The 144179-nt window shown below is 41.2% G+C and overlaps 1 protein-coding gene, 1 long non-coding RNA gene and 1 pseudogene across 3 annotated transcripts; 2 read left to right on the forward strand and 1 right to left on the reverse strand.

Moving 5' to 3' along the window:
• The first annotated feature begins 3517 nt into the window (after positions 1 to 3517).
• Positions 3518 to 120904, forward strand: LOC148538783 (uncharacterized). Of its 2 annotated transcripts, XR_015871706.1 has the most exons (5): positions 3518 to 3702; positions 20366 to 20431; positions 75710 to 75940; positions 111306 to 111403; positions 120774 to 120904. It is a non-coding gene; the product is annotated as an uncharacterized LOC148538783 (long non-coding RNA). The 2 variants fall into 2 exon arrangements; XR_015871708.1 differs by lacking the exon at positions 20366 to 20431.
• On the forward strand, positions 84155 to 86170 carry SOX2 (SRY-box transcription factor 2). Its single transcript, XM_088452347.1, has one exon. The coding sequence runs from the start codon at positions 84346 to 84348 to the stop codon at positions 85276 to 85278; it is 933 nt and encodes a 310-aa protein (XP_088308473.1). The 5' UTR covers positions 84155 to 84345; the 3' UTR covers positions 85279 to 86170.
• On the reverse strand, positions 105588 to 105705 carry LOC148538785 (5S ribosomal RNA; annotated as a pseudogene).
• Positions 120905 to 144179: the final 23275 nt, after the last annotated feature.

A 144179-nucleotide genomic window follows, 5' to 3' on the forward strand; every position in this document is an offset into this window, starting at 1 on the left:
ACAAAGTAGTGCCAAGTGTGCGCCTGTGTCATAAGTAAAGGGCCGGCTGGCTTGACCGTTAAAGGGTGCTGTAACCCCCAAAGTGCACTCCAAACAAAATAAAAAATATTTTCTGTGTTTGTGAATTGTGTGCACTGTGGCTGCACGTGCATCAACAAAGGAGCAGTGCCAAGCGTACGCCTGTGTCCCATTAGTAAAGGGCCAGCTGGCTTGTCCGCTAAAGGGTGCTGTAACCCCCAAAGTACACTCCAAACAAAATAAAAAAATATTTTCTGTGTTTGTGAAATGTGTGCACTGTGGCTGCACGTGCATCAACAAAGGAGCAGCGCCAAGCGTGCGCCTGTGTCCCATAAGTAAAGGGCTGGCTGGCTTGTCCGTTAAAGGGTGCTGTAACCCCCAAAGGGCACTCCAAGCAAAATAAAAAAATATTTTCTGTGTTTGTGAATTGTGGGGGTCATTCAGACCCGCTCGTGAGCGACCCTACCGCAGGGTCTCAGTAGCAAGCCCGATGGTCGCGATGGTCAAGACCATCGCAACCATCATCATGTATGCTCGCATAAGCTGTGGGTGGTAACCCACAGCTATGCGAGCGTCCATAAGGTCGCTCTATTTTCATGTAGGAGGGCCCTGATTCAGAGCGAGCGCTCTGGTCAGAGCGTCCGGCTCTGAATCAGGCCCAGAGTGTCCAGGAGTGGATCCAATTAGATAGTAGAACTGTAGGAAAGTCCATTGATGCGCCAGAATGTTGAGTACACATAACGTGCTCCATGCTTGGAGCCCAGACCTCTGGCAACGTGTGTAAACAGCACTGGATGGCACTTAAGAATCAACCTGGTAATAGAGCCACGGAGTACAACTGAGAGAGCCCACAGGGGAATGGGAGGAGCCCTATGGTGTTTCACTGACATCAGTCAGCTTTATCTGAGGCATGAGTGGTCTAATATATAATAAGAGTGTTTTAATATACAATAAGTGAAAATGAATGCTGATAAAGATTACTGTCATCAGCACTAGCTAGCTGCTTCTAATTGGCTGATTGCAAATTCACTGAAGCTAATAGGTAATTAATTGATCCTGCAATTATTTTGTGACCATATTCTAAAATTAATCTATTATCTGTTTTATTTTACATGATAAAGAATAAATTTGCTGCATTTTAGAGTTTATTTTCTGATAATTTAAGTCAAACCAAATCGTAAGAATGTATAAATGTATTTGGGTGTATATGTGCCTAATGTAAATCAGGAGTTAAATCTGGAGCAAAGCATATTGCAACCAACTCAGCATCTGTTGCTATGTATCTATTAATATTTATATATATACACACAGTGTATATATATATATATATATATATACATTATTTTGTTATAGTGTGTTCATTTTTACTACATATTTGTTTGTTTTCTTTACATTGTTACATTACAAATAGTAAAATTTGCTTCCACTGGAATAGTTTATTTTATTTTAGGGCTTAAAATTTAACATATTCACTTCACATTACTATATTATTATCTTTTTATTATTTATGTTTTAGCTTTATTTATATAGTTCTTACGTGTTATGCAATGTTTTACAAAGAGAATAGGTAATCAATCACATCACCCCTTGCCCCAGTGGATCTTATAATTCATATTTCCTATCACACACATTGATTTTTTTTAAATGATAGTTATCCCACCTGTATATTTTGGAATGTGGGAGGAAACGGTAGCATCAGGAGGAAACCCACGCAAACACCGGGAGACATACAACTTCTTTCACAAATGCAGACATATAAACATGTTACATTGTACATTTAAAATGGCTACTATACAATCTGAAAGATAATTACACTAGTGTAGTAAGAATAGAACTTTCTGATGGTTATACATATATATAGATATATAATTTCAACACGATAAATTCAAAAAATAAATTAATATATTTTATTTCAGCACGGATCATTTTTGCTTTAATTTAATGTGTCCAATTAGATTTCTTCTTCCCCTTCCGTGTAGCATGTGCCATGCTTCCATGCTACAGTGTGGTTATTAATTTTTTTACATTTTTTTGTATAAAATATGAGAAGTGAGTTGAGGATGAACTGAAATCACAAAGTCACTGTAAGTGTCCCTTAGAGTATTCCTGTGCAGCTTATCTTTTCTAACATTCCTATTTTGTCTTGTGAGGATAGAATAACCAATCGTAAAGAATAGAAGCTTCCGAATAGCCCAGTGCCATCCCTCATTAAACTTCTTTTATACTCCTCTTTTAAAGAAGCTGTCAAGTTCTATTCTGTGTCTGACAGGAAAGGCCAAATCTGCAGTACAGGAAGCTAGGCGCACACACGCACACACACAGAAAGAAACTTTTTGTGTGACTGTTGTACCAAGCCAGCAGAGAAGAAATTTAAAATCGTGTAATTTAGTCTGGAGGCATTTACTGTACATAGCCAATAGTAATGGTAATTTCTCTCATTGTTAAAGTGAAAAGATAACCATCAGTCAGTTGTCAATTGGTCAATTGCAGAAGTGATGAAAGACACTGGTAGGAACAATAACGTCTGTGGCTATCTGGTCTATTTGCTGTTTTTAGGAAAATATGGGTTCTGGATTCTATGGAATATATGGGAAACTACAAGCCTCTAAATAATAAACATGCATACACTACAAAATGGAAAATCGCTTTGTGCTATATCTGTTAGGTTCTTTTTACACTATTATTATTATATAGTTTAGTTAAAATGTTATTACTCTTTATTGTTTCAATATTTTAATACTTTTTACCAGAGTGAGGTAATTTTGAGCTTTACTCTGACATCATTAGCATTCAATTTATTTTTTTACAGTTCCTTAAACTCTTGCTGTCTAGAAGTAACATTAAGTGTTTTATATGTTATGCATATAATAAAAGCACACATGTCACTTTTATTGTTTTACCTCTCATATTTCACTCCTGTTTTGTTATAATTCTTAGCTATAATAACATTATTTAAAATATTTGTTTCAGTTTTTTTCTGAAGTATGTTATAAATACTGGCCATTCATAATAAAACACCAGATTAGATCCCTTTTAGTTTCTATTAATATTCAGTATACCCGTGTCTTACTATTAAACCAGTGTTACATCACCATCTTCTTAATACTGTATAGAGATACACTCATCCAACCCCATTGTACTTTCTTTACAATTTCCCTTAACAATTTTATTTTAATTAATCCCTTGTTCTTTTTTTTAAGTGTTGCGATGTTATTGATTTAAGGTTTCTGCTCTTTTGGCTGTGGTAGGTAATAAAAAGGATTATAGGCCTCCAGAAAGATGAGATATCATCAGCCTGTAATCCAGCCCGCGGTTTCCTAGATACCGTATTGTCTATTCTGTTCCGCTATGTGAAAAATGTTGAATATCAACAATGGGTTTCAGTGCTGTATTGTTGAGTTTTGTATGAACTAATCTTCCTTCACTAAAAAAAAAAAGAAAAGAACTACAGCTTTGGACAAAGTCTATAGCCAGTGCATTTGTAACTCCCAATGCACAGGGTCTGACTGTGCAGGCAGAGACATTTTGCTCATTTGCTCTGCTCTTTCCTGTAGTTAACCTGTTCTCAGGTGTCTGTACGTCTTGTGTTTTTTACCACCTGTTTGGGCACTATTTCTGGGAAAGTCTCTGGACGTTGGAGCTGTAGTAGGCCATGCCGAAAGACTGTTGTCCAATGGCTGGAAGGTAAGCTTGTACTGAACTCCTCTGGTATGCCACTAGTTAACAGTAGGGGATTGTTGATGTAACTCTTTGATATCATCCGGATACTGAAAACGCTTTAACATAGAATCAGTACAGTCACGGTAGTGTATGTGTTTCTGTTTCTGATTTAATTCTAAATTATATACATTATGCTATATAAGATGAAGTTACCTGTACAGCAGACAGCTATTGCTGAAATGCACTATTGTGTTTACTTACTGATCTCTTTATTAAGAAGTCGGACGTTTTGAGCATACCTGAATGAAAAATAATATTAGCTGCCATGAATTTGCCAGGGTTATCTGTTATTCCCGGGAATGTCATATATACTGTATGTAGCATCATTACAGAATACCTAATGTCAGCGGAGGAAGAACCATGCTGCAGAAAAGATAATAAAGAAGGAATATTTCCGATGCATAATCCTGTTTTAGGTTGACTATAATATGTCATGTTTAATTTTCTTATGTTCTACTGTGTGAGATTAAAGTTAGCCAGCTAGTGGCTGGTGCACAAATTGATTTGTTGAACAGATAATTTCTAATATCCTACATACAAATAGGCAGCAATGATAAATGTGTGCAGTTATCGTGCTGCTCCGCCATGTCATGCATGCTGTCCTCACTGCTACCTTACAGATCAGGTGCAGCTATAGGTATGCTGCCTTTCAACATTTCAAAAGGCAAACTTCCATGAATGATTGTCTCCAAGATAATCGCTCTGTAATGGATGCATACAATTGAATTAGTGCCCTGCTGTAGATTGGCTATTCTTACCCCGGCACTTTAATCTCACTCTTAAAATCCTTGAATTGGAAGGAAGTGCAGATAAGAGTTGCTTAAATCTGCATTTAGTGCCAGGCAATGAAGGCCCCCTATGAAAGCACTTCAGATCCTGCGCTTGCGGTGGTGAGCCTGAATTTTTCCCCTTCCCTGAGCATTATTGTCAGTCAATTATGAAATGGAACTGAACCAGAAAATCTGGTACAGTCTGGTAATTAGTACAAAGAGTTTCCAGTCTAGTGTAAAGGGAGAGATGCAAGGGACCCAGCAGCTACAGATACAGTTTTGATCAGCCTGGACACTACTTTTCATTCTGCTTGATTACCTCTTAAGATACTGGCTCCATCCCTTAATGTCTGCTTCAGATGCATTGGTACTTATGGGCCTAGTTTTGCTTTTCTATTGCTCTCTTTTAAAGGTGCATCCTCTCTTTTTACAATTTGTCATTTTAGCTCATTATGACTCCACAACAAAGAGAATGTTTATTAACACATCTTGAACTGAGTCTTCAGGATATTTGTATCATGGACAGAGAGTTAAGCATTACATTTTTATCTTTTCTGTGTTTTATTCTAGTTTCCACATCGATTAAAGGGTTTTAGACTATGAATGTCCCTTATGCTCAAGATTTCCCATGATGACAATGTGATTGCAAATATTCACATATCAGTCGTTGTAACTGTCTCTCAGAGTTTAATAAAAATACGTTAATTGCAAAGTACTCAAAAGTGATAAAATGTGTGCTTATTAATAGAATACAAATATCCTTGTTGACAACAGTAATATTTAATTTACTTATAGTAATTACAATATATTATTTTTAGAAATATATGTTTTTTGGGTGTTTACTTAATGAAAGCTCCAACTCTTGCTAACAGTAATAAATGTGGATAGAACGCAGCCGCTGGAAATGCAATGTGGTATGAGAAATGGGTCACATCGGCTGAACCAATTGTGGTAATAAGCTGATGAAGTTTATATTACTCGCATGGCGATCATTTAAATTAACTACCAATACTGAATATATCATGCAGTATTCTAATTAACATGCCTTACTGATATCATATATTGCTGTGTAATATACATATTTGTGTATGATACTTACACAGCCTGTTTTAGACACAAATGATACAGATGACGTTGAGTCAAGTTGGTGTTAAGTTTCCATAATTATTTAAATATACTTTGAATGTATTAAATTAATGGAACTGACTAAATTACAGTTTTAATTAATTGAATCTGAACATGTTCACACAGTGTACTCTGCAGTTGGTTACAAGGTAAATATTTCTAGACTGAACAACAGCAAAGCCGGGAATGTTCACACATTGGAAAATGTGAAGTCTTTGTTCCTAAGTCAATATTTACTACATCATCAGTTAAACTTTTTTTTCATATGGAACCTCCATTAGTTTCCATTGCTCGTCACCTGTAGACTTTTCCTATGGTGCAATCCTAGTTTTGTAAGTTTTCCTTAATTGTTCCTCTTGAACATTACCTACTCTTTGTGTAGCAGTCATCACATAAAAAATATCGGTCACATTTTTGATTCTCTTACAGAAGTAATTGATTGGATAATGCTGGCCAATGGAAGACATTAATAACCGTAGAGTAATTATCTAAGATATTTAGGAAATTAAGTGTTTGGAAAACAAAGATGCCATATCTGTATGGTTAGCTTACTAAGATATAAGTAGATATCTTATGATGATATTGTTGTTATTTAGAGATGAAGAAACTACTATGCTTCGCAGCACAGAAGCCTCTAATGTTTTAACTTGGGACACTTGATACCTCTTTCCATTTCTTTGTCAAAACACAAGTTACTGTCTACTTGGGCTTGTCTCTGACTATTCCACCAAAGTATGAAGAGAGGTCAAACAATGTCATGTGTCAGATGTGAGTCATCTACTGTCTATCTAGGGAAAGTGTGATGTCAGTGTATCTAGTGTACAGATAATTGAGTTATGGAAGGAACATTTATTGTATTCTAAATTTACTTTCTTCATCTTATGCGGTAAGGCAGTTAATGTCAAATGAAAGAAAAATAAGCTTGCTCTGTTCATGTTAATAAAAATTCTGCCATCCCAGATACTTAGTGCTAGAAAAATTAAATAAAAAAATATGAACTTTGTTGTCAACGGTCATGTTTTTACTACTGAATATGGACCCACTGTCTACACAAAGTCTTTTAAACTAAATTATGGCAATGATTAAAATAAATTCTTCTAAATCGGTTCCACTAATCCCAAAAATGTAGGTTTTGAGCAAGTGCAGAAAAAGTCAAGGAATCATCTTGTATTGTTGATTCCATGCTAAAGATAATGCAGCAAAGTTAGGATTAAATAGTCCTTTCTCTAAACCTGATAAGACTCTGTTTTTTTTTTTTGCAAACTGTAGAATTTAATTAGCTATATAAATGCCAGAATGACAAATAAGGTCCTATTGTCTTGATATCTCTCCAGGAATTGGTCTTTTAAAGTAAATTTGCTGTATTAATCACCTAAAAATATTTTTGATCGCTGAATTAATAGCTTCAGGCTGCACCAGGTAATCATTGGCATAGGTGATTGCCTCTTAATTACTGTATGGACGCTCTCTATTCACTCTTATTAATTCATGTTTTCTGGCAAAATCCCAAAAGGCAGCCTTCCCCTATATCTCCTAATTACTTCTGTAATTGAATTTGCCCACTTTTTCAAGCCTATTTTTCTAACCTGACTATATGTATTCATTCTTTATTGTATCTGTCTTGTGTCGGTTTTCAGCAAAGCAGAATGTACATTGATTCTTTCCCCGTTTCTCATTAATTTTCAAGAGCTTTGCTACATGACTGTTTTTTTCTGCCTGTCAGTCCTATTGCTTGTTCCAAAGAAGATGCTTATTATTTAAGGTTAGGTAAAATAGGCTGAAGTTAATTAATTCATTAGTAACTCAGAGCCAATTACTACAGGCTTCGTTTACTTATGCACTTGTTAACAAGGCACAAATGAGAAAAAGGCCAATGACAAATGGACATCCTTCAGAAAGTGACTAAGCCCAATACAGACACTGCACCTGCAAAATTATCTTCTGTATATCTAAGATGTGAGTTTCCATTCTATTAAGTTTCAGTAACTGTTAGAGCACAGTGCTACTTCCCCATAGTTGAAATAATTATATTTGACAGTAGTTAATATCTATACTATGCATTCTCTGCTGCTAATCTTTTTCAATAGCATTATCTGTATTATTGTATCAGGTGTGCACATGATTTGGTTTTGTTTCTCTTTTATTAATTAAAAATTAGGAATACACAAAGTATGTCAAGGAGCAATAACACTAATATGATAACTAATACTATGTATATATCTTGTAGAAGACAAAACCGGAACTGAGGGTTACATTTTGTCCTAAGGGTCAATTGATAATTTATTTGATCAGGTAAATTTGGATCCCTGCAGTGTTTATCCAGCTTTTTACTCTTTGGGTTTAATCTTTCAGCACTGACTCTTTTATTTAACAGCAAACACATTTATTATGTGAAGAATGTGCACAGGTATTAACACAAGCTGCAAGATCATGCATGTTGTATAGGAAAAGATAAATACAACAGAAAATAGCAGATCTTGCATTTTAAAAAATCACCACTTTATTTCACTGAAAAATGAATGAAAATTGCATGTATTTTAGCCTAGATTAAACATAGATAATAAAATTTACAAGATAGTGAAATATTGGTTTTACAAATTTTCAAGCCAAAAAATGATTAGTAGGTCATAATATAATTTATTTTTATACTAGGTAGCTGGGCCTGGAAGGTGGAAGCTTAAGAAATGGAATGGTGGATCTGTGCCCTATCCTCTGTAATACCACACACGGTACAGCACAGTCACCTCACAATAGATGCTATCAATCTTCTACTACTGTTGTATTCACCTAGTATAAAAGCACTCATTAAGTAACCGCACATTCGGTACATTTAAATGGAAGATGAAGCATTAAATGGTAGTACTTAGTTTCATATTACATTAAATACTAAGGATACATTTATATTTTAAGCATGAACTGCCATGCAAATCATTTTAGGATGAGTGAATTTAATATAGGATTATTAGCTGAAATATAGATGTAAAATACCATTTATTAATATAAACTGACTATAATAGTACACATTAATAACCCTTGAGGTATTTTATCAGACATGTAGAACTAAACAGAGAGAGAAAAACTTCAAACTGAACAGTGACTTCGACTTAGATTCAACTCAATGCTCTTATATGTATAATTCTCATCTGCTCTGTCATGATTTGCCAATATATTCTTGTATCTGGCTGTTAGACTGTAAGGAAAATTCGGTCTCTTATGGTGCACAGATAGATGGGTCACATCTGCTCACAAAATCCTACATGTTAGGGGGCACTGTGTAGGATATGTCACCACTATAGAAACTGGAATATAGTTCAGCAGGGCCATGTGTGTTACCACCAAAGACATGAATAGGAGAGAGAAGGATGGGAGCGAAGGGACTATGTACAATATAAACTGTATTTATATACCAGCAGAGTATAAAGGGCATAAGCCAATCCAAGCAAGAGGCGGAGTTATCTCATGCTTCAGGATAGGTTATTTCATTCCTACATACTGGTCCTGAAAAATCAGTCTGCACCTACCTTTAAGGGATTTCAGGTCTGACTTGAAATGCTAATGGTGAAAAGAGTAAAAACGTTACTTCATAGTCCATCCTGCTAGCACTTTAAGACCACCTCCCTTATGGCTGTTTACACTTCTCTTCAAAAGTACTGATTGGCTTAGCATCATTTATATGCTTCATTTAGAGGTGAACATCAGGACTTTCATTATAACATGTGTAATATTTGTGTGTTTAAATGTTTTTATCACATTGATCAAGTTGCACTTAGAAACCATGCCATTGACCGTATAGGCCAAGACTTGCTTTTTATTGCCTTAAAAAAATAAATCAAGCCTTTTGAGACAAAAACATTCTGCAGTCCCTTAGTAAATTGAAACTAATTCTATAAATGCTGCATCTTTACCCCATGAGGGCCTGAGGTGCATGTTATGTAAATGCCGGCTGCGAGGGGCTAATGTTTTCAGTCTGCACATGCGTCCGAGTCACACTGCGCAAATGCGTCTACATGGTTACCAACGAAAGCCACAGAATTAATTTGGAGTTGGACACAGAGCGAGGCATTTTCATTGGGCATTCCTGGGTGGTGACAGAGGGGTTGCCAGCCAGACATGGGGGTGTCACTATCAGCGACTGTGGCTTTGGCCACAGTTGCGCTAATTTCGCCGCCCATGTTCAGACGGACATTCTGCACCTTCATAGGGCTGGTGCAATGTACTATGGTGCGACCGATACGCTACCAATAGTGCATCTTAATGCACAAAGCAGTGGATTACCGGTACAGACGGTGGGTGTCTCTGTACAAATCCCATCAGCTGTGGCATTAGCATAGAGATGAAGTCGCCGCTGTATTAGAGTGGACCTCTGAATCAGGCCCTGAATCTTATTGAAATAGTGACGTCCCACAGAATTTGTTGTTGTATGATGGTGCACAACCAGGTGTCCGCACTTAGTAAGCATTGTCCCAATTTCAACCCAGCGGATGCTGCTATTACATGTAAAATCTGTGCGCGTTGCTTTTGCACTGGTGGAATTGCATTTTTGCCCTTTTGTAAAAATACTTAAAACAACTTATAATTAAAGAAACAATTAATTACATTTAACTTTAGCTAGTAACACTTGGAAATGTGATGTAATGGACATTAACTAATTATTTGTGTCTTAAAGGAAATATTGATGTTACTATCTGCATTCATTGTATGGGACGCCCCTCAGAAGACAGCGGAGCACTGCTTACAACTCTTTCAGCCAGTTTTGTCATTGATAAACTCTGACATTGCATTGTCTTCTTGTCAGCGGACATTATGCCTGCAGTACAGCAAATATTTTATTCTCCTTCGGACCAAAGCATCTTTTAGACATTCCCTTCTTTTATTGATTTGTTTTCTCCTTCCCCTTTCTCCTTCCATTGTTTTCTTATCATAGCTGCAGGTTATTACGTAGGAAGTATTGATGGGAATGGATGGTCTGGGTCGATGGAGAGCTAATGCATCCCTAATCCTACCATTGTTACAGAGTTATGCTTTACTGTGGTCCCTGATGGGGAAAAGGTGCAGAGCTGTTGATCTGAGTTTCATTTGTCACAAACCAATCCATCAATCAACCCTCAGCATGTCTGAATTGTGACTGACATGTGGGTCCCGGCTGAAAAAACTCGATAACACTGTTTTGTCAGATTGCTCACTTTCCTTTTTCGATAAGAAAGTATATTGGCGAGAAATAGATAAGCATAGACCTAGTAAAGATTTGGAGAGAGACGGAGACATATATGACAGTAGAGGTTATAGATTTTCAGTATTTATTCCACTCATAGCCTAAAAACATTGATTAAATCCTAGCCTTATAGTCTTCCTATCATCTGAACTAGTTGTAATTGTGGAGTTTTTAAACCAATTGCAGGTGTCGTAGGAGACTTTTTCTATTGAGCCTGGGAATTTATCCAATGTATTGATTAACGTGTTACTATCCCTAAGGATCTATCAACTTCACTTATAAACATGCCACTGTGTCTCTTTACATCTCTACGAGTCACCTCCTACAGTTCTGTTCCTCACTTCAATGAAATTATCAATATACTACACTGCATTATTCTATAGTTACATGGAATTATGCTGGTATTGATGCAAAGGAATGACAGATTATTTTTTACAAATACTAACAGGTACTTTTAAATAAACTGGATTTTTCAGCAGAGCTGCTATATTTATATGGGCAGCAAAGATGTTTTAATTATGATTCATGTGTTTGAATATTTATTACTAGAGATGTGCGCAGACCCCCATGTTTGGTTTTGGATCTGGATTCATCTTCTTCTTTTGGTTTTGCAAAACCACCCTCAAGTGCTTTGATTTTGGATTTGGATAAAAATCGATAACAACAGCTAAAATGTCAGAATCCAAAACCCAAGTTCAGTTTTTAAATTTGAGTTCCAAATCGGCAACCGAACCGGGACTCTGTTCGAACTGGGTTCACAAAAGTGAATCCGAACCTTGACCCAGTTCTACTAGGAACCGCTAAATTCGGGTGTGTTTGGATTTCAGAAATCTGGACCTGCATATCTCTACTTATTACCATATAGTCCATATGCAGCAAACTAATCATTTAGGGCTCAATCCCATTGGCTGCTAGTTCCCTCGCAGCGCAAGGGAATTGAACTGTATTCTGCACTTATGGTACCTCCAGACTCAAAGAATATTGTGCGCAGGGCCATAGGACTTCATACAAAAATCAGCGAGTGTGGGGTGAGATCGGGCAGCTAAATTGGGGGGCAAGTTGCGGTGCCATTGCCTGCTATTCTACGCAGTTGCAACAGCATCTCGCTCCCTTCACAGCTGATATGTATGAGCCCAAACTTGAACTAGACAATGCACAAAACTCACTGCAATCGCAACTGTCATTTAGTGCTTTTCATTTCTAATATTACCTTGTTGTTTTTTAAACCTGTTCAGATATTGGGATATTTTCCTGTAGCTTATAGCCTACAAATAAATAGAAATTAAATAGAATGAATTATTTGGTTACCCATATAGTGTTAGATCACTATCATCAGTAAGGGGTTAACCATTCTGAACAATTACTTGCCATTCTGAAGCCAATCAACAGCATACAACAATTTATCATGTTACAGATTACAATCTACAGGAAATGTAAAAAAAATGAATTGTCAGACAAGAACATATACACATTTTGCTTTCAGCAGAGCAGCCCAAAAATAAGTATATTCTTGATTTTGTTGATTTTTATTATGGTAAAACATAGCTAAATTTTTTTTTAAATAACTCCAATTACTTCCGACTGGAAATATTTCTATGTCTCATTTTAATAGAGATTTTCCAAAGTTATAATTACGTTGCGAAATTTGGTATCTCTGTGCCATTATTCCAGTCATTGAATTGTACACTTTAATATGTTATGAAAAAAATCCAACCTTCTGGATATGTACAATTTTCTTTTCATTCCTTCTTTCAAGTTAGCATCCTGCTGAAATATATATTTAAGCATTAAATAGCTCCATAGGTATGTTGACTGTGATTTACAAATCTAATTCCTCTCTGCCACAGGAAGTTTGAAAGCCATTAGGTTGGGCCCATTACAGTAAACATGTTGCAGCATTAGAAAGTGGATTGAGATGCCTGTAACAGTTATGAAACTGATAACAATAAAACAATCTAGAAGCCAAGACGATGGACTTTAGTTAGCCCCGAGTATTTTTTAAATAAGATCTTTCTTCTGCTGCTCAGTCACTTGCAAAGTGGAAAAATCAATGCTGGAGTGCTGTAGATTTGTTGGATAAATTACATGTGCTTGGCTGCCCTATTGTATCTGTCCCATATTTCCGACTAGATACTTTTAGATGGAACGATCCTATAGCACACATACTCAATATTGATTTTTATAGATTAAACAGAGCTTGAATTGAACACCATGGGGCCAGTAGCATGAAGAACTTAAGATTTCCATTTCTTCACAGTGGGAACCCATTCCTGGTAGATGCTTATTAGGAAAGATTAGTGTCTTCAGAAGGAATGCTCTTACTGTATGACTGGGCTGGCAAATGTAAAGTACAATGTATGAATTCTTTTGTGTTACTTATTTTTCAAGGTTTATTATAGTTGGGTGGTTAAAATCAATAGCTTCAGTTTCCTTTTTTTCCCCTGCACTGTGGTGGCTACGTACAGTAATGAGCCCCTGCAGAATATAGGGTCAGTATATAGTTACAATCCTGTCATCATCAATCCCTCTTGCACTTTACTATGCAGTATTATTTAAACAAGGTTAAGTAGTTTTGTTTGTGGATAGTTATTTCCCCTGTATTTATGTTTTTTATGTTGACCAACTAGAGTTAATTGAAAATCAATGAATTAGTTTCCAGGAATTTCATATACCATCATTTGGATGACCCGCTTCCCTGAGGTATGTAACAATCTCCTTTTTTGTCATGAAACTTGCTGCTGAATATTCCATACAACAGTGATTTCCTTATCATGGACACGAATAGATTCACGGCAGAGGCCTCCTGCTCCCCGTTGAACTTCTCAAAATTCTGGTCCTAAATAAGATGATTACCTAATATGCAAACAGAGAAGATGAGACAGAGCCAAAATGGTGCGCTCACTGAAAATAAAAACATGTAAAATGTTCCTGTATGTAATAATTCCAAGTGGTTGGTAAGTTTGTGTAATCAATAATAGTTCTATTATTGATTATGGACACTTACCAACCACTTGGAATTATTATAAATAAGATAATTTTACATGTTTATAATATAAACATGCAAACAGTAAAGATGACATACAAAGCCAAAATGGTGCACTCACTGGAAAGTCCAATATAAACTTTATATTGGACTTTTCAGTGAGCGCACCATTTTGGCTTTGTATGTCATCTTTACTGTTTGCATGTTCTTACAATAGATGTGGTAGGTGATACATAACATACTCTACAGCCTACATTGCAGCTCCCAGGGTGCACAGTGACTTTCTATATTTGTGTTTTTTCCATATTACCTAATTGTCCAGTGAACTATTATCCCACTATTTTGATGGTAGTTGTGCAGATGGACATTGCAACTTTGTAAAGTGCCTGAGGTTCAGTCCAAAATTGTGATCAGAGCATACCTCATCTCCCATCACCAACCAATCACAATGTTATCTTTTAGACATTAATCATTCAGATAAATCGCATAAAAATTAAACACATACATAAAGTGGCAATACAAGTTTAGCAAACAAGGTGGGCGATTCAATTCAATGCAATGTGAATAGAGCTGGGAAGAAGTTCCTGGAGCCATTTAAATTGTCCCTATAGTACCCATTACTTAGTCGGGAGAAACCAGTTACCATGCCTGTTTAGTCACTGTAACCGACTTTCTCTGAATAAAGTGTCGGCCATGATGCTGTTAGCGTCACACACTAAGCCAGAAAACAGCATCGCGGCCGGCAGTTAAGTCAGACTTCTGCTCGCACCTCAGGAGGATACGAACAGAAGTTCTCTAGCTGAACTTAACACCACGGTCTATTGAATAGCTCCTGGAACTCCTTCACAGCATTATTCACATGGCATTGAATTTAATTGCCACAAGGTGAGCAAAATACACCACTCATTTATTTCTGTCTCATTGCCATTTCATTATTACCATTCACACTATTATACCCAAACATAAACTCACATATTCAACACAGGGATAATGTCCCAACATTACATCAGTATGATATGATGCCTACACAGGCTACCGACTCTAAACAATACGATCCATCCTAGAGATGCTTGAAAAATGTAGCACTCATTCAAAATTCAGGTTCACAAGCTCATGTTTGCACTGCAGTACATTGTTTGCTAATTGGCAATTCAACATAGGTGTATCAATAACGAGTGTAGGAGTGCACTGCATATGGGCCACGTAACACAAACCCAGCACCCTAATGTGTGCCGGCAAGCGGGTCCCCCTCCTATGTGGCACCATGTTTCCAGTGTTCACAGTGGTATATGTCTTTGTAAGTTTGCAGTAAAAGCAAAGACTTTGGCACTGTGCCTTTGCTATCTTGTGTTCATGCTCCATCTTCCCAAATATCACTGGGAAGATGGTGCTGCATAGGAAAAGTACTGAAAAGTAATAATTTAAGCTCAAACATTTTCTAGCCTGTTGAAACATGTGCAAACCAACACAATCCACAATCCATGATCATGTGCAAACCTGGGTCTCCCATGGTCGGACCTGTTTGAGCATTGTCAAAGCTGGTTGCATTGCGTGAATCTATCTCACTTTTGCTTAATCATTTTAAAGTTTGAGAATTTCCACATTTTAGAACCAATTCAGTTTGTGTTTGTGTTGAAGTTTGTGAAACAGCTTTATAAAATATGAGCAAGGCTTCCATATTACAAAATGCCAGCAGTTCTGTGCAAAGCTCAATACAAGCAAATTGTTAGTGTTACAGACTCTATATTCTAGTGAATACTATGTAGCACAGAGCTCTTTTTCTAGTGGCTGACACTAGTATGTACTCTATTCAGGGGCATAGGAACCAGGGGGGCAGTTGCCCCCCCATAATTTATTTTAGGTGGGCAAATACTGTGTTTTGGCCCCCCCCACCCATGAACATCTACAAAAAAGTGAATAGAAATGAATGAAAGGGGAAAAAGCGTTAATAGCTTTGTTTGAACTCACCAACTGTTGTCATTTCTGTTTACCAAAAATAAGTTAGCTTCATGTCCTGCGTACATTTTCTTCATGCAAACACTTTTTCTTTCTTTCTTAGAAGCCTCACTCATTTTGCTATCACAATATGCAGTAAGCATAAGTAGACACACAAGAGCGGGAAGATGCACTTCCCATTGACTGTTTTTGTAAGTTATATGACAATGGAACAGAGAAAGCAAATGATTGCGGCCTGCAGACGGTTTAAAAACGTTAACAGCAGTCTCGCTGTCACCAGATAGTAGCACATACCAGATTTTATAGCACATACTATAACCCATGAGGCAGTGACTATAGATATAAAAATACTCCCAATCAAATGAGCTTAGGCTGTCAATGAAATCTGAATAAAAACTAGGTTAATGACTATGAGAAATGTACATTTTTAAGATTAAGAATTGACTTTATCTTTCTAACAGCTATTGTACTAATTGTTAGTTAATATTAATAATGTATATACATTTTTATAGTAAAATAAACAATGATACTGGGGTTGACTAACCCCAGAAACACTGATGAAAATTAACATAGGATTGGGAGGCTTTGTATATTTACAGTCACTGTTACAATTGTCGTAAAAGGAGATACCAAACGCAACAATAAGTGGCTCAAGGAACAAGGGCTATAATAGTCCTTGGCCTTTTGCCCCTCCCCCCCCTGCCATGAAAATTTTAATTCCTACGCCCCTGACTCTCTCTTTAGTGTGGGGTAGGTGTACGCTAAGGGTTGTTCATGAGTGTAAGACAAACAAAATGACAACACTCAGAAGAGGGACAGTGTCAGGTCAAAGTCGTAAAGCCAACCTGTTATTAAAGTGACTTAAAATTATTTTGCATACCATTCACTATAGACTTAATTTATCTTCAGTCTAGTATACAGTCCGGACCCCTCTCTCTAGTGGATAGTGTGCAGCATAGACCCATTCTCTAGTTGCAGTAATAAAATGTAGACATTTTTCTTAGACAGCTATTAAACTATACATATAGCTGTACCAAGAGACCACATTCACCTGTGGTAGATATGCAATATACCAGAGCCTATTCTCTGGTGCCTGCTAGACAATAGATTGTCCCAATTTGCAACTTTTAGTCTATATGGGATGTAGTTATTATACCTCCACACGGGATGCCAGCTGTTGAAATCTCAACCTGCTGACAGAACACCAGCACCGGATTCCTGATGCCAGTTGAGATGCCAACACCAGAATCCCGACAGCTGGTATCCCGAACGTAAGTACAGCGGGCCAGGTTAGCTGTTAGCCGCGGGGTTACAATTTAAGCACCATGGGGGGGCTAGGCTGCAGGAGGGGGAGGTTAGATTTAGGATGCAGACAGGGGGGGTTAGGTTTAGGCACCACTGGGGGGAGGTTAGGGTTAGGCACTAAGGGGGGAGGGTTAGGTTCAGGCACCAAAGGGGAGGGTTAGGTTTATTCACTAATGGGGAATGTTAGAGTGTGGGGGGAGTTAGGGTTAGGACACAGGAACAAAGGGTTAGGGGGTGAAGGCGGAGGCATAACATGCTTACGGACCCACTGACGGGATACTGAGCATCTTGATGCCACTGTCGGTATTTTGACAACTGGCATCCCGACTGCCGGTCTCCCATACCCAATTTGTCTATACACAGACCCCATCCCATTGTAAAACAGTTCAGTTTTGATGCTGACCACTGGCTGAGACCCAATGCTGATACCATTGTTAGTGGAGTGCACACAGGACAAGTCTCATCAATGAGACAGCTCACATCTTTTAACTCAAATAATTGTTCCAGACAGCAACATGTACACTGTATTTCAATCGATTAATGGGGTCCATGGTACAAACTTGGTGATGCTTTTTATCTGTCTGCTGTTGTTTTGACAGCTGCCAGTTCTCCTAGTGTAGCAAGTCCAGTAGAGTAGAAGTCCAGTACTTTAAGATCACATAGGACTGTAGTGAGCATGCTGGATAATTAGCTTAAAAACAAGTTGCCCATTACAGCAAGAATATCACGAAATTCTGGTGAATTCTGATTCTGAACTGCACATCTCTAATATAGTATGTTATAGTTTGCGCAAAGTTCTTTGTTAACATGTAAGCAAAATTTATTTTTTCTTTGAAATATTTGTGTGCATTTAATATACTATGGGCCGTATTCAATTGCCGGCTAAAAGTCCCGGACTTTTCGCATGTCGGAGATTTCGCCGTCATCGCTTGTTTTGCCTCCAGAAAAGTATCGCGATCATCACCGCTTTTCGCCCTATTCAATTGCAAAGGACGCGAGAACGCGTCCCGGCAAAACTGAAATCGGCGAAAAGTTTTGGGGAAATCATCCTGACACCCCCCTAAAGATGCATTGACATTGGGGATCACTATGGATACCCCGAATAGCCCTGCTGAAGGTATTTGGGGTGCTTAAATGCTCTCAATTGGTGCTATTTTGCATCTTTGCACAAGTGGTGAAGAATAGCATTTAGCAGGTTTTTTTTGCCGAAAATAAGTAGTCCCAGCAAATTTGGGGTACATTAAAATGGGTGCTAGCATGGTTACAATTTGCTAAAGTGCATTTTTAAAAAACGCACCTTCAGCAAAAAACTGCAATAAAAAAAAATGCTTGGGCATACTTGGGGGACCCCCTGCAGTCTATTTCGCTAGTTTTAACTTTGTCCACCAACTTTTTTTTTTTTTGCACAAAAAAGGAAAGTACTTTTTGCGGGTGATTTTAGGTAAATTTTAACGTTTTTGGATGCAGTTTACCTTTTGGGGGCTGTACCAAGGCTGCAGGTGTGTTGCCGCAACTTTGCACCCCAAACCCCCAATTCTGCACTTTTTTCCACCTCCATTCCGAGGCGAATCTTTTCCGCTGGTTACAAGGCGCAGACTTTTTGCACCAGCGAAAAGTCTTTGCAATTGAATATGGCGGAAAGTTTCCAACAGGCGAAATTACGTCATCGGCGAAAACTTTTCGCCGGGAAAGGCTTTCGCCAGCAATTGAATACGGCCCTATATGTGATACATGCAGATATTTATTAGATTACTGTTTTTGAGTTATGCTAAGATCAATGCAATATTTATCCAATAAACAACTTTGCCTGTGACAGGTGTGTTATGGCTCCTGTCCCATAAACATCTGTCTGTACAATGGTAAAGATCATGAAGAGGATTTGTTCAAATTTACTGATGACTGCTGTGTACAAGCGCCATTGCCAATGATTGCAGTTAAATGGTCAAAAAGTATGGCTACTTTATCTTTCATTAACACAAATTATTTGCGTCAATTGCCCGATTACTTAAACCATATTTCATTTCATGCCTGGAGAAGAAAGCATAACCTTCCCTCCCTGCCCTATGATCTCATCAGAGGGAAAATAATTCCCTTTTGTCCTGCTTTAATTTGCTGTGATATCTCTTCAGATACTATTGATCCTGACCTACCACATCACTGACTCTCTGTTCTGTGTCTACACGCTCATCTTCATGAATTTGTCACTGAATATGCCTATCATGTCCTGTGTTCTTCCTGCCTCTGTCGCTATGTCAATATTTAATGTCACACTCTCCTAATCCCGTTATCTTCTCTGTCCTTCAATAACTGGCTAATGTTGTTAAATATGCTAGGTCAATACATCCTTCTGAGTTACTCGTACTGCATCATAAATGTCAGAAATCAGCTAATTATCAATTAGGATATAAGCAAAACAATGGATATTACACAAAATAATAAGAAAATATAAATAAAACAAAAAGTCAACAATCCCAATTATACAGCATTACATTGCCTTGTATATTGCCCACAAATTGGAACTGCATAGTACCATGGATAACGCTCTGGCACAATATCCCTATAATATTGTATTTAGGCAACCAGTAATTTAAAGCATGACTAAACAATTATTAAGTCTGTTAATACTACACTTTGCAATTGGAAATTAGGCAACTTTAATAATCTTAGGCTGCCAAACTCTTGGATGGGCAATTTGGGCTCCATAGACTGACCATACATGCCTGTATTTCTGATGAACAGCTGGCCAGGAATAGCCATAAGCTAGCAGTGTGTGTGATTTTAGGAAAAATACCTTATTTGTGCCCCAAATCATCCAATGGAGTCAGGGCTAAGTGGAAGATTGACCTATGCTGATTAAGTGAATGGCCAGATTTGACAAAAACTCTTTTTACATGAAGCTCAAGCGGAGTAGTTAAATCTGGTCATTCCTCATATGTGAAGACCTCATAAATGACCTTAAAACAAACATGTTTTTCTTGAAATCGCCAAGCATGTATCGTTTTCTTTATGTAAGCCTCACCTAGACAGTCTGTCCTCATAGCTAAGAGCTTCCTGACAGCCTGATCATTTTCTTATTTGTTCTAATTACATTTTTTATGTAAGTTTGGGACCAGAACTGCACCATATATTCTATGTGTTGTGTCAAAAATAATTTGTATGGAGTAAACAATATGCTTAAATGGGATGATATACTGATTTTTGAAAGGTGTGTATCTTTGTTTTAGTTTTGGATTCTGTATTAATGAAGTAATGCCTGCTCATCTTTCCCCTGAATAGTATTGAATACCATGTGCAAGCAACCAGGTAATACCACCGCTGGATAAAGTTTATACACAACTCCAGGTAAGCTTGCAGAAATAACAGTAAACATGTCCAAATATTGCTTCAAAAGAGCAGAGTGAGAGTTAAAAGTCTGTTTTTTAAAAAATATTCATTAAAAAATGCATAGAATGTCAGGGGCAAGAAAGGAAGAGGCCAGATGGCTCTATTGTCCATTTATTTTAATAATAGTCCAGGACATATGCATATTTATAATGGAATCCAATTCTAATAGATGGAACGCTTGTTTGAAGCAATGAACACAATATAAAATATATTTAATAACACCACTATACACGAAAATTAACAATATTCAGAATTGGTGCAATAGTTTGCTCAAAGCTCAGCAGCAAAGTTAAATCATAAGTTTAAGATCGCTATTACTCAAACACTGTTATTATCATATGACGTATGGACATGCGATCCGGTACCTCGAAAAGATCTTTCTCCCATATATTACTTTATATCAGCAGTTGTCCTTAATACTGTAATAGATCACTGGAAAAGGAGTTACTCACTGTCCCAGGGAAAGATGAGGCAGTAAGAGCTCAGCTTCTCCTCTGATCGCTCAGACACTGGCTGGAGCTGGGGGCTCGACCACGAAGCAGCCAATAAAACAAGGAGAACAAGAGCTAATGGAGGCATGCCTCACTGTGAGGGGGCATGCCTCGAGCTCTGATGGACACCACTAACGATCAAGTGACCAGTCCAGGAAGTATTCAGACATCAGAGCTCAGCACTGCAGCAGCACTGGGGAGGGAAAGAAATTGGCTTATGCAGAAAGAGAAAACACACAAAGGAGAAAAAGGTGAGGATGGTAGGGGCCAGTGCCTCCCCATCCATTGACCTCACCGCAAGTCCCTAGCATCAAGCCTTGTAAAGAGTGGACAAGAGGACAAATGGGGAAACTGACCAAAGCAAACAATCAACTTCTAGCACAGCCTATAAAAAGTCAGTTAGCTTTGGGTAATTTCTCCACTTTTTCTCTCTCAAATGTTTAATACATCTCCCCCTCTGAGCCATGCAAATAATTCTGATACATGTCCCCCACTATTAGAAATGCAAATAACTCTGATCCATTGCTCTTCTTTGTCACACCCCTCCCTCCCCACATAGCAGCAAATGTTGGAAACCTCATTCTCAGTCCCAATTGTCCTTTCCCATGTGACAGCTTCCGCTTCCCCTCGCATTTAACAGTCTCTCCCCTCCCTCCCACCTCTTTTTTCGTGTCCTCGCTCCCCATTTCTACTCTACATGTAACATTTTTCACTTTGAACTGTGTGTGGCCTCTTCTCTTCCCCTCTCTCACTATATGTGACAGTATCCATCTCAATCTACCCACTCCCATGTGACAGCCTCATCATTTTTCTTCCAAATGCTCCCTCGCCTAAATGATTGGCAGCCTACTCTCTTTCCCCTCTACATGTAAAAACCGCCACATTTGTCTTCCTTTCCCTCCCCCAAATATGTAAAAGCTTGCTCCTCCCTCCACTAAGCATGTGAAAGCTTGCTCCTCCCTCACCTAAGCATGTGAAAGCCTGTTCCTTCCTTCACTAAGCATGTGAAAACCTACTCTTTTCCCCCTAAGCATGTTAGCAGCCTACACATCTCCACCACACCCTCATCTCAGCATTTTCAGCATGTGTCAGTTTAACACTCAGATTGCTCCAACCTCCCTTCTATCAGCATGTTTCAGCCTACTTCCCCCAGGATGTGACAGCCTCCCCATTTCTTCACTCACGTCTCCCAGTATGTAATAGGCAATCCCCACAATGTATGACAGCCATACATTCTGATTCCGTCCACCCATCCCTTCTCATTTAACTTCTTTCCCTTTTGCCTCAACCCTCTCTTTACTACACTGGTGACAATCTTTCTCAATCTCAAGAAATCACATATGAGGCCATAAATCTTCTAGTCTCCTAACATGTACACGTTATTTCACATATACAGCATTTACTAAGAACAATCTACAAAATGATAGGTAGAAGTTGATTGTTTGCTATGGGCAACTTCTCCAATCTTTAGAAGACTTGATAATAAGGCTGAAGAACAAATTGTGTGTTCATAAACTTGTAAACACAGAAAGAGAAGAAAGGCTCTTTGCTGGGGCATACAGCAAAGAGCCTTTCTTCTCTTTCTGTGTTTACATATTCTTATATTAGGCTTTGGGAGCACCACCAATACCAGTAATTAAGGAAAATTCAATTCTTGAATAATATGGTATGATTGGTTTTTCTAAATACAAATAATCATTTATTACTCATATAAAATAACCACATTCTTTGGGTTCTGTGCGGAATCTCCCTCCCTTTTTTAGTTTGACGTGTTCTTAAACTTCACAGATTCCTGAAAAGAGAGTAATGGTGTCCACAAGTGATGTGTGTGTCTTACATTTCTGATTCTGGCACTGTAATCCTAGAGAATCCTCTTTCCACCATTTCTGATTCCTCTGCATGGTGAGGATGAGTAGTAGTAAAAGTAATGATGATGATGGTTTAGACATAGAAATTGAAGATGCTACTGTGTTTCTGACACTACTGATGATGATTAATGTGTTGTTCAATAACAAGTTAATAAAATACAGGAGGATGTTCTTTGTGTTGAAGTAAGTCAGCCACCAGTGGCAGAAGGACCTTGTCATGCATCTTGGATTTTTCCCAAATGCTGACATTTGTCAATGCATCCTGTACCATTTGTAGTGCCAAAGTAAATAGAGGTAGGGATGTTAATCATCTAGGCACCTCCTCCCTGTTACAACATTTGCAATGAGTTTATTCAGGTTGTTTATCCAAATCTGTAAAATCATATATAATAACAAGCAGTCAGCTAGCAGCATAATGGCTAGATACCAGAACATACAATCTTCACTGCCAACACCTTTATCATCTACCTCCTCATTACTGATCAGAGGTATTCCTCCTGCATCCAATTTGCAAAGGCAAACTGACTTCCTTAATGCAATTCATGATTTCCAAGAAGAATCCTTGCACACTAAGGTTGCTGATGCTGCTGGGGGTGAATCTTTATCACAGAAGGCCAAGAAGATGAGTAGTTTCAAACAACAATTGTCATTGAAATTGTCATTTGCAAGATGAACCAAATATGACAGCCACCATACAACTGCACAGCGGATCACTGAAACTATGATGGTTATATTAGCATTAGATCTGCGCCCAATATCCGTCATCTATGCATCTGGTTTTAGCTGATTAGTTGAGGTCCTGTGTTCTCACTACCAAATATCATCTAAATTCTATTTTTCCAGAACAGCAATTCCTCAACTATACCAGAATATTAAAAAAAACTATTCTTTACATAGAAAATGCCATTCTAACAACTATCCACTTAACTACAGATATGTAGATAAGTGGTACTGGCCAAACTAAAGATTACATAACTGTGACAGCACACTGAGTGGGATTATCACCTACAGTATCTAACACACAATGCCAGCGCATTCACAGACAGGCTACTTTTTGTATCACTGACTTCACTAAGAAGTATACTTGTACTCAGAAATATTATAGGAAAATGGCTTACCCCGCTAAGATTCACCTCATGATTTGTCATTTCCGGTAATGGAACTAACATTATACGATCATTTTAACTGAATTCATTTAAACACATACCATGTTTTGTGCACACTTTGTGGTTCAGAAATTATTTTAAAAAATGACAGGTCTGTGAGGAAATGCTAGCTGTGGCCAAAAAATTCTGGGAGGGGATATGTTAAATTATTGCAGCACACTGGAGAATACTCTTAGTTTTATGTAAGCTAATACAACCATTTGAATGTGTAAGCTATGCAGTGAGTTCAGACACTGCTAGTTCATACCTTTATTTAAACTACTGGAAAATCAGCTAGAGAAGCTGAGGGGGAGATGAAAATAAGCAATTTTAAGCAATTCCGCTAAGTATGTTGGACTTGTCGATCAAGTTCTTTATTCGCTTCACCAGGACCAATGTGTCTGCAACATCTTGCAAATGGATCACTACATTTTGGCAACCATGTTTAATTATAGGTTTAAGCTCTATGTAATGTCTTTCTTTCCAACTGACACAGCTCTTAAGCTATGAAGATGCCACCTCAAGTTGCATTTGACATGTCTACTGCTTCAGTTTCTCCTGAAAAAGGTACTGCCTGGAAAATAACTGACCTTTTCCAAAAGACTCACTGATGACAATGAGTCAACTCAGTGTATCAGAGTGAAACATTATGACATCTGGTCATGCTTAAAAGAAATGTCCACATACAGTATATTGATACCTCTAAGTCTAATGTGACTCAATCTGATACAGTAAGCATCAATAGAATGGTAGAGGATTACTTTAATGATAATGTACAAATTTGCATCTCACATATTTCTTTGACTACTGGGAGGAAAAAAAGGCTATTTGGAGCCCCTTGTACAAACTAGCTATGGTGTACTTAAGCTGTACACCCTCCAGCAATCAGCAAAGGAGGTTTCTTCCAAAAAAAATATGGAAAAACTAATTCTATTTTGAATACCTGAGACTGTAATGGTGGCTTTCAATAGGGATGACCTAATATTGTGTGATGATGATATTAACAGTGATGAAGGTGATCATGAGGATGATGACATCTTCAACTGTGAGGATGATTAACATTGTTAGTCTTAAGCTCATTGGTAGCTTGGTTTAACCAAACTGCCAAATGTTTTCTATTGTGGGGTCCTGAACAAATCAAGCACTTCAGCCACAAAAGTGGTAGTCTCTGTCGCTGAAGTGTTTGGTTTGTTAAACTGTGCATGTTGTTTTTAATATACAACATATGTGTTAGTGGGAGAACCTAAGGACAATTCCATCGTACACCACTTGCCTTGCTGTATTGATGTAAAGACTACTAAGCTGGTACTTCATCACTATTTACACATACTATCCTGAGACCTGTGATTTTCTGGTTGGAGAAGTTTGTTATTATCTTTTCTACTAGGCTGTTACTCTGTCTTAAAGACCTGTATTGGCCTGAGGCCTGTGATTTGCTGTTTGGATTCAGTTTGAATTTGAAAACTCACAATTTGAAGCTTAGATTTTAATAATGTGTTCCATGTTTCAGATTTTCTTTTCCTTATAGTAATAATTGTTTTACCTTCCACAAAATACCCCACCTCAAATCACCTGTACTTGCCTCATGCCTGTGATTTACTGTTTGATGGTGATCTAGTTTCCTAATAGACTTTACTCCAGCAGTAATCATCTGTACTTGCCTCATGCCTGTGACTTACTGTGTGGAGTAAGTTTGATGGTGATCTAGCTTTCTACTAGACTTTCCTCCAACAGCAATCACCTATACTGACCTAAGCTCTGTGATTTGCTGTTTAGATTCAGTTCACATTTGAAAACTCACATTTGGAAGCTTGGGCCCTGATTCAGACCCACTCGCAAGTGGGCGTACGTACATTCGGCGTACGTAAAAAAATATTTAAATTCAAGCACTCGCTCGTATTTTCGTACGCAGCTAAAAATCCGCCCCAAACTCAGGCGACCCCTCCTCTAACTAACGAGCGTGCCAAATAGCGAGCGTACATCCCCGAAATGGCTTGAAGGGAACGCACGCACAAGTACAAACCGGAAGTGGGCCTGTCAGATTCCGATTACCTGCTCGTTTTTTCTGCCTACCTCCCTCAATCGTATCATGCCAATCAATGTATCAATTAGCTTAATTGTTTGTTTTTTTCAACACAATGCAATAAACTTTAATCTTGTCCGTGTTTGTGTTTACTCGCAGAATACGTACGGCTGAAACCTTCGCTTTTATTGTCCAAAAGACATGTTAGCCACAATTAAACAATTGTTCTATTTGTTTGTATCCCCACAAATTTTCTGTGGTTCATTTCTTTATTTAAATTTGCTTACGCATGTCACTGCATCAAGCCTATCATAACTCTCAAGAGATTTGTGGCCCTGTCGGACACATGACTCATACACTAACCAATAGAATTTGTCCTGTTAATTTCCCAAATACATTAGCCAATCAAATTTTTTTGGGGTGCTTTATTAAAAATAATTTTCTAAAAATACACCATTGCCATCATGAGATCCGCCGCATTCACCAGGCGCGAACTGCTGGTGCTCACGGAGGTGATGGACAGGCGGATCACCAGTCAGCCTCCACCCATCTCAAATAGCCGAAAGTGTTCCGCATATGCGGAGGTACGTCGCCGCCTGCGCTCCTTCGGCTCACGCCGACATATTGGCCAGCTGGAGCGCAGCTGGTCGGACCTGCACCGGCGTATGCCCCGCTTGCTGGCATGCTTTCGCATGCAGATCGAGGAAAGTAAGTTTTATGGACTGTGGTTTTCAAGGTTATCTTGTGGGCCCTAACTGCGTGTGCATGTTTTCATGTCTGTCCTATTTAGTCATTGTAGTCATATCTGCATGTGCATGTTTTCATGTCTGTCCTATTTAGTCATTGTAGTCATATCTGCATGTGCATGTTTTCATGTCTGTCCTATTTAGTCATTGTAGTCATATCTGCATGTGCATGTTTTCATGTCTGTCCTATTTAGTCATTGTAGTCATATCTGCATGTGCATGTTTTCATGTCTGTCCTATTTAGTCATTGTAGTCATATCTGCATGTGCATGTTTTCATGTCTGTCCTATTTAGTCATTGTAGTCATATCTGCATGTGCATGTTTTCATGTCTGTCCTATTTAGTCATTGTATTTTTTTTGGGGGGGGATTCCTGTTGAAACTAACCACAATATTTTTTACATCTTTTAGGGGCACAGCAAAGACTACGGCATCATCGGCAGACAAGACGCCGGTCCCGGCCCCTCTCTCCAACCCCCAATTCCTCAATTACCCCCTCCTCCCCAGACCCTGTGGCTGAGATTTCTGGTCTACTTCCCCTCCAGCCCAATTCCCCCTCTCCTCCATCCGCCCCTCCTCCAAATACCCCCTCCCAGGATTCTTCAAACACCTTGCCCCTAGGTTTGGGGAATGTAGCCACCTCCGAGGTGGTCGAGGGAGTGGCTTCTCGCTCTGGCGTTTTGCCGAACGGTATGTTTTTTTTTTGTTTTGGGCACCACAAACTGTTTGTATGTAATCATGTGTCGTCCCCATTTTTGTTGGCTTTCTGTCGCCTTAGGGTATTTTTGGGGGTTGTCTTTACCTGTTCCTGCTGATTTCACCATACACATATCACACCTGTGTGCATTTTTTTAGGGCCCTTGTATTTTTGGCCTAGGACATTTTGGGGTGCTGGGTTTTATCCGTGTAATGTTTTTTTTGCCACAAGCTTTTAAGTTTTGGTTTGCTTGTTTTGTGTTTTTTTGAATGTTGCTTCATTATTGATGTATTAATCCCCAAACTTTGGTCACCCACAGAGGAACAGAGGCGTCGGGCAGAAATCTGTCTGTGTGTGGCACGTATGCGGGAGCAAATCACCGGGCTTCTGCAGGGCCTTGACCATCTGGCAGTCCTCCTTAGGAATTAGTTTTTGGTTTTTTGTTTTCTAATTGTTTACAAATAAATCAGTTTTAATTCACGCTCTGTCTCATGCGTTTTTAGTAAATCCAAGATTCTTTACACTGACATAAGATTGCCATAGAATCTCACTACAGATTGTGTGTTGTATTTTGAAGGCAAACAGGCACAAGAAACACCTCCCAGTACCAATGTCATTTTCCTTTTTTGGGGTGGACAACATGATAGTTTACAACATTTTACAGGTTCCTATTTGGTGGCCAATCTGCTTAGGCCAATCTTACGAAGGCAACTGATTGTACAGGATTCCTTGGTGTGTTGGTTAGTACCCCGAAAACATATTACATTTTAGCTCCACTTGCTTCATTACTGGGTTACCCCTTAGGTAAAATTAACGTTTGGGAGTTTGTTTACACTTGCTTCTAACGTGCCCAAAAAGGAAACAAATTACACTCTCCAAATATTTATTCACAACAGAAATCAAAAAACAAAGTGGTCACTCACAAACAAAACACACAGTGATAATCAGAAATACACCACATACCAAAAACAGGAAACAAACACACAACAAATCAAGAACTGGTTGACGAAGGTCCATGCCCACATGATTTCAAAAATATGGCGTTGCAATATGGGTGTCATAATATATTCCAGAAGTTTCCACATAAAGGTTTTTGAAGGGTAGCAGGAAGTAGTCATCGTGGGAGTGGCAAAGATTATGCAAACAAACAGAAGATGGTGCAAGAATTAATATCAAAAAAGATGAACGCCAAAAAACCGTAACACATTGGGTATACACACTGTTGTTTGGTCAATAATTACCTAAAATATCGGGCCACCACATCATCGCGTATGGCCCCCCCACATACTGACCTCCAACCAACCTCGGGGGGGCCATCCTCAGGTAAGGCATCCTCTGGCTGCATTGGGACACCACTCCTTATGGCGATGTTGTGAAATATCCCACACAGGACCACAATTTTCGAAACCATATCCGGCAAATACATGAGCTCTCCACCAGAGCAGTGGAGGCATCTGAATCGACCTTTTAAAAAGCCGATACAGCGCTCCACCACTTGCCTGGTGGCTGTAAGTGCGGTATTGAACTCACTTTGTGGGCCTGGTGTGGGAGCCAAATAAGGAGTGAGCAGCCAGGGCATGCAAGGGTATTCATTGTCTCCTGTGAAAAAGAATAGACAACATCAGGATCACTGTGTATCAAGCTTAACATTGTTATGTACTAAAGGTCTCCACTTACCCAGAAGCCACGCATCACCAGCTTGTAGGTTGTTTAATTTGTGCCATATCCCTGATTGCCAGATGACGAAGGAGTCATGTGCACTTCCTGGTAATTTTGCATTCAGGGACAGGATCTGGAGGGAGGCATCACATACCGCTATTACATTCAGGGAGTGATAGTGTTTACAGTTGCGAAATATTGCCTCCAGCCGTGCTGGAGGCTGAAGTGGTATGTGAGTACCATCCACAACCCCTATGATGTGTGGGAAGCCAGCTATTTGGTAAAAATTGGCCTTGGCCACACTAAGGGCACCCATATCCAAAGGCATTTTAATAAAATGATGGAGGTGCTTGAAAAGTTCCTCCATCACTGCCCTCAGGATCTTGGAAAAGGAGGATTGTGAGATGCCCGCCACTATTCCCACCGTTGTTTGAAACGATCCTGAGGCACAGAAATGTAACACCGCCATAAATTGCGTAAGTGGTGGTATTGCTGTTGGACTGTCAATTTGCCGCTCAAGATCACTCTCTATTAATGAGAGAGTGTCTATGATGATTTTGGGAGGAAGACGGTAGCGTCTTAAAACCTCATCATCGGGCATTCCAAAAAGGGTGACACGTGTTCGAAATATCTGGGGCCTTGCACGCCTACGATGCCTATGCCTGGGACGAAATTGAGGTTGGTCGGCTTCCGGGAGCATGGCCAGAACAATCCGCCCAAGATCAACCTGAAATGGCAAGATTTGAATGTAAGGCTTTGGACCCACCCCAAAAGAAAATTAAAACAACTTAGCTTGATGATACCATCCATTGCTGCTTACATGCCGGGGTATTGTCATGATACGTCCAAACTGAAAATAATCCGAATATTAATTTGTAAAAGTTTAGTCTGTGCATTTATGTTTCTAAATTTGGTGCTAGACAAAACATAAAATAGGCGAAACACACATTTGGGCAAAGAGCAAAATGACATTGCACACAGTACATCAAAATGGGGTCAAATGTAAGCCAAAAATGCTAAAGGGCAACCACAAACAATTTTACAGGATGAATAAGCATTTAAAAATGCGCAAATTAGTTCGCCAATACAAGTTAAAAAACAAACAGAGAAAAATGCGCTAATTAGTTCGCAAATACAAGTTAATAAACAAACATAGAAAAATGCGCTAATTAGTTCGCAAATACAAGTCACTATACAAACAGAGAAAAATGCGCTAATTAGTTCGCAAATACAAGTTAATAAACAAACATAGAAAAATGCGCTAATTAGTTCGCAAATACAAGTCACTATACAAACAGAGAAAAATGCGCTAATTAGTTCGCAAATACAAGTCACTATACAAACAGAGAAAAATGCCCTAATTAGTTCGCAAATACAAGTCACTATACAAACAGAGAAAAATGCGCTAATTAGTTCGCAAATACAAGTCACTATACAAACAGAGAAAAATGCACTAATTAGTTCGCAAATACAAGTTAAAAAATGGACTTACCAAGAGCAAATATATAAGATTCCAAATCAAAAGGTCTTTGGGTCCGAAATAAAAAAAAACCTAAAAGAGATGAAATTATGGATCAAAAAATTAAGAACAAGAAGAAACAAAATGAGACACCAATTGAACCAAAGTTAGACTTCACAAAACTTACCAAATCAAGAAACGAGGCCAAAAAAAAAATACCAAAAAAAAGCGAACGGAAAATAAAAACGCTAATCTAGCAAACAACATAAACTCCAAACGCCAACTCCTTAATCCGCAAACAAGAAACTCCAACCAAGGTAACCTCCAACAATCCAAAAACGCCACCTCGACTCGAGACACACCAAGCCATAAATAGTGTTTCGTTTCCCGCACAAATTAAGGAGGGATCATAGGAACGCACAATCAATGATGCGGCCGCAAAATAAGGACGCATGTATAAATACGTCACGAAACCACATTTAAATTCTGGTGTATTTCTTGTTTGGACCTCAGACTTGGCTACAGACCATGGAAACAATGGACAAGAGTCAGGCGGTAAGTCTTTCATGCATTTTGTCTCAATGATTAATTTGAAACATAAGATTGGGCAAGTTGTGAATTTGAGAAATCTGCATATTTACACAAATAGGTGAGGAGGATGACATGGAAGAGGCTGCTGGGCCCAGTATTCCGGCCAAAGCTGCCAAAAAGAAAAGGCAGCCACATTTCACAAGAAAGGAGATGGAGGTTTTGATTCAGAAGTGTGTGGACATCCAGCCACAGGCAGACAGGAATATGAGTACAAGCCAGAAGTGGAGAATGTGGGAAGAGGTAGCCGTTGCTGTCAATAGGGTGGGTGATTGTGTCCGTCTAGCCCGGGATGTCAAATGGCGGTAAGTAAACACTTGCCCCCCCTATAAACAAACCCCATTTTAAACAAAAGGATAATGGTTCCCATTTTATCCCACAGATGGGGCGACTTCAAATATCGCCTAAAGCAAAAACTCGCGGACAGGGCTAGGCATGCAAGGGGGACAGGTGGGGGTCCCACCCCTGTGTCATTGGAGTTGACAGATTTAGAAGAGCTGGCACAGGGGTGTGTGCAGCCTGTGGAGGTGTTTGGCATGTCCAACATGGATACGGACATGCCAGACTTTGCGGCTCCTCATGTTGTCCCAGGTAAATCTTGTGATGTCACCAACTCTGAAATGTTAGTGGGCCAATATGTAGATTCTAATGTGAGTCTTTTCTCATTTTTCCTAACAGAGACACAGGTGGATGAGTCTGCTCCAGAGGGGAGCCTTGGCCGCCGAATTTCTGCTGGCTCTGCAGGGGAGGAACCAGTACATCCAGCTGAGGACCCTGCAGAAGCCAGTCCAGGGCAATCCCCCTCACAGGCAGTGGCCCTCCTCACAGAACTCAATTTCAAATCGGATTTCCATAAGGAGATTCTGCAGAGGATGGACGCCAGTCTAATACGGGTGGCTGAGGCCCTGGAGCAAAATGCTGCGGCCAACGTGACCATTGGTCAGGCCCTGGCGGAAAATACCAGGGCCAACATCCGCATCGCCAATGCCCTGGAGCAGGTCGTTCGCCAGCACATGGTGGAGCCGACCTCCCTTCCTGCCGGAACATCAGGATCCTCCACCTCTGGCACAACATCAGCCAATCCTCCAAATGTGCCTAGCCCTGTGCCTAGTCCAGAGGCCACAACATCTGCCTCTGGACAGGCAAGCCCGATGACATCCCGGACCCGGTCTGGCGCCCTCCCTCCCCCAGCCAAACGGGTGAAAAAACGGTGACAGCAATGGCGACTTTTCCATCACTCCTTCTGTGCTTGGCTCATATTCCTTTCTGGTCAAAACTTCCCTCTCCTTTCTTGTGAATTGTTTTTAATTTTGTGTTCTACATTTCATAAATCTTTTATGTTGGCCCAATTATTGTAACTTTGGGAATGAACCCTGCAAAAAAACTTTGCCACAAATTGGATTTTTTTGGGGATTTTTGTTTGAGCAATAAAAAAAAAGTAAAAAACTGACTTTGTATTCTCACATTATTGTCCAAATGGATTACATTTAATCCTGGGCCAAAAGGCACAAACTGGCAAAAACCACATTTTACACGCCCAAAAAAAAAGGGCTCTTTAAGGAACGTTTCAAATTTAACATAACGATGCAAATTCAACAGGCCAAAAGAAAAAGGTAAAAACCAAAAAAACATGATGACATTATTGTTACAATAGGCCCTAACCAACAAATTGAGCCCAAAAGAAACAACCACAAATGTACGTAAATTGATTGTGTAATCATCACATTAGCAGCTATGATTTCCACCTGCGTACGCTTTTGTGCTAACACAAAAAACTGCTTTCAAAACACATACCAAGCCGGTTTTCAGTCCAACACTAATTGCTGTTCTGACCACCCGCGATTAATCGCAGCAACATCGTGGAGTGCCGGGATGGAGGAGAAGGCCATCGCCAATGTGGTCGAGTAATCCAGACCCTAAGCTGTGCGAGCATTTTGAAGGGAAAGAGGATCATCCAGTGACGTATGAGTCGGTCCGTACACATTTTACGCTCGCATCTGCTAATGTATGTACGCCCCAAAAACGCCTCGCCACGCCTGCGTTTTTCCATCTCCACCCCCGTCAACACCCAAAAACGCCCTGTTCTGTCAATCACATTTGACATGTCACTTCCTGTACGCTATTTGATGAACGAGACCAAAAAAGCTCGCAATCTGCCGTACGCACATGCGCAGTGTTACACCAACGCAGGCGCGGTTAGTCAACATAGGAACGCAACGAGCGTACTGCTGTTTGCGTCCGGCTCTGAATGAGGGCCTTGGTTTTTAAAAATGTGTTCCATGTTTCAGATTTACTTTTTCTTATAGTCCTAAATGCTTTACCATCCAATAAATGCTCCACATCCAATCACCATTACTGGTCTCATGCCTGAGATTTGCTGTTTGGAGTCAGTTTGATGATGATCTAGTTTTCTACTAAACTATACTTCTGCAGCAATGACTGTACTGGCCTGAGGCCTTTGATTTGCTGTTTGGAGAAGTGTGTTGGTAATATTTTATATTTGGCACTAGGATTTTACTTTTAGGCTACTAGCTCTTGATTAATGAAAACATTATAAAGGGTCATATAGTTTTTTTAAACTGACATTTTCTCTGCCACTGCTGTGCCACTATGTTTCATAGATGTGCTATATTATTTTAAACAGCCTTGTGTTTGTGCCACTACTTTGTCGCTTAGTTTAGCCAGTCAGCTCGTTTCAGCCTTTGGCCAATATTGGTGAGAACAATATTGTGAGCTGGTCAAAATTTACTGGAAATACATTTTATTTAGGTTAATAATACTGTAGGAACAATAACAGGTCAAAATTACATGATTTTAGCTGTTTTTTTTCAATCTTTAAAGAAATAAAAAGCGATAACCAAAACAATTAAGGGTGGTTTTGACAAAACCAAAACACGATGATGATTTAGAGCCAAAACCAAAATGCAGTGGTCTACGCTCATCTGTACATTAAAAAAATAAGCATTATGGTAAAGTTTTTGAGTGCTTCCTTGCTTTACTAAGTTTAGTAGAAGATTTTAGTGACTCAGTGAAGCTGATTAAACAGTTTAGTTATTGGAGAGTTTGTGAAGAGCAAATTGGATGAATAAAAGTGGTAGAAACACAGTTTAACTGCCTTACTTCATGTTGTTTTATTTGTCCCCAGAACCATCCATTTTTGTTAACGTACATTTGAGATGGTGAGTGATCTGCACATGCGCAGGACCCATTCTGCACATGTGCAGAATAGGTCCTGCAATCTCACATGCAGATCATCCCAAACCAGAGCATGATTGACATGCTATGGTGTTTGGAGGCGTAATGGGGGGGTTGCTGGCCAGTGTTCCCGTAAACAGAGATTGACGCCCCCATGTTCCGGAAGGGACTAGACCAGTGTCTGCATCGGTGGTCACAGATTTCCTGGCCTTGCAAGTAATCAGGAACTGGCATGGCTGTGATAAGATTCAGCCTCTGCAACATTGGCCAAAAGAGCAAACATTGCGACCATCGGTTGTCATCGTTGCGATGGTGATCCCATGCTGCGACCTTGCAGCAAGGAGATTTCTGTTTCCCACAGACACTTCCTGCTGCATTAGCATTTTAGATGGACAGAATTGCACAGCTGCTTGAGTGTGGCTCTGCAATTCCATCCATCTCTGAATCAGGCCCTTAGTCAACATTAAATCATCTCCATTTGCATCAACTGTGTATAATATCTAAATGTTGTGCATGTTCATTTTAATAACATACTTAAAACCAAGCCTTGCACTTTGTCTATCTGCATAAAGTCTAAAGGCGCATATCCACTAAACGATAAAGTTATCGTTACCGTTCATTGTCCACAATATCGTTCAGTGTGTATGCTGTCAATGACGAGCGATGCGCACTCCTGCTGGCCGTTGACGACATCTTTCATCGCCCATACTTGTAGGGCAACCTGACAATATCGTCAGGTTCTGCAAGTATGGGGATAAGGGAGGATGCTGGCACTGAACGATATTGTTAATGATATCGTTCAGTGTGGATGCTTAATGTTGTTTACCACATTGAGCCCGGCACTGCAGGGCAAACACCAGACGATATCGCTCATGGAGCATATTGTCTAGTGGATATGCGCCTTTAGGATGCAGGTTAGTTGACTCATGCCTTTAGAGGGCTTAGCATAAACGTGTCTCTCCTCCTAGTATCTTGGTTGAATGCATAAAGTGTCATGTATGCTATGGTGACCTATTGTTGTTCAACAAAGTGATACTGGTTTTAATTGTTTCAAGATATTTCTTGTACATTCATAATCAGTATACAATATCGCAAAGTGTATTTAAAATGTGAATTTATTATGAAGGAAAACATGCTCATCCTAGCATTTTAATGGTGCGTTAAACATAACACATACTGTATATGCAATTCTTAGGCTTTTGCATTCTGGCTTTTGTCTAAACACAAGTGTTAACCTTTTTATATGGAATTAAAATGTGAACATAATTATATTCCAAAGCTACATTTGCATGCAATATCCAATACAAATACAAATTGTCAAGCGTGATACAGTGAATTTCCTATTCACAACATGAGAGTCAATGTAAGCATGAGTGGAAGGAAAAGAGGTTATGTGTAAGAGAGGTATTATGATGTACGCTGGTTTCCAGTGAAGCTATACTTCCATTGCAATTCAACAAAAGTCATAAGCTACTGAAATGGAAAAAAACTAATATCAATGGCTCTATTTATACTGGTGTGAAATCTATCACAGAACTCTCCACTCTTCGTGGTGATAATCTTTTTTTTTCCTTGGAGATTAAGTTATACTTACCCTTCAGCAATCTGAAACAGACAAGCTGGTCCCAGTGATGTGCCGATCCCTACAAATGAAAGTAAATGTGATCCATAATCACAAATGTGCATGCGCAGTGCAGACAAATACCAGGAGGGGGGCATCTCCAGCTAACACAGATATTGTCCACGCCTCCCACTGGCCTCCTGTGCAGGGCCAGATTAAGGGAGGGGCCACAGGGGTGGTCATCCCTGGGCCTCCACACACAGAGGTGCCCCCACACAGGGTCGATGTGACCAGGGGTTGGCTGGCAACTTTAAGCCTGGGGGGCCAATGCATGCAGGCGGCCCTGGCAGAGGAGTAGTGTGTAGCCAGGGTGCTCAGAGCATGTGTGTGCTACGGCGCCCCCCCCCTCAAGTGTTCCAGGGAGGAGGCAGGTCCATATGGGATTAATGTAAAGTAAAAATAAAGATTAGGGGCAGCCCCCTGTAATGGTGCCCATAGGCAGTGCCCCAGGAGAGGACCCTCTTATGCAGGCCTCCAGTAGTGATCCCCCCTATGTAGTGCACCCAGTAGTGGTCCCCCCTGTGCAGTAGTGCCCCTTGTGCCCCCAGTAGTAAACCCCTTATATAGTGCCCCCAGTAGTGGTCCCCCCTGTGCAGTGCCCCTTGTGCCCCCAGTAGTAAGCTCCTTATATAGTTCCCCAGTAGTGGTACCCCCTATGCAGTGCCCCCAGTAGTGGTAGCCCCTATGCAGTGCCCCTTATATAGTGCCCCCAGTAGCAGTCCACCCTTCATGCAGTGCCCCCAATAGTGGCAACCCTTATGCAGTGCCCCTTAAATAGTGTCCCCAGTTGTAGTCTCCCCCGTATGCAGTACCCCCAGTATTGCCCTTTATATAGAGCCCCCAGCAGTGGTCCCCCAATGCAGTGCCCCCAGTGGTAGTCCCCTCCCCCTATGCAGTGCCCCTAGTAGTAATCCCCACCCCCCTATGCAGTGCCCCTAGTAGTAGTCCCCTCCCCTTGTAGTGGTCCCCCCCTTGTAGTGCCCACAGTAGTAGTAGTCCCCCCTTGTAGTGCCCCCAGTAGTAGTCCCCCCCCCTTGTAGTGCCCCCAGTAGTGATCTCCCCCATGCAGTGCCCCCAGTAGTAGTAGTCCCCCCCTTGTAGTGGTCTCTCCCTTGTAGTGCCCCACCTTGTAGTGCCCCCAGCAGTGGTCTCCCCTCTTGTAGGGCCCCCAGTAGTGGTCTCCCCCCTTGTAGTGCCACCCCCCAGTAGACACACGTAATACAAAATAAAAATAAACACTTACCTGAATCCCCACTCCCAGGGCCGGATTAAGCTCTGCAGGGGCCCCTGGGCAACAAACATGTGGGGGCCCCTATTACATGCCCTTTATGCAGTGCACCCAGTAGTAGTGCCCCCAGGAGTGTTCCCCTTATGCAATGCCCCTTGTAGTTATACCCCCTGTAGTAGTGTTCCCAATAGTAATGCCCCCTGTATAAATACCCCCAGTAGCAATACCCCTGTAGTTGTGCCCCCAGTAGTCATTCCCCCTGTGTGTGCCCAATAGTAATGCCCTCAGTAGTAATACCCCTGTAGTTGTGCCCCCTGTGGTAGTGGCACCAGTAGTAATGCCCCCCCCTGAATAATGTCCCCAGTAGTAATGTCCCCCCCAAGTAATGTCCCCTGTAGTAATGTCCCCCTCGATTAATGCCCCCCCCCTAGTAATGCCCCCAGTAGTAATGCCCCCCCCCCGAGTAATGCCCCCAGTAGTAATGTCCCCCCCGAGTAATGCCCCCTGTAGTAATGCCCCCAGTAGTAATGTCCCCCCCGAGTAATGTCCCCCTCAGCAGTGGAAAAGCCGCTTGTGCTAAAGAGAAAAAAAAATCATACTTACCTTAAGCCCCACTCCCGCTGCCTTCTGATCCACTCGGCTGGCGCTGCTCCTCTGCACTATGGGAGAGTTCACTGCCTGAGCCGGAAGCCGGAACTCACTCGTGAGCTCTAGTCTCCAGCTCTGAATGCCGCTGCGGGGAGGGTGCCAGGCGCCCGCTGGTTACAATCTCAGTGGGCACCTGGTGTCTCCATGCGGCTCTGGGGTTAGGTGTCCGGAGGAGGCGGAACTGGTTCCGTCTCCTCCGGTTCACTTTAACCCCGATGGCTGGGTGTGGGGGCCCTTCAGGTGTGGGGTCCCAGGGACGATCGCCCCTGTCAGCCCCCCTTTAATCCGGCCCTGCCCACTCCCGCCGCTGCCATCCACTCCTCAGTCTGTCCTCCCAGGCCGGCCCACTCTGCATTATGCAAGAGACGTCATGATGTCTCTCCCATTGCCCACTGCAGGAGCTGGAAGATGGAGAGGCTCAGTCCATGTTTGGACCTGTACTTGATAAAACAGGAGATGGGAAAGACAATAGTTGGTCAACTGAATTAATTGAATTAACATATCTCCTCCAGAAACAAACTAAAGTGTTTTGGAATAAAAAAATGTTTGATAACTACCAGCGAAATGATATGACCCCCAAGGGGATTAAGACCGAAAATATTCCCAGCCTATGAGCTGGATGAAACCCTAAAAAAAGAATGGGAGCAAACATTATTAATATGCTCCAGAGGTTTAATTGACATTTTAATAAAACAGGATGAAATAATATTGGAGGAATATGGTAAAGAAATTATAAATATAGGAGAGAAGTTGAAAAAATACGAACATCAGGATGATTTTCAATAAACATATCAAAAATATAAAACTGAAATAGAACAATTTGAAAAAAACATTATAGAGAAAAAACAACACAAATTCTCACGTGATAAGCATGATTATGCCAATGGCGATGTCTTCAAGTGGAACAAAAATAAAGGAAGAAGACAAAAGCAGAACATGAGACATTCAATGTCAGAAACCTCAGAAGGAGAAACATCAGATAGTTCATACAATGAAAATAGATCTCAAAATAGACATCGATATTTTTTAGGGGTAAATTCCAAGACATCAATAGACAATCCCGGCACCTCAGACGGATCAGAAGAGGAGGGAGGAATAACAACAACAAAAAATCAAAGAAAAAGAGAGAGAGGAACATGGGGACCGAATGTATAGAGGAGAAACAGAACCTTCAGGAAATAGGTGACAACGATAATTTACAGATTATCAACTTTACAAATAAAGAATTGAACATATATCATAGCCGTGTTCTGTCCAAAGGCATGTCTTTCTCCCCCAGTAGGAATATGGATCGGTTTGATCTAGAAAAAGATCTAAATGTTTTTATTAGAAAAATATTGTTAAAAAAGTTTTTTAAAAAAAGTAATACAGCGAGTAAGGATAGTTCAAACATAAGAGATCCAAACACACTGTTACAACTAGATGAGGATGATCAAAGAGCTTTACAAATCCTTGAGGAACTGTCTGGAGATGATAGTACTGTACCCAGTACATCAAATAGAGACAAGACCTTAAGGAAAGAATCCACATTTTTTCCAGGTTTTCAGGATTGCCCACAAGCTAATATCTACATGGACTTAGTATCAAAGGACCTTGATAAATTATTTATAAAAAGAAGCCCTAACACAAAACATAATCTGACAAAAGAAGAACAAAAAGCTCTGAAGGATATTGAGAAATGGGAAGACATTGAAATAAAACCCTCAGATAAGGGAGGTAATATAGTCCTCTGGGGAAGAGAAGATTATATTAAAGAAGTTCTGAGACAACTTGAAGATGAAAAATGTTATAAGAGATTAATATTTAACCCTACAGCAAATTTCTTAGGAGAATATAGAAAAATCATTGAATCACACTTCACCCGAGGAATAATTACCAAAAGAGAAAGAGATTATTTATGGGTTGAAAATCCCAAAACACCTATATTCTACGCCTTACCAAAGATACATAAAAACATGGAGAGACCACCTGAAAGACCCATTGTATCTGGCATTGGAGGATTTATGGAAAAGGCTAGTATTTTTGTTGATAAGAACTTACGCAAATTTGTCGTGGAATTACCCTCTTATACCAGGGACACTTTAGATATCCTTGGGAAATTGCAAGACTTGATGATAACATCGAACATGTGGTTATGCACATGTAATGTAGAGTCATTATATACTAGCATTGATCATGAAATAGGTGTTAAGGCAGTTGAATTCTTTTTAAATATGGGGGAAAGAAGTGAATTCAATAACTTTGTCATCCAACTCCTCAGATTTATATTAACTAAGAATTTCCTTACTTTCCATAAGAGGTACTACCTACAGACCCGAGGTACAGCTATGGGGACTGCGTGTGCCCCCACATATGCTAATCTGTACCTCGGGTGGTGGGAGAAAGAACATGTCTTCAGCTCAGAGTTTGATCTATATACCGAACATATAACATCTTGGTTCAGGTATATAGATGATATCCTAATTATTTGGGAAGGAGATAAGGATATGTTTTTGGAATTCATTGGAATACGGAATAATAATACCATGAATTTAAAATTGACCACAGAAATGAGTCAGACAGAAGTCACATTTTTGGATTTAAAGGTACAAGTTTCAGAGAATGGGAAGATAATCACAGATATGTTTCGAGAAACAACAGCGACCAATAGCATTCTCCATGCTGAGGGCAATCACTTCCCAGCAACCATTAAGGGAGTACCAAAGGGAGAATTTTTGAGAACTCGCCGCAATTGCACAGAACCAATTATTTTTGAAGAAAGAGCCAAGGAACTGACTAAGAGATTGGAGAATAGAGGATATAGTCATAGCATATTAAAGAGGGGATACAATGCAGTGAAAAACAAAGATAGGGACTGCCTTATTATGCCGGTAGATAGAACTCTAGATACAAAAGAGAAAGCAGAGAAAGTCAAATTCATTGGGACATACTGCAATGAATGGGGTGAAATACAAAAAACCTTACAGAGATATTGGAATGTTCTCACCCTGGACCCAGATTTGGCAGAAATCTTGGGACAAAGTGTTAATATCAGTTGGCGAAAATCTGCTAATCTCAAAGATATATTGGTACACAGCCATTTCAAATATTCTAAAAAGAATAAAGATAAAATCTTGGGGTGCTATCAATGTAGAAGATGTAAGGCATCATGTAAATACATCAAACCAACAAAAGAGATAACTGATCGATACGGTAATAAAATTAAAATCAATGAGTATATAAACTGTAATTCGATTGGGGTTATATTTTGTCTATATTGTACATGTGGTTTCAGGTACATAGGAATGACGAGTAGACAATTAAAACAGAGAATTCTTGAACACATTGGAAACATGAGAAATGCAAAACGAGATGTGTCAAGATTAAAAACTCTTACTAGTGTTGCCAGACACTTCTTGAGAAAACATAATAGTGATCCTGACCAACTGAAAGCCTTTGGTGTGGAGAAAATTAATATGAGGATAAGAGGGGGAGATATTAACAAGGAACTGTTAAAAGAGAGTCGAGGATGATATTCTTGATGGACAGTGTCGAACCCCATGGACTTAATGAAAACAATCAATTCACAGGCTTTTTGTAAATTATTCCCTTATGGAAGATTTGATCATTCTAAATATAATATTTGATCTATATCTTATAGGTGCCTAATGAAGCCGTGTATTATATGCTAAGAAAGATGTGATTAGTCATATGATAGGAATCCAATATTAATTTGTGACGTAATTAAAAATACTTACCTTAGGGACATTATATCAATAATTAATACATCAGTAGATATAGATATATAGGATTAATTATTGGATAATAAGTAAAATTTTCCTTTTTCCCCTCTTTTTTTTTTCCCCCCTCTCTCTCCCCTTGTTTTTTCCTCCTTCTTAAGAATATTTAATCTAGATATGTGGAATATCCGTTATATGAATATTTGAATTGAAGATCATCTAGAAATATTATTGGGATAATATGTATTAAGTAGATACACCAGAAAATACAGTGGGAATCAGAGATGGATAGGATAATTATGGGATATTATTGATGAGATATGAAACATCTTTAAATTATTGGAATACATAATTGAAGGACTTATTAATCTTATGCTTATCATGGAAAATAGCATTAAACCATTATTACTTTATGGATATTATGATATATATGTGTATAAGTGATTCATTAATCCTACATTAACTGAAAATTGATGGGATAATATGTATTAAGTCGATACACTAGAAAATACAGTGGGATCTGAGATGTATAGGATAACTATGGGATATTATTGATGAGATATGAAACATCTTCAAATTATCGGAATATATAATTGAAGGATTTATTAACCCTATGCTTATCATGGAAAATAGCATTAAACCATTATTACTTAATGGATATTATAATATACATGTGTACAAGTGACTAATTAATTCTACATTAACTGGAAATTACTGCATGTAATAAATAGAGATCGATTCTTACAAAATATTCATATATGGAGGTGTGCATGTGTATACATGTACACCTGTATACATATATTTGAGATATTTGGAAACAATGACATGTTATTTTATTTGGATAGGCATATAGTGATATGTGCACGATGGATAAATGATATATAGTTATAGGATATATATTACAATAATTTACTTTAATCACTTTTTATTAATTTTATTTTTCAATCACTAATATTATCACCCATGAGATAACTGGGACACATAGTAGTACTTACATAACACTTCACAACATAATCAATTATTTAGATACACTATTATTGGGAGTATTGCTAATTAATAAAATCACTATTTTCACATTAATTTGTCACATTTATATTAAAGAATAATTTCTGAGTGTGTGGTATTTTATTATGTTTTTTTGATGATTATATTTTTTCACTTTTTATTTTATTTGTCACTATTTATTTGTTAATACATATTAGGCAAGTTATTATATATTTTTTATTTTTTAAATTGATTATAAGGGTTATATTAATAGAAGTTGAATATTCTGGTATGTCATTATGTACACATACTACTAATTTTTTATTAAAATAATTTGGATAATTTATACATATCGCTGATGGGGATAATGGAGGATTATGATTACCTGTATTCCTTTTCAATAAAATGTACTATTATTCATCAAGTACTTGAAAACTATATGTTATTAATAATCATTCAGATGGACATATATATGATTAATGAATTGATGTTTTAGAAGGTCATGATACAAATAAACAAATTTTAGTATCAGAATGCATTTGGTCTATTTACATATGACGTCACTGTTTTAGCGAGAGACACACCTGATAATTAACGGGACTCAGCAACCAAACCTACAATAGAGGGGAATAGGAGACACTGGAGACAATGAAAATTCAGGCAACAACAACATATTTGAATGAACCAATTGTCAGCTGACCGGGGGAATAAATGAGGGAGGACACAATCACTCGGGTTGATGCCTTGAAAAAGCAGCCAGGTGAAACGCGCAATGGCGTTTCCTTTCACATGCCGACTGGCCGCATTCTATTATAAATACTAGTATGTTATGATGCAATAACTGTTTATATCTGCAGCAGTTTGAGGGAATACTATATACACAATATTCCCTCATTAGACAAACGGCAATGTCATTTACAGAACCCGATTAGCTGTATACTATTATATGGAGCTAGCTAGCCCTAAAGCAATAACAGCATTAATGCGGTGTGAATAGACTACTGCCAGATATTTGTGTGAAGTGTTACAAAAGTAGCTAAACGGAGATTGCTACTTTTTGACTAGTTGCATTGCAAGTTTATTATAACAGCAACTGTTACATTTTAGCTGTAGCAGAAAAACATTTCTCTCCCCAATATCACTGATAAAGGATAAATGGATGTAGATTATTAAATCCATATATATCCATATATTACTATATTATAACTAGGATACTGGGAGAATAGCATCTATTCCATTATACAAGAATATAATTGTACACGACCAGCGGCATATATGATTTTCTTTTAAATAATACACTCAATTTCATACATTCATGCACATCTTTCTATCCTATTGAATGTTGAATTCATTGTAAAAAATATTTCGCCAGTTGTGATGACCCTTATATGTCAACATTTTAATTGAATTGAAATAAAGATTAATATGTTTTAATAAAGAATAGACCAATATGAACTGACAGTATAGTGCACTACAACAATAGCTCTAATTTTTTCTTTCTCTTCTTCTGGAATATATATATATATATATATATATATATAGCTTGTAGTGGCACATCAGTAATAAGGACCACTAAAAATAAAATAATTCTAATTGAATATTATGTTCTTTATTTACTGTGTCAGTGTTATATATTATAATATAAACTTTAAATATTATGAAACTAGTGCGGGATCACAAACTCTTTTTTTGTATGACTATGGGAGAGACGCATGACGTCTCTCCCATAGTTCACTAACTGAGCCGGAAGCCGGAGCTCACTCGTGAGCTCTAGTGTCCGGCTCTGGCTGCCGCTGCGGGGAGGGATCAAGGCGCCCGCTGGTTACAATCTCAGTGGGCGCCTGGTGTTTCCGTGCGGCACTGGGGTTAGGTGTCCGGAGGAGGCGGAATTGGTTCCATCTCCTCCGGTTCACTTTAACCCTGATGGCTGGGTGTGGGGACCCCTCAGGTGTGGGGGCCCAGGGACAATCGCCCCTGTCAGCCCCCCTTTAATCTGGCCCTGCCTGCTCCCGTCGCTGCCATCCGCTCCTCAGTCTGTCCTCCCAGGCCGGCCCGCTCTGCATTATGCGATAGACGTCATGACGTCTCTCCCATTACCCACTGCAGGAACTGGAAGATGGAGCGGCTCAGGCAATGGGCGCAGCAGCAGTCAGTGAGAGTCTGACAGACTCTCATTGGCTGCTACTTAAAACAAACACACAGCTGCCGGCACCGGCGGCTGTATGTTTGTCAGTCACTGTGTAGCACTGACCGAAGTCCGTTCGGTCAGCGCTACACGCGCGGTGCAGACAGCTGTGTCACAGAGACACAGACTGCCCACAGCCCGCATGGTGCTGCGGCCCGGGGGGCACATGGCACCCTGCCCCCTGGCCCAGCCCTCCTCTGGATGTGGCCCTGCCGAGAACAGGTGCCAGCAGCACCTGTTCCCGGGAGGAGGCTCTGCAGCTGCCGCTATTCAACTGCATGCAGCAGCACACTCAGAGCTGCTGCATCAGCTTTCTAAGGGGGAGAGGGGGCCACCGGCTTCACACTAGCGCATGACCCCCGACACACATTCCCTCCCTTACTGCCCATATTGGGGGCGAAGCCAATATGATAAGCCCCGCCCCATGACGTATGACATGATTCGCTGGAATATGGGGGCAGGGTTTGTCATATTGGCTCTGCCCCTGATGCGGGCAGTGTAAGGGGGGGAATAAGTGTGTCGGGGGTCATGCCTAATGAATGGAGGAGGTGCACAGGTCCTTTTGCAATCACAAATTGCGGCCACAAATTTTCACACCAACTTCCGTTGTGCTGCATCTGAGACTTTGTACATATTTAAAACTAATTCCTGTGTGGTCCAGCACTTACATCATCCACTCGCTTTCATCTGTAGGCCACCAATGACACTCCGGTCAACGATCCTGAAATCCAGGTTGGAAGCGGACGGTAAAGGCTGAACTCCTGCTCACGGACCCTGCTAGGAAAAAAACATGCTGAACCCGGATGACATTCACTTGGATACTGAGATCAGTGGATGGTCATCATTGGCACTTTAGGCCTCAGACTGGTTACACCCATGTGCGAAGCACAAGGTTGCAACCTGAACAAAAATGCCCAAAGGGAAAAGGGAAGGGATAATGCATGAAACACAGATTACACACACAACACAAATTACTCTCACCAGATGTACTCCTGACCCCTTAATAGACCAATGGTCCTGATCTGAGCACCTGCAAATGAACACATAGAAACACCCCAATCCCATGGCTACAATACCCTGACCTCTTTTTCCTAACATGTGCCACCCACAATGCCCTGACTACTCATTCACACATCAGGCCCTAACTGACCAGGGTTGCCTACCCTCCCGATTCGGGCGGGATCCTCCCGATAAACGGGTGCAGCTCCCGCCCCCCGGAAAGGCAGTCAAGCCCCCCGTCTGCCGCCGAACCCCCGTCTCCCCCCCACCCATACCTGTTAAACCCCCACAGCGGGGGGGCGCTAATGCGATTTGCATCATTTTGGCCCCGTCCCCTGCTTCACAATGCCTGTTTTTTTCGGCATTGTGTAGCGGGGGCGGGGCCAAAATGACGTGATCGTGTGGCCCCACCCCCTGCCACACCCACAATGCCCTCAGCCCACCCGGCCATGCCCCCTGTTCTGCCGATCTGGCTGCTCCCTCCCGGAAGGAGCAGCCAGATAGTCGGCAAGTATGTAACTGACCTATTGAACAGCAACAATACCACAGACTGAGTGTAGTGCACTCCCTCAACACGCTACTCCTAGACTTCCCCAACAAATGCATTTAAAAGTAATGCAGAATTAAGCAACGCAACCATGCAGCTCCAGAACACAATACACAAGCAGGTACATTACCAACAGACTACCTTTTAATGGGGGCCTGTCTGCCTAGCCAATGCCTGATAGCTATCCAATTAGTCCCTTCCTATAGGGTCTGAAGCCCTTTAAGGCCTGGCCTAGCACCTCCTACCATGAGGCCAACCAATACCTGTAGGGCCTATTGCCCTTCAAACAGGGCCTTAGTGTCCTTTATGTGGCCTGGGCCTAGTGCCCACCTATCCAGAGAACAGAATTCTTTCCTATGGGGCTTAATGCTCCCTCAGCCCATTGCCCGCCTGATGAGGACCTTCACTAATGATATTGGGCTTACCTGATGCCCTCAGGCTTATTGCCTGCCTGACGAGGGTCTTTAACAGAGCTATGGGGCCGATTGACCACTTATGCCTTCCTGAGCCTTGTGATCTCCTGCAGTGCTCCAGGTCTAGTGTTTGATGGTGCCCATGGGCCTTGTGCCCAACCCCCAGCGGCCAGCACAGCACACATATCAGGGCCATCTGACACAGTGTCTGCCTGGCCCCTCCCTCCTGTCTCTGAACTGTGTGTATCAGCATAGCCCTCCTCTTCCTGCTCCTCGCATGAACTTTCACTGGACAGTCTGTGGCTGTGCTTTGTTCGCTCATCACACTGTCCTGGCTCCCTGCTGCTGCTCTATACTGGAAGAAATGCAGGTACCATGGGGATTTGTGTATACTGAGGGGTAGTATAGGGGGGCTGTGTATACTGAGGGTTAGTATGGGGTGGGCTTTGTATACTGCAGGTTAGTATGGGGACTGTGTATACTGAGGGTTAGTATGAGGGGTCTGTGTATACTGAAGGGTAGTGTGGGGGCTGTGTATACTGAGGGGTAGTATGGGTGGGTCTGTATATACTGAGGGGTAGTATGGGGGGTGTATACTGAGGGGTAGTATGGGGGGTGTATATTGAGGGGTAATATGGGTGGGGCTGTGTATACTGAGGGGTAGTATGCGGGGGTGTATACTGAGGGGTAGTATGGGTGGGGCTGTGTATACTGAGTGTTAGCATGGGGGGCTGTGTATACTGACTGAGGGGTAGCATGGGGTGCGTGTATACTGACTGGGGGTAGTATGTGGGCTGTGTATACTAACTGGGGGGTAGTATGGGGGGCTGTGTATACTGAGGGGGTAATATGGGGAGGCTGTGTATACTGACTGAGGGGTAGTTTAGGGCGCTGTGTATACTGAAATGTAATATGGGATGCTGTGTGTATTTATGGGTAGTATGGGGCACTGTGTATACTGCATTGTAATAAGGTGTGCTGTGTGTACTAAGGGGTTGTATAGGTATCTATATATACTGCAATGTAATATTGTGTACTGAGGGATATCATGGGGGAGGGGGCTGTGTATACTGCAATGTAATATGTAAAAGATGGCAGTTGCAGTGAGGACTTGGTCGCAGAGTGATTGATAGACAGGGCATTTGTGGGAGGTGACGGGGGATGGCGAGTAAAACCCAGGCCTGGTCTGACTGTTGGGGGACATGTCTGAGCTAGTTTCTATTTATTGCACTGCTGAATGTTATAATCAGCAGATAGAAAGGAAGTGGCATTATGTAAATATGCATGTTATATAGCAAGTACCACTATGGCACAGTATAAAACACTATGGGCCTTATTCTGAGTCAGACGCAGTGGCATGATGTTTCCATCTGTGCATGTGTCTGAGTTGCACCGCACATACATCCTGATGGTGTTTGTCCAGAGTTGCAGTACATATGTAGTGTATTAGAAATGTGCTGGGCATTCCTGGGCGGTTACAGGGGATTGGCTAGCCAGATGTAGCATAGTATGGGCGTGTATTTGGAGTGACAGGGGCGGGTTGCTGAAAGTGGTTGCTTTTAGGGATGCTGAATCGCTCACATTGGAGGCTACACTCAGGTGGTTAATCTGCACCTTGTAACATAGTGATTGTGCAAGTTTCAATGGTGCGACCGATGGTGGAGTATAAAGATGCACAAAGCATGATTGCAGCATCTGTAGACTCTGAAAGTGGGTGCCACAGTCCTTGCACATTCGGATGCACAGATGTACACCAGGGAAGAGCATTGTAGTAACATAAGCATAAAGTCGCAGGTGCAGCTGCAGAAAAAGAAGGCAGTATCCCGCCCCCTCCACAGACCCCTTCTTCACCGACCCCACTTCCAGCGGGTGTCTGCTTTTTTGTCTTCACTCGGTGGACAGCAGCCGCCACCCTCCAGGTTTCCGGCATCTTCTTTCTGCTTCTTTCTTCAGGAGCTCTTCTTTGCGGCTGTCGTGTTGCCTTCCCAACACCTTGCATTGGGCAGCTCAAGGGGGAGGAGCGATGATGCAACGAAACTTGATTGACTTGTTGCTGCCATCTTGGAATGACCCATGATTGGCTCACTCGTGGCACCATTTTCAGTTTGGCCTGCTGTGATTGGTGGGGCCTGAATCCTTTCGGTGGGCACTCACTATTGCTATCTCCCTGCTTGCTGCTGGTTTCTGCTGTTGAGTCAGCCAAGAGCTGGATCCTCGAAGATCCAGGTCCACTGTCTGGTCCGATATTGCCACCGGGACCCGACGCCTCGGCAGTCGGGATCCATCTGAATCCTGGCTTAGTGCCATGCCTGGGGTTATGTTCTAGCACCATTAGTTACCATAAACAGCCAATTTCATTAATCCTCTACTCCTTGCCAGTACATTCTAAATCAATTTGAACACCTTCCCAGTTGGTGTCTTTGCATGGGTAAATTAATCCTATTTTTTATCTTATAATAAATCCATATTAAATTGCCATTCCTATTCACACAACCATCATAATAAGGCTGATTTCTTAAATCATGAATGTGCAGGCAAGTTGGCAAAAGATTGCACCATCTGATGGGAAGATTTGACCCTCCTTGCCATGTACCATGTGTGGACACTAATACAATTATACAGTCAATTGTAAAATCAATCTTTTATTTGCAGGATCCAGAGGTGGGCAATAAGTGGACCTCCAGCTATTGTTGAACTACAAATCAGCCTCCCAGACCCATGCTAAGTTCTGCATTAGGTGAGGGGAAGGACAATGGCTTGGTGGGGGGAGAGTAATTGACCATTGGGGGGGGTTATTATAAAACATAAAAGAAAATACAGTGGCATTTACAAGGTTTAGTGTCACCAAGGGTATTACCTCTAAGGATCTGTTGCTACTGGGGGGTGGGAAGAAATTTTGCAGGGGAGTGTTAAGGACATGTGGGTGCGATACATCCCCTAGGCATTTCTTTTTTCAGGTAAATATTTAAATATATTTAAAAAAATATATTCTAAGCTTAATCAAAAAAATTTTCAATTTTTTAGTTTTTTTAAATTACCCAGTTAAGGGGTTAACATACTTTGGGCCTGTTTCAGAGTTGTACGCTATACTTAGGGCCGGTTCTCCCGTTACGCATGGTACGCAGCTGCGTAAGGTGCCACATAGTGGAGAGCGCCTCAGCTGCGTACCATGCGGGCCGCAGGCAGACTGTGTCTCTGTGACACAGCTGCACCGCGTGTGTAGCGCTGACCATACAGAGTTCGGTCAGCGCTACACAGCACAAACACAAATGGCTCCAGCAGCTGTGTGTCTGCTTTAGCAGCTGATGAGAGTCAGACAGACTCATCGGCTGCTGCTCCCACTGCCAGAGCGGGACATCTTCCGGCTCCCGCAGTGGGTAATGGGAGTGACGTCATGACGTCACTCCCATAATGCAAAGCGGCGGACGGAGGAGCTGATATCAGCAGCGGGACCAGGAGCAGGAGCGGGTTTCACTTAAGTTTTTTTTTTTATTATGTCTCTACTGGGGGGGAGGTGCATTACTACTGGGGGCACCACAAGGGGGGGACTACTACTGGGAGTGCTACAAGGGGGGGCTACTACTTACTGGGGACACTACAAGGGGGGGATTACTACTGGGGGCACTATAAGGGGGGATTACTACTGGGGGCACTACGAGGGGGGATTACTGGGGGCACTACAAGGCGGGGCTACTACTGGGGGCATTACAAGAGGGGGGACTACTACTAGGGGCACTACAAGGGGGGGACCACTACTGGGGGCACAATATAAAGGGCACTGAATAGGGTGTACCACTACTGGGGGCACTACGTAGGGAGCGGAGTACTACTGGGGCACTATATAAGGGGCTTACTACTGGGGGCACAAGGGGCACTGCACAGGGGGGACCACTACTGAGGGCACTGTAAAAGGGGCACTGCATAGGGGGTACCACTACTGGGGGCACTGCATAGGGGGACTACTACTGGGGGCACTATATAAGGGGAATACTACTGGGGGCACAAGGGGCACTGCACAGGAGGGACCACTACTGGTGGCACTGTAAAAGGGCACTGCATAGGGGGGCACCAAAAAATATACTCATGGGCTAGGGCCGGCCCTGGCTATACTGATGTTTTCACAGTTTAGTGATTATCGGTCATCTGAGCATGTGTCTGAGTCTCGCTGAGCATGCATCAAGGCAGAGGTGGATTTAGACCTCATGGGGCCCTAAGCAAGATATCAGTTTGGGGCCCCCTCCCTCAGCTGCATGCAATTTTACACACACACACACAGGGGTGCCGAGAGGGGGGGGAGCGGGTGGAGATTACCCGGGCCCAGGCTTCCTGCGGGGCCCGGCGGGGGCCTGGGTCCGATGCCGCCCCCCCTCCCTCACAGCAGCCCAGCACACAGCAGTCTCCTATGCCTTTGGGGGGGAGCGATCACACTGATCGCGCCCCCCTGGCTTTGCGGCGGGCTGAGGGGACTCAGAACGGCGTCCTCGCCAGCGCGCAGCACTGAAATTTTTTTTTGAAGGGGGCGTGGCCACACCTCCCACGATTAGGCCACGCCCCTGTTACCTGGGCCCCCCCACTGCTCTTGGCAGGCCTACACACACACACACTGCCCCTCTAGCTAGTTACAAACACTATCCCCAAAGCCGCACACACACACTGCCCCTGCTCCTGGCAGCAGCAGATGAGAGGGAGCAGGGGGGTGAATGCTCCCGTCCAGGCTCCTGGTGGAGGAGACAAGGCAGAGGGAGCAGAGGGGAGAGAAGATGCAGCAGCAGGGGGAGGAACAGAGCCGACACAGCACTGGGGAAAGTATGCGGTGCAAGGGAGACAGCAGCAGGGGAAGGAGAGAGGACACGGGAGAGACAGAGCGGACACCAGGGAAAGGATGGGGGGGGTTTACACACAGTAGCGGCACTGGCTGCGGGAACATCCATAGGGACATGGCAGGTGTAAGGGGGAAAAGTATTACTTTTCCGAAAAGCTGACTCAGCAAGAAGAGCAGCTTCTCGGAAGTGATACTTCTGTTAGGGCGGCATGATGAATGCCTACAAAACACAAGTAATAATTATGTAATGACTGACACACCTTTCTAACACAACCACCTACTGACACATACTTACTGACACAGACACCACTTACTGACAGACACTGCTTACTGACACAGATACCGCTTACTGGCACAGACACCGCTTACTGACACAGACAGTACTTACTGACAGACACACTTACTGACACCGCTTACTGACACACACCGCTTACTGACACACACACTTGCTGACGCAGACACCACTTACTAACAGACACACTTACTGACACAGACACCGCTTACTGACACATACACACTTATTGACACACACAGCTTACTGAAACACACACTTACTGACACAGACACCACTTACTAACAGACACACTTATTGACAAAAATACCACATACTGAAAGATTCCCCTTACTGACACTTACTGGCACATTATTATACATACTTACTCACAGACACCTCTTACTGTCACAGATACCCATTACGGACACACACACACAACTTACTGACACAAACACACTTACTGTCACAGATACCCATTACGGACACACACACACAACTTACTGACACAAACACACTTACTGACACAGATACCACTGACTGATGCAGATGCCACTTACTGACCAATACCCTTTACTGACACTAGGGGTGTGCACCGGCCACTTTTCGTGTTTTGTGTTTTGGTTTTGGATCTGGATCTTTCTTCGTGTTTTGGATCTGGATTGGTTTTGCCAAAACCACCCTTCCGTGTTTTGGGGTCTGGGTTTTGTGTTTTGGATCTGTATTTTTTTTAAAAAAAAGCATAAAAACAGCTAAAATCACAGAATTTGTGGGTTTTTCTGCTCTATGCTATTATTAACCTCAATAACCTTAATTTCCACTCATTTCCAGTCTATTCTGAACACCTCACAATAGTGTTTTTATGTCCAAAAGGTTGCACCGAGGTAGCTGGATGACTATGCTAAGCGACACGAGTGGGCGGCACAAACACGTGGCCCATCTAGGAGTGACACTGCAGTGGCAGACAGGATGGCAGTTTGAAAAACTAGGCCGCAAACAGTACATTATGCAAAGAACAAAAAGAGGTGCAAGATGGAATTGTCCTTGGGCCCTCCCATCCACCCTTATGTTGTATAAACAGGACATGCACACTTTAACAAACCAATCATTTCAGCGCCAGGGTCTGCCACACGACTGTGGCTGAAATGATTGGTTCGTTTGGGCCCCCACAAAACAAGCTGGCAATTAAACTGTCCCTGCACAAACTGGCTCTACGGAGGCAAGATGTCATCCTCATCCTCCTCATTCACCGATTCCTCACCCTCTTCAGTGTTGTGTACATCCTCATCCTCACAGAGTATTAATTCGTCCCCGCTGGAATCCACCACTACAGGTCCCTCTGTACATTCTGGAGTCTGGTCTTCCTGGAAGAGCTGATAATTCTTTTTTATGAACATCATCTTTTACACATTTTGTGGAAGCAACCTCCTACACCTTTCGCTGACAAGGTTCCCGGCTGCACTAAACACTCTTTCGGAGTACACACTGGAGGGGGGGCAACTCAGTTAAAATAGAGCCAGTATGTACAGGGGCCTCCAAATTGCCTCTTTTTCCTGCAAGTACACGTACGGACTGTCTGACATGCCTACTTGGATGCTGTCACCGATGTAATCCTTTAACAGACAGACGCACGGTTGTCGCTGCTGCTTTGAGGATGCAGGTGCGGCTACAGCCCACACAATTCACAAAGACAGAAAAAAAAGAAGAATTTTTTATTTTTTGTATAGCGCACTTTGAGGGTTACACCACCCTTTAACAGATAGACGCACGCTTGTCGCTGCTGCTTTGAGGATGCAGGTGCGGCTACTGCGCATACATTTCACACACAAACAGAAAAAAAGATTATTTTATTTTGGTTGGAGCGCACTTTGGGGGTTACACCACCCTTTAACAGACAGACGCACGCTTGTCGCTGCTGCTTTGAGGATGCAGGTGCGGCTACAGCCCACACATTTCACAAGGACAGGAAAAAAAAGAAGAATTTTTTATTTTTTGTGGAGCGCACTTTGAGGGTTACCCCACCCTTTAACAGACAGACGCATGCTTGTTGCTGCTGCTTTGAGGATGCAGGTGGAATCTAGACGGGATTTGGAACTGGGGACACTACCTCCATCAATTGTCTAAATCCCACTGCACTAATGGCGGATACCGGACGCACGTCTAACACCAACATAGCAGTCAAGGCCTCAGGTATACGTTTTGCTTCAGGATGACTGCTGTCGTACTTCATCCTCCTCGCTAAGGACTGTTGGAGGGTCAATTGTTTAGTAAAAGTAGTGGTGTTCCTACTTCCTCTCTGGGATGGTGAACGACTCCCAGCAGCAGCAACAGCACTAGGAGGAAATGGTTCTAGATCTTTCCCTATTTTATTTTTATCGAAGAAAGTTTGGTCCTCCATTTATGTTATATTGATATATACGTGCGGCTAAGGTGCACACAAACACACGAAATATTTTTTTATTTTTGTTGGAGACTAGTGCACTTTGTGGGTTACACCACCCTTTAAGAAATGAGCCAGCCGGCCCTTTACTTATGGGACACAGGCGCACGCTTGGCGCTGCTCCTTTGTTGATGCACGTGCAGCCACAGTGCACACTGGGCCTGATTCAGAGCTGAACGCTCTGACCAGAGCGCTCGCTCTGAATCAGGGCCCTCCTACCTTTTTTTGGAGCGTCCTCATGGACGCTCGCATAGCTGTGGGTTACCACCCACAGCTATAGCGAGCGTCTATGATGACGGTTGCGATGGTTTTGACCATCGCGACCATCGGGCTTGCGACTGAGACCCTGCGGTAGGGTCTCGCTGCCGCAAGCCCTGGAGTGATTTTGGCTCTATCAGAGCCAAAATCACTCCCACTGACATCACTAGTGATGACACTAGTGATGTCAGTGGGGCCGGCTTCAGATGGTAGGCGTTCCCATGGGAACGCCTCCGTCTGGCAGCCACGCCCCGAGCATGCCCACCAAAGGGGGCTTGCTGTCAATCAACATCGACAGCACGCCCCCTTTGGTGCGAGACCTGGAGCGATGGAGAGCCCGGCGCTCGCCGGGTCTCGCGCATGCGCAAGACAGAGCTCCCTCCATCGTGCGCATGCGCAGTGGGGGAACATCGACCTGCTTGCGAGCGTACTGCCGCTCACGAGCGGGTCTGAATGACCCCCACAATTCACAAACACAGAAAATATTTTTTTATTTTGTTTGGAGTGCCCTTTGGGGGTTACAGCACCCTTTAACGGACAAGCCAGCAGGCCCTTTACTTATGGGACACAGGCGCATGCTTGGCGCTGCTCCTTTGTTGATGCACGTGCAGCCACAGTGCACACAATTCCCAAACACAGAAAATATTTTTTTATTTTGTTTGGAGTGTACTTTGGGGGTTACAGCACCCTTTAACGGACAAGCCAGCTGGCCCTTTACTAATGGGACACAGGCGCACGCTTGGCACTGCTCCTTTTGTTGATGCACGTGCAGCCACAATGCACACAATTCACAAACACAGAAAATATTTTTTATTTTGTTTGGAGTGCACTTTGGTGGTTACAGCACCCTTTAACGATCAAGCCAGCTGGCCCTTTACTTATGACACAGGCGCACACTTGGCACTACTTTGTAGATGCACGTGCGGCTACAGTGCACACAATTCACAAACACAGAAAATATACATTTTTTTTCTTTGGAGTGTACTTTGGGGGTTACAGCATCCTTTAACAGACAAGCCAGCTGGCCTTTTACTAATGGGACACAGGCGCACTCTTGGCGCTGCTCCTTAGTTGATGCACGTGCAGCCACAGTGCACACAATTCACAAACACAGAAAATATTTTTTTATTTTGTTTGGAGTGTACTTTGGGGGTTACAGCACCCCTTTAATGGACAAGCCAGCCGGCCCTTTACTAATGGGACACAGGCGCACGCTTGGCGCTGCTCCTTTGTTGATGCACGTGCAGCCACAGTGCACACAATTCACAAACACAGAAAATATTTTTTATTTTGTTTGGAGTGCACTTTGGGGGTTACAGAACCCTTTAATGGTCAAGCCAGTCGGCCCTTTACTTATGACAAAGGCGCACGCTTGGCACTACTTTGTTGATGCACGTACGGCTACTGTGCATACAATTCACAAACACAGAAAAAATATTATTTTTTTTGCACTTGGGGGGAGCACCCCTGATGGACAGAGCACCCCCTGGACAACACTACAGCACCCCTTTAGGACTGGGACACTGCACAGGACTTTGGAGTGGACACAGCCCCTATGGACAACTGACTGCACAACACAGTCCAGCCAGCCCCTATGGACTTTGGAGGAGTGGACACAGCCCCTATGGACAACAACAGCACAGCACAACACTACTCTGCACTACACTACACTACACAGCCCAGCCAGCCCTAACTCCCACCCTCCCTCTTCACTGTCCACAGCCGAGTTAGAAAATGGCGCCGACATGGGTACCTTATATAGGATCCAAAACCCGCAAGACCCGGAAGGCGGGATGATGACTTTTTGCCTCGATTTCAGATCCAAGTCTGGCGGGAAAAGTCGAGCCTGACTCGGATCGGCCTCGGATGGGGGATTTCGGATTTCAGAAATCCGAACCCACTCACCCCTAACTGACACACACACTTACTGACACAGACTTCATTTACAATGCATTCACACAGCACAAGAAGACAAACAACCCCCCCACCCCCCAGTCTATAGCATTAGCAGGTGGGTGCTGGAAACATCACCCAAAGCCCCCCCCTGACTATAGCAGGTGGTTGGTGGAATCTTTTACCTACATCTCCAGAGGAAGTAGTTTCACCACTGCAGCTCAGCCATGGACCTGGCTCAGCTCTCCTCTCCTCATGGGCAGCGCAGCAGCCTCCTCCCTAATGACTTTCTCTGCACCAGCAGCATTATGCAGGTGGATGCAGTGCCCTCTAGTGGGGCTGGCTGGAGCCTGGAGGCCATTCACCTCCCGTCCAATGCACTGTGCGCAGAGCAGACTTCACTACAGTGCAGACACTGTGGGTGTGCATGGAAGGTCCGTGCTGTGCTCCTCTGGGAAGGTTTTACAGAGGCACAGCAAAGTAATGGATTTTGACTACATGCCATTTAGTTTTGTGGCCAGGCTCCTTTTGACCCGCCGTGCCCTAGGCGGCCGCTTATGTTGCCTTGTGGCAAATCCGCCCCCGCAACAAGGTATTTTACCATAGTCCAGAGGTTCCCAAACTTGGCCCTCAAGGCACCCTAACAGTCCAGGTTTTAAGGATACCCATGCTTGACCACAGATGACTTCAGTAGTACCTCAGTCAATTTGATTTAACCACCTGTGCTCAACCATGGATATCTCTAAAACCAGTACTGTTGGGGTGCCTTGAGCACAGCGTTTGGGACCCTCTGCCATAGTCACTCACAGCGAGTATTAATTTGCATCCTGGCATTTACACATTGGGAGGCACCCTTGTTTGAAAGAGGGCCCCTTTTTCAAACAATTTGTTTATTAGTTATTGTCTGGTGATCACCAGACAACATAACATCCTGTACTACAGAAAGTGTTAGGAAATCTAGAGATGCAACCTCTGGTTTACGGTACCCCTGGCTGCTTTTGTGGGTGCGCCTGCCCTGAAAGTATTGCAATTGGTATTCTGTTTTTACATTATTTTTCAAAATAGTATGTCTTGTTGGCCAGCCTAACTATTCCTACATATTTAGTCATATCATTTATACTTACAAAAAGAAAAAGAGCATTATTGTTTTCAAGTTCTATCATCTTCAAGTGTAGATATTATTATGAAACTTATGTGTAGAATACAGCTACTTGTTGTTTTGGAAAGGTGGATAAATGCCGAAACCAGAACTACAAATTATTTCTATATCGTCGATAGAGTAAAAAAATACACACCTAACTTTTTATTTAATTTTCTTGCAATTTTAATGTGCAAAAGCATTTTTTTGCCCGATTTTGGATAGATTGGCTTTGCCATGTGAGCAGAAATAAGCAAGCTAATGCTATTTTCAGCATTCAAAGGCTACTGCATAAAAACAGGTGTAAAAATGTGTGCTTACTGCATAAAAATGATACTTGTGTTGTAATGTGACCAGCAAAAAGACACGTGACAAAGAAAGACAGTAAGTACAGTAGTAGAAAGGCAGACACTCAGGGGTAAATTTACTAAAATGGGAGTTCTATTAAAAAGTGATGTTGCCCATAGCAACCAATCAGATTCCAGGTATTATCTTCTAGAAGGTGCTAGATAAATTAGAAGTAGAATCTGATTGGTTGCTATGGGCAAAATCACTTCTTAATAGAAATCCCATCTTAGTAACTTTACCCCTCAGTGTCGGAGCAGTGCAATATTGTAAGTCTTATTTATGACATTCATTTGATAAACATTTTTTGATAGCACTTCAACAGTTATCATCAATATTAAACACCAGTTAGTATCATTGTGATAAAAATGCAAATGTACTGGTATTTAACAAAACTTACCCCTCTGGCGAGGTCCCACGAAGTCCTCGTCCTCGGAGAGGTCCTCCGCTGGGTTGCTGGCAGCCTAACGCTGCCAGCAACGGGGCTCTAATGTTATGCGCATCTGCGCATGTGCATGACACGGGGAACCGGAAGTGGCTGGAATTCTTCGCTGAAGCCGGAAAGGCACCGCCATGTCTCCATTGCCAGCAATGGGGCCCGCATCGCAATGCTTTGCAAACAGTGGTAATCTTAGATTACCGCTGTTTGTTAAATACAGAAACCTGGCGTAACCCCTTAGCGAGCGTTAAAGGGGTTTTGCTTTGTTGATAAATGGGGGCATAAGTTTCAAAGTTGTGGACCTTGGAACATATGCTACTATTATTGATTTACAAAATAGCACTTACCATATAAATTTAAAGGAATCTCTGCAAAAGTGGATGGCTACATTTTAAAGTTTGTATTGCTTTTCTTTCTCCAGCATAAATAATTTGTCCCCTTTTGTTAAGGTGATGATGATGCCTAATAGTATATTTGGTGTACCTGTATTTGGGGCATGCATTTACAGGAGATCTTGGTCTACTCAAATCAATCACTTAGTTGAGTTTGTGAATGTTTGTAATGTGGAATGACCTCAGTATGTATTCTAACCTAAGCATGATAGGAAACAGAAAACGGTATTATGCATTTGTCCAGATCAAAGAAATAATAGAAGTATAGAAGCCTGATGTCTATAGTGGTAGGGTATGTGTTGCCAGCACTCAGGATCCCGGCGCTCAAAACCCTGATGCCAGAATCCCGACCAGTTAAGAATGCCGACACTTGGAAGTAAGTATCCTTACACTAACCCTATCCCTAAACCTAACTCTCCCCCCCACAGCCTAAACCTAACCCTCCCGTACCGCAGCCTAAAACTAACCCTCCTGACCCTCCCCGCAACAATATATGTACAGGATAAAAGAATTCTGGCGGGAGGTCTTCATGGTGAGAACTGCCACTTTTATATTGTAATCACCTAATCTCTCTAGCATTCAGACATTGCCCATACCTGCACTCAGTAACAGTGACCTTAAAAGAAACCAAGAAAAAGATCTTCTGTTTCAGTTGCCATATTAGTGTAGGTAAAGTAGCTAATGGGTTCTCTATAAACATCAGCAAGTGGCTATGTTGCAGCAGGCAGTTGACACTTGCACAGAAGCACCAAGTAGTAGTGTTATTGCCTATTCATGACAAGCTTGGCCTTTTGGTGTATTCTGTGCACACTTGTGAACTTTAAAATACAGCTCTAGAGCATTATTGTTACTCCTATCTTTTCTGTGGAATGGGTATGTAATGGCAGCTGTTGGGATACCTCCTGTCAGAATAACGACAGCAGCATCCCGATGGCTGGTATCCCGATGGGTCAGTTAAGTATACTTACCCTCCCCCTAACCCTCCCTTTTTGTAGCCTAACCCTAGCCCTCCCCACCCCGCACCCTAACCCTCCCCGTTAGTGCCTAAACCTAACCCTCCCCCCTTCGTGCCTAAACCTAACCTTTCCCCCTTAGTGCCTAACCCCAACCCCCTCCAGTGGTGCCTAACCCTAACCCTCCCCCTTAGGGGTGCCTAACCCCACTATGCTCCCTAAACCTAACCCTCCCCCCTGCGGCTAAGGCTAAGGGCACCCCGGACCAGTGGCGTATCTGCCCATTGGCCAGGATGGCACTCACCAGGGGTGCCGACCAAACGGGGGGGGCATCCGGTAGTGCCACCAGTAGCCAAGGGGCGGACTACCTCCGCTAGTCCCCCGGCCCCACAAGCAGGGCCGGACCGGCCATCGGGCACTTCTAGCATATGCCAGAAGGGCCGATGGCCTAAGCACAGGCTCAAGGAGGGGTGAAGGAAAAGACCCCCCGCCCTCCACCCAACGGCTCTGAAATCATTAAGATTTCATGGAGACGGAAGGGGTGGAGGCATGGATGGGCCGGCAGCTGCTGTGCCTGGCACTGTATAGGGGGTGGCCACTACTGGGGGCAATTTATGGGGTGTGCCCGCTACTGGGGACACTATATATGGGGGTCCACTACTGGGGGGCACTTTAGGGAGGGGTGGCCGCTACTGGGGGCACTGTATATGGGGGACTACTACTGGGCGCACTGTATAGGGGGGACTACTACTGATGGTATTGTATAGGGGACAACTACTGGGGGCACTGTATAGGGGGGCTACTACTGGGGGCACTGTATAGTGGGGACTACTACTGGGGGCAATGCAGCATAGGGAGGACTACTACTGGGGGCAATGCAGCATAGGGGGACTACTACTGGGGCCACTGTATAGGGGGTACTACTACTACAGGGGGCACTGTATAGTGGGACTACTACTGGGGACTACTATTGGGGGCACTGTATAGGGGGGACTACTACTGGTGGCAATGCAGCATAGGGGGGACTACAACTGGGGGCACTGTATAGGGGGGACTACTACTGGGGGCAATGCAGCATGGGGATTACTACTGGGTGCACTGTATAGGGGGGACTACAACTAGGTTCACTGTATAGGGGGGACTACTACTGGGGGCACTGTATAGGGGGGGCTACTACTGGGGCAATGCAGCATAGGGGGGCTACTACTGGGGGCACTGTATAGGGGGGACTACAACTGGGGTCAATGCAGCATAGGGGGGATTACTACTGGGGGTACTGTATAGGGGTACTACTACTGGGGCAATGCAGCATAGGGGGATTACTACTGGGGGCACTGTATAGGGGTACTACTAATGGGGGAAATGCAGCATAGGGGGGATTACTACTGGGGGCACTGTATTGGGGGGGAGGGGGGCACCAGTCCATTACATTGCTAGGGGCGCTTGGATCCTTAGATACACCCCTGCCCCGGACTTAACTCATTTGGGCTGGCGTCTTTTGGTGTTCTGGTGTCAGGATTAAGATAGGCATCTGTATTTCAATGCCTATCTTAAGTCCCTTGTCGGTATCATAACTACATCCCCTTATCTGTATCCAGTAGAAAATACTTCTAACTAGAGATGTGCACTGACCCTCGTGTTTTGGTTTTGGATCTGAATTCATCTTCGTGTTTTGGTTTTGGAAAACCACCCTCAAGTGTTTGGTATTGGTTTTGGATCTGGATTTTAAAAAAAAATAGATAAAAAGTTTTTAAAAACAGCTAAAATCATGTAATTTATGCAATCCAAAAAAGATCTGAATTCCGAACCATAAAAAGATCATAACCACGACTCGGATTTTCCCGGATTCACAAAATTCAGGTGGATTCAGATTTCTGGAGGACCCAACCGCACATCTCTACTTTTAACCAGGTCTACACAACATATAGCTAGACATGGTGGCATTGAGGTTATTTGAATTTAATTTGTGTTTACTGAGTCAGTTGAGAGTGGAGTTGACAACATACTAGTGATGATATATAAGTATTAAAGATGAGCGGGTCCGGTTCTCTGAGAACTGCACTAACCCGAACATCCAGATCCGAGGCAAGAACCGAGCTAGACTCGGGATTTCCCACCTGACTCAAATCCAAAAATGTGGCAAAATGCGTCATCTTCCCGCTGTCGGATTCTCGCGGGTTTTGGATTATATAAAGATCCCCGCAATCGGCTCCATTTTCACTCCGGCTGTAGAGAGAGAAGCTAGCAGATGTAGTCAGTCACTCAGTGTGTGTGTCCAGTCAGTGTCTTGGCCTGAAGGCTGCTGCTGTGTTGTCCATAAAGGGGCTTAGGCTGCAGTATTTAAATGGGGTCTTCCTTCAGTGGGTGCTGCAACTGCTGTGTCACTTGTCCTGTTACTTAACTGTGGCTGCTGCTGTGTTGTTGTCCTGTCCATCAGGCTAGGGCTTCAGTCCATTAAGGGGTGCTTTGTTGAGGGGGGGTGCTCTGTCAATTAGGTGTGCTCTTCCCCAGTGTAAAAAAAAAATGCTTTTTTTGTGTGTGTGTGCATTAGCAACTTAGCTGCGCTATTATTGTTTGGTGACACTGCCGCAGTTTATCGTCCATGTATTTGTGACTCTGCAGGTGGTCTGTCTGCACTCGGCAGGGGTGCTTTGTTGTCAATAAAAAAGGGGTGATGTCTGTGTTGTTCATCAAGGAACTGCTGCCTCATTCAGGAGTGCTTTTTCCAAGTATCCAAAAAAATAAAAGTGCTTTTTTTTTTGTGTGTGTGCGTAAGCAACTTATCTGCGCTATTATTTTTTGGTGACACTGCCGGCCTGACCGCAGTTTATCGTCCATGTATTGTGACACTATAAGTCATAGCGCAGTATATTATTCCTGTTCATAAAAAATCTTGTGACACTGTAAGTGGTAGCACAGTATAATATTCAACTTTTCACTTCTTTCCTCAATTGTGAATAAATATTAGCCTACACGCCAAATACAAGACCACAACAAAGATCTAAATAACTTGCATTATAAATACATAATGACATCACTGTAAGTGGCAGTGCAGTGTGCTATTCTTATTCCTAAATAATATTGTGATGACACTATAAGTGGTAGCGCAGTGTGTTTATTCTTATTCATAAATAATCTTGTGAAATGAAGTGGTAGCGCACTGTTATTCTTATTCATAAATAATTAATCTTGTGACACTGTAAGTGGTAGCACAGTGTGTTATTCTTATTCATAAATAACCTTATGACACTGTAAGTGGCAGTGTAGTGTGTTATTCTTTTCTTATTCATAACAAATCTTGTGACACTGTAGGTCATTGATACCGCAGTGTAATATTTAAAATTGGTACAAATTGACATGTGTGCTGTATCCCACTTCATTCGTGTTTGTTGATAAGGAGAACCAATAAGTTGAGAGGAGAGCAGGAACCACATACTAGTGCTGGAGCTGCTGCCAGTGCCACCAGTCATGACGATACTAGTCCATCTACTAAGGGCATACAGGGCTTTAGTCAATGCTTCTAAAATCAAGAACTAATCTTTTACAGTGGTAAAGGAGAAAACATCAAAGGGAAAGTTAGCTGCAGAAAGACATAAAATTGGCAATATGCCAGTTTCACCACATGAAATGGCAAGGAAAGGGATAGGCTTTGGCCTTTATTTATGACTTTCTTTGTCTTGTGTTGGTGTTTATAGTCTCTTTATTTGTTTTTAACCTTTTTTTACCCTCCACAGGCTTTGCATAGTAGAAGTGGCTATCTAAATTTGTCCATCATGATCTCTTCCACCCCTTTGAAGCAGGTTGCCATATCAAGAGAGATGTGCTTCAAGTCAGCAAAATGTGATTGACAGGCTTCCAGACTTGTTCTCCATAAATGAACTGGACCTCATTTAGGAAGAATATTGGATGCTCACTGCAAAGCACCTTGGTTTTGTGCTGGTGCTCCTAGATTGTCCTTGCAGCCCCTACTCCACACAAATGGGAGATACCTTAGAAGAACAGCTAGGTTTGTAGACAGGTGGAAAAACCTGAAGAGGTGCAGTTTGGTAAAGTTTACCTCTTACCACATGAGAATCACCACTTTCATTAGATTAAACATATTTACTCTTTGTCCTATAATCTGCTTGATTTAGCCCCATATATGAGGGGATGTCGAGTCTTTATTACGTCTGGTAAATTTGTGTTCAAAGCATTATTAACACTGGGCATAGTGCCCCTACATATGTGCTTCTATAGCATTAGTATAACTAGTATAACTCAAAAGTACAAAATGAGTCCATATAAAGGTATAGGACACTGTAAAGTATTTATGTGGAGTGAAAATATCTATGCAGCCTTCCAAGCAGCAAAAAATGCACCTAAAATGAGCCATGTCCATTTCTTCTAGACTTCTAGTGACCTATGCACAGTGAATTACTGTAAAAAAAAATCAGGACTGTCTCACCAGTAATGCTCTCTCCTATCTGTTCTGACAGCCATAGCCGGATTAAGCCTTCAGGGGGTCTGGGGCACTTAAGACAGGGGGGACTACCCGCCTTGCCAGCACTGCCCCTCTGACTGCAGGGCAAATGCAGGATTTTTTGGAGATATTTATATATACAGTACTGTGCAAAAGTTATAGGCAGGTGTGAAAATATGCTGCAAAGTAAGAATGCTTTAAAAAAATAAAAGTGTTAACAGTTTATTTTTACCAATTAACAAAATACAAAGTGAATGAACAGAAGATAAATCTAGTTAAATCAATATTTGGTGTGACCACCCTTTGCCTTCAAAACAGCATCAATTCTTCTAGGTACACTTGCACACAGTTTATAAAGGAACTCAGCAGGGAGGTTGTTCCAAACACCTTGGAGAACTAATCACAAATCTGTGGATGTAGGCTTGCTCAAATCCTTTGGTATCTTCATGTAATCCCAGACAAACTCGATGATGTTGAGATCAGGGCTCTGCGGGGGCCATATCATCACTTCCAGGACTCCTTGTTCTTCTTTACGCTGAAAATAGTTCTTAATTACATTGTCTGTATGTTTGGGGTCATTGTCCTGCTGCAGAATAAATTTGGAGCCAATAAGACGCCTCCCTGATGGTATTGCATGATGGATTAGTACCTGCCTGTATTTCTCAGCATTGAGGACACCATTAATCCTGACCAAATCCCCAACTCCATTTGCTGAAATGCCACCCCAAACTTGCAAGGAACCTCCACCATGCTTCACTGTTGCCTGCAGACACTCATTATTGTACCGCTCTCCAGCCCTATGTGTGTGTACAGGAGTCAGGGAAGGATGTGCAGGGTTTACAGGAGTCAGGGATGGAGGAGCAGGGTGTACAGGAAACAGGGATGGAGGTGCAGGATGTACAGAAGCCATGGATGGAGCTGCAGCGTCTACGAGAGTCAGGGATGGTGTGACAGCATGTATGAGGCAGGAATGAAGAAACACAAAGTACAGTAGTCATGCATGTTGTAACAGGTCATACAGAATTAAGGGATGGTGTGAGAGGGTGCACATGGGGCAGAGACAAAGTGATGGTATCTGAGAAATAGGACATACTGGTTTTGGGGATGGAGAGACAGGACATACAGGTGTCAGGGATGGAGTGTTGTGACACACAGAAGTTGGGGATGGAGTGATGGGATACACAGTAGTGCTCATCCCCCGTGTCTCAGCCCCATCATCCTGTGTCTCTCTAGCACATCCCCCTGTATCTACCCACCCCCATGTCTTCAGCTTCCCTCCCTTACGTCACTTCATTTCCAGCCCCCCAGCCTGAGCCCCACCCAACCCTTGTCTCTCCAGAACAGACCAGCATACACTTACCTGCTGAAGCTGCTGCTCCTGTATGAGGGTGGCTCAGCTCCTCTCTGATCCAGCGGCTCAACGTCTTGATATCATGCACACTCTCTTTCTGCCTGAGGCTCCTGTGCCCTCAATACTGTAGCGGCACAGGCTGCACATGAACAGGACTCCCGAGATTCCTGAAGGTCCATGGCCCCTCAGAATCTTTGGAACCGGTAAAAGTGTCCCTCTTGTAACCCCCATGTTGCTAGACCTGTTTATAGGTACTCAGAAACCCCTTCTGCATGCACTAGTGTGCTGTGTGTGTGTCTTTTCCACCCACACCTCCATGAGGCATCAGTAGCAGCACAGATCCTTCCTGTACTAATGCTGTGAGGGAAGACTCCAGAGTACACCGCCATCAGCAGCAACTGCCCCTTTTATGGCATGGTCAAACCCTCTGCAGTCTCCGCTCCAGCATTCGCATCCACAGACATGGCTAATAACCCTTCTTCGCAGGTAGAGCCAGAGGCGGATCTGCATCTGCAGTATCAGTAGAATAGCATATCAGTCACATCGGAAGGCATGGTCGACAGCGGACAGGGCTCCTCTGTGTACACAGTTTTGCATCGGCAGTTAGCAAGCTGTGACTTATGGATCTCAGCAGGATACAGGTCTTGCATGGGATCGCACACCGCATCCTCAGATCGACTGAACCTGCAGTAAGATCTGGGGGTGCGATGTACAAACCCACGGGTGCACGCAATGGCTGATATCATGCCCATACACAGTACGATATAGCAGCCAAATCGTACCAATCCGTCGGATTGGCTGCTTTATCGCACCGTGTATGGGCATCTTTAGACTGTGCTAGATAAAAGATAATATCTAATAGCTGATTTGTTGCTAAGGTCAACTTTTCTATCTTTTACAAGGGTTTGATACATCTCTCCCACAATGAGGTGCTGGTGTTCAGCCAGGGCCAAGTCACCAGGAACCCTAGCAATGTCAGGGCTGGACCACAAGAACTGGCCCAGATTAGCCTGCAGCCGGTCAGAGCTGGTTTCTGGTGACTAGATTTCACCACTTCCTAGTAAACAAAAAAAATCAAAAAACAAACAAGCTGCACCTCTATGACAACATAAAAGTCACTAGTTTGGTGTATACCCAATCCAGTCCAAAAGAAAATAATGTAGTAGCCACAAAATATGCAGCTGTCCATCATATGTAAGGGTTGTTTGACATAACAGTATGCACAGTATTCCACTTTTGACAAGGGCTTATAAACAAGTATTTTGAGTAATAATGTGTGGGATTGTTGACCCAGATAGAAGTGCACATGGTGAAAAAAGTTACCACCTCAAATGCCCTATCATTTTAGGGACCATTTTTTTCCCCTACAATACAGCTTGTTGGAGCTGTATGTAATTATTAAGTCACGTGACTAATGTGACATTGGGACTCGCCTGGTTGGTGCCAAAGTTGTGCCATTAAAAGTATAGACTAGGGTGTTTAACCATTACACTGTTTTGCTGAGTATTATATTCCACAAATGGATCACCCCACAAAATGCTCAATGCTCACCCAGAAGTACATAATTACAGTATGTCTTGTTTTTACATGTGTACATAACACTAGGAGAATTATTGTGCTTAGACTATATTAGGCAAATATTCTTCAATTAGCTGGAGCAAAATGTCGTTCCCCTGCAGATAATAGCATTTTCATACACTAATATATGCAAATACTCACATACTTACATTATGCAAAATAATTGTAACATTACATCACAAAGATACATATGTGCTGTGGGCCCACAGTGTTGCAGCTTTGGAAATAACCATTATAGTATTATAGATGTGTGGTGCAGTTATAGCTGGAGTTTGGAAGTAAAACTCTAAGGTCAGGTTAGCAATGGATTAGGGCCCTGATTCAGAGCCGCTCGCTGCCACTGCCCGCATGCTGGGATCACAAGGGGGGCGCGGGCAGCACCCAGGTGGCACCCGCTGAGGGGTGACACCAGAGTGCCGACTCCTCCTCAGTGACAGGAGCTGGGTGCTGCACTCAGCTCCTGAGTTCTGACATTACGTGCATCACTCGGCACTGCATACTGATTGGTCCCCGGGGGCACTCTGCACATCCTGGACCACCCAAATTACTTAAATGGGGGTTTGGGCAATGAGGCTATGCCCCATCTCCCGCGAGGCCACTTCCCTTTTGTTTCCTAAGTCGCACTCGCTGCTAACATGTAAGGAGTCCACAACGGGTGTCCCGCAGGTGAGTGACGCCACTGGCGGGGGGGGGGGGGGTGATGAGCATAAAATACATATTTGGTCATATAGACACTATATATAGCCACCACATTGTAGAGACAAGGGAGAGATAAGAAAGGGAAGATTGTAAAGAAAGGGAAATAAAAGCAATAGAACAAGTGAAATGACAAATAATGAATGGACAAAAAGCTATGATGTGTGGTCACTGTCTTAAAATGGGAGGAGACAAGACTGGAAGTGGGAGGGGAATGCAGTAGAGAGGGGCAGGGTCAGGATTAATTCTTAAACCGCCCCCCCTAAAAGAAAAGTCTAGATCCGCCCCTGGAGGAGGGTGGGTGCTCAGCTTAGTGGTTGGGTAGTAGTAGTATTTCATCATGACCATCATGGTCTCTAGTCCCGTTCACAGTTCTGAAAGTGACGTCTTTCCAGTCCTGCTTCTTGCTACTAATATTTCTTCCTATACATTTTATGCCAGTCTGGTCAATCTGTGGTATATCCAAAATCCATGTAATTTCCCTACACTGATTTGGTTCTTGGAAGTAAACGTAGTTTATTCTGTTCTAAATCTTTTTTCAAATTGATTTGCTAAACTAAAGCTTGGTACACATTAGACGATATTATCAATATCGTCTAATGCGTACGCTCTATGTCAGGTCATACACACTGGTGTTAGGTCATCAGTGGAATCATCAGGTCATCCCTAAATGCAGCTCACTTGGACAATGCGACTGATGACCCCATGCAGCGGGATGTTTCAGGGGACGACATATCAGGCGGTCGGGCACCGGATCGTCTAATGTGTACCGGCCACCTGATATATCAGCCAGTTGCCCATTGGATCGCTGGGTACACATATCGTTTAATGTGTACCAAACTTTAGTTTTCTCACCATTTTTCAGATCTGCGTTCCCATCAGACATACAGTTTAATACAAAGTTAAAAACAATCATTAAAAATAAATAGGATGTGACTAGATTTGCCAAACTGGGGAAAATAATAAAACAGACTAGGAATTTGAATTAACTATTCCCTTGTACGGAATCTGACATCTACATGTGGGCTTACCTTCCATTCTCTTGCAGACCCAAAAATTTAATAAATGAAGACAATAAACAAACCAGGACTAAGCACTAATCCATGGATGCTTCCTGTATACCCTCTTATATTCTCTGATGAGAAGTTTTCTGTCCTTTAACCCAAACTTGTGTTCATCGCAGAAACAAGTACAACATTTCCTGGGTGGAGTCTACCTTTCCTTTTGCACAGAATACTACAGAGTATGTGAAACACACTTTACACATTTTCAGTATTGGAATAGTCTATATCACAGGTTCTCAAACTCGGTCCTCAGGACCCCAAACAGTGCATGTTTTGCAGGTCTCCTCACATAATTACTAGCAAATAGTTAGCTGCACCTGTAGTTCTTTTAAAATGTGTCAGTGAGTGATGATTACACCTGTGCACCTGCTGGGTGACCTGCAAAAAGTGAACTGTGTGGGGTCCTGAGGACCGAGTTTGAGAACCACTGGTCTATATATTACACTGCCCTGCAAAACACAGTTATGCATAAGTTCTTGTACATTGCTAAATATGACAATACAAAAGCTATTGTCTGTATTAAACAGCATTGTTGGTCTAACAAATTTAGCACATCAGTGAAAATTTAATTTACACCAAACTCTCAGATATTTAGGCACAGGGTAAGGTACATTAATGCACCTAACCCAGAATTGGTATGGCATACCTCCGGACCTAAGCCCTGCAGATGAAATACCGACGCCAAAAGTCTGACAGATGAAGATCCCGACGGCGCCTGGTAAGCGCACATCATCATATATTACAGTAGTCATACATTGTTAATTTCCCTGTGCACCTCTATACATACATAGACATATGCATTGGAATTTACACCAAACTCTCAGATAGTTAGGCACAGGGTAAGGTACATTAATGCACCTAACCCAGAATCTGCATGACATACCACCGGAACTATGCCCGGCAGATGAAATACCGACGCCGAAAGTCTGACAGATGAAGAGCCCGATGGCGCCTGGTAAGCGCACATCATCATATATTACAGTAGTCATACATTGTTCATTTTCATGTGCACCGCGTTATATACATAGACATATGCATTGGAATTTACACCAAACTCTCAGATATTTAGGCACAGGGTAAGGTACATTAATGCACCTAACCCATATCCATAAAAAAAACACCTAACAATGTAGACTTGAGAACATGGCCTTTATACCTCTTTATCTGTTATTAGCTAGTGATGTTTTATTACTGTGTACCCAATATAAAATGCAACATAATATGCTGGGACTATATAAATAAATGTTAATACATCTGTCAAGATCATCCTATTAAATAAAGCACCAGTTTAGTCCCCCCTCAGATAATGCACCTTAACACTTAGTCATATACCTATCATCAGTCACAAACAAGAACTAGGTGCATGACAAACCAAACAAAAGCTTCTGCACTGCGGGTCCTGCATTCTGGTACTTAGGTAAATGGACACTTTAGTAGTAACTAAAACCTTATTAAAATATCTAGGTAAGCTCTAGAACACTGAATAGACTGGAGCACATAAATAAACGACTTTCACACAGATAAGTCAATAAAAATAACTGAGTTGATTAACTGGCTTATGTTCAAAGAACCCTGGTCTGTTCCCTGAGGACCGAATCATGACCCACGTCAATAAACTATGGGATTGTTTGTTTTACTGACTCTCTAAAGTATTTCACAATGATTAATTGCTAAAATAAAGTATGTTTCAATATATTTAACCATTTCTGCACAAACCTGTAAACTATATTATCAATAACCCCTAATTAGTTCAGCACAGTAGTAGTTAGGCTGCTTAACACTGACTGTAACTTTGTTATATCAACTGTTAATGTAGTTATTAGTTATTCAAATAGAGTGTATAATAGATAGATAGATAGATAGATAGATAGATAGATAGATAGATAGATAGATAGATTCTGCCACTGATTCATTTAGATTATCAGTTGTTATTTTGTTAGTTTCTTTATCATACACTGCATTATAGTTTAAAAAGGGCTTTTAAAGATGTCTCTCTTTTATTATAAAAGAAATGTAGATTCCATATACTTATTCTGATATTGCCAAAGGCATTATATGCAAATGAGGGGAAGGGGTTAAATTAAAAATATATATGCTACAACAGTTTGAAAGTTAAAAAGCCACTACAGTTACATTTTTCGTGAGAGGAACAGAACAATAACAAAATCAAAATAGGTGTACTGGGGAGAGAGAGGGATGTGAAATTGAATTCAGTTGGGTACTGATGTAAGATACTTTTGCAGTTATATTGATAATATTATGTTATTTTACTGCTGCTGTAATATTGATACCTGCTAAACGGCTGCCTCATATAGCGCTGACTAAATGCTTGGAAGACATGTAAGACTTGTTGTCTAAGGTAAGGACAATTGTCTGGATCGTTGTATTGTGGTGACAGATGTTGGCTTACAGCTGTGCACTACACGCCATCCACATTGCATCTGACAGGAGGGGAACAGATGTTACCACAACCATCACCTTCTGCAGAAACACAAAAACACTTTCACTGTAACTCTGGGATCATCTATTGCCATAAAACGTGCGGAGGAGCATAAATCAATCACATCTTTTCTTTACCCCGTACAAACACTCATTGTGCAAACACAGCTATTACAGGGCTAGTTCTCCCTTCCTGACCTACTTGTGAAATTCTACACACGACAGTAAATATGAACATTAACACAAATCTGCCATCTCTGGGTGCAGTTACAGCCTAAGGGTGTCGGTGCAGTTTAACCCTTTCAGTACTGCCTCGTAAAGGTTAACAACATCCGGAGCATCAGATTATTGGTAAAAAAATTAATAATAATAACATTTGGACATGGAAACATATGAATGGCCCTTATTATGGTTGACAGAATAAATACAATCCACATTGAAACAATATAAAAACTAAGAAGATTAACCCTATCTATAGATTAGTAATAGAGAACTTTTGTTATTTGTGGCAAATTAAACCCTCGTTAAGAGTTGCTCTTAACATTAAAAGCTGGTCTCCAAAGTGATTTAAATGTTATGTTAACAATTAGCACAGGCCTACCCTGCCTCCCAGTTTGTATAGAAATATTGTGCTAAATTGTACATTTTCCTGTGCTTGATTCTAAATGACTCCCCACACTTAATTATGAGGATGAGAGGGGAAGCCTTATTCCTCTTTGTTATAGGATAAACTTTCAGTAATCCCAAACAAAGGAGCCAGTTCTGGAAGATATGGGATTTGCTGCCGGATTATGGTCTCAGAGATAATGATGTGCAGTCAGCAGAAGCCGGTTTATTTTAATTCAAATAAGCTAGTAAACAAACCAGTGACATGGGTGATGGTGAGAGGAGCTGTCTGCTGCTGCTACATTGCCTGGCCAATTTCTAGGGAGAAATCTATTATACCCCCTCTTCCATGTGTGAAAATTAATAAAAGATACAGATTAAACAACCCACAGTCTATTAAAATGACAATACACCGTACCATATATGTAGCCATTCTCGCTCTACATTATTGTGTGTTGGGAAGAGGCGCTGGGACTTGGTAAGTGAATAGGGCATTAATAAGATGCTGTGACTGACTTTCATTCCACAATAATCTCGCTGAAATTTTGTCTATAGCAAAGAATCTAAAATTAATTTGCAGGGTTCAGTTTTCTGCACCAAAACGTCGTATATTAACAGTTTATTTAACTATGTCACTGAGTGTGTGTGTCTGATGTATGTATATATATATATATATATATATATATATATATATAGTGAAAATGTATTTGAAATGCGGGTAACATATTATTTTCTGATAGTTTATAATAACATGTCCCTTGTCGCATATTTTACATTTAAAGATTTATTGGGTGTAGAACGAAGTAGATCTGATTTACCAGGGACCATGTTACGAAACAAACCAATAGATACACACTTCAAAGAAAGTGTTGTCGATATAAATTCTACATAGCGAGATCTTCAAGACGGACAACAATATGCAGACATTCAAATATTTAAAATATTACATTGACACACACACACACACACACACACACCTGTACCTAAACATTGTTTTTGGACGTACAATTTGTAAACTATTCCTATTGCAAGTTGTATTCTTTTATTTATTTTAATATTATTAGGCTATATCATAGTTGATGTAGCATCATGCAGTTTCTAGATGGATCATGTCATTTAAATCCAATTAGTTGGGATATGAGTTCGATGTTTAATCCCATTTCTCTAACCGTTTGGAGATTTTCGGGAATCCCAGCACAAAGGAATGAAGAATATATCGCTGTGAGAACAAGTCATTTTTCACCCAATAAGACACTTATCTGTCCTCACCTTAATAAGAGCAGTGGCAAAGGGATATACAACGGTAGTCACCAATATCATACAGCCTATCTAGTGGTAGGGTTACATAAATAGCTACGTACACGATTGTGCCTTTTGTTCTCACATTCTTTCACTAACTAAACTGACATTTTTCCAAAATAAATGAAAGTAGAACATTTGCCATAAAACTAATGTCTGTTTGCTCTCACTATTTAGTCATGTATATATGTATAGTGTGTATTCATCTGTTTATAGCCCTCCATCTATTTTCCTATAGGCGATCCGACAACCAGGGGGTTAATGCATACGAATTGCTCATACTGTATACAGCAATGGTGTTGTCGGTGCTGTACAGATAAATATTACACGAGGCGAGAACATCCTAATTTCAGTTCTGCCTTTATTTATTATTACAAGGGGGAAATCTGTGCGATATTTATTGGAAGTGTAGAGAAGGGAAATAAGCAATAAAAAATCTTGCTCCTCTTCCCCCATAATATAAGAGTTGAAGCTTACATGAAGTATAGTGTACAGTACCTGTCTGGGTGTATATCGGCACATCTCTCAGATTGGCGTAAATAGTGCTGCCAGCACCCGATGGGTTAATGTGCAGAACATCTGCATTCATCTTTCCCCATACATAGCCAATCATGCGAAGTAATGAGCACAAATATGAAGCATATGCTAGCAGCTGACTGTGTGTTTACCTGGGTAATAGGCTACCTGCCTCATCTACAGGCACCATTGGTACTGAGCACCTGGCAGTGTACACAGGCTCTGCTCAATGCACTTATCACGGGATATTAGGCGCTATCAATTTTCTTTTTAATTAATTATCTAAAAATGGGGATTAGCAACCTGACATTAGATAGATAATAAAGTGATAGATAGATAGATAGATAGATAGATAGATAGATAGATAGATAGATAGGTATCTACAAGGGACACGATCAGTAATTTAAACCCACTCACCTAATTTGCCAAAAAAAAGATTGTGTACTTCCACATAACAACTACAATTATTAATAGGCAAGAAGCACCTGTTCTATGTGTAACAAGTGTCCTAATTAGCGTTTTATATTACATAATGTAACCTTTAGCTCTTTTAGCAGCGAGATAAAATTCAGATATATCTTAAAATAACCTTAATAAACATTTTTTATTAAGTCCTGCTTATGACAGGCGTTGAGAGTCTCTACCCATACACGTGAGACAATTGTCCAAAATAAGCCAGACACATATCCTATCTACACTCTACACACAGTGCCCAGCTCAGCCAGTCCGTGCACATAGAATGTACATGTCAAGTAGATGGGTTGTGGGTTTTTTGCATAATTAACACTTGCTGTACTAGGGGCAAAGAGTCTCTGCTCCTCTGACAAGTAGACGGTGGAGATGGAGAGTTGTGTACTGGTCACCCGTGCAGGAGTCACAGAGGTGGATTACTGTCATCTCGGGCTACCGTGGGGAAGCAAGTAGTGGCATTAATTCCCATAGAAAGGTAGACAAACACAGTGAGAAACTAACAAGTTCCCTACTGTGCTACATTGTCTATGGGGCTTCCAGTATGCTCTAACAGCCGAATCCCACATCCTAATGCTGTGCAGGATTAGTCCAACCTGTAGGCGGCCAGGGACACGCTCCATAATAATTAAATGGTGCAGTCAGGCAAGAAGTGTAACATCGCTTTCCACAAGAAACACTTAAAATTGCTAGACCAGATGTGTGTGTGTGAGAGCTCGTGTTGTGTGTCTGTATAAACACACACACATTTATAAGTATGTATATATGTGTACATACATATTTGTGTGTATATATACACACACTCATGTATATTTATATTTTTGGTATATATACCTACACATGCATGTGTGTGTGTGTGTGCTTGTGTGTGTGTCTGTCTGTCTATATATAATCATAAACGTTTTTCAAGGCAATTGTAGTGTATGATTTATTAGCTACTCCTGTCTTGCCTTTTGGTGTATGTCCTAACATAAAGTGATCCACCTATTTCTTTATGGCACAGTTTTCCTGCTTGTCTGTTAATCATGCAATTTGTTAATGTAATGTTATACATAAACTGCAAAAAAATAAAAATAAGATAAAACCTCCCCTAAGAATGTAGCTGAGATAATCCAGCACAAGCTAAAAAAAAAGTGCATAAAAAGAGATTCTTATAGGATGTTTCATGGTTGTAATAAAATATGAAGAGATCAGCACAACCTTGCAATGTCTTTTCTGAAAAAAAAAATCTTTATCAAATCCCTATTCTATGGCTTCAATAAACAGAACCCATTACCTCACGGCTGCTTTTGTTGGCCCTATACAAGAGAGAACAAAATGGTTATTCAGGGGAACGCTTTAGATTTTTATTGTGGGTAGTATGCACAAAGAGCACTGTTATTGTATTAAAAAGAACCATCTGTAGCAGAAACAATGCCATCAAATTATCTTTGAATACCCACTGAAAAATATAAAGCTTTTTTTTCTTATGTGGGGTGGGGGCTTACAGCAGTGTTAGGATAACTGATTTTTTGTGTGTGTGTTGTTGTCGGTTCATTCTTCTCTTAAAAACAGTCATTTGGGTTGTAAGCCATAAACGCTGCTTCTTGTTGCAGGAGCTACAGTGAGGAGCTGGGCAGGCGCTGGAGGGACAGAGCTGCAGCCGGAGGGACAGAGCTGCAGCCGAAGGCATAGAGCTGCTGCAGGGAGCCCATTGCCCGGCATGGAAGGGTGCATGGCAGGATGGAGCTTGCCAGGGAAACGTTTAGGGTTTCAGCACTGCACGGACTCCCCGTTATTGCTGCCAATCACACACTTGTGGAGACAACACCCCGACTTGCTGCCACGTAAGTAATTGCAAACCCAACTTTGACACCCCTCCCCCTGCAGCTATTTTATTTTGGATATACAAGTGATCAGCAAACCCGCCCATGTGCCAATCTTTCCTGCAGCCGGGACTCCGGCACCCCAGCTCGGGTGCAAGGTCTCTGCCTTTCAGCTTCTGTTAACCCGTTTAGCGCTGGCATAGAGTTAGTTTTCGTGTATTCAGGTTGAATTAAGAAGTGATCATTGGGGTCCTAGTCAGATGCCGCTTACAGCTGCTTATTAGGGTTTGGGGACTGGTCAGTTGGTCAGATGATGAGAGTGTCATTGGTTTTTGGTGATGCTCATATAACGAACCATTTTAGGACCCATCACCCCACTAACTGTTGGATGAGGACTTAGTAAATAAGTGTATTAGCTCCTATAATTTGTTCCTCATGTTAGAATGCGGGACCGGGATTCTCCGACGTCTGTGCAATAGTAACACAACTTAAAAAGTTGTTTTGCACATGTAACAAACACAGTTTCCCTAATTCTATACATAGTTTCAGACCTGGAACTATACAATTTCCAGTGTTTGCTCTGAGCCATGCGCTATATAATCCTTTATACACAATACAGTAAAAGCTTTGGCTCTAAAAGCAAAGCAATACTTTTTATTATTATAACCGATGTATTTGCTTTGCTCTTACACGTTTTTCAGTACTTATATCTGACAGTCTGCAACGTATTACAAGGTGGACACAGACCCCAGTCATTAACTCTCAGCCCGGCCTTAATCATCGCCTTTATTTTATGGGAGAAATATTTAGTTTACAGAAAGATACTAATGAAAGCAGGTGGGGACTGTAGGATTGCTGTGGTGTACAGTACCGAGTATTGCCTTTTCTGCACAGTTATCAGGTAACTAGGTGAAGATCTCCGGCCCTTAGCAGACTAGTCTTGTGAATAATAAATACTTATACAAGGTGTCTCGTAGATATGGAGATAAAAACATTTGCACCTCAAGCTTACAGGTGATTGACCTGTGATACCAGTGTATATCTGTCTTGTTCAGTATATGATCTTACATGATCAGCTCCAAAATCCATATCTGCCCCTTTCACTGCTAAGAACATATTCATACCATATTTATGACGTATTGGTAACGTCAGAGCATTGAGGAGACGGGTGGAAGTGTATTCATTTTAAAGCACTGCTTTTGCTCTATGGCTTAGCAGGCAGACAATGCTTGTGTGTGACTACAGCTCAGTGTGACCAGGGTGATATTCGGGCTCAGTGCCAGATCATTCTCTGACTGCTCTCTGGCGCCTCTACCGACTCTATGAGGAATAACAGGCATTTATTAAGAGGAACCTTGAAGGTTATAGGAAGCAGAGATTTATTTATTTTGTCTTTTTATTGTATTTTATAATTTAAAGACAGCATTAGCTATGAAGGATACTGTTTAAAGAGAAGTCAAGCCCTCTACCAAAACTTTAGGTTATTTCAATCACACTATCTATATTTGCCAGTGGAAATGGACTGAAAATTTGAAAATTGTTAAACTTTTTATTAAATTATACCATGAAACCACAGTTTTCCGCTAAAGTATATATATATATATATATATATATATATATATAATTCCTTTACAAAATGAAAGAATAAGGGAAAGGGTCATCTTGGTCTGAATGATTTGAATGTGATTGACAAGAGAAAAGGTGTTTAGGGCAGGTCGTGCTGCCTTATTTACAGCCCACTGCTTGAAATAGAGCCTTTGTTAGGGCTGGAAAGCTAATTTAGTGCTGATCAAAAGCGCCACATAGTTAAAGGACTGGTAATGACTGCTAATTTCATTTCAGACCCGTACATCCCCAAATGCTGTAATTAAGGATGTGCCATTTAAGTGCAGGTGAAAAATATTTTTTGCCAATTTTCTTTATTCAACATTACTAGTTTGTCCGCGCATAAACCTGTAAATCATTTTGCAACGATATATTTACAAGTGTGTATATTTTTCTTTATTGCATTCAGGACCATCAAGGCCATGTATGTAAAATAGATAGGACGTGTACACTACTATCTGTAATTTACCCAACTTGACATAATATATCAGGTGAATGAATCAACATATATTATTATTATTATTATTATTATTATTATTATTATTATTATTATTATTATTATTATATCTGGATAACATTATATGATGTCTACAAATAATAGCAAGAGTAGAGTAAGAAATAGTAAGCAAATAATAAAGAAAGAAATACAAACAAGTTCAGAAAATTAATAAAAATTAAATACTTTATCAAACATAGATTTTAACATATTTTGCCTGGTATAATGAGTAAAAGTCTGCTTTGCAGTGCATTTTGCAAGTGACATGTCATTTCTTTCAGTAGGCTTCAAAGTCCAGCAGCTCTGCATTTTTGTAGATGGTCAAAACTGATAGAAAGAAAGTATTTCAGTCTTTCATCTGTTTTATCTGTGTAGACTAAAGGGCTGTAGTAGACCCCGCTAAGATTGTATGATATATCTTTAGCAAGTGATTGAGGATGGCTCAGATGTGAGGCTGTGTTGAGCACGTTGTCTTGAGCCCCCCCTGTTGGACACAGTGGGAGCTGCACAGTGGCAGTCCGAGTACAGCACATGTATTTGGCTTGTGTCATTTTCATTATAGAACTTTTTCCCCTGACAAAAGCAGTTACTGTATGTCAGTGGAATATTCTAAATGCTAATTGGGAGAAAGGTTTATCGGTGTTAAACCTTTTGAAGAATGAATGTTAGACATATATGGTGTCATTACTTTCTCCAGCGTTGATTTCTGTTATGTGTGCAAAGTTTAGAAGTTAATAAATACATAGTTATGATTAAAACCACATACTGTCCCCAATAACTGTATCTATATAATTTATCCTGGTAATAACATAAATACGCTGTGTTATTGTTATTATCTGTCACAAAATAACAATGTCATTAATGCATGGACAAAAAGTACTACTAGCCGTAATGTTTTGTTTTAATAAACTCAAGTATATTTGCTTAAGCAGCCTTTTATCCCAACACTGGTCCTTGGTAAGCTTGTGTGGCTTATTTTACATTGTTTTTTTTATTTATTTATTTACACCCGGAAGGATAATTATAATTTTAGAGTTAAAATAAAAAGATGCATTTTCTCTGAACCAAAGTATCAGGATATACAAGGTGCACCCGGAAACCTATATATTCCCTTTATAAAATTGTGCTTTGAAAAATAAAATGCCTTCTCCAGTCTGATCAAATGAAACATTTAAATGCTTCTCCGAGTTATCCAATTTTCTAAATGCTGATTTTGACCAAGCCGCTGAGTATATTGCTAGTACGCCGTTTACAAGCGCCGGGATGTCAGGTTGTGTATTTTGCGACGGAACAACTGTAGTCTGCACATGGTGATATATATATCACACTCACAAGGTATTTGTACCGACATGAGTCACATAGCCCACAAGTTACAGCTACAGCATTTTTATTTTTAGGGTAATCACATACCAAATGACTAGCGATGGGAAGGTGTACAGTGTTCTGTGCTTAATAGGCTGCTTAATCCTATGATAATATCTGTACATGGTATGTACTTTACCCCACAGAAGTAAAAGTAAAGTAATTGTGAATGAATAAATCGGATACACTGCATTCATGCTAAAAACGGTATATTTATTTCATACAATTTGCCCATTTACAGCATAGCAGAAGTGTGGAACTCAAAAGACCAATAACCTCACTGGCTAAATATAACATTATCTGCACTATGAGTTCATTACTTAAATATTCTTACAGGATATTTCTATGCAAATGATTTAGTATTTATAGTATTAGATTTAGGTCAGGAATTATCGTAATATCTATGATCATAGGTTGAAGATATTAAATGTGTAAATTTTAATCATATTATATGGATCAAATGTTATATGTGTAAAATACTTGTCTGTCTATCTATCTATCTATCTATCTATCTATCTATCTATCTATCTATCTATCTATCTATCTATCTATCTATTAGTCCACCATTTTATATATATTATATGTATCTCTCTGTCTCTCTCTCCCCTTCTCTCTCTCTCTCTCTCTCTCTCTCTCTCTCTCTCTCTCTCTCTCTCTCTCTCTCTCTCTCTCTCTCTCTCTCTCCTCTCTTTTACAAATGACAACCGCAAAGTGATTTATGTAGTATAATAAAGCAGGCATATATTGGTATAATTGGCATTGGTGTAAGATAATGCTATAATGCTAATATTAAATGCACATTATTTTAATGTATGGACTCAGGCTGAATTAGGGCGGTTGGATGTGAATACTGGTGAGCTGAATTCCACTGCTTTTGAAGAGTCCTTGAATGAAATGATTGGGTAAATCTGGGTCTGGATAAAGCGCTTGTTATTGCCTTGTTCCCTAGTACATATAATGCCACTTCTCAGAATTACAATTGCCTTGCTTCCTCATCGGCCAGGAACAAAGCCAGAGCCAAGTAGTTTCAGATAATCAATAATATATTTCAAGGACGCTCTTGTGGTACCGGGCAATTGTTCTGGAGTATTGAAATTAAAATCTCATTGTCCGTTTACTACTGGGGCAGAAACAGACTTTCGCATACATGTCTACATTAGGTGAATCTTGATATACAGGTCTGGATGTTGTTCCACGTAAGTGTCACTATAGTAGTTTTCATAACAAGGCAATAACAATATCAAAGCATTTATATGTTCATTAAGAATTATGTTGAAGCATCATTTGCAAAAAGGGATATATGCATTATATACAGTAAGATTATAGTAACTGGATGGGTACAGCTGCACAGCGTATAGCTGTTAGTTACACATATCTTGTATGTGTGGTGTCTGTAGTCGTGTGAAGAGATATATATATATATATATATATATATATATATATCTTCATATACATACATATATGCATGGTGCATTATATATATATTAATAAATAATACACAAACACGTGTATAAATGTCTATAGATCTGAAGATATATATGTGTGTGTGTGTGTGTGTGTGTGTGTGTGTGTGTGTGTGTGTGTGTGTGTGTGTGTGTGTGTGTAGCATATCTATATAATAGACTTATTTTTATTGAGGCCTGGCTGTTTGTAACAGGTGTGAGGGATTCTTCCTTCTGAGCAGAGATTTTTAGCCCTCACTTTCACATAAATCGTTTTCCAGCGAAATGAAAACTTTTGGCTGCCATAGTTGACATTTTGCTGAGAACTGAGTTAGCAAGGCATTAATTATTTCAGAGGGAGATAAAACTCTCATTCCCTAACAGTCAAATAGGCCCTTTTCAGATTTTTAATTACAAATAAAATGAGGCCAGCTCTTCCTCGCAAGGGTCTGTGAGTGGTTAAACAGAGCTTTCCCCCAATACTGGTGGTCGTCTGCCTCAACTAATTAGCAATGCTGAGAAATTCCTGTTAACAAGGACATTCTCCCAGTCCCCGCTGGTCCCCTGCAGTTCTTCATTTCCATAAGAAGATTAGTAAGTGCAGGGAACACAGTGAAATGCAGATGCGAAAAAGAAGCGTTTTTATAACCAGCAATATAATAGCACGATGCTTGGCTAGCTCTCACCTAATTACTGCAACTCAAACCTCTATTTGTTTCTCAGGACAAAAATGCTTCTGCTGTTTCCTGGACTATAGCAAGATTTTCTTCATCTTTACCTCTATATGGCAGCAGATACCAAACTTTCCTTTGGCCTGTATAATTTGCAACACAAGTTTCTAAAAAATAAATATGAAAATAAATCTGGAAATTGTCAAGAAATTATTTAAATTTATATTTAATAAATGTGATTGGGGAAAAAACATATATGCTGATTCTAAACGTATGATGGAGACTGACATTAAAATTTATCATAGGTAATATAATATGTTTCGATAGCTAAAGAAGGAGACATAGATATAGATTTGGTTAATACTTATTGGTCTTTCATTAATCGATAAAACCAAATACATTTCAGAGACTCGAGAGCTTTCAATACAGCCAAATTATTTACCTTTATGGAAATGGAAAAGGGTTGGGTTTTAATTGATAAATGTCTGTGTCCAACACTGGAAGTTGTTACTTAGTTATTGATAAACATAACACAACTATTTGTTAGTCAACACTCATTGAATGTAAATACCTGGAGCAATATTACATTGTTACATATTAATGATTATCGCTGAATATTCCGTGTTAAGGACTGATAGATGTCCAACCTGCCGCTATTTGAATACATCGTTTGCAGTGTCTTAAAATACTGTTTGCATTTGTATACTATATGCATTTGTAAAATAATGAAACAACACTATTTACACACAATTAGGACAATAATAACTAGTGGAAACTATTGCGAAAGAGCAAGTCTAAAAACTTACATAAAACAGGTTGCTAATGTTGATTTCCAAGTTTAAACGGCGCATTGTTAATTATAGATAACCTAGTTTTATTTGACTGATGTATATAACTAGAGCTGTAGCTTACATAGAATACAACGGTGTGTGTTTCCGAGGTCGGCCATTAGAAGGCGCTCGTACACTGTTTAGTGTCTGAAGGACTTTACAAATAATCTGCTCCCTTTTAATCCAATGAATTTCCACTTTAATATCAATTGGAGGAAGATCAGAAAATGTCTAGTGTGATGTCCAAACTTATTTCAGAGTACTTCTCCAGCAGCTAACTGGGCGCTTTTCGTTTTCGAATACGATAAAATAAAATTGACACACTAGCTCATTACCAGTGGTGTGTACTGTATGTGTATGCGCAAATATATATATATATATATATATATATATATATATATATATATCACGTGTAGGTCCCCACACACAAGCACATACTCAAACATAAACAGAGTTATATACGATGACTATACATAAAAGATACAAATATATAAATCAAGATACAAACACACACACACACCACATGCCACAAATACACGCACATCTATCAAACACCACACACACGCACATCTATCTATCTATCTATCTATCTATCTATCTATCTATCTATCTATCTATCTATCTATCTATCTATCTATCTCACGTGTAGTCAACTTATTCAATGACATTTAACTTGACCTGTGTGACTAATATTTATTTGGGGCTGTGTATGTTAGATACACGGCTGAGCACAAGTAATCTTAGATGACTCTTTGTTTGGCTCTGTGTAGTTACAACAACAGAAACAAAACTACCTATTTGTAAGGGCCATCTCTAGTATTGATGATCCCCCCATTGAAATCTTTATATTGTGACAATAGAGCAGCTACTGAAATTACACTTTGCCTTCCCCCAATTCTGTATGGGCAGAGTCAGAGCCATCAGGCACTGTATAATACACTGCAGTGGAGCTGTTACTGGGGGTCTCTATGTCCTCCGGGATACATGGTGTATGTGCCATTCCCCTAAAATCATTCTTTATGTGAAAGTAACAGATTTTATTTTTTATTTTACTTTCTCTTAAATGAAGTTGTATTATGGATTATGCTGCTTAAAATGTGCTATTTTTTTAATCTGACGGCGGCTTTCTTATCTGCATTAAGAACTATTCGGTTGCTATGGCGAGGCCCTTCTGTTTGTACAGAAAGAGATTGTGTGGCCTGCTGGGGGCATTGGGGGAGAAGGGGGGGAGAGCTGGGCTGGGAGTAGCTATGTGTAGGCAAGTGGATGCCAAGAAGCACCTGCACATCCAGGCCCACATTCTGCACTGCTCCGTGCACATAATGCCGATTACAGCTACAGAACTGACACGTTTTGTGGCATCATGTCATCCATAAGGAAAGTGCCTAGACTGGTCTGTAATCCCAGGATCATGGCATGACCCTTTCCGCAGAACTGCACATTACTTGTCGCTCTTCCTGCTTGTGTCCTTCCCGATCATAATGTAAAGTTAATATAATATAGAGAGACGCATGTAGTTGTGTGCATGCTGTGCGATAGGTGGGCAGCACACCGTTATGTGTGTGACATGGGGTAACTCCGCACCATTACACGGGAAAGTAAGTTTCAGCCTGGCAGTGAGAGAGGACCTGTCCCCCCACCTCACTTCCTCTGCCGGGCGGGTGTGACCTGTTGCTTCTGTGAGGCAGGAGGGGGCGTGCACTGGGAGCTGCCACGCCCACTTCATGCAAAACTCTGCCTCTGCCTGAAGAGGGAGCCGCGTTCTGATTGGCCGCCGGAAAGCCATTTATTCCCTGACAGCCCCCGTCACATGGACGCTTGTCTATTAACTTCTTTCAAAAAAGTATCCGGACTTGTCGTAGGCGCGGGATGGGAAGTAGCTTGCTGGCTGTCTGAGAGCACCGGAGAGAGCTGCACCGGAGAGAGCTGCACAGGAGACACCTGCACCGGGCCAGGCAGCCCCAGCCTCTCATTTCCCCGGCTATTATACAGCAGGCGACCCCCCCACCCAGCTGCCTGAATGTACAACATGATGGAGACCGAGCTGAAGCCTCCTGCCCCCCAGCAGACTTCAGGGGGCAACTCTAATTCTGCGGCCAACAACCAGAAGAACAGCCCGGACCGGGTGAAGAGACCCATGAACGCCTTCATGGTGTGGTCCAGGGGGCAGAGGAGGAAGATGGCTCAGGAGAACCCCAAGATGCACAACTCGGAGATCAGCAAGCGGCTGGGGGCAGAGTGGAAGCTGCTGTCCGAGTCAGAGAAGAGACCCTTCATCGATGAGGCCAAGAGGCTGCGAGCCCTGCACATGAAGGAGCATCCGGATTATAAATACAGGCCGCGGAGGAAAACCAAAACCCTGATGAAGAAGGATAAGTACACCCTGCCTGGGGGCCTGCTGGCACCTGGGGGCAACTCTATGAGCTCGGGGGTAGGGGCGAGCCTGGGAGCTGGGGTCAACCAGAGGATGGACAGTTATGCCCACATGAACGGCTGGACCAACGGGGGCTATGGCATGATGCAGGAGCAGCTGGGCTACCCGCAGCACCCGGGGCTGAACGCACACAACGCGGCTCAGATGCAGCCCATGCACCGCTACGACGTCAGCGCCCTCCAGTACAACTCCATGAGCAGCTCCCAAACCTACATGAACGGCTCCCCCACCTACAGCATGTCCTACTCCCAGCAAGGGGCCCCGGGCATGACTCTGGGCTCTATGGGCTCCGTGGTAAAGTCAGAATCAAGCTCCAGCCCGCCCGTAGTCACCTCTTCCTCCCACTCGCGGGCTCCATGTCAGGCAGGGGACCTCCGGGACATGATCAGCATGTACCTACCTGGTGCAGAGGTGCCAGAGCCAGGTGCCCAAAGCAGACTTCACATGTCCCAGCATTATCAGAGCGCTTCTGTACCAGGCACAACCATCAATGGCACGCTGCCTCTATCACACATGTGAGAACACATACAAATCAAAAGAAACTTTTATTAGAGTTTGGACTTTTTTGGACTATTTTTGTACAGAGAAAAAATGGGGAGGGTAACAAACAAAAATAAAACAAAACAAGCAAACAAAAAACTTGTAAAGAAGAAAGGAAATTACACAAACATAAAAAGTTCTAGGTAGGAACTTTTTCCGAATGTTTGCAGAATTATTTACCAATAATAATAATAATAATGATAATAATAATAATATTTAGAGCTAGCCTCAAAGTGATGTTTTATTATTTGCAAGGAACTTTTGTACAGTATTTATCAGATAAACATGGCAATCCAAATGTCCATCGTTTATAAGCTGCGTCTTTGCCAATCTTTTTACAGTCATAGTTCAATACAGCTTGGATTAAAGCTGAATGAGGGGAACAGTTTTCTTAACAATTTGGACATTTTATTCGTTTAGATTTAATTGTACAAAAGAGAAAAAAGATACAGGGCGAGTACTTGCAAAAACAATTCCTCGGTTTTACATAAAAAAGGGCACACCAAGTGTATTTTTTTTTCTACTTATTGTTAAGAACAGACATGACTCAAACAGTTGTTAATTTATCATAGGCTGTTTTCAAAGTCTTCATCCTGTTCAGATAAAAAAAAAAAGCAACATGATACTACTGTGTTTGAGATATTTTCTTATGGTTTGTAATATTTCTGTAAATTTATTGTGTTGATATTTTAAGGTTTTTTTTTCCTCTCATTTTCAGTAGATGTATTTTAAAGACTCGGCTCAGTTGGCCGAAAGTACATGTATATATATGAACTAATAACACCCTTATAACAGGTACATTTCCAACTTAAGTTTTTATTCCATTCTGCAGTTTGAGATAAATAAATTTTTGAAATATGGAATCTGACAACACGTTGAGTCTTTGATTTATTTTGTATCTGTTGAAATGTATAAAGAGCAAAACCAGCTTGTGTAAACGTGATATCGTTTAGAACAATATCACCAATATTCATATATATATATATATATATATATTAAATATTGCCTTGCAGAGTACAAAATGAGTTAGATTTAAATAGAAGTGAATTATTATTTTATTATATGGTGACAATACAAATTATATTACAGGGGTGATTGCACTAGCAGTGTAGCCTTACATGTTTAACATAATGTTTCCTAATCAAATGCATTTTAATAACAGAGTAATCTTAATGTGTTAACAATGATCAGTGGAGATGACATAGAGCCAGCATAATGGAACATCTATCTCCATACAAGGTAAATGTTGCTTTGACATTTGGTGATAAAGTGGATCAGTGTAATACATCCGTCAAGATCAGCTTCTACTTTGTATTTTCAACGTAGAAGAACAAAAGTTCTCTGTATTGCAAACAAATTGCGCCTATTACAGCTGTTTTAATCCTATCTCTAAATTGCCAGCGGGGTCCAAAACTGGATAATATCTCAAGCTGATAACAAGCAAAAAGAGAAGCCTTGGCTCGGCCAATTTACAGAAGAAATCTTCCAGCTATGAGGTAGAGTTTGACTTTTGAGGCTGAATAATGCTGTTTATTTGATCTTGTATAGAGTGGTTTAACCCTACGCTTTCCGTGGCTAGCATTTACATCATATGCACTTGGGTAACTGAATTCATTTATAGAGTATTGATTATAGAATAACACTCTTGGTCATTTGTGATGGCTTTGACATCAGAGGCAGATATGAATAACAAATTATTATTATTTTTAAAGCAACCGTACTCGGTTTCTTGTGTGTCCCCTCGGATGTCACTAGATCTTTGCTTTGGTGAATGCAGCTTTAATGTTCATGCAAATCCTGATAACTATAACCTTCCTGCTGCTTGTTAAGGGTGAAAGGGTTAAATCGGCTTTGTGATCTTTTGCCCATTAATTCAAATAACATACTCTTAAATTACTTCAAATCACACCGCAATGTAGCAGGCCAAAATTCTTTTATTAAGGGATTTAAAAGAAACTAGTGTAATGATTCAACTCGTATATTATAGGTTTAATATGATTTAAACATAAATATGTCAATTTCCATTAAACATATTTCATACCGATTTTTCCGCCCTCAATGCCAGGCCAGTGCACATTGACAGTGTATTTCCCCCCTCATAGCCTTCCCTTCTGTATAGATCTTGTTCAGGGATTGCCTATAATCACCATAGATCACAGGCTCTGAATATGCGCTAATGTATGCTGAGACGCGACAGTTCAAAGTTGCACAATAGTGTTTGCCAGGATTATGCTTCTGCAAACGCACGTTTGGTAATTCAAACAAGAGTCCTACGTTTTATTTATTATTACATTTGTGACGGGCCAAGTTCCCTGCCAACCCCTGTTCTGGGACTGGTGTACAAATAGGAAAACTGTATGCATTATATATATATATATATATATATATATATATATATATATATATATATATAGTTGCGTTTTCGAATTCTTCTTTCGTTTGCTCATATAAAATAAATATGTAATCTGTCATTACAAATATACATTTTTTTTTTGTAGTCTCATGAATCGGAATCTGTATAGATGTCACACTATATAAAATGTCTTTATTTATTCTTCCCCACAAGTGCATTTACGATTAGTTCTCATAATAATGTATTCGCTTACTGTGCCTGTTAGTCCTGTTTGATTTAGAGTAGTGCCTCACTAACCTTACATAATGTTTAGATTAATCCATTGATGAGATTAAAGTTTCCCATGTGAATTTTTTTTTTAACAGAGTGGTAAAATATTTTGTGGAACAGAGTAGATTAGCAGGCATGCTTGCCAAGGCAGACTAACTGGTAATACATACAGTCTCGGGGGACACGAGCTCACATTAACTGCTAAATGAATATTTGACAAGGGCTCACTCTGAGGCATTATTACTACAATCGCATCCCTACTGGACTTTCATAAGGTCATAGGCCATCGGTTCAATTAATTATTTATACTGCTTGTTCTTGCACTGCGTTTTCCTGCTATTGACACGTTTTTACTGTTTGGGGATCTCTAGAGATCAATATGTAGTTCTTAAATAAATTTTAAAAAAAGTCCTGATTGTAGGGAATACATATGTTTGGCCGTATCCAATGTACACTGCATGCAGTAATGTGGGTACTCTGGGAGCATAAGTACATATAAAGAGCTATAGACAGATGACTTGGTGCTTATAGTATACGGTCAGAAATGTTTCACCAGTCTGGAATTAACTACCATCATTCACCTATGGCTGACTTTTGTTATGAAGTGTACGGGACAGTCGTGAGCTGCCAGTTTTCACACATTAAAATAACAAAAGTCCGCCCTAAGACTGTAGGCTAAATCGCCTAACCTTTAGGTGACAGGCTTCCCTCTCAGGCCAGGCCAAGGGGGACCAAGCTGAGCACTCCTACTGTCAGTAGCTGACTAACCCCTAGCTAACTGTTCACTCATTGGACCATGATCACTTTCTGTTTTTCTCGCCGCTGATTTTCGGTTTTGCAATTCAAATGAGTTGTATGTTGACAAATTATTCGGGCCTTTCAATTTTTTAAGCTTTCTTGTTGAAGATAAAGGTTTTACAATAAGGGGCTGGCGTGGTACTGGGGCTCGGTTACTAGAGAGGACTGAGAGTATAAGGTGAGGGTTTTGTCATTAAAGTAAATAAACAGAGCACTGTATTATATACAAATTGTGACCCCCGTATGCAGGGTGTTTTAAGGTGTAGTTAAATGCACATTTATATGCATGTAAATGATGTAGTGCAATCACTATATTTTAACAGCACACACATTTAAATTAATTCTCAAACAGTTTATAGCATATTAGTTTTTTTAATAACACACACATAAGTATATATATATAATATTAATGAAATAATGTCACACAGTGTGTGCGTGTATGTATGTATGTATATATATATATATATATATATATATATATATTATACATACAGTACATACACACACATATATTTACAACTAATAGAGGGCAGGTTAAAACAAAAATACTCATCGTGTTGTTGTTTGGTAATTGTATTTAGTAGATCTTGATAACAAGTGGCCACTGAGGTTTGGATCTAGCCATGGGTGGCAATCCCAATTGAGTGTGGAAAGTTCCTAAACTTACAGAGTACCAGCTAACATGACGTCACCGGGCCCCAGTCACTGCTTGGAGTTTTCCCACTGTCTGGGCAGTTGGGACACTTATTGGAAATTAGAAATATGTGCGAACTTTAAAAGATGCGCACAAGTCAATGGTTATATTTATCCTCTATATTAAAATATAATCTGATTTCTGTCCCAATCTTTCTGATAGGAAATATTTTTGAGTTTTCTTTAATTTACCTTTCGATATTCACTGATCCTCCTAGAATCGGTTTTATGTCAAAATCGAGACATTCTTGTTTTCTCTGGTGTTTGGTTGGTGTCAGTGACTCTTTTCACAGTCCTGTTAGTGCCGTAGAAATGCGGTATGAAACCATATGGCTTTGAGGAATTACAACAGGTATTTATATAAAAATACTCTGCCATTTATATTAAGTTTGCACACTGACCACGATATTGGTAGTAATTTCGTGCAGTCGGTCTTTTTATTTGCTATTTTTTTAAGCCTGGATCGCTTTTTAAAAGTGTAAATCCGTATTCTTCATGACTGATGTTTTTTATAAGCTCTTACAAATTGCAAATTTGTAGAAGGCAGAAATAATAAATGTATTAAAGGAGGCAGCGTATTCTCGGGAGACCCTTATCATCTAGTAACAGACTGACTGAGCCCCCTGCTTTATGCTAATAAGCTACATGACGTCACTCTGGCATATTTTGGGGAGAATTAATCAATCTACAAATTATTTTCGTCCAGAATTGTTAGTTTTAATACTCGACTTTCATGTTCAAAACGCAAACACATTGCTTATGTATGCATTTAGGACAACAGTTTCAAAAATCAAAGAACTACATATGTAAATACACGTTATATACACTGTATGTACTAAAATGTATTGTCTAATAAAATACATTTTTTTCAATAATAATTTTAAGAGCAGTGTGATGCATTATATAGTGTATCCACTATACTAGTTACTGTATCCTTAAAGTGGCGAGACTATTCTGCTATTCATATATTTAATTCTGCTTTCTGTGCAAATCCTCAAGCAGAAAATACATGTTCACGATTTGTACTACTATCACACTTAGCAGATTGGGCCATTTTCGGTCTATGCCAGTCTACAGTTATCGGATTGTGGTGTGTGTGTGTGTGTGTGTGTGTGTGTGTGTGTGTGTGTGTGTGTGTGTATATATATATATATATATATATATATATATATATTATAATATAATGACTAGCGCAGGAAGTGCACTAAAAGTGTTCAGAATTTCTAATTACACAAAAGTCACTTTTAGATGCGTAAAGAAAACCTATGCTGTAATACCTGGGATTTTTGTTTAGATTAGTTGATTTATAAACACACACACAAAGAAAAACCACCTGAGTGTAGCAGTTATTTGCGATACAATAACCCCTGCGGTACATTATTTTTGTATACTTCACCAGAGCAGAATATATACTGTTCTGACAATTATAAGCATTACCTTAAAATAGGTGCCCAGGCGGCTGTAGTGTGCTGTGATAATACGAAGACATAATTTGGACTTTTGAGAGTTTTTAGGGTTCTCTATATGGATTACAATTTCGCGATTAATGTTCGAACATGTCCCCAACCACTGACCCTACTGATCGATTAATGCAAGACTATAATTCGTTACTAATATTTAACAGATATTAGCAATAAAACATTTATCTGGGTCAAAATAGACAAATTGCATGGAGTAATACTCAGCAAAGTGCATACATTATCAATGACACATATATATAGTATGAATCATTTACTACATGTTAAAATTGTCTGGCTATCTATCTATTGTATACACACATCAATTCAATACTTGTGAGTAAAAGACTAAAATCATTACAAGCGAAACAATTGAACTATGATTTACATTACATCTAATTGCTGGTAACTGTTTGATTCACCATGTACTGTATACACAAATTTTGGTGTATCATGTATGTCACACAACCATAAAACATTTTAGACTAATCATGTGGCAGAGAACTTGGAGAAAACGCTGATTCAGGCTCTACACACTTTACATAGCTACAGTGTATTTGTCAATAGGAGAAAAACGCTACACTCCAATTCATCTCAAATAGTTTTAATTAATACTCTGCAATACATCTTAATAAGCTCGTTATTTAAACCATTGAAGATTTGAGGACTGGGAAAAGTGCATTCTCTCTACCATTGATATTCCCAAATGATCTGCAAATATATGTCATTTTGTGGGATCTCTGAAGTCTTCGCTGATGAGCAATACTCCTGTCAGAGATGTCTTCTAGTTGAACAGTCTGTTCTGGTGAATGTCAGGAGCTGGGTTATCCAGTGCAGGTGCACTGGTGCTGGGGGATGGAAAGGGAGGGAGTGGGGGCTGTCTGTTCAGCCAAAAAAGCACATTCTCCACAATAGACCACACACTGCCAGCCAGCATGGCATCAACTCACACTTTGAGAATTTTTTTTCACTCTCTAACACAGTTTTCAGTTCACAAAGTGGCTATACAGTACCACCAGCAAGGGCTCTATAATAAACATTTGTTACTTGTATAACAAGCACAACATTTCTGTCATTCTCTATATGAATGAAAAATTATTTGCAGATGAAACAACTTAATAAAATATTTGTTATAGACTTCGATCAAGTAAAATTGACATTTCATTTTTTTTTTATAAAAACTTAATAGTCAGTAATCTAATAAAAGTGACACCTCTGCGAGGGAATCTGTATATTTTTATTAAATATTTATAATATTTTCTATACTTTCGTTTTGTTCATTTTTTTCACTGTTATAAGCAATCACAATTGGATGTATATATATATATATATATATATATATATATATATATATGTTATTTATAGGTGGAAAAAAGGATTAACCCAATCCTAGCTTCAGCGGCCCCCATTAATAGAGTTTTCTCCTTGTCATTGTCGCCTCATTGCAGGCCTCTTAGTCCCTCTCCCATGTCTCAGCCTGCAAGGAGCAGATTAGGACACTTGGATGGATTGCTGGAGCATTGCACTGCGAAAATTGCTTCTTGTTTGCTTATAAAAACCCATGTAACCGGAAAAGTTTTATCTGAGTACAAATGGCATCACCTTCCAGTGTATTCTGCAAGTACCTACTTAACTGCAAATCGTTAAACAGAAAAAAAAATGACAGACAACCATGATTGTTTGGCTGCTCCTAAGCAATGTCTCTGCATCACTGTAAATGTATTTCATAACAATGATAGAAAGAAAAAACTCTGGCAGAAAATTAGAAAGAACATTGGAAACTTTATTAGTATCTGGAATATTTTTGTATTGCATCAGGGTGCTCTGTAACGTTCTATGTTTTATCTGTATAGGTGGTGGCCTCTGACGCTGCCTGCTTCATAACTCAGGCTGTTATCAACGAGCCAGCGGCTTCAATCAGCAACTTGTCAAAAGTGCCTCTGTCTACTCAGATCACTCTGGTGTGTATGCCACCATCCCAAATTATAGGTATGAAAAGCAGTGTGTGACAGGACATGCGGCCACACAACCCCTAGAGTTCTAGTCTGGCGTTTTTCCGCACTTCTTCCCCCATGTTACTTAATAGCCTTTGTGTAGTGTTCATGTACAGACCCATAATTAATCCCCCCTGATTAATGCATGCTCTGTGCCCATTGGGGAGTCAGTGCCTTCCTGCATGCAGCATGTAGCTAAATGATAAATCAGCAAAGGCCTGTGATGAACATTTTGCAGAAATCAGCAGTTTTCTTGTGCTCTACCCAATTGCTCAGTGTAGATACTTACATTGAATTGGATTTAAATAGTTTGGATTAAAAAAAAATAATTAGTTGTATACAGCAGGATATAATAAAGTATGTCCTAATCTTTGTTTTTGGCAGATTATTTTAATTTTGATAACATTAGATATTGCAATTCCTAGCATTCCTGTGCTGTGTTTGTTTTCTACGAGACATATAAAATACTATTGGCACATCGGGGCTACTAATGCGAATTAATATGATCTTTATGACATTATAACAGCGGATAATTGGCCTATTTTTATGGACAACAATGTAATGAACAATAGCTTTATCATTTAATATCTCCAACCTTTGGTTGGGAGGGCCCCGGCAGAGAAGTCCTTTTCTTTCTGGCTGAAGTTGTTAGGAAAGAACAATAGAGATGTAATTGTACAGATTTCTGAAGATGACTTGTGGAAATGAATTGTTTAGATTTGGAGGGTCCCTAGGATGTCGGCATATTTGCTTGGCCCCCGGGTCCCCCTCCTACCAGCGTACAGAGCGCAGGATTTATAGAGAATTCTGTTGTGTTCATTGCCTAGCAACAGCTTGGATATTCCCAGAGTAAATACGCTCCAGAAGCCTCAGCCCTATATATCATGGACTTGGTAAAGTCTGTAGCCCCCACTCCCCGGCAGACACATAGCTGCCTTTCCTGTGTAATCTGCCCTGAATTCTGCAAATATTAAAAGGGAGAGAGAGAGAAGGAGAGAGAGAGAGTGTGTGTGTGTATAATAAACATACACTTATAAATAATACAGCTTATATATGTACACACACATACACGCATTTATTTGTATCTTCAGTCGGAGTAGTTGTAATTCATACTGTGCTACCTGTTTTGTGAACAAGTCATAGAGATGACAGCGCGCACTCAAAGGAAACTTTCCCCAAACAGGAGGCTTAAATCCTCTGCCTGTCCCTGCTGGCTCACCCCAAGCATGGAACAATGTCAGCTTTGATGCACTTTAAGCAGGGACAGCAGGGGACTGTGGTGATGTATGGCATTCTTCATCCTAGTGCATCGGATCCTGGGAGAAGCAGGAGGAGGAGAAGCAGGAGGAGGAGGAGGAGGGGGCACAAGTGCAAAAATAATGCCACGGAAAAAACCCTAAAACTTTCTCATCCTATGTCCACACTGCTTTATTCCCATATTGTGTACAGCCAAATATATGCGGTGTAATTGTATTGCACATTATTCATCTTACGAGGACGTAAACCTTTCTTCAGCTCAAAATGTGTTTTATTTGTAGCTTATTTGTTTTTAAGTATCTATATCTAAAATGTATCAAACATTTAGTTTACAAATATCTGTAATATCCTAGATTATTTCATTTTTTAGATTTAACATCTTACATATAATAAACGTCATATAAATATAATAGTACATCGTGTTCTATTTGTTGTTGTATTGTACTATTATTTTTTTAAGCTGTTAAAATTGAAACATTACATTTATAATGATCGTGGAAGTGTCGCAGAATCGCGTGTTGCTGCCAAGATCTTATCTTGTTGTGTATGGTTATGGTTAGGCACTATAATAATTGGATTTGTGGAACAATACAGTGTCACCATCCTAGGTTCTGCCATGAATATGGATTCATTTCATTCGTTACAATAAAGCGTATATCCCAAAGTCTATTAAAATGAACACAAAATAGAAACATAAAAGTAGAACTCAGAAAATATTTTACTATTTATTTGTTCTCGTCCTGAATATAATTAAGTTGTCCATTTAATTTATAATATTCATTTTAGTGATTTTTTTTAATTAATATTATCAGTAAGTTTTACAGTTTTTCTGTAAATTATAAGTTGATTCCGCAAATATTTAAATATAAATAAAAGATTCGTCGTGGGGAAACCTGACCATCTTTAGCTATTAATTCTAAATATTCTAGCTGTGGGTAGAACGAAGTCCCTACTTGTACGGTTCCTGGTGATCAGTAAGTGTGACCCCCGGGTACAGAGAGGGAGCACACTGCAGCTGCACACACTACCGCGGCTATCCGCACTATACTGTACATTACTCTCCAGTTCGTTTGATGAATTCCTTTGCAATTGCTAGTGATGGAGTACTTTTTTCATTCTGCTGTGAATAATGCGTTCAGTGTAAAAACAGGGACTTGGGGACTCATGCACACAGGCAGTTCTCTTCTACATTCAGGGTCAGGTTTCAGTTTGACAACTTGTGGATACTGCACATGTCACAGTGCTCTGTCTAACTGGGACCAAATAGTTATGTTTGGGTACCTCAAGGTTTTGGGTTAAATTAACAGTCTCTAGACCTTACAGTATTAATATTACCAATATAAAAATCTCTCTCTCTCTCTCTCTCTCTCTCTCTCTCTCTCTCTCTCTCTCTCTCTCTCTCTCTCTCTCTCTCTCTCTCTCTCTCTCTCTCTCGTTACTCGGAATGCAAAGGGTTACATGTCAATAATAAATGTGACATTTCCCCGGTGCAGAAAGTTTTCTCAGGCCGGCTCTCAGACAGAAAGGAGGACAGGTTCCTGCTGAAGGGAGGAACAGGGTCCTAGCAGGATGGAGGGGCAGCAGGGTCTTGGCAGGAGTGGGAGGGGCAGTGTCCCTTCTAGGAGGGAGAGGATGGGCAGGATCCTGGCAGGAAGGAGGGTGAGGGTCCGACAGGGTACTGACAGGAGTGAGGGGTAGGATGGCAGGAGGGGGGTTAGAGTCCCTGGCAGGAGGGAGTGTTAGAGTCCCTGGCAGGTGGGAGGTGCAGGATCCTGGCAGCAGAGATGGGCAGGATGACAGGATGGAGAATCAGGGTTACTGGCAGGAGGGAAAGGAGGGGTCCGGGCATCCATCAGCCAGCACCAGGCATTCCTGCAGAATGTGGCCCAGCCCCGGGGAAAGTTCCCACAGCAGCCCCCTTTGTTCAGGCTTCAGCAGCGCATCTCCAAGTTTTGTTTACTAATGACGCTATTGGCATCTGTTATATATTAGTTATCACAGAGATATAATCCCCAGTATCCCTGCTCATCTCACCATACAAGTGTGGGCTATATCCCAATTAAGGGGGCTTAAAGGAGTTCAATTTGTATTATTCTTGATGCAAAGAGATTTTAGAATAATATAGATCCATCAGTATCTTACATGTGTTGATTAGTCCTTAACGTAAAGAAGATGATTTTATTCACTCAAGTTACATTTTGCTGAATACATATATACCGAACGCATGCTGTGCATTTCTATTCTAACGTCATCACTTCATGATTATAAGTAGCTGAACTGTAGAGCAACTCAGATACAGATAGGAAGATGCATGTGTCGCCCCCACACACAGCTCTGTACAGTAAACATCTTGGCATCCTGCTGGCTCTTGTCATTAATAGCAGCCTATCTGATCATATGGATACATTCCATCCTCTCCCAGACCGCTATCAGCAGCCACATCACCAGGAACACAGCCCGCACTCCCCATACATACACATATGTATCTCTCACTACACAGGTAACTGCTGGGTATAAGAGGCCATTACTTACTGTACTACTGATAGCACACACAGTACTACTGATATTATACACAGCTCAGCCTCTCTGACCGCCTCATCTGTCTATTACAGTCCCTAGTCACCATGTCCCACTGCAGTGTGAGACCTGTAACCTTGTGGCTAATGTGGATCTATAAATGACATCATGCACATGCTGGAACTTGTAGTTCCACAACATCTGGCGAGACAAACGTTTTCTGTGTGCTGCGCATGATCCCGTGAGACTCTTTCTAGTGCTTCCTATTTATTGATATTGTCCTGTGATGGTGGATATATAGTACCGCTGATAGCATAATGACAGATACCATCTCTTCCCTGGCGCTGGGCAATCCAGGCAATCTGTTAAACTGTATCGTGACCCTTTTCCTAATTTATAAAGTTGATTTAGACAAATTGTAGACCTAACCAATTTAAATAAATGTACTTTTAATAAGCGATCATTAAAATGGTTATGCTAAATATAGGCCATTATATGCATGACTTCCTCCTAACAGTACCTCCTATTCTCAGGGCTGTGCGCTTACTCCTTCACTATAGCCTGCTGGGGAAACCTGATTATGCTGGATCTATACATTTCTGTAGATTTCACCAGCCTAATTAATGCTTTTTACTCTGGTCCACGGACCCTGAATGGCCTTTTCGCTATCATTTGATGAGTGGAGGAATGTACCAAGTGACTGTACTGACATGCAATGAATATGAAGGGGAAGTGTGTTCTACAGCATCATCCCATGGACCTAGATAGTCTGCTCACTCCCAATCCTCTAAATCACGAAACTATAACTACGGTCCTCTAGTGTCCTGTACAAAGTAATTGTAGTGTCAAGCATTATATATAAATAATGCAGTAATCATGGGCAATCTGGGACTCTTGTTATATCCCTGGCCTAAGCCCAGGTTGACTGACACACACACACACACACACACACACACACACACACACACACACACACACACACACACACACACACACACACACACACACACACACACACACACACACACACACACACACTCTCTCTCTCTCTCTCTCCCCCTCTGTATTTTATTTTAAGCAGTGAGAAGTTTGTGTAAATGAAATTCTGACACAGCAACACAACTAAATAGTGTCACACATATTTTACTGTAAATTCTGTATGTCGAGCACAAACCAACTCATCAGACTTCATATGATGTCACTTTCTTATCTATTAACACATTTATTTATGCAGGTGACTTTAGGTTTAGACGGATCAAGTCTGAAGTCTGCTAAATCTGGAAAGAAATGATCCCCCCATAGATCTTTTACAGTTTTATCACGATCTATATAAAGCTGTCACTGCTTCTATATTCTTTTTTAATACTAGTTTTATTTATTCCGTTAGTTTTCGAAGGGAACCACCTTGTAATCGGCTCAAAACACGTGTAGATTCACAGGATCCTATAGCTCACCTCCCAAGAAGTTTTCTTTATAAGGTTGATATAATTATTTATTTATTAAATATTTTAGATAGGCATGTAATCTAATTCTGGTGTTGGTATTTTATTTCAGTATGCATAAAACACATATTCGCCATTTGTTTTTCATGTAGATAGGTACACTTGCTATATACATACTATTCTATATATACTATTTACATGCTAGATGATCTATACCACTTTACAGCTATGCACGGTTGATGCTTATTTTTTTGCACCTTTCTCCCGTGTTAAGTAGTGATGGGTGTCTAAAGAGCGGATACAGAAGTGTAATCCTAGCACCTCTGTGCATTGTCCCATGCCTTGGATTACTTTCTGTATAATTACCTAGAAGGACCCCATCGCTGGAGCTGCGCAGCAGAATAAAATAGTCCAGCTATAGGTTTTGGCAATTTGGGGGCCCTAGTGCCGGCACTATACTTAAGGGAAGTTCGCACGCTGATCAGGTAACAGCTGAACAACAGGGCTATTGGAGTGGGGTGGTTATCTGTGCTCTCTACAGATCACAGTCCTGGCACTCCCGGCTTGTCATTGTGTCCTCATAGAAATGACATCCTGTCCAAACGCGCAGGATCAGGCCATGACTAAGGTTTCACATGTGATGCTGGAAATATTATACACAAAGAGCTATATCTATCTATCTATCTATCTATCTATCTATCTATCTATCTATCTATCTATCTATCTATCTATCTATCTATCTATCTATCTATCTATCTATCTATCACTTTAGTGTATCTATCACTTTATTCTATCTATCTATCTATCTATCTATCTATCTATCTATCTATCTATCTATCTATCTATCTATCTATCTATCTATCTATCTATCTATCGCTTTATTCTATCTATCTATCTATCTATCTATCTATCTATCTATCTATCTATCTATCTATCTATCTATCTATCTATCTATCTATCTATCTATCGCTTTATTCTATCTATCTATCTATCTATCTATCTATCTATCTATCTATCTATCTATCTATCTATCTATCTTTCACTTTAGTGTATCTATCACTTTATTATATCTATCTATCTATTTACTATCTATCTATCTATCTATCTATCTATCTATCTATCTATCTATCTATCTATCTATCTATCTATCTATCTATTTACTATCTATATATCTATCTATTTACTATCTATCTATCTATCTATCTATCTATCTATCTATCTATCTATCACTTTAATATTTATCTATCTATCTATCTATCTATCTATCTATCTATCTATCTATCTATCTATCTATCTATCTATCTATCTATCTATCTATCACTTTATTCTATCTATCTATCTATCTATCTATCTATCTATCATCTTTCCCTCTCTCTCTCCCTCTCTCTCTCTCTCTCTCTCTCTCTCTCTCTCTCTCTCTCACACACACAGGCACACGCACACACACACTTTCTCTCTCTCTCTCTCTCTCTCTCTCTCTCTCTCTCTCTCTCTCTCTCTCTCTCTCTCTCTCTCTCTCTCTCTCTCATTAATAATGCAAGGATTGTTTGTTTTTGCTTTTGTATTATTGATCACAATTATGAAAAAGTTTAGCACAGTTCATTTATCTATGATGCCTTCAATAGACTGTATATCTGTCGTTACAAATCATAACCTGCAGATTGTAAGCTTGAGGGCAGGACCCTATTACCTCTTTGGGGTCTATTGAGCACCTTTTTTTTACATAAAAAATACGGAAATCATAATTTCCGCATTTTTTAATGTAAATCCCCTATTCATCAATGGGATAATGGAGAAGATAACGCAATTATCTTCTTCATTAATTCCCATCTCGCAGAGTATCGCACTGTAGGGATCAGCCATTGATCTCTACAGTGCTGTAACACTTTTTGCTATTCAGCAAATCAAAGAGCGTTAAATTAGTCAAAAAATCTTTACTTTATATAACGACATCTTAGAATGACGTATGAAGAAATTACATTAAATTCCCCGAAAACTGCAAGGACAGAGAGAAATTTTCCCATAAGTCCCTGCAGCATCATGTAACACCGCCCGGTCTCCGTCCAAGGTTTGCAGTTACCGCGGACAGGTAAGTCACTCTAGAGCTTGTTAAACCTGCCAAAATTGATTTACATTTGCACACATGCTTTATACATGTATATTTATGTGCTATTATATTTAACATATATAAATGTTAAATATAAAAGCACATAAATATACATGTATTCAGGCTAATATAAAGCCTGTATTCACATGTCAATCAGTTTGGACAGGCTGGACATGCCGGAGATGCACTTATCCATCGGCGGTCACCTCAGAGCAGTGATGTTCGAAAGCGCATAACTGAGCATGTGCAGTAGCAGTAACAAGGTATTGTTTTCAGAAACCGATAACAATGCCTTCTGTAACATCGCAAGGACAGTGTCTTACTGCAACTGCTGTCAAAATAATGCTGAATAGCTTCCATAAATATTTATAATTGATAAAAAATCGTGACAATGTTGCCCGATAATATTCTGGGAAACATCGTCACTATTGCTGAATAGACCCACTTGTCTGTTATTACCCAGCCTTGTTTTATTACTGTTCTATTACTTTTTTGTTGCCATCTGTAAAGTGCAATGGAATATGCTTGCACTTCAGTAAATGTTATTATTATTGTGAATAATAATAATAATAATAATAATAATAATAATAATAATAATAATAATAATAATTGACATGACCTTATTCCAAACTAAAAGTGCACCTTTATAGTGGGAGGGAGAGAGAGAGAGTAAAGGCCCCCATACATCAGAGATTGATTGCAGCAGTCGTGCAATTTGCAATCAATTGTGTATAAAAATCTTTCCCTTTTTCAATCGATTGTGGCATCTCTGCAATCAGCAATCGATTGAAAAAGGGAAACATTTTTATACACAATCGATTGCAAATTGCACGATTGCTGCAATCAATCTCTGATGTATGGGGGCCGTTAGGAATAGAGTAATAAATAGCAAGTACAGTAACTGTGCTCATGGACAAACAATGCAAGGGGTGCAAATACATATATTTCTTTTGCATGTGGGGTAAATACTGGCTGCTTTTGCATGTAGCACCACATATGCTGGACAGCTTTATATTTACACTGCAATTTAGATGTCAGTTTGGCCACACCCCGCCCAAATCTAAATGTCTCTGCACTTGTTACATTTGCCCCACCCAGTGGCAAACGCAGGATTTCTAGAGGGGGTTTCAAAAAGCTTGATTATAGAGTGAGTGTGGCCAGTCCATGAAGAGGGCAGAATCATAATTGCACCATATACAGGACCAGCGATCACAATAAGCCATTAGATGCATCAGTAGGGCCATCCTGTCTGAGCAGAATGTTTTTATTTTTGATGTGGGCACCATTCCAGGGCATGGGAGCAAGTCTGGGAGCATGGATGAGCAGCAGAAGCACCTAGCACTGCTCTGCTCCTGTGTGTACAGCTTCTGTATTATGCCAATGGCTGCCTGTTTTAAACACAGCAAATTCAGTAGGCGTTCTACTAGCTGAGACAAATGACAATAAACATATAAGGAATTAAGGTGCCTATAGTCCCAGCCAGACTGAATTGTGTAAGGGTACCGTTAGACATATGCTATAAGGTGAAATAAACAGAAACTTGACTCCTTACATCTGTAATTTTGGCCTTTTAAACTAAAAAAGATTTTGTTAGCAAATATAGCTGCACTAATCTTTATTAATATTTTATTTGGGAATGATAATTTATATTATTTATCCATGTACATTCTTCTCCCCCTAGTGGATCTTGATCATGTAATTTCCAAGGCTTTAAAATTGCATGGACATATTGGATGTATCCAGGTTATTAATGATAATTATCAAGAAAGACCATTCAATTTTAATTCTTCTTTTTTAAACTTAAACTGTAAGGCTGTGTGCAGTCATTTGTGGCCCTGTCTTTTGTCAGTCTTTGTTAAGGGGCCTATCCATTACCCGACTTTGTGAACAATCTGACCAAAACCAGGAGGTTTTCGTCGCATTGTTCACAAAGTCAGGTAACGGATAGCCGGCAAGGACCAGCGATGCGCGTGCACGCTGGGTCCTTGCTATCCCCGACTGTCTACTGAACATGCCCGTCAACCTGTCGACGCTCGTCAGGTTCGGCATGTTCAGAGATAAGAGGTCAGGCTCCTTCACCGAATGACGTTCAGTGAACGCCGTTCAGTTTGGGCACCGCACCTTGGCGACCTGAATGTCTGAACGCTAGAGGGTCAGACTTTCATGTCGCCTAATGGATAGGCACCTTAAGTCACCGTGTTTTCCCATATAATACCAAATGGTATCCTGGGAAACATGTAGTGCTTCCCAACACATGAACACCCCAAGTGGCCTTAACTAATTTCAGGACAGTCCTGTTTTTATCACAGATCAGTTTATTAGATTAACAGACTAAGATGCTATTTATTCTACAGAATTTTGGATGCTGCTACAGCAATGTTATAGTCCTGAGAACACATCATGTCAGTCACTTTTCACTCAAACAAAAAACAAAAACAAATAATAATAAAAAAGACGGAAGTCATATTCTCAAATAGTTGGCCAAATATAATACATTGATGCTTTCTCTGCATGATAATAAGTGGGTGTGCATTCAATGGGGCAATGACTACCCTCATTCAGTGGGTGGAGGGAGAAAATATAAATATATAAAATACTTAAAGTTACAGGGTAGATTTCTTAAGTGCCAGTCCATGTTGGCACACCTCATTTCCATAACTTACACTTCTGATGCTACAGACGGCAGGCCTAACGAACTGATCGCAAAGAGGGATCTAAAACCATGTTACCTAATTAGTTACCAGAACATCCTGACTGTATGTCACTATTTTATGTTTAAGAAATATGGGCGTCTCCTACAGTGAGAATGTGTTATATTAGGAAGACCTAGGAATCCACTCTATGAGGTGTACAGTATGTATCAAGTCATGGAGAGTGATAAAGTGGAGAGAGATAAACTACCAACCAATCAGCTTCTGCCATTTTACAACCACAGCCTGTAAAGCAACAGTTAGAAGCTGATTGGTTGGTACTTTATCTCTCTCCAAGGCTTAGTACATTTATATATTGCCAGTATTATAAAAAAAATACCCCCATTTACTGAAGTTAGTCTATTGACCCCAATGGTCAAAACCTTCACTTCAGATCCAACAATAAGATACACTGTATGCAGCAACCTTTCTTAGCTCAATATAACGGTTAGGCAATAAAAAATATCCATTGATGTAATTATTCAGGAACTGGCTGCACATCTTTTATTATCATACCTTATACTTGTGGTCAAGGACATTTACCCATGTAACTATGTATAAACCAAAAAGCATGTTGCAGATATGTTCAAAAGTGGAGAGCTCCAACTGTATGTAGGTTGAAAATCAGTGCTGCACGCATAGCATATTGCTATACACAGGTCAGTCTTCTTTAGATATTTTGCAGGTGCTATAAAGCAACAATTTGGAAATCATTAGTAAATAAATTAAAAGGAATCTCATGTGTAAGAGGAGACATGAAGGTCTGCGTGTTACATATTTACAGATTGACATGTTTCATACCTGTAGGAAAAAGCTCCACTTAATATACTATAAAAGTCTGATGACATTTGCAAACTGTGACTCATTTTCTGTTATAAATATGGGTCATAAACTCATAACTTAACATGATGCAATTTTTTATAACCTTAATGTTGTAAAGGCTGAATCCATGTTAGTGGATTATTATTTTTTTTATTAGGAGTTAAAGCCTGATTTGAAGTTTGACACATTTTGTTACCCAGGACATACATACAAGTTAAAATGATGTCACAATACAAAAAAGCTTATATACAGTATATAAAATCCAGAGGCTCAGCACACTCCTTCCCAATCTTTATATGGCCGCGATGCTCTCTACATAACCATGTACATGTATGCAAGTGCGGCACTCAGCAGACTTCAATAATTATTGATTATTAAAGTCCACTGAGTGCCGCACTTGGATACATGTATATATATATATATATATATAATTATAGATATATATATAAGCATGAGGAGGAACACTCCCTTATATAGTTAAATGCCGGGGTGCCATCCAAAGAGAATAAATATACTTGCAGTAATCTCTGGATCCCAGGAATAAGGCTGAACTCCTCAGACTTAATAAAGTGCAAAATATGACTTTAATCTACAAACAATCAAAATGCCCCAGAGGCAGTGAAACGTTGGTTGTTTATGGATTAAATAAGTTTTTTGCACTTTATTGAGTCCGAGGAGTGCCGCCTTATTCCTGGGATCCAGTAATTACTGCAAGTATATATATATATATATATATATATATATATATATAAAAATAACAGCGGCACTCACAGGACTTTGATAAGGAAGACTCACGACACAGCAGGTCAAAGTTCAACGTTTCAGTCTGGCGACTTTTATCATAAACTGAGAACAAAAGATACAGTGCATACCTTTATACCAAGTGACATCCCATAGTGATCCTGTGTAGCGCTGACCACGCCGATGATGACGTCATCAGGGCGGGACAAAGCGCTAACACACTGACGTAGCCGCACTGAGCGTGGTTGCCATGGTGAGTAACCAGGGCAACCCGCTGAGATGATACAAACATAGATATACAGCCGCGGCATGCTGCACTCCCCACCGCTTCAACACTAGTTGGAGAGAGAGCATGCGGCTCATGCTGACATGTTGCAGCGATGTTACACAGCCCAATAAGAACAGGCAGTAAAACAGTGCAATTGGCGGCATACATGTGAGAAACCAACAATAAACGATGAACAGAGTGGCAAAGTGATACATGTGTATAACTAGACCAAGAATTCCCCACAGCATAGCAAGGTACAATAAATACATGAACTGAAGACATATGACATTGTGTGACATGATAAATAGTAATCATAAATATGAGCGCGATCATGGACAACATCTCAAGGTACAAAACCTTCGGCCCTCAATCAAGATATATACATATATGTAGACAGTGAGCTCATACAGTACGACAGATATGTTAACCACTGTATAGCCATACCAATTCTAAATGTCCATGACACAAAGTAAAAAAAGGGGTTCTGGCTATATTCATGAATAATGAATCATGTAAGCAAGTAGAGACAATGAACCAATGAGATGAATTGAATAAATTGATGAAACACTATATAGCTATTACTGGTCATGGCAAACCAAAATGCATGGTGAAGAGTGGTTCTGGCTATAGCAAACAAGATGTGACACATGACAATGAGATAAGGAGTGACAGTAATCACAGCAGAATAGCAAATTAGACCGTAACCGGATCTATAACTTAGTTGTAATCAGAGGTGAGATTGATCAAAAATCACTCCATGATGCTCAAATAAACATGTCCAACAAACTGTTGAGATCCATCAACCGTGTAGATACATAGAAACTGTAGACAAGAAAAGCCGACAAACACGAAAGGACAAGAATCAGTTAGGATAATTCCATGATACAGCACCAGGTCTTCCTAGGTGGTCTCCCACTCAAGTACTGGTCTGGCCTACACTGCTTAGCTTCAAAGATCAGACGGTATAAGGCGTATCCAGTGTAGTATGGCTGTAGCAAAGGAGAAAACGTATACAAGTATGGTAGTCCTGCGTATGCCGACACCCGAGACAACAATGTAACAATACACAGTAGATGGATCCAAAACAAATGTGGATCACAGCATAAGAATGAGCACAACAATGCCAGGATGATACAACAATGCATTCTGTCCAAGAACCCTAGTGAAAAGAAGATGTGGGTAAACAGTACCCTGTAAGTTTATTACTGCGCTGTGTGGCAACAGCACGCGATCTAACATGTCCCTTAAAGGAAGCAAGAAAAAGAAAGTTGTTCGTTGAGACCAAGTGGTGATATAGTGTTCATTTTATGTATCCAGAAAGTTTCAAGTTGTAACAATTTCTTCTCCCTATCACCACCCCGCTTGTTGATGGGGACATGATCAATTAATTTATACACTAAAGTGGATAGTGAATGTCGAAGATTCTTAAAATGGCGTGCTACGGGTTGGTCAATTTCCTTTCCCTCCAATGCTTGACGAATTGCAGTGCGGTGTTGAGCCATGCGAATCCTGGCAGTACAAGTGGTTTTCCCAATGTACATTAGTCCACAGGGACATCGGATCATGTATACCACATATTTAGATGTGCATGTTAATATATGCTTAATTGGGAAACATTTCCCCGAATGTGGATGTACAATGTCAGGGCCAGTTTCCATAAAACTGCATGTCGTACAGCCGGTACAGCGGTAACAACCCGGTCTCCTGGATAAAAAGTGCTGTTCAGTGTTGATGGAACCAAAGTTGATGTCATTGTGTACCAGCCAATCCTTTAGATTTTTGCCACGTTTGTAGCCCAGCACAATCTTTGAGTTTTTTAATGACTTAATGGAATTATCTGTGTTGATTATGGGCCAGAGACGTTTGGCTGCAGAATTGATAAATTTGCTGGCTGCACTGTGTTGATTAACAAATAACATTGTATCCCTTTTGTTTTTGTGGAGTGCCGGCCAGTTTTGTACTATATATATATATATATATATATATATATATATATATATATATATATAATCACGTTGTGATGCCAGTGATGCTAATGCTATTATTTATTTCAATAGAATATTTTTTCTACATGCGGGGGAAATACTGCCTGCCTTTCCATGTAGCAAATTAATACTGGACAGCTTTATTTTATCACTGAGATTGAGCTAGGACACATTGCCAACTCTAATCTCACATTCCATTTTTTGCCCCCACTGCAGTTTAACATGATTTTAATAAGGTGAAAAATTGCAGGCTCGAGCTGGATTTACGCCTAATTATAAGAGGCGCAGGCTGCGGGAGAGAGATCAGAAGATCTTGTTCCTGCTCATAAGCCTCCATAGCCTTAAACCAGTTTACACCATCTGAAGATGGTTTTCACTTTGTCTCAATACAAATTCTGGGTTGCAGTCATTAGTGCATTAAAAGATTATAACAGTTGCACTATGTATGCCCAAGCCAGTTCACACATATATGCATCTTCCAAGATTTGCCCAACAAAGCATTAAGGGCCTCATTCAGACCCACTTGCAAGCGGCTGTCCGCTCGCAAGTGGGTCGATGGTGTGCTCTGCGCATGCGCCAGACGCGACGAGCGAAGGACTTTCCTTCGCTCGTTGTGTCTGATCAAAGGGGGCGTGCTGTCGATGTTGATTGACAGCACGCCCCCTTTGGTGGGCGTGCCGGGGGCGTGCCTGCCAGACGGAGGCGTTCCCAAGGGAACGCCTACCGTCAGAAGCCGGCCCCACTGACATCACTAGTGATGTCAGTGGGAGTGATTTTGGCTCTGATAGAGCCAAAATCACTCCAGGGCTTGTGGTCGAAAAACCCAACCACAGGCTTCTGGTCGCACTGGCGATGGTCGCGATGGTCAAGACCATCGCGACCATCATCCTGCACGCTCGTATGTGCTGTGGGTGGTGACCCACAGCTATACGAGCGTCCAGGAGGACGCTCCATTTTTATGGAGGATGGCCCTCATTCAGAGCGAGCGCTCTGCTCTGAGCGTCCGGCTCTGAATGAGGGCCTAAGTCTGATCACTCAAGGCCGGTATAGTCACTCGGTCATCTGCCTTAGCCATATTTATCCTTTTTGTATCCCTTTTTCCTCCTAGTTCACTTTACAGCATCCTATCAAATTTATCTCACATAGGTGTCTATGTACTAAGCCTTGGAGAATGATAAAGTGCCAACCAATTAGCTCCTAACTGTCATTTTACAGGCTTTGTTTGAAAAATGGCAGTTAGGAGCTGATTGGTTGGTACTTTAGCTCTCTCCACTTTATTACTCTCCAAGGCTTAGTACATCTCCCCCATATTATTATTCCTCCTCCCCCTCAAAAAAAAGAGAAAATCTTTATTTCTTACAACACTATATTTCTTTGACTTTTCTCATGTTCTAATTAAAATGTTAGTATTATATGGCATAATATATCAGATACTGTTTAGTTTATTAGGATATGAGAACCCACATCAGAGTTCCATGATCAGCATAAGCAAACAGACCTACAACCTTATTCAGTTATACGGTCATGGATCATCTCTGTAACTTCCACATACATTACAAGCATTCATGTCTGTCTCTCTGTCCCCCAAGGTGTTTGTGGACACTAAGCTGCAATGTTTTCAGAGTTCATCTGAAAAATCATACACATGACAGAGTAGTATATATGATTCATGACATGTTCATGGCATGTAAGTGAAAGCTACTTTGAAGGCCTTTCTCATTATATAATTGATCCTGTTAAAATAATATTTAGATATGTTCTTTCCAAGTTACACAGGATCACTGCTATTTTATGACAGCTGAGAAAATGATATTGGTTGCTATGGGTAACACTTACTATTTGCCTAATGTTAGTAAAACTACCCCTCAGTGTGGTATCTTCAGCATTTACAATTAATTTCATGTGAAGAGCAGAACTTGTAAAAGATGTTTGAGAAGACTTGTTGGTTACACATTGGCAATGATCTCTCACTAATGTTGGCCACATACAGGCTGACACTGCCAGCTTGAACACCAAGTGCCAGGCTCAGATTTTTTACAGATGTGGTTGTAACTTGGCATTTGGGCACATGACCTTACCTGCCAACAGATGTCATCATTTAACAGGATGTTTGAGAGGCTAAACGTGAATGTTTTTAGGATCAACACAATACTAAGTTTGAATGATCTAAAAATGCTGAATGTATTAATAATAATCTCAAAATTATCTGAAAAATATGCATGCACAAGTTTTGTTTGTAGTCATGCTAGTGTGCTTAGTCCTATGTAATCTCCTGGTCCTCAGCACTGAAGGAGTTAATGTCACATTGGGAAACTGTCATCAAACAAAAGGAAAAACAACTTTGAAGTGACAGTTCCAGTTATTTTTCTGTCAGGATCAGGCTTAGAGTAAGTGACAGCTGTGTGTTTCCTATCGATTATGTGGCATCCCTATTTATCTGTACTGAGCAGAGAAACATGCACCTAACAGGCCACGCACAGCGGCTCCCAGTGCTGCTGTATCGTCTCTCTCCTCCAGGGAGCTGCTGATGAGCCCAGTCTGTACTTCTGAGTGACACAAGTGTGTCAGCTTCATATTTTATATCACACAGTAGTGAAACAAATGGTCTTCAAAATAAAACATATTCATATAATTTATCTGTAATAAATGGTCCTTGTTATACTGTTACTAACCAGAAGCTGCTATGACATAGGCTTTGGCTGTGCTTTCCAGAAAGACATATATGTTACAGTGCATAAGTATGGACTACTGTACTTCCACAGTGTACTCTATATATACAGAGGTCAGTGGCATTATTAGAGCATGTAATTGTTTGTGAATGTTAACATATGGGATGTAGGGACTGATTCAGAGGTGGACGCAGTTTAGATTTGGTTGTAACTGGGTGATGTTTTGTAGTCTGCACATGAGCCTGAGCCGCACTCCACATGTGTCGTGATGGTCTTGCGATACCGGTCATAGTGCAGCTTAGGATGCAGTTTGATTGACAGACTCAAAGCGTTTGAGGGTGTGATGAGCAGGTGCATATAACACGCAGTTGTGTTGCTGCCATTTTGTGGATGTACTGAAGTCAGCGACTGCATCTGCAAATGCAGAGTCACTGGCCTCACCAGCTCGTTTGTGGCGAACTTTCTGAGCAACCATAGGGTCGCTCTGATGTCCGATGGTCCAAACGATGTTGGGGATGTTCATCCGATGCTGCGTCTTTGGACGCATATGGTGGATCTGAGAACCCAGCAGTGGGCATCTCATTACAGAAGACGGCACCTGCAGCATTTGCATATGTTCCCAGATCCACAGCGACCAAGGATGCCACACCGACACGGGTTGCATCCACCTCTGCATCAGACCCATAGATCCTATACAATCAGCAGCAAGCCTCAGCAATAGCCTTAAGCATTATGCTTCTGCCACTTTACCAGCAGTTATGGTGATGAAAGCATCAGTCATTTTTCATTGTGTTACTATTAAGTGCGAGCAAGCAAAAAGCATTGTTATCTAAACGTCACAGGAAAACCTGACGCACAATGCTAATAACAGGCCCTTAAGACTAATTGAATAGGCCCCTAGAATCTACAGTTGGGGGTACTATCTGTCTATCTATCTATCTATCTATCTATCTATCTATCTATCTATCTATCTATCTATCTATCTATCTATCTATCTATCTATCTATATCTCTTTGCCCATACATATCCTACTGTATCCCTAATTTTCCTGAAGTTCTCCCAAAGTTTTACTAATGTGCATGATTTTTTGGTTAGCATTAGGTTGTGTTAGTTGTGCTGCTTTCTGACTATTCTTAGTCTTTTACTAAGTAGGAAGGAAGAGTGTAGGTGCATCAGGCCTACCAGACTTACCCCGGAGCAGATTCTCCCGATCAATGCAATTTGCCCTCCTTTCTGATCATTAGAGAGGAAAGGTCAGCCCTCATTATGTGCTCTACGTGTTCTTGAGCATTACACTAGCTTAGACACCTTATAACAGCACGTCTTTAACATGAATCTTCTGTTTCCTTATAAAACTAAAGCAACATATCACATTAAAGGATTTTTTTTATCCCTTTAAAGTTACGTTCAATTTTGGTATAATATAATTGTAATTTTTTTTTGCATTTGAATCTTATATTAAATACAACTGTAGTGAGGGCAGTCATACTAAATTAAAGCTATAACAATAGAGGGTAGGCATAATTTTCAAAACTTCTGCCAGAGCATATAATCTCACACGTATTGTATTTGACCTAAACCCAAACTGAAGAATTATATTTTGGGTTGGAGAGAGAGAGAGAGAGATAGAGAGAGAGAGAGAGAGAGAGAGAGATAAAGAGATTTTTATATTGGTAATATTAATACTGTAGGGTCTAGAGACTGTTAATTTAACCCAAAACCTTGAGAGAAAATGAATCCATCTTGTGCTGTCAGGCAGGTGAGAGAGCCACATGTTGGCCTTTACAGTCACTGAGGGACCACCCTCAATTGGGGTATGGCCAGAGTGCAGGTAAGTAAACTTTTTAAAACGTATTTTACCTAATTACAACTAAAAATAAAATTTTAGTTTTGGTTGAGATTAATCTGTAACATTATCCCTTTTCCTGTGGGGAAATTTCTAGATAAGAAGATTCTGCACACCATACTTACCTACTCACCCAGAAGTTGCGGGAGGCTCCCCAAGTATCCGGATCTCCTGGGGAGCAGATAAAAAAAGTCGGTAAGTATATTGCACACCCTACTATAAATAGTATAGATATTACAAGCCACTGCTGAGTTTTATAACCATAGCCTAAGACTGCATACCAAGTCCTTTTATACAGGTCATGGAAATCAGAGGTGACTTCTAATATTAGTAATAAAATATAATAAAGAGTGAATTATTCCTTATTCTATAAACCTTCTAATGGACACTGAAGTGATAACAATATGGATCACCTATATACAGTAAACAATTACATAACAACTCGCTGTTTATACAAAAAGTATATATAGTTTATATTTATACATATTTTAGCCTTCCATATGTATAGTATAACACACTATTTCCAGAGGACAAGATAAAAGAGGTATCTGTAATATACCACATGTAAGTACAGTCTGAAACAAATGAGGCCCAGGTCACTTGGGCTAACAGGTATAGCTTCCAAGCCATTTTGGCATTCATGAAGGATCAGACTAAAGCTGGGTACACACCAATACAATCACACATTCGATGCGATGGTTCGATCGACAATGCTCCCGTTTGGAAGTGCCGATCACAGTCCCGATACGCGTGTACACACATATACAATCCAAGGTGCACTGCCGAAATATCGCAAGCAAATGATTGTACCAGCGTACATACTTTCACGATTTCAGGCTGCGCTCACAGCGGGTGTACCTAAAATTAACATAATGGGCAGGATGGGGGTGTGATTATGAGACCCAAACAAACCTACGTGAACATTTTCAGATAGATTTCAAAGCAAAGGAAGGACGTATGCTTGTGTCCACTATCAACTGGAGTATTACACAGCCAAGCAAGTTGTGGAACTACACTGTCCAGCAAGCCAAGCCTTGCAGTATAGGTGGTGGGGTAAGGTTTTAAGGTAAAGGAAGGACATATGCTTGTGTCCACTATCAATTGCAGTACTACACAGCCCATCAAGTTGTGGAACTACACTGTCCAGCAAGCCAAGCCTTGCAGTATAGGTGGTGGGGTAAGGTTTTTAGGTAAAGGAAGGACGTATGCTTGTGTCCACTCACAAGCAGGTGGTGGGGTAAAGGGAAAAAAATGGAGAATATGTATATGAAGAGCAGCGTGGCACACAGAATGCTTCCTGAACTTCCCGAGTGCCCCCCCAGAGAGGCAGCCCCAGGTTTGGTGTACGCACGAACGGTCGCACAAACGGTGGAAGGCGCATACACACAGCACTTTCGGTACGACCAGGCCCTGTAGAATCGAATGAAAATTGAACAGCACAGAAGATGCGATCCTCCGATTCGACCAGTTTTCATCCGTCAAAACCGGATGGAACGTGCGTACACACTCTTTTGATATCGAACGAACAGAACAAAATCGAAAGAACGGCCCGACCATTTTATAGGTGTGTACCTAGCTTAAGAAAATACATTGGCAGCCAGGGAAATAGATACCATTGTCTCATGTGTGCGGAGAATACCCCAAATTAGTATATGTTTTTGATAATAAGATTTTTGCATGAACCCTTAGCAAAATATAAAAATACATAATTGCTATAAATACTCTGTTATACAGGGTTTCTTAGAGTACAAGATGGTATGGTCACACCTGCTTTGGCCACTTCATGAGCTATTGATCATTTTAAAACTTGTAAAACTGGGTTAAAGGTATATATTTACTTTTCAAATAGAATGTTGTTTACTGTACCATTGTCTATGAGGCAACAAATACTGCCCTACAAACCTTTATAGAAGTATATGTGACCATGCACCAAATGGAACAGAATTAAGGGATGGGTTCTGCAAACCCACTTCATGGTAATCGTCATCCCCATTATCAACATCACCACCACAACAATATTCATACATTGAACAGAAAATTGAAGTTGAAAAAATGATTACAGAATTCCACTAAGAACTTTACTGACCAACAACATGAAAAGATGAGCCCCAACCTTGTAAGTTAAATAAAATATGCATATTTGTGGAGCTGATTTTTTGGTCAGTGATCCTGAACAGCATGCACACATAAAAGGTATGTTGACTATGAGAGTATTAAAGGTTACCGATAGCTTCCAGGCCCAAGATCACAAAAAAGTATTATGCACTTTTTGTAAAACGCTTTCCTAATTTCCCAGTAATCCATTGTAGTCAATAGTAATGCCATGAAAATAAAATTAACATCAACACAAATCAAAAAAATTAATAAAAGTGGAGCTATCTAAATTATGGTACTAATAAAGTCACTTTTTATGTTAGTCCATATTCACAAACATAATTATAAAACTGGGGTAAATATACTAAGCAGAGCTTTTCAAAGCCTTTGGTGGTTTTGTCTACATGTGTTATGTATTTAATATTATTACCCCTTTAAATCCAGTGACTAAAACCACAGAAGATGCGCTGCTTAGTGAATTTAGTCCTCAGAGTTAAAATGATAAGTAATCTTAAATCTAGGATTGACTCGCATTACCCTCAAATTTTATACCACAATCTGTGAATGTGGTGCTTAATATTATTAGATAGGTACTTAATTTATGCAGCAAAGAAACATCTGCTTTCAAAATACTTTTATATGTCTCTTGTTTACTTAATTGTGGCAGCTACCTGTATGTTTTCCCATAAAATATATGAGGTGTAACTAAGAGTTCTAGAGATGTCATTTCTAATTTAGAGTAAAATCATCTTTGACATCTCACATAATTATAACAATGTAGTGTACAATACATTAAAGCTACTAATGTATTATGTTACTACTTACTGTTTACTAGTAATAATGATTCCTCAATGTGTTGCTGCATATTCCGAGCACCCCATATTACTTTAATAATAATAATAATAATAATAATAATAATAATAATACCAATAGCAACAGTTCATTTACATCATGTTAAAAGGTTCTCACTAATCTTCTGAACCTATGTTCAGAATCAAAATCTTTCCCCAATGACTAGTGAAGAAAGTTAAGGAAATCTTTTTTTAATCTCTTTAGTTGTATTAAGTTGTCAAATCTGACATATTAAATGTTGTCACAATTTTAAGTGTATCATATACGTCTAATCTGTTCAGTGGATGCCCGAAATAATGGCCTGTGTTGTAAGTAAAGAAAGGATCACTACAGCATGACTTTTTTTTTAATAGATGTTTCTGCAAGGTAGGATTTAGCATTTTCCCTTACTTAGTAAGAGAGGCTTGGGCTGCCCAATCACTGTGGTAACTGCCAGAAAAATCCCCCTGATGTTTGAAGAGGTCAGCTCACCAGGTCACTCACCCTGGCCTCTCCCTGAGCTAGGCTCGTCAGGCCACAGTCTGTAGTTAGTCTAAGTCTGGGTCTCGCCCTGCAAGGTCAACTAATCCAGCTCTGATATAATTTTTTTGAGTCAGTTCATGGCCTACTCCCACCAGGTGGCCTCCAAAATCGATTGTGACCTTTTGGCCTTGTCTAACAGAGGAATAGCATCCAACCTAGGAAAGGGTTTACACAGGCATGACAGTTTTCCGCTGAGCGTTATTAAGGATAGCACCAACTGGTTGAGAAAACAAGGATGTAGGTATAACGAGATGGGTGTACATCCCATAGCATTGCATTGTCCATTATGAAGATGGAAGATGTTTTATTTCTAGGACTTCATATAAAAGAATAATGATGTCTTTTCTAAAGCAAAACTTTTACAAAGCTTCAGAAGATGATCACCTTAGGACTAGTTATTCCATTAAAGTCTAGTTTAAAAATCTACAAAAATCCAGATAATGTATAATTAACCCGTTTTGGATTCTGCACAAAGGGAGTTTTAGAAATCTGTTGCTGAACACTAATATTATGATATAATTGAAGATGCATTGTGGGGACATAATTAATGCTGAAACGTGTGTGTAACAAAGTACTCTTAGCTTGTCAGCAAGTGAATCACTGGGCTCCTGGGTGGCTCTGTCCCTTCCCATTACTTGAACTTGACTTACTCTTCCGCATACAGATCCAAAGTTCAATTGAAAAGTTTAGTTGTGTGACTAATGTAACAAACTCTTCTTTGGGTTTGCGTGAGAAACATTGTATATTACCAAACACCCCCTCCAAGCAAAAGGTTAACAAATGCATTCATTTGAAGGATTCCAAATGGGTTTTGGATTGTTGTAAATAGCAGATGTAGTATAAAGTGTTGCTTATGACATGTATAGCTCCTAATTTTGTTATGAATTAGACATAATAAGGGAGAAATTCTAACTTTATTTTTGACCTGCAGAACGAAATTGGAAGGTTTCATGCACACCCCTGGTTAAAAACACACTTTTTTGGATTTTGTTTTTCATTGCATCTGTCCTGAAAATATAACTCCTATCCTATGTTTAAATATTTAACTACTAGTTCTCTAACTAAGTGTACATAGCACTTATCTGTACTGAATATCCCGCTATATTCGTGGGCCTACCAAAAGTAGTCCTATGTCTTCGACCGGTCCCTTCTGGTTCAATATAGCAAAAGATTTATATTTTTAAAATGGACCCATAGGGGTATATTTACTAAAGTGAGAGTTTTTAGAAGTGGAGATGTTGCCCATAGCAACCAATCATATGCAGGCAATTATCTTCTTGAAGGTGCGAGGTAAAATGTTAAGTAGAATCTGATTGGTTGCTATGGGCAACATCTCTACTTCTAAAAACTCTCACTTTAGTAAATATACCCCTAAGAGCCTATTTTGCACATAAACCCATAGCATATAAATAAAACAATAGTTGAGGAATTAGCTCATTAATTTGTTATATTTTGTTATGCTAATAAGAACCTGTCCCGACACCTGAGCAATACTAAATTGCTACAGTAGTTAAATATCCACCACCGCAACTCGTAGCGAGCTGGATACTTACTTGATATGGTCTTCACTCACAGCTATGATATCTCTGATTACATCAATTCCCCATTACCCCTCTCTGACCATCACCTCTATTTTAACTTATCCCTTTCTCCTTCTCCACTTCTGCCTCCTAAGGTTACCATCACTAAGTGTAACTTTAAGGCTGTTGACACCGTATTCTTTTCTTCCCTGCTTGACTCACTTGTCTAACCCATTATCTCTCTCTCCTGCCCTGAACAGGCCATTTCCCTTTACATTGTCTCCCTTACTTCTACTCTTGACTATGTTGCTCCGGCGACCACTACCCTCACAGAGACGCAGCTCAACCCTGGCACTCCAAATGCACCAGATGCCTGCAAAAGTGCTCACAAACGACAGTGAGGAAATTGCGTTCCTATGCAGACTTTCTCCCTTTCAAATGTATGCTCTCAACCTACAGTACCGCCCTCTCTCTCTCTAAACAGTTATATTTCATGAACCTTATCTCCTCCTAGCTCTCAAACCCCCGTCATCTCTTTGCCACTTTCAACTCCATCCTTTGCCCACCCCCTCCTCGCCTCACTATCTGTCTTTAACTTTCCATCCACTTCACATCTAGAATTGACTACATATGTTAGGACATCTCATCACACTAGACGCTCAGCACCCACCCCTTCCTCTCCCAGACCACCCCTTCCCATCCATTTTACCAACTCTGACATCTTTCTCCCCTGTATCTGGAGATGAAGTCCAGGGCTGTAGCTAGGGTAGTGTGGCCGGTGCCATCGCACAGGGCACCACAGGTCAGGGGGCACTGTTTGGGCCTGTCAAATTTCCATTTATTATCCTTCTCACTTGTAGCTTCCTCTTATTTCATCCCCAGCATCTCCTTGCCTCCTTTATCTCTTCCCTGGCCCATCCCCATGAGGCCATTCCCCTTTTTTGGATGCATTATGTCACTTTGAAAAATGAGGCGGGCGCCAATGCTCTTTCTAGCACAGGGCACCAAAAAGTCTAGTTACGGCTCTGATGAAGTCATAGCCCTCATCCAGTTCTCCTCTCCCCTTGACCCTATCCCCTTCCACCTCCACTGCTACCTCTCTCCTGATGCCTCTTCCCACTCCACTGAGCCTGCCTTAACGAAAGTCAGCAATGATTTCCTTACTGCCAAATCAAAGAGCCACTACTCTCTATTCATTCTTATCAACCTCTCTGCTGCTTTTGACACTGTGGACCACCCTCTCCTCTTACAGTCTGATGGATACTGCCCTCTCTTTTCAGTCATCCTACTACTCTGATTGCTTCTTCTCTATCTCCTCTCATGACTCCACTTTGCCCCATTTCCAGTAACAGTTGGTGTCCCCCAAGGTTCTGTTTTAGGACCTCTCCTATTCCCCTCTATGTCCTCTCTAGGTGAGCTCATCAGCTATTTTGGCCTCCAATATCATCTCTACACTGATTACACTCAGATCTACCTCTCCTCCCCTGATCTTTTGCCCTTTCTCCTCACTCATATCTCTAACTGTCTCTCAGCTATTTCTTCATGTATGTCCCAGCTCTTTCTTAATCTTAACATGTCTAAGACTGAGCTGTTCATATTTCCACCCTCCCACAAAACCTCACCTCCCACTATTTCATTATCTATTGGCAGCAAAACCATCTCCTCTAACCCCCAAGTGTGCTGTCTTGGAGTTATTTTTGATTCCTAGCTCTCCTTCAAACCACACATTCAGTACCTTTCACAGTTCTGTCGTTTCCACCTCAGAAATATGCCAAGGATAAGACCGTTTCTCACCCTCGAAGCAGCAAAGACTCTCATCCATTCACTAATCATCTCGAGATTGGACTACTGTAACCTCCTCCTATCTGGACTTCCTGACTCCCACCTCTCTCCACTCCAGTCAGGCCTCAATGCTGCTGCCCGGCTCATCTTCCTTTCCAAACATACTTCATCTGCCTCCCCTCTCTTGCAAGCCCTTCACTGGCTCCCCTTCCCTTTCAGAACCCAAGTCAAGCTTCTCACACTTACTTACAAAGACCTATTCCTCTCCCTGTTACAACTCTGACCTTATCTAAATTCACACTCCCGTCTGCCCACTTTGCTCCACAAATACTTGCAGCCTCTCTTGCCAACTAACTACTTCCTCCCACTCCCACCTCCAAGATTTTGCCTGTGCTGCTCCCTACGTCTGGAATTCTCTCCCTCTCCCAGACACCACCTCTCTACTAAACTCTCTGTCCGCCCCTCCCCATTAGATTGTACGCTCTAATAAGCAGTGCCCTCTTCCCTCATGTGCTTCTCCTTTCCTTACACTATCTTATACTCCCTACAACAGCACCTAACTTTGGTTGCTGCCGCCCTGCTGCTTATTTTAGTGTTATGATCGCGGATTCAGCAATGTTTATAAACCATGTCCCTGCCCTGAATTGTTTTGTACTGTAAGTCACTGTTTTCTTGTTTGGTCATTTGTAAGGCGCTGTAGAACCCTTGTGGTGACAAAATAATAAAGGATGATAATAATATTAATAAATATTAATAATAATAATTAATTCAGATGTGTCCCATGCAAACCAGAAGAAAGATGCATGTGCATCTGTAAGATGGTATGTCACTTGCTGGTGCTGGAACCCTGTTGTAAAATACACACTGATGATGATCAACAGCTGATTCTGATTGCATGTGTGCACCTACATTCTTTCCACTGATACTATAATTAGTACCGATAGTCTGCTGCAATCTATCCATATCATTAATTAGACATTTGCATTTGGTCCATGCGGGGGAAGCCATTTGTTTCTTTAAAGGAGAAGACAACAGATATTTGTACATTTAATTGTACTTTATTAGTACTTTAATGTAGTATATGCATCTGTATTTTAATGTACTTTTTCATCACAGAGATTCTTCTGAATACGACAAAAATACACAGCTATTATCAAGCACACAACATTTCGATGCAAATGCAGAATTTTTTCATTTGACTCTGAATCAACCCTTAAATGTGTAATATTCTACACTAATTGAAATATATGTACATATATAGATGGATGGGGTAGTGGACCATATCCCCTGTGTTTATATAAGGTGAATTGCATAGCCCCGTCCCTTACACCGGCACCCTGGACCTCCTCCTCTGATATCTCCTGGTGGAGATCAGCAATAGTAGTCATGTTTCACACATAAATGTTATTTTTGTTTTACAAAAAAAGAAAAAAATATTTTTTAAATTGCTTTTCTTGCATTCAGGAGGTCTTCACTTGACTGACTGAATAATTAAAAAAATGTATAGCCATGAGCACTTTAAACACTTCAAAATTGATTTCACACAGATCAAATACATAAATAAGTACTATAATTTGTCCTTATATCCTTGAGAAATGACTAATCATTATCTGTGGAGCATTTGAAGACAGCAAATCACATGAGGTTCACAGTTCTGGTGACTGTCATCAGTATCATCTGTTATTTGCACCTTCCCCTGAGCACCCACAAATATTAGGCTTACTCACATGTAAATGCATGTTGTTCCCTCTTCATAATTTAGCAAATACTTCCTTACTGAACTGTAACACTCTTATCCCACCACTCTTTATTAGTCTCGGAACAATGCAAATCTACAGGGATGCACATGTATGTGCCCACTGTTCTGGGCATGTGCAAGGTAAATGTACACATCAATACACTGCCATCTGGTTTAGTGCTCACTCAGCATCAGGCCCATTGCTGGGGCAAAGGCAACATTTCTACAGAAGACTTTCCCTGCTTCACCAACGGAATGGCCATAACAAGTGTGCAAGGAATGTGGCTATCATTTTAGACAGTGATAGTTCACTGCCTAGCCCAGTGGCTCCCAAACTGGGTGCTGTGGCACCCTCATGTGCCGCGGGGTACTTGCAGGGGTGCCACGGGTTGGTGATCCTGTAACAAATCAATTTATGGTTAATATGATAGGCAGAACTAGTGCTGGTGCCTGCCAATAATAGAATATATGGGCAGACAGAAGTACAGCCCTGTCCACCACCAAATAACTGCATCAAAGGATAACGGATAAGCACAATTTACGTCATTTAATCATTTTTGCTGAATTTCTCAGTAAGGAACGTTTGGCCCAGGGTGGCATGAAAAAAATACTGATACTCTATGGTGCCGTGATTCAAGAAACTTTGGGATCCACTGGTCTATCCCTTTGCTATTGCCTAAATATGTGCAAAACTGAGTGCACTAGTGTTAGGTACATGCAGCTCAACTCCACAAGCAAAACAGTATGAAGCAGGATATACTGTACATACCAATTTTCCTTAAAGTAGGGACAATGTGAGCAAGACAGTCACCCACTAGAACCAGGATATGTTCTTGTAGCTTTCACTACTTGCTTCTGTTTATGCCTTAAGCTCAGTTGCTGCTTTCTTGATGCTGGAATGTTGGGGCCCTATTTGGTAAAAAGAGAGATACTGTACATGAAATATGGAAAGCTTACCAATGACTCTAAGCCTTCCCCCCCATCCACTGATTTAATAGTGATGTCGCAACCCAAATTGCAATATGACTTACTGTTTTCCATGTTCTATATGTTGCAGAGGCAGACCCTTCTCATGCTGACTCCACACGGAATGGTCCACATGTCAGGTGATTTGGACAAAGGAGATGAGCGTATGTCCTGAAGATGTTCCACCCACATTCAATAAAAAATATTAGAATATAAAAAGTTCCAGACACTCTTCTGATGCAATTTCTTAATGGGCAATATTCAACCCAAATGGATCCAATTTCAATTCAAGCGTGGTAAACTAAAGTTTGATGACATAGAGGGCCTGACTAAGAGATGGTCGCACTACCTATGTTCACATAGTTTAGCAAATGTTTGCAATTGGGCATGCGTGAAATATCTGAAAAACTCCTATGGCATATGCATCCCATCGTGTGTACGCACAAAGTCGCAGTTGCAATTTATATGCACAGTATCAGAAATTTTGTGGAATAGTTCAGGGTGTTTTTGGGCAGTGACTGGGAGGTTGCTAGTAATAGCAGTGCCATGGGCATGTCAGTGTAAACGGCATAGGTGACCTTAGTTGGAAGGAGAAACTGCACCTGCCATAGAGCTGGTGCAAGCTTTTATGGTGTGACCATTGGTGGCATCTAAAGATACACCAATGGCGTTACATCATGTATAGACGTTTAAAGTGGGCGACTCAGTCTCACATTCAGACACAAGCTTGTACACCAGGGGAAGGGCTGGGTCTAGCATTAGCATAAAGTCAAAGATGCGACTAAAGGCACACATCCACTAGACGATTAAATTGAGTGATTGAACAATAACAATATCGTTATTGTTCAATAATAGTTTAAAAATCGTTTGCAGATTGTTAAAAAAATTTCTAAAACGACCAGCGATGTGCGCTCCAGCTAGTCGTTTAGACATCTATCATCGGACAAATATGTTGTATAACCCGACGATAATGTCAGGTTCAGCTTGTACGGGGATGATTGATGTGCCTACACTGAACGACTGCTCATTTAGTGTAGGCACATCACAGACTGACAAACGACTGCACGATTACAAAGTCGTAATCGTGCAGTCCTTTGCCTGTCTTCTAGTGGATGTGTGCCTTAGGAGACCGACGTGCTGTCAGTGTAGAAAACAAGGGAAAGGCAGGCACTTGCAGAATACACCAGAGGGACAGCCGATCAGGACAATCTGTGGCTGTAGTAAAAGTCCTTACCTGGCAGCAGCTTCCTACTCAGTAGTTGAGATGAACCTATCTAGATAACCAAGTCCTGCAATATGATTCATTAGCTGGGACTGGATGTAATCAGGATCCGAGCGCTCCGGATACTGATGGTTACAATACCAACAGTGGCATCCCGACGGTCACAATACCGATGGTAAAGATTAGGGATAGGGTTAGGGTTAGGCTTAGGCACTAGGAGGAGAGTTAGGGTTAGGCTGCGGGAGGGGACAATTAGGGTTAGGCTTCGGGAGGTGTGGGTTAGGGTTAGGCTGCGGGAGTGGTGGGTTAGGGTTAGGCTGTGGGAGTTGACGGTTAGGGTTAGGCTGTGGGAGGTGTGGGTTAGAGTTAGGGGAAGGGTTAAAAATACTTACCAAAATCCATTGGGATTTTGACCGTAGGGATGCCGCAGTCAGTATTCTGGCCATCAGCATCCTGACTGTCGGGATTCCATACCAAACCCACTGGAATCACTGTGATAACTGGAAACTCCCAAAGTCTTTCCCTACAGAGCTTTTCATTTTTATTTTCAAATCGCTGTGGGAGTGGTGCTATCCACTGCTTACCCACTACTTATTAACATTATTTATTATAACAACTCTGCATTCTGGCCAGACCAAATTGCAATATATATAGCACCTATCCTTGTGTATCAATGCCTGTTTCCCTATAGATTGTAAGCTTGCAAGCAGGGCCCTCTTACCTCTATGTCTGTCTGTTATTACCCTGTTTTGTTCTATCAATATTTCCAATTGTAAAGCGCAACGGAATATGCTGCGCTATATAAGAAACTGTTAATAATAATAATAATAATAATAACAATTATATTAGCACCAGCATACTACAAAGTGCTTTAGAATTGGAACCAAACACAGTAATAAAACAAGACTGAGTACTAACAAAAGGACAGACTGGGGAAGATTACACTGCATGCCAGTTTATATGCTATATGACAACTTTAAGTATGTTGATGTCTACTCTGTCTCGGCACATAATATAACACCATTTCTGAAACACGTACACAGAATGTATTTAAGAATTAAAAATAAAAATCTATGAAATAAGGCGAGCCCCAGTGTACCCTAATTAGGTAGATATCACATTTTACATAAACTGTGGTAATTTGCAAGCTATTTGTATTTTTAATACATTACAGTAAACTGAAATATACTAATGATAAAAATGGGTGTGATACGTTATGTCCTCAAGAATATTGTCGACAATGTTCTTGTCAGCAAAATAATTCTGGCAGCAGTAAAACCCCAGTAACAATCTAACTAACATTCTAACTCTGTCGGCATTATAGGTAACTGTTGACATTCTGACTGAATTACTGGGCTCACTGCTGGGCTGCATTACTGGGCTGAATTACTGGGCTGCACTGCTGGGCTGCATTACTGTTCTGCACTGCTGGGCTGCATTACTGGGCTGCACTGCTGGGCTACATTACTAGGCTGCATTACTGGGCGGTAACGGGGCAAAGTTTTATGAGTTCAAAGGTCAATTAGGGTGTGTTGATGGAATTGCAGGCTATGCCAATTTGTGAATATGCTTATAATGTCTGTTTTCAGAAGGATTTTTGGCACCAAGGGACAGGCCTGGGGCATGTGTGCACTGGTAATGATGACGGCTATAAGACTAAGCATAGGGATAGCTGAGAACAAGACGTAAAAATAAATACTACTCTGTGTACAGGTGAAAATCTGCATTTAATATGGTGCTTGCAATGCAGGAGCAATTATGGCCAAAGTGTGTTCAGCTCTGTATTATCCCCTGTATTTGCTATTAATACCAAGATGGCAGGGAATGCTTGCGCTGTGCGTGTCACATCGGAAATTTGTACAAATCATAAAAAAATTCTAAATGTGCCATCCTGAATCCCACAATTGCAGCCATTAAAATGGTTTATAAAGAAAAATAAATGTATATTATAGTGTTATAGATCCACCGCCTGTAGAAAGAAAATCTACTGTGGAAAGTCAGCAAGTGGTTGAGTATGAGACAAATGTTAAAGTTTATGTCTATCTTTAAACAACTCTTTCAATTTAAGGACATCTTAAATGCACACCCCATAATTCCAACCTTTACTGGATTGCAGCCACACATTGCTTTCACTGACAGCTAGAAGAGGAGAAAGGAACCAACTCTGGCAGCATAAACTGGGAAAGAGATTTACATTTCCACTTGGTGTTTGTATATTATGTATATAGTGTTTGAAAAACTTAAGCAGTAACAGTAGGATGGGTCCAAAAGCACAAATTGATATCTTCTCTCAGCGTTCTTAGGGCCTGAGACAGCACAGATTGCACGGCTGCCAGCTTAGAAAATATGCTAATGAATACAATCGCACGGCAACCACAGCACTAAACCAAGACGCCCATCACTCTACAAAGACGCCCACTTCCCATGACATGCATCCGCAAGTCAGCGAAAACATCGATAACAATGAGTAACATCAGAACCATTCGCAGAGTTGTGGTTGACCTGACCCTACCTCACAAACTGCTAAACTTCCTGTCGCCATCTATACTTCTGCCAGCATATACAATCGCTTAATTATGCATGCCGCTGTAACGGTGTTTAGATGCACAGGCATGCCTGCGTTTCTCTGACTATCCCCCGTCACCCCCACCAAACGAACACTTCCGGTCAATCACTGTGTGAAGACTCTACAGACTCTACGCGCTCACTGAGGTTGCTTACCGATTGCAGCAGCATCGGCCGGCTGCACACGAACGCAGCCGTGTGATCCTTGCTGAATCAGGCCCTTAGTACTGAGGAACCTGGTCCTCATGTTAGTAAAGCATATGGGGTGTCCCTACCTATCTTAGGCTGTCCCAGTGTTGAAAGTATGACATGGGAATAACTGTACCTGGCAGGACCTTTCAGGAAGGCTTATAGACCCACAGATATACAACACTGTTCCTTATATTGGCGATATATGATTGCTGTGTTTATTATTTATATTCCATATACTTGCCACTCTCCCAATGTGCCATCCGTGATGATCTTAAACTCCTAAATCTGGGATTTTGTAACCATGGTTGTGAACTTTTTTTTTTTTTCTGGGAGGGGGAGTAAGGGGCACATTGACATTACTCATCAATCCTATGCTAGTTTTGTTTAAAAAATGCTGGTGTTTGGAGAAAAGGGTTTATCAGATCAGCAGTGTATGATGCGCGCATGCAGGGAAACAAAGGACCAATGCTAATTTCAGTAGTGCTGGCAGCATGTCATGAGGCCCCAAAATAGGCTGAACAAGGCTTCCCTTACGACTAGAACAAAAATACTGTGCGCTGTAAAGCTGTTAATACCATAACATATCTGCCTGGAAAGTGGCCCTTTCATTGTCAGCTGCGTGTACACAAACTTTCCCTCCATCTTCATCATGTAGACTCCAAGTGCGGCACAGTAGAAACACTCTAGGTCTTTTCAACGGAGAATAAATATTATTTTATTTATATTATACCGACCTTCAGATTTACAGCTGATAAAATAAAACAGGTTGGGCTTAGACTGTCAAACTGCAAACATTACACAATCCAATTTATACACAGAAAGTCTAACGTTAGTATAAATGTATAAACCTTACATGGCTGTAAAATACAAGTATGTTCACTTTTCCCAGGTCAAATGCATATTTTTTAAAACTATAAATTGTTGCTTTCTTCCGATGATTTGGTAGCTGCATAATGTAATTAGGCATAACTTTTAAGGACTGATCTAAGTTTTACTATTGTAACAACATAGGTGCCCTACATACACAACAAAATAAATGAAAATAATAAAAAATGAAGTTAGTGAAATAGTCTGCTGTCAGAAGCGATTAGATTGCTGGTGACCCTGCAGGTTTCTGTGAACTGTGATTCTTCTTATATTGTTTGAGAATATAAAGGTGAGTTCACTAGCCCTAGATCATGTGCACATAAGTGGATTACACCTGTTCTGTCTTATGACTGCTTTATGAGATGCAGTGCAGGAGAGAAGGAAGGACGGCAGAAACTCACCAGGGATCACCGATCATTGTGAAGGAATGTACTTAGTTAAGTTCCATCCCTGTATATTGTCGGTTTTGATATGAAAGTACACTTGATTGATATTTATGCATGTAATTGGTGAGTACAGTGTTGCAATAAAGTGTACTACATCTGTACAAAAAACAATGTTCTCTGTCTCTTTTTGGAATAGCTTGGCATGGAAATAGCATTTTTTATGTTTCATTTACTAATCTCTCAAACCTCTCAGTTGTGCAGAAAAGGTTTTCTGGCCCCTTCCATTCTTGTGCCATTTTAGTCCAACATTTTTCCACACAGAGTGAACAGTATTTGCTTGTTACCTTACTAGGCCAAAGACCACATCAGCCAGAGATGGCACCATATTCCCTGGAGGCAGGACACACTGCATACCCAGCCATCCTCCAACAAAAACCCTTCTTTATTCTCTCCTGTTTGTAGGAAGAATTATGATGTTACTGCCCTTCTGTTGATCAGTGAGACTGTGGTGGGCTTCAAGATAGATCCTGTAAGTGTGGCGTACAGTATAACAGCGACTCCCATTCATTAGGAACCCATGTGTAATAAGCCACTGAAAAGAGGGACAGCTGCAGTTTGGAGGAACAAACAACGCAACTCATTCTTATCAGGCCAAACTTCCTAATTTGCTGCTGGGCAGCTCACTACAGTTACATTCTTTATGTTAACACTGTATTTGCCGCTGTCTGCTGTACATATATGTATCTCATTGGTTACCATGTACGATATATCAGTGTTGTACCTAATGCATGATTAGGAGTCATGAATTTATTCTATTCAGGAGAAAATAACAGATAACAACGCCAGATAAAGAATATTAGGGAACAGCTTCATAAACAAAAGGAAATCTTATTCTGAAGGATATGTACCACTATAAAATATAATTCTGAAAATGTCTTCACAGGGTCTTCAAAATATAAAATGATTTTATTAGAATACAACCCTGTGTCCGTCGAGAGCCAGGGACATTACTAGTGCTGGCTACAGGGACATACGCCCCGAACTTGAAGCACATTAAGGACAAGTTTTAAATGTAATGATTTTTTAAATGTTTTCCTCTTTTTATCCTTGTTTTTATTTCACATAAAATGTCACTTGTCAGTAATATCAGTATGGCTATAACAAATGTCCATGTGCTTTCCATTGTCATTTCAAACCTTATACCACATGGATATGTAAATCTACTGAGTGTGGTTGTGTGGTGGGAAGCTGGGCATTCTATTTTATAACCAAGCAATACCCCAATAAAGATGTCTAACCATAATCACGTCCAATAAATGATACTAAAGCAGAGTTGTCCCATACTCATCATCAGTGATACAATCACATCTATTCCTTTGTATTTTCTGCTTGCAGCGAGAGATATAAAAGTGATGAGAGAGGCCGGGAGTACCCTACATAACCTATCATGCATAGTTAGTCCCGTACATGATTGCCATGTGCAACTATTGGGTGGACTGAAGTTTTTTGGTGGAAAGAATTGCAGTGAGTATAATGGGTTGGAGTATAGTCATAGAGCAGTGAAAACTGAAATACAAGAATGAAGATATAAAGTTTTATTATATAACAGATTACATGTATGAAGACTAAAGCAAACAGTTTATTCAAACCCTTAAATTTAAACAATGCTTTAGTAAATACTATGAATAATAGAAATCACTGCCTGCAATCTTTTAATGGTGGATGGGTAAACTTGTGTACAAGAAATAACCCAAATGTAAAATACATACAATTAATTGACTACAAAAACCTGCAGTAGGATAAAGCTAATTAGGGTTCTTTCTGGATTGATACTGTATGTAAAGTGGCCAATATCACTTTGGTAACCGAATAGGAATTTTGTGATTGGGCATCTGTTTTAATGAGCTACTAAAATGGAAACAGGTGCAGAGCATTGTAGTGCCACTGGTGTACTTACACCCGCTGTCAGCACCCCACTGTCAAACTTTAATGGCAAGGAATACTGTAAATTCCAGGAACCTTTCTTCCTGAAGATCTGAGTGTCAGGATGTTCGTATTTACTGGAGTGGAAACATTTCCAGTGGTTCTGGAATTCCTGCAGGTGCTAAAGATCCCTTTCAGTGCAGATCCCATTCCAGCCTAAAATGTGTCACCCTATGTGTGAGCATGGCCTTATTGTCTGTATGAGTGACATGCAAAGGCCATAATCACTTTGAGACAAGTGGCTCACACTCACATAAAGTACAGCATAAAAAATGTGATCAAAATTTGTTACATATTTTATTTCATACTTTTAAAGTAAAGTATATTCAAATGGCGTAGCATGTAGTGTAATGGCTCACTCTGTTATATATGCTACACTGTACCTAGAGTATGAGCTGTAGTTGAATGATAGAGTTCATCAGCTTGATAAATGAGAAACCTAATTTAGGTTTAATTGGACACTATAAATAAAATGCCTATTTTGCAAAAAAAAAAAAGCCTGAATTTGTCAAGTGGATATTGGAGCCAAATAAAGTAAAGTATATACAAAAACAAGTATAGTGCCCACTTTACTATTACTGAGCCCAAATTGCTTTGTGAAATCATAGAGATTGTAATATTTACTAGTGTTAAATAGATTAATTTACATTTACATGTAATTACAATGTAAAAATGGCAATACTTAGATATCAAATATTAAGAAATTAGTAAAAAAAAAGTTTTTAATACCAAAAACTTACATTGTAATATAGAAAGAAGAAGCAGGACAGGTTTAATAATTCAAATTCAACATTACTGGCAAATAAGTTACTGTATTGAAAGTATTTTTTATAAACATGAACAAACTGTAAGCATGACATAAACAACATAACCTAAATGAGAATATTTTAATATAATGTAAAATAACGACATCACATAAACAATATGATTGCTGCTATCCAGGGAATAAACATACATTATTGGGTTCTATAGGCTACTTAAGAAGTTGCTAATGTCCCCCTGCAGCATGACCTAGAACTAGCTGCAACTATGCCCTATCTGCTAACCACTACCTGGCTCCGACTTATTGCCCTAACACCTAGTTATGCCCTGGCAATTAACCATTGCCTGGCTCCTAACCACTCCTTATAATCTAAACACTCCTACCTCCTAACCATCCCCTAGCACCTAACCGGTCCCTTGCACCTAACCAGTTTACCTATCTATTCTATAGCGGGATGCAGTCAGGAAGCCGACGGTCGACATGCCGACTGCTGGCTTCCCGACTGTGCAATCCCGACAGGGGACTAATGATAGGCGTTGAAATCCCGATGCCTAGCTATCATTATTCCTACACTGGGAGCCCGACGTCCAGCATACCGAACGAAGGTAAGCCGGGCGGCGGGTGTGGACAGCCTCGGGGGGCGAGGGTTAGGTTAGGGGCTCCTCGGGGGGACTTAGGGGTCTATTTACTAAGCAGCGTTAGGAGACAGAGTAAAAAGTGATAAGAAAGTGATAAGGTGCCAGCCAGTCAGCTTCCAACTGTCATTTTTCAAACACAGCCTGTGAGATGACAGTTGGGAGCTGATTGGCTGACACCTTATCATTTTCTTATCACTTTTCACTCTGTCTCCTAACACTGCTTAGTAAATAAACCCCTTAGGCTTAGGCACTCCCCCGGGAGGGTTAGGGTTAAAGGGGGAGACGGTTAGTAATAGTGAAAAAACTTACCTGTCGGGATCTTCTGTTGACGGTCTTCCGGCGTCGGGATTTTAACCAGCGGTGTTTCATAACGATCCAGCTATCGCACCTGTCTTCTAACACCTAGCCACCATCTAGGTCCTAGTCATGCCCTACAACATAGCTATGCCCTAGCACAAAACCACTGCCAGCCTGCTAACTACTCCCTAGCTCATAATTATGTACTAGCACCTAATCACTGCCTACAACACAATCGCTCCCCAGCTCCTAAACATTGCATAGCTCAATTCATTTAATAATCAACCCCCAACTTGAACTCTACTTTTAATAACAAAGTAAGCCAAGTAGTGATTATTGTATTAAAGTGAGCAAAAATAAATAAATAACCATTGCCTGTGCAATAGTGTGAGAAATAATACAGGTCATGGAAATTTGATGGATGCCCCACTACAGAGCAGTTTAACTCTTTCAGTAAAGTTCTATGCTACGTGTTTGGAGGCTGCCACCTTTAAGAGACATTCACAGAGCATTATATTGCAAATAGAAAGTGGGGGCCCTACAAGACAGATATTTTTCACTGTGGCTCATGCCCTATTGTATTTATTTCTCCCATCAACAGAGCACTATTGCCATAGTATAATTCATAGTATGTGAGCACTTTTCTGAACCAATGAACCTGATCTGTGCTAGGAGTCAGCCGTCAACTGTCCACATCCTGTATGATTTCTGCTACTATTGTTAATGCAACTGTTGTTTTGCTTCTTAGATAATCACTTTATCTATTTGAAATCTGTTATTCTGTCTATACCTCCCCGCTACTGACATATGTAGTATTGGCAGATGTAATACATGTCAAAAATAAATACACATGCATTCTGCATTTACACCTCATAGTTGATATACATGCTGTATATATTATGTACCTACTAAAACTGAAAACATGTTGCATATATTACATCTGATAGCAATGCAATCATACAAAATGTGTGTTTCTTTTATGGATTATTAAAGCAGCAAATACAATAGGTGGAAAAATAAAAATCTAATTAGCTAAACAGTACTTTCTAGTAGGGGTGAGCGGGTTTGGATTTCTGAAATCCGAACACCCCCGAGCCCCCCCGATCTGAGGCCGATCCGAGTCAGGCTCGACTTTTCTCGCCTGACTTGGATCTGAAATTGAGGCAAAACGTCATCATCCCGCCTTCCGGGTCTCGCGGGTTTTGGATTCTATATAAGGTACCCGTGTCGGCACCATTTTCTCACTCAGCTGTGGACAGTGAAGAGGGAGGGTGGGAGTTAGGGCTGGCTGGGCTGTGTAGTGTAGTGCAGTGTAGTGTCATGCTGTGCTGTGCTGTGCTGCGCTGTGCTGCTGTTGTCCATAGGGGCTGTGTCCACTCCTAAAAAGTCCATAGGGGCTGGCTGTGTTGTGCTGTGCTGCTGTTGTCCATAGGGGCTGTGTCCACTCCTCCAAAGTCCATAGGGGCTGGCTGTGTTGTGCTGTGCTGCTGTTGTCCATAGGGACTGTGTCCACTCCTCCAAAGTCCATAGGGGCTGGCTGTGTTGTGCTGTGCTGCTGTTGTCCATAGGGGCTGTGTCCACTCCTCCAAAGTCCATAGGGGCTAGCTGGAATGTGTTGTGCAGTCAGTTGTCCATAGTCCTGTGCAGTTTCCCAGTCCTAAAGGGGTGCTGTAGTGTTGTCCAGGGGGTGCTCTGTCCATCAGGGGTGCTCCCCCCAAGTGCAAAAAAATAAATATTATTTCTGTGTTTGTGAATTGAGTGCGCAGTAGCCGCACGTGCATCAACAAAGTAGCGCTCGCGTGCGCCTGTGTCATAAGTAAAGGGCCAGCTGGCTTGACCATTAAAGGGTGCTGTAAACCCCAAAGTGCACTCCAAACCAAATTAAAAAATATTTTTAGTGTTTGTGAATTATGTGCACTGTGGTTGCACGTGCATCAACAAAGGAGCAGCGCCAAGCTTGCGCCTGTGTCCAATAAGTAAAGGGCCGGCTGGCTTGTCCGTTAAAGGGTGCTGTAACCCCCAAAGTGCACTCCAAAAAAAAAAAATATATATATTTTTTTGTGTTTGTGAATTGTGTGCGCAGTAGCCGCACGTGCATCAACAAAGTAGTGCCAAGCGTGCGCCTGTGTCATAAGTAAAGGGCCAGCTGGCTTGACCATTAAAGGGTGCTGTAACCCCCAAAGTGCACTCCAAACCAAATAAAAAAATATTTTCTGTGCTTGTGAATTGTGTGCACTGTGGCTGCACGTGCATCAACAAAGGAGTAGTGCCATCCATGCACCTGTGTCCCATAAGTAAAGGGCTGGGTGGCTTGTCCATTAAAGGGTGCTGTAACCCCCAAAGTGCACTCCAAAAAAAATTAAAAATATATTTTTTTGTGTTTGTGAATTGTGTGCGCAGTAGCCGCACGTGCATTAACAAAGTAGCAGCGCCAAGCATGCGCCTGTGTCCCATAATTAAAGGACCGGCTGGCTTGTCCATTAAAGGGTGCTGTAACTCCCAAAGTTCACTCCAAAAAAATAAAAAATAATAATTTTATGTGTTTGTGAATTGTGTGCGCAGTAGCCGCACGTGCATTAACAAAGTAGCGCCAAGCGTGCGCCTGTGTCATAAGTAAAGGGCCGGCTGGCTTGACCATTAAAGGGTGCTGTAAACCCCAAAGTGCACTCCAAACCAAATAAAATTTTTTTTTCTGTGTTTGTGAATTGTGTGCACTGTGGCTGCACGTGCATCAACAAAGTAGCAGAGCTAAGCATGCGCCTGTGTCCCATAAGTAAAGGACTGGCTGGCTTGTCCGTTAAAGGGTGCTGTAACTCCCAAGGTTCACTCCAAAAAAATAAAAAAATATATTTTTTTGTGTTTGTGAATTGTGTGCGCAGTAGCCGCACGTGCATTAACAAAGTAGCGCCAAGCGTACGCCTGTGTCATAAGTAAAGGGCTGGCTTGACCATGAAAGGGTGCTGTAACCCCCAAAGTGCACTCCAAACCAAATGAAAAAAATATTTTTAGTGTTTGTGAATTGTGTGCACTGTGGCTGCACGTGCATCAACAAAGGAGCAGCGCCAAGCGTGCGCCTGTGTCCCATAAGTAAAGGGCCGGCTGGCTTGACCATTAAATGGTGCTGTAACCCCCAAAGTGCACTCCAAACCAAATAAAAAAATATTTTCTGTGTTTGTGAATTGTGTGCACTGTGGCTGCACGTGCATCAACAAAGGAGCAGTGCCAAGTGTGCGCCTGTGTCCCATAAGTAAAGTGCCAGCTGGCTTGTCCATTAAAGGGTGCTGTAACCCCCAAAGTGCACTCCAAAAAAAATAAAAAATATATTTTTTTGTTTGTGAATTGTGTGTGCAGTAGCCGCACATGCATCTACAAAGTAGCGCCAAGCGTGCGCCTGTGTCATAAGTAAAGGGCAACCTGGCTTGACCGTTAAAGGGTGCTGTAACCCCCAAAGTGAACTCCAAACCATATAAAAAAATATTTTCTGTGTTTGTGAATTGTGTGCACTCTGGCTGCACGTTCATCAACAAAGGAGCAGCGCCAGGTGTGCGCCTGTGTCCCATAAGTAAAGGGCCGGCTGGCTTGTCCATTAAAGGGTGGTGTAACCCACAAAGTGCTCTAGTCTCCAACAAAAATAAAAAATTATTTTCTGTGTTTGTGTGCGCCTTAGCCGCACGTATATATCAATATAACATAAATGGAGGACCAAACTTTCTCCGATAAAAATAAAATAGGGAAAGATCAAGAACCACTTCCTCCTAGTGCTGAAGCTGCTGCCACTAATGACATAGATGATAACATGCCATCAATGTCGTCTGCCAAGGCCGATGCCCAATGTCATAGTAGAGGGCACATACAATCCCAAATGACAAAGTTCAGGAAAATGACCCTAAAAAAAATATTTAAATCATCTGAGGAGAAATGTAAACTTGCCAATATGCCATTTACGACACGGAGTGGCAAGGAACGGCTAAGGTCTTTCCCTATGTTCATGACTAGTGGTTCAGCTTCACATGACAATGGAAGCCCTCCTCCCGCTAAAAAAATCAAACGAGTTAAGCTGGCAAAAGCACAGCAAAGAACTGTGCGTTCTAAGTAGATATCACAAATCCCCAAGGAGAGTCCAAGTGTGGTGGCGGTTGCGATGCCTGACCTTCCCAGCACTGGACGGGAAGAGGTGGCTCTTTCCACCATTTGCACACCCCCTGCAAGTGCTGAAAGGAGCACCCACAATCCACTTGCTGATATGCAAATTGAAGATGTCACTGTTGAAGTACAACAGGATGAGGATACTGGTGTAGCTGGCGCTGAGGAGGAAGTTTGCGAGGAGGATTCTGATGGTGATGTGGTTTGTTTAAATCAGGCTTCGGGGGAGACAGTTGTTGTCCGTGGGATGAAAAAGCCCATCACGGTCATGCCTGGGCAGAAGACCAAACATTCCACCTATTTGGTCTGGCAATATTTCTATCCAAATCCGGACAGCAACTGTCTTGCCATATGTACCATATGTAAAGGTGAAATAAGTAGGGGTAGGGACGTTAACCACCTAGGAACATCCTCCCTTATATGGCACCTGCAGCGCATTCATAAAAAGTTACTGTCAAGTTCAGAAACTTTGGCTAAGACCGTAAGCAGTCCAGGGACACCTAAATCCCGTTGTCCTGTTGTTTCCAAGCGCCTGCAAACCACACCGTCAACTCCCTCCTCGTCAATTTCCTCCTTAGTCAGGATCGGAAGTAATCCTGCAGGCCATGTCACTGGCATGACTGACTCTCCTATCTGGGATTCCTCCGGCGGATCCTGCATTGCTACGCCTACTGCTGCCGCTGCTGCTGTTGCTGCTGCTGGGAGTCATTCATCATCCCAGAGAGGAAGTAGGAACACCACTACTTTTACTAAACAATTGACCCTCCAACAGTCCTTAGCGAGAAGGATGAAGTACGACAGCAGTCATCCTGAAGCAAAGCGGATAACTGAGGCCTTGACAGCTATGTTGGTGTTAGACGTGCATCCGGTATCCGCCATTAGTGCAGTGGGATTTAAACAATTGATGGAGGTAGTTTGTCCCCGGTTCCAAATCCCGTCTAGATTCCACTTCACTAGGCAGGCGATACCGAGACTGTACAGAAACGTCAGAAAAAGTGTCCTCAGTGTCCTGAAAAATGCGGTTGTACCCAATGTCCACTTAACCATGGACATGTGGACAAGTGGAACAGGGCAAACTAAGGACTATATGACTGTGACAGCCCACTGGGTAGATGTATCACCTTACGCAGCAACAACAGAGGCATCACCAGTAGCAGCATCTCAGAAACGCCAGATCGTTCCAAGGCAGATTGCGCTGTGTATCACCGGTTTCAGTAAGAGGCACACTGCCGACAACCTCTTAGAGAAACTGAGGGAAATCATCGCCCAGTAGCTTACCCCACTTAGACTCTCCTGGGGATTTGTGATATCTGACAACGCCACCAATATCGTGCGGGCATTACATCTGGGCAAATTCCAGCACGTCCCATGTTTTGCTCACACAATAACCTTGGTGGTGCAGAATTTTCTGAAAAGCGACAGGGGCGTGCAGGAGACGCTTTGGGTGGCCCGAAAAATTTCTGGCCACTTTTGCCATTCAGCGACTGTGTGCTAAAGACTGGAGCGCCAGCAAACACTTTTGAACCTGCCCTACCATCACCTGAAGCAAGAGGTTGTGACGCGGTGGAACTCAACCCTCTACATGCTTCAGAGGATGGAGGAGCAGCAAAAGGCCATTCAAGCCTATACATCCACCTGTGACATAGGCAAAGGAGGGGGTATGCACCTGACTCAAGCGCAGTAGAGAATGATTTCCGTGTTGTGCAAGGTTCTCCAGCCCTTCGAACTTGCCACACGTGAAGTCAGTTCAGACACTGCCAGCTTGAGTCAGGTCATTCCCCTCATCAGGCTTTTGCAGAAGCAGCTGGAGAAAGTGAAGGAGGAGCTAAGATGGAGCGATTCCACTTGACATGTGGGACTTGTGAGTGAAGTCCTTCATTCGCTTTGCCAGGATTCCAGGGTGGTTAATCTGTTGAAATCAGACCACTACATTTTGGCCACCGTGCTCAATCCTAGGTTTAAAGCCTATGTGGTGTCTCTCTTTCCGGCCGACACTAGCCTGCAGAGGTACAAAGACCTGCCGGTGAAAACACTGTCAGCTGAAGCGTTATGTGACACGTCAACAGCTCCTACTTCATTTTCTCCCGCAACTGGGGCTGCCAGGAAAAAACTTAGGTATCCTAAGCAACCCACTGGCGGTGATTCAGGGCAGGCAGGACCAAGTTTGGACATCTGGTCCGGACTGAAGGACCTGGCAACAATTTCTGACATGTCTACTGTCACTGCATATGATACTGTCACCATTGACAGAATGGTGGAGGATTACATCGGTGACAGCATCCAAGTAGACATGTCAGACAGTCCGTACCTGTACTGGCAGGAAAAAGAGGCAATTTGGAGGCCCCTGTACAAACTGGCTCTACTTTACCTGAGTTGCCCCCCCTCCAGTGTGTACTCCGAAAGAGTGTTTAGTGCAGCCGGGAACCTTGTCAGCGAAAGGCTTAGGAGGTTGCTTCCACAAAATGTGGAGAAGATGATGTTCATAAAAATGAATTATCAGCTCTTCCAGGGAGACCAGCCTCCAGAATGTACAGAGGGACCTGTGGTGGTGGATTCCAGCGGGGACGAATTAATACTCTGTGAGAATGAGGATGTACACAACACTGAAGAGGGTGAGGAATCGGTGGATGAGGAGGATGAGGATGACATCTTGCCTCCGTAGAGCCAGTTTGTGCAGGGACACATTAATTGCCAGCTTGTTTTGTGGGGGCCCAAACGAACCAATCATTTCAGGGACAGTCATGTGGCAGACCCTGGCACTGAAATAATTGGTTTGTTAAAGTGTGCATGTCCTGTTTATACAACATATGGGTGGGTGGGAGGGCCCAAGGACAATTCCATCTTGCACCTCTTTTTTGTCTTTGCATTATGTACTGTTTGGTGCCTAGTTTTTCAAACTGCCATCCTGTCTGCCACTGCAGTGTCACTCCTAGATGGGCCACGTGTTTGTGCCGCCCTCTCGTGTCGCTTAGCATAGTCATCCAGCTACCTCGGTGCAGCCTTTTGGACATAAAAACACTATTGTGAGGTGTGAGGTGTTCAGAATAGACTGGAAATGAGTGGATATTAAGGTTATTGAGGTTAATAATAGCATAGGAGCAGAAAAATCCACAAATTCTGTGATTTTAGCTATTTTTATGCTTTTTTAAAAAAAAATACAGATCCAAAACACAAAACCCAGAACCCAAAACACGGAAGGGTGGTTTTGGCAAAACCAATCCAGATCCAAAACACGAAGTAAGATCCAGATCCATAACCAAAACACAAGACACGAAAAGTGGCCGGTGCACACCCCTACTTTCTGGTAACAAAAATTTCTGGCTACTGTAATTCAAGCACTGGCGGATTAAATTCACTTTGGGCCCAAGATGGTAATCAACACATGGGCCCACTGCAAATATGGGAAAGGCATGTTAGGTACATAGGGCTCGATCATATTTGGTGTGAGTCGGGTCCTGTGAGTCATTCGTACGGCGAACTCGCACTGCGAATTACATTTGCAATCCAATTCCAAACTTGCATTGAGGAAATTCGTGTTTTTTTGTGCGCCCCCTACTGAGCAGGTAAAAAGGTTGGGAATTTTTTTTATTTTAAGCTAAAAATGTTGGGACACAGAGCAGAACCTCTGGTACAGCATTCCCAAAGAATAATCATGCACTTGGAGGGTTTAATGTTGGCCTCACACATAGCGATATTTTACCCGATCTGGCCGATTCCGACACATTGGAACGACAGATCATGTAAAATATGGCCAAATCCTGAGTAAATCGTGAGTCCCTATTCATGATCACATCCCCGCTGGTGGCACGTCGCATCTTCAGATCTGCCATACAGTAGGGCAGATCTGACAATCTAGGACCCGATGGACTGTGAAAGTCTGGATGCAGTAGAGATCGTTTGAAGATTGGACACCAAATCGTGTGCAGTTCGTGCGGAGATCGTGTGCAGAGCTGCCAGGAAGAGTTTCAAGGGAAATCGTACACAAATCGTACACATCGGCTGATCGTGTGCAGATCGCTATGTGTGTGGCCACCTTTAATAGCATAATTTGGCCTATAAAGACATGTCAGATTTCAGGTGAATTTCTCTAAAATGCTTAATAATGGGTTAACTGATGTAGGACAGATATGTGGAGGTGTAAATTATATGGGACAGATATGTGGAGGTGTAAATTATATGGGACAGATATGTGGAGGTGTAAATTACATGGGTAAGATATGTGGAGGTGTAAATTATATGGGACAGATATGTGGAGGTGTAAATTATATGGGACACATATGTGGAGGTGTAAATGATGTGGGACAGGTATGGGGAGGTATAAATGATGTGGGACAGGTATGTGGAGGTATAAATGATGTGGGATATGTATGATGAGGTGTAAATTATGTGGGACAGGTATGTGGAGGTGTAAATGATGTAGGACAGGTATGTGGAGGTGTAAATGATGTGGGACAGGTATGGTGAGGTGTAAATGATGTAGAACAGGTATGTGAAGGTGTAAATGATGTTGGACTGGTATGTGGAGGTGTAAATTATGTGGGACAGGTATGGTGAAGTGTAAATTATGTAGAACAGGTATGTGAAGGTGTAAATGATGTGGGACAGGTACATGGAGGTGTAAATGATGTGGGACAGGTATGTGGAAGTGTAAATGATGTAGGACAGATATGTGGAGGTGTAAATGATGTGGGACAGGTATGTGGAGGTGTAAATGATGTAGGACAGGTATGTGGAGGTGTAAATTATGTGGGACAGGTATGGTGAAGTGTAAATGATGTTGAACAGGTATGTGAAGGTGTAAATTATGTGGGACAGGTACATGGAGGTGTAAACGATGTGGGACAGGTATGTGGAAGTGTAAATTATGTGGAACAGGTATGTGGAGGTGTAATTGATGTGAGAAAGGTATGTGGAGGTGTAAATGATGTAGGACAGGTATGTGGAGGTGTAAATGATGTATGACAGGTATGTAGAGGTATTGTATTGATGGGAGAGGGTTTTTTGAGCTTGCAGATGAGAGGTAAAAGTATTTATTCCAACTTTTACACACTTTGTATAAAAACACTGAAAAACTACTGTACAGACATTTTTCTGTACCCCAAAATGCTGGAAATACTTTCATTTGCTGAGAAAAGCACTAGATTGCTATCATTTTTAACCATTATTAAAAAGTACAACAATCACCAATTTGACACCTTTTAAGAACCTCCAGTGCTTTCTTTATGGCCCCGCTATCTCAGTTGTCACTATTTTGGGGTCCGGGATGGTTTCCCCACTTTTTCATGCACTTCTCCCAGGTTGCATTTATAGAAAAGTTGCACACCCTCGTCGTAACTACCACGAATCGCCATTTCTAATTTCATCTTGCATATCTCGAGTGCGCTCATTCCTGCTTTGTATGAGAGTTTATGAAACAAACTCGGTTTTGCAAACTCGCACCTAATAGGTTTGAGCCCATGGAAGGAGATAAGCTGTTCTCATGAAAAAAAACTTAAAAGAAACTCCACCCAAAACTTCAAATATAGTTTTGAGTACAGTTCACTAAAGAAGATTAAAATGCAAAACTGGTTTTGTTGACATTTCTCTTCCTGTGACTATTTGCCAAAATCCTATGTTAAGCAAAAAGAAGAGCTGGACTGGCAGAGCCTCTGTGAGGACCCTATTTACTACAAGTGTGATATTTTTGCCTAAATTCACATTACAAATTTAGGAAATATCACAGAGATTTATCAAAAATCCTTTGCAGGGACAGAGCTTGCGATAAAGCTCTGTCCCTGCGAATCCTCTCCGCAGTCTTCTCGTTGTAAATTTTGCAAAAAAAACAGTAAGAAGGTGCTCACCATACCTCCCCGCGACCCCCCCCCCGCCTGCAGCCCTCCCCCCCTCACTTATACTTACCTTGGTGATTGGTGCTCCGGTGATGTCCTCTGTGGCTCCGGTCAGCTGGTCTCCCATCTCCTGCAGTGTGACCCCGGTCATCTGCTGTATGCAACTGCTGACCAGGGTCACAATGCAGAAGCTGGGAGACCAGCTGGCCGGAGCCCCAGAGGACATCACCTGAGCATCAATCATCGGTCCCTGGATGCAGGAGTTTGTTTTTTTTAACAACTTTTATTTCTAGTGATCAGCTTTTGGTCTATTTAGACAACAAAGCTGATCACAGGGGGGCTGGCTCCCAGCTCTGCTCTACCTGTCAGAGCGGAGGGGTGGGGGAACTGGGGGAAACTCTGGATAACGCCATCTCCAGGTGCCGTTATTATCAAAGGGCTTAACTCTGTATTTTTTCATATTTTATTTTAGTAAACCTGGTTGTCATGATTGTCAGTGTAAAAGTAAGTCTTTTTAGTTTAATGCAAATCCAGTAAAAAAAACCAATATGTTAGAGATGTCCAACTGAACAGAATTTTGGGGTACTGAGTCAAAAACTTAATTTTCCTAGAAATGTCGGATCTTGAGTGTTTTGGATTGCATATAAATACCACCATGTCATATTCCTTCTTGTTCCGATTCCTCCCTAAAGCAGCTCCACCTTTGAGGGCTGGTTGAAAGCACTGCACAGATCAGTATGATCTGTGCAGGCTTTGTTATGTGTTAAAAATAAAATAAATGGTTAATTAAAAACAAAAGTGTTGGTCCCTCCCAAATTAGTAACCAGCCCATGACCTCTGAGCATGGTCTAGTATTGGATAATAGGGAAAACGTGGGGTGCGATTCCCCCTATTTGACAATAACCAGCACCTGGCTGAACCACCCCGGGGGAAGGGGGGGTAACACTATTGCAGGGAGACACACAAGGTGGGGTTCTCCTGCCATAAAGTTAACCAGCCGCAAACTGGTCAGCCCATGGCAGGAATCCCTTGGAAACTTGTGACCCCTCACCCCACAAAAAAAAATGCACCTCCCCCCCTCCCGAAGAACAACCAGCCTGGCCTTTTTGTGTTTTCGATAGCCAATATCATAAATCTGAACTTGTGCTAATTTGATGTAACGAGTAGAACTGAACTGCTAATCTCTAGGTAATAGTGAGTAAATACTAAATAGCAGCGGCGTAACCAGGGCAGGTCGGCCGAGGCTCATATCCTGGGCACGTGGGTGGCGGCGCAGGGGGAGGGTAAGTGGTTTGTGTGTGTATGTTTGTTGTGTTATATATGTAAGGGGCACTACTGGCAGGGGGCACTGTATAGCGGCACTGTATCAATACTGGGGGCACTGCATAGGGGGGACCACTACTGGGGGCACTGTATAAGGGGCACTACTGAGGGCCTGCATAAGAGGGACCACATCTGGGGGCACTGCATAGGGGGGACCACTACTGGAGGTACTGTATCAGGGGCACTATCAGGGGCACTGTATAAGGGGCACTACTGGGGGCGCTGCATAGAGGGGACCACTACTGGGGGATCTGTATAAGGGGCACTACTGGGGGCACTGCATAGCGAGATCACTACTGGGGGCACTGTATTGGGGGCACTGTATAAGGGGCACTGTACAAGGGACACTGCATAGGGGGGAACACTACTGGGTGCCTGCATAAGAAGGACCACTACTGGGGGCACTGCATAGGTAGTTACACCACTGCTAAATAGTTAATAATAGAGATGTGCGCATACCCCATGTTTTAGTTTTGGATCTGGATTCAGCTTTGTTGTTTTGGTTTTGCAAAACCACCCTCAAGTGTTTTGGTTTTTAATCTGGATTTTAAAAAAAATAGGCAAAAAGTTTTAAAAAACAGCTAAAATCATGCCATTTATGCAATCCAAAAGCCAAAATTCGGATTTAAAATCCGAATTTAAAATCCCAAAAAGATCAGAACCGTGACTTGGATTTACCTGGATTCACAAAATTCGGGTGAATTCGGATTTCTGGAGAACTGAACCGCACATCTCTAGTAAATAATATTATTTTTTACTGGCAGGTCACATGCTCCAGCAAGTCTGCCACATGCCCGGGCACCTGTAGTCCACCTGTAAAAATATATTAAACAAAAGACATGACACACACAGAATATTATATATATTTACTTTAAAAAAAAAAATACACCCTAGAACATCCCTCTTTCACCAATTACTTACTTAAAAAATGCAGGGATCACGTTCTCTTCATTCCGTGTAGAATCCCAACACTTGGCAAAACAAAAAATCCTGACAGACTGGCTCTGTGCAGTGTGCAGCAGAGCTGTGACAAATGTGACAGATTACTGCCAGTCACTCCATAGAAATGAATGGGGAAGTGCTGACTGGCTGAGAATGCTGCTCCCACACACTCAGCCAATCAGCACTTCCTCATTTCCCGCTCTATTTTTCAATGCTAGCAGAGGTATAGAGCTGGTTACTGATTTGGGGGAACCCATGCTTTTATTTTCTGTTTAATTAACCATTACTTAGATAGAACTTTATTATCTTTTCTACTATGTTTTAGTTTTAGGCTATTAGTTCTTGATTAATAAAAACATTCTATAGGGTTGTATAGTTTATTAAACTGCTATCTTACCTGCCTCTGCTAAACCACCAATGGCGGATTTTACCTAGGGCATACTTACTGACTTTGTATGCATCCTTCAGGGGAGCAGACCGGAGAGCTGCTGCTACAGGCCAGGTCAGGGGCCTAGACTGTTGACATAATTAAGCCCCGGAAAAGTCAGTGATTTGTGGTTATGCGAGGTGGGGGTGGGGCTATATGATGCTAATCGCATTGTTTAGCCCTTCACCATCATTGCGGACCTGCAAATTCCCCATTAAATCTCTCCATCCTGCCAGCTTCACTAGGAAGAGGGCAGGATGCGGGAGACCTGCTTACATTTCCGGGGGTGCGGGGAACCTACTGCGACTTCTGGGAGTGTAGGCAAGTATGACCTAGTAAAATCCGTCACCACAGTGAGCCAGTTGCAGTCCATGACTGTATTGGCTACACTGTGACTGGGGAAGGTGTTTTCTCCCCATGGGACTGCCAGTCCAGGCTGTGATTAGCAGAGAGAGTGCTTCCAGTAAGAAACCACTCCTCTGCCTTTTGGGCAGCCCTACCCGACTTTTAGGGGCTGCAGCTGACGCAGTCCCTAGAAGCCTGTGTTTTGTGCATGTGAGGCCAGGGTTGTCTTAAAAGCAGTGTGGGCCCTGGGCAAAGCAATGCACTGGGGCTCCTACCCACCGATTAATGGGAAAAAAATGTAAATGGTAAATAAATTTAAACCCTCCTGCATGCCCATCAGACCTCCCACACATGCAGAGAGACTCTGTCTGACTGGTCTGAAGCCGGCAGATAAAGTGAAACTGGGAAAGAGGTGAGTACTCGTCATGGGGGGTGGGGGAGGTTAGATCGGAATACAGTGCACCGGCAGCCGGCTTATAAAAATATCACAAATTTACCAACTGGCCGCGGCAGAAGGGGGGCGGGTTGGTGGGCCCCTACAAGCTTCGGGCTCTTGGGCAACTGCCCAACAAGCCTATTGGAAGAGATGGCCCTGTGTGCGGCGACAACCGTGCTAGTGTGCATGTGCTGGGCCTGGTCGGCAGGGACTGTCTCCCCCTTTTTTTTGGCAGTGGCAGCCCCCCTCATCCAAGAGTGAAGGAGCCAATTCTGTGTTCCACTATGTTGAATAGATGTTCTATAGTATTTTAAACTGCCAAGCGTTTGTGACGCTGCTCTGTCACTTAGTTTAGCCAGTCAGCTCGCAGCAAATGGCAAATATTGTTCAAAACAATAATGTGAGCTGTGAGGTGATCAAAATTGACTGGAAATGACTGGAAATGAATGTTATTGATCTTAATAATGCTGTATGAACAAAAACTCGTCCAAAATACATGATTCTAGTAGTTTTAAAGAAAATCATAACCAAAACACGTAGATGATTTAGAAGCAAAACCAAAACATGGGAATCTGTGCATATCTAATTATATATATATATATATATATATATATATGAAAAAGGGGGTTAAAAAAGACATGAGCCTGATAGTGTAGTATATTCGGTATAGTGATAATTGGTGCTCAACATGAATGTGCGTACCAAAGGAAAGAACTGGAAAGCTTATCTGGGTTCCAATAATATGGTTCAAATGTGGATGGGTAAATGGGATGTCATCTACTGGAACACCTTTGAAAAGGGCTCGTTCAAGCCAGGGAAAGAGAAAGTAATATAGCGTAGTATGTTTTTATACAGAAATAGCGAGACAGGACTACAATTAGCTGTGTACCATATTTCGTAGTAAACCAAGCATGTAGTATGTGTCACCAAAGTATCTCCCAGTATTCCTTTTCCTCCTCAATAATCCTTGGAGGAGTAAAAGCTGTGCACAAGCTTTGGGATAGACATAAAATAGGTCCCCGTCAGTGCATTTTATCAAGTAATTTATTTGGGTACGGTTAACATCAGTATAAAAAAGGGGAAATACAAAATGGGGAAAAAATAAAAAATGCTTATCTTTCAAAATGGTACCCAGTCCTC

This window comes from Taudactylus pleione, unplaced genomic scaffold (assembly GCF_031769625.1).
Source record: "Taudactylus pleione unplaced genomic scaffold, aTauple2 ptg000037l, whole genome shotgun sequence".
Classification (NCBI taxonomy): domain Eukaryota; kingdom Metazoa; phylum Chordata; class Amphibia; order Anura; family Myobatrachidae; genus Taudactylus; species Taudactylus pleione.

Coding starts and splice junctions, on each gene's coding strand:
- SOX2 (XM_088452347.1), top strand. CDS start 84,346: ATGTACAACATGATGGAGACCGAGCTGAAGCCTCCTGCCCCCCAGCAG.